This window comes from Sylvia atricapilla, chromosome W, assembly GCF_009819655.1.
Source record: "Sylvia atricapilla isolate bSylAtr1 chromosome W, bSylAtr1.pri, whole genome shotgun sequence".
Taxonomy (NCBI): Eukaryota; Metazoa; Chordata; class Aves; order Passeriformes; family Sylviidae; genus Sylvia; species Sylvia atricapilla.
The window spans coordinates 20,458,118-20,601,260 of NC_089173.1; the positions used below are offsets into that span (position 1 = coordinate 20,458,118).

General features: G+C 45.5%; 4 protein-coding genes across 4 annotated transcripts; 2 read left to right on the forward strand and 2 right to left on the reverse strand.

Moving 5' to 3' along the window:
* Window positions 1-7,465: 7,465 nt before the first annotated feature.
* Window positions 7,466-60,929, forward strand: LOC136373246 (moesin). The gene is made up of 13 exons (XM_066338162.1): window positions 7,466-7,570; window positions 39,624-39,707; window positions 50,338-50,433; window positions 50,949-51,223; window positions 51,691-51,774; window positions 52,119-52,265; window positions 52,739-52,835; window positions 53,887-54,050; window positions 54,519-54,649; window positions 55,296-55,456; window positions 55,962-56,054; window positions 56,470-56,703; window positions 57,740-60,929. Exons 1-13 carry the CDS (start codon window positions 7,559-7,561, stop codon window positions 57,902-57,904), a joined length of 1,743 nt encoding a protein of 580 aa, XP_066194259.1. The 5' UTR covers window positions 7,466-7,558; the 3' UTR covers window positions 57,905-60,929.
* A 6,753-nt stretch (window positions 60,930-67,682) lies between these two features.
* LOC136373437 (streptococcal hemagglutinin-like) lies at window positions 67,683-69,999 on the forward strand. Its single transcript, XM_066338335.1, has 2 exons — window positions 67,683-67,701; window positions 68,151-69,999. The coding sequence occupies exons 1-2, from the start codon at window positions 67,683-67,685 to the stop codon at window positions 69,527-69,529; spliced, it is 1,398 nt and encodes a 465-aa protein (XP_066194432.1). The 3' UTR covers window positions 69,530-69,999.
* A 16,120-nt stretch (window positions 70,000-86,119) lies between these two features.
* On the reverse strand, window positions 86,120-104,841 carry LOC136373244 (adrenodoxin-like). Its single transcript, XM_066338161.1, has 3 exons — window positions 104,613-104,841; window positions 86,681-86,805; window positions 86,120-86,253 (listed from the first exon to the last, which is right to left on the reverse strand). Exons 1-3 carry the CDS (start codon window positions 104,786-104,788, stop codon window positions 86,120-86,122), a joined length of 435 nt encoding a protein of 144 aa, XP_066194258.1. The 5' UTR covers window positions 104,789-104,841.
* On the reverse strand, window positions 101,774-104,430 carry LOC136373438 (streptococcal hemagglutinin-like). Its single transcript, XM_066338336.1, has 2 exons — window positions 104,403-104,430; window positions 101,774-104,164 (listed from the first exon to the last, which is right to left on the reverse strand). The coding sequence occupies exons 1-2, from the start codon at window positions 104,428-104,430 to the stop codon at window positions 102,786-102,788; spliced, it is 1,407 nt and encodes a 468-aa protein (XP_066194433.1). The 3' UTR covers window positions 101,774-102,785.
* Window positions 104,842-143,143: the final 38,302 nt, after the last annotated feature.

Sequence of the window (143,143 nt, forward strand, 5' to 3'; positions counted from 1 at the left end):
AACCAAAGGCCTGAGACTCTGCTATGGGAAACTTGGGGTCAAGCTGGTAGGGAAAACTTGTCTGACTGAGAGTGGGGTATTTAGGGAGTCAAGTGGGGCCTCTACCAGGTCACTGGAGCTGCCAGTTGAGAAGGGGCTTTGGTCCCAGCATTAAAGTCTCTGGCAGTGGGAGTGTAACTGCCAGAGTGGCTGTTAGCTTCCAGTATGTTTTAAACTGACCATGATTACTGTAAATGCTTAATGGCCTCTGAGAAGTACACATGAGTAAGCATGTTTCCTTTTGGATACACATCACACCATCAAACCTATTAGAATAAATACCAGTGGAGTTACTTCTTAGATTAGATACATTTTTCTAAAACTGAAAGCCCTACCTTGATTCTTCCCATCATCCACAGGAACCATTTTTCTTCACTGGTTTGAGGTGGAACAGAGCAATGGGATTTACTCCACCTCCTTGCTCTAAGGAGAAGGTGCCAGTATTGTTAAAAATGGGCCAGGAGACCTGCTCCTTTGAAAGGCCTTTATTAGTCAGCTCTTTCAAGGGGGAACTCGAGGGGTCGCCTTCGCCGTCGCCGCTCCTATCGCCGTTCTCGCTCTTCTCGCCGTTCTTGCTCTTCTCGCCGTTCTCGCTCCTATTGCCGTTCTCGTTCGGGCCACCGCTGAGGATGAGGTGTCAGACGAATCTGCTGTTCTCGCTGCAGAGTCGAGAGTTCCGGCCTCGCGGGAATCCCCAGGAACTCAACTGGGCTCCTGTGGTCTAGGGGTGCCACTTCTTCCCAGTCTCTTTCTGGTCATGGCGAGGCGGCAGAAGCAGAATTCAGTCCTTAGGTAGCTGAGGGTCTTCTCGTTGTTGTAGTGTCTCCTTTTTATCTGGATTTTGTGCTGGGTCGCGGCTTTTGGGTCCGTTTGCCGGCAACTGCACTTCGGTTTGGAGCGGTGCACCATGGAAGTCTTTGGATTTTCCTATTAGGCGGGGCCAGCAGTTCGAGGAGCCGTCGGGAAATGGCGACAGTCTAGCCCGACGGAAGGTGAAGGGAACCCAGGGTTTTAGAGGGGGTATACAACTTGGAATAAGGTTTTGAGGGTACAGATTTTGGTACAAACAGCATAGCTTTCTTAATAGACAGGGTACAACTGGCATAACATTTTAAACAGCATAACTTTCTTAACAAATGACAGACTGTGTCAAAAATCGGAATTTCTTACATTTCATTCATTTCAAGTATCAGTCTCCAAACCTCACATTGTTCCAATTCTGCACAGATTTAAGAGCATTTCTACATCAGTACCTTTCACACAAACTGGCAAAACAAATTCCCATTAATTGTTTTGTCCTTCCTAGTGATGTTATCTGTTATTTGGGTTGTAAATATTTGGAGTAAAGTATCAGAATATCCATTAGCTTTCTCTTTGTTCCCCACATTGCTCCAAGCAGTACAAGATGTTGAAGGCATGAGCATTTGCTCCCATATGGTACAAAGAAAAAATAAAGATGAGACAATTCTAGCAGATGAGTTGTTCTTACATTTTTTTTGTATGATCATTGCATTCATTGCAAACCTTTTGTCTGATTTGAAACCCTCCTCTTTAGTCTCTTCCTGCACAAACAGGATATTCCCAGCACATCCCCAGACATACAGGAAGAGATGAGTGATGTGGGCCATACAGTGAGTCATTGCTCCTAGTAAAGCCTTCTCCATGTTCCTTGCAGGGCTGTCACTGCCAGTGGGGGATTTATATGCTGGAGGGAATGAGGAAGTAGGGTGTTGTGGTGCATTTTGGGCTTTACCAAGTTTCTGCATGCTTTCGTTGATTGTTTTATAATGGTTTGTTCCATGTACCCCATGTTTTACCCCATTATGGTTTACCTCAGTTATTGTTATTAATCAATCATCGTTTATGTGACACCTGGGTCCTGCCTGTCACTTCGAAGTCTCACCCTGATCTCTAGAAAGTTCTGGTGAGGACATTGAGTGGTTGGTGGGATCCAGGTCCCCCTTCCCCCTTTGTTGCTTGATTTGTCCTATAAGTTGTTCTTTATGTTCAGAGTCACGCCCTTCCCATTCTGGATTGGTTCCAAGTTGTATCGTCCCCACTCCCTCACCCCCATATTTAAGGTGAAAACCCGCGAGTTTGGTTGGCTTTGGCAGGCTAACTCCTGGGTGAAAGAAAATCGTGAGAATTTAATAAAACCCATTTGAAATTCCCCACCAGAGTTCCATCCCTTTATTTCTCGCATTGTTTACACTTCTGCTGAGGCAAGAACCTACAGGATTGGAACTGTATTCCAGAATACAGGACCGTACCTTTTTGCAACACCAGTGCTAGAGCTAGCCAGGGAAAGAAGGCAAAAGCCCCGAGGGAAGCACTGTACCGTTGCACTAGGGCTTTACAAAGCATCTGGAAGACACAAATCCCTGGGATTTCCAGGCAGTTTCAGCTTTTTCTGCCCTGGTGAATGGACAAACCATATACTGTAATGAGTTCATTTTCTTGAGGTGGAAAGGGGATCAGATAAATGGATTCACAAATACAGTGGCCTCATCAGCTTCTGCCCTGTCACTGCAGCTGCATGTGAATGGAATTATTTCCAGCCTTTTCAAATCCTGCCTTGCTGAATGTGGTATGCTCTGCCCTTTACCCCTCTCATCCTTCCAGTTTGAGAATCACTGCAAAAGATTGCCCCATTCTCAAGACATAAAGGTGTGATTGGAGTGATAGTATTTGCTTGAGAGGAAAGATGCTTTTTACCCCTAAATACAATAAAACACTAGAAAGATGCAAGGTCATTGTGAACTGTTCTGGGTTGACCTGTCTCCTATCCCATATATCCCATATCCTGGATACATTGTTGTGTCTGGCAGCTGCCCCTCCCTCTGTGGCAGGGCCTGCTGGTTTCTTGCTGCTGGCTTGCTCTCTCTCTCTCTCTCTCTCTCTCTCTCTCTCTTTCTCTCTGCTGCTTGCCTTGGCTGCTTTTGCTTGGCCTGCTGGTTTTTTCCTTCTCTTTCTCTTTCTCTTTCTCTTTCTCTTTCTCTTTCTCTTTCTCTTTCTCTTTCTCTTTCTCTTTCTCTTTCTCTTTCTCCTTCTCCTTCTCCTTCTCCTTCTCTTTCTCTTTCTCTCTCTCTGTTTGCTGCCTGCCCCTGGCTCTCGCTGCTTCTGTTTGGTTTTTTTCCTTCCTTCCCACCCCCAAGGTTTGAACCGGCTCCGGACCTGACCTGACCTGAGAAGTCGGAGAAGTCCTGGGTCTGCAAGAGAAGCTGAGTACCCTCCCCCACAGTAATGCGGTTCCTTTTCCCACTTTTTGGTGTTGGGGAGTGTTCTTTTTCGTTGTCAATAAACTGGTTTTTTCCACTTTTCCTCCAAGGTATTTTCCTTCCCGAACCCAGGGCTGGGGGGGGGGGGGGGGGGGGAGCGGTGGTGGAGGTTTTGGTTTAGGGGACTCCTTTTGGAGGTTCTTCCCTAATTTATTCCAAACCAGGACAGAACCTATAGGCATTAATGTCTGAGCAGAAGGAAAGCAGTAAGAACAGGAGAAAGAAGTTTAGCTGCTATTCAAAGAAGACCTCAGAACCAGACTGGTTAATTTTAAATACAGTCAATCCAGGACTACTGTGTTGAAAGTGCAGTTCTCATACTATGGTAACAATCTCATTTTGTGCTTTCCTTTACTTATGTGAATCAAACTAAATTTCAGCCCTCTGAAATACACCTCTAGTATGAAACACCTTTGGCTTCTATCCTCTGTCAAGGCCATGCAAAGGGGAGCTCAAATTACTCCTCCTTAGTCAAAAAACCTGTATGCTGATGTGTAGGAGAATCCGTGGATGGCTGGGACAAGGAATTCTGCTGACCTGAGATATTCTAGAACACGTGGTTTTATTGCAAGGGTCATGGGTAAAAGGGCCTTGCCTTCAGCCACCAGCCTGGGCTGAAGGGAAGTCCCAAAGAGAGAGGGAGAAAGAACAGCAGGGTGAGAGCTGAGAGAGAAGGGAGCAAGAGAGCAAGGTGGCAGAGGTCAGAGCACAGGGGGAAGAGAGCAGGGGTAAGAGAGCGAGGTCCTTGTTACAATCCATTATATCTCCTTTTGTGATGAATATTCTAATTTACAGTGACCAACCAATACAAGACACAAAATCCTATAGAATCTACATACAGCCTATAAGAACTACTATATTACCCTACTGTGTTATATTTTAAACTCTAAAAACTACTCTTTAGACTTCTGTTTTGCTACATTGACCTTTGGATGCCTTAGCCAGCAGAAAGGGATTGTTCAATCAAAAGGGATTCTCCTACAGCTAGCTAGACTATTGTTTTCAGGTTATATAGTAACTAAGACTCAGTATCCTACAACTCAAAGTCAGCTTTCATTTCTATTTCGATTATAGGTTTCTTATTTTCAGAATCTTTTGCTAAGCAATCATATTTATAAGGTTTCCCTGATTCATCTTCCCCAACACTGATGAAACAGCCCCTTGTTTAGTGCTCATGCTAAATAATTCTGGTATGTCAGACCAAATAATTTACATGTTCTTTCTGCTTAAAAGAAGCTACTGCAAAAGGCTTGATGAAAATAAAACCAAGACAATAAATCCCCAGTGAAATACCAGACCTCTTCCCAGGAGAATGCTTAATGTCATCCTGGTCTAATCTAATTCTTAAATACTTTAATATTATTTGAGATCTGAGCAGTCTGGAAGTAACAGCATTTTTGAGGCCCTGGGTAATATTACTCATTTCTCCAGCCTCCTGCAAGGAGAACTTTTAATCAGCTGATACTTTTACCCCTTGGAATTTCATCCTGAAGTTAGAGGGAGATGTAACCCCTGCCTGCAATTCTCAAGGAATCCACTGATATGGTTGTTCTCACACATGGCCAGGCAGGGAGGGCTCAGCAAAAGGCTGCTAGATGACACCATCGCTCCTCAGCAGCTGGTAAAGAAGAGGTCTATGGGGAAAGTCGGGTCTTGGTGCAGCACCTCCACTGCAGGAATTCATCATGGAACTGTGGCTGGAGTGCTATGAGGTTTGAATTTCAGATGTCTTGTTCTCCACCTCAACAGTGAAGGGGAAGGGGAAAAGAAGAAGCAGGAGAGGAAGTGAAGTGTAGAGACTCATGTGCCTGTCACAAGATAGTCTTGTCTTTCAAAGTGGCATGAATGGTATTTTGTTTGGCTATTGATATGAATAATAGGGAAGAAGGACAAGAGAACTGGCTGGGGTCAGAAACAAGTGTATGTAATGCTGAAGCTTTGTCTCAGCCTTTCAGACTGTTTGGGACTGTTTGACACAGGGTTTATGACTTTCTGTGGACATGGTCAATGCCTGGCATACTGTAAGTGGGAATACAGTTCTTTGGATCTGATTGTTTCACTGGCATGGGGATTCATTTGCCTCATTAGCACTCCTGTCATTAGCACTATGAAGAAAATCTTAGGTCCCTGGATGTTAAACTATGGCCCCTTAAATTTGGCAAGGAAATAGCTAGACTTTCATCATCTAAAGTTTTATTGCCATTGCAAAAAAGATTAATGGAATTCTCCAAACAATTCCCTAGTTATATGGAGGAATGTTGGTATAGAAGTTTGAATAGAAGTAGAATTGGTCTCTCCCCATCATATATGTTGCTAGCATAAAACAAGTCTCCACAGTCTCTTGAATTTAGAGAGAATGTTCACACCTAACATTTCTAATCCAAATCTGGCCAAAAAAAAAAAAATCACAAGCAAGTGACTTTATTATTCTGTATGTCTTTTGTCAGTATCTATTTCTGTAGGAAGTAAGTGTAACTCTCATGGACCAGTCTTGTTTGACCTATTCTAAGAAAGTCTCAATGTAAAAAGGAGACAGAAAAGGAAGAAAACTTTGTAAAACAGCCTCTTAGGCATGTTGTGACTTTCTGTGCAGAAAAGTTACACCAGTTAACGCCAATCCAATTATACTCATGTTTTTTCCTATGTTGGCACAGTACAAAGATTCTAGTTTAAGTGAAACCTGCATATTCAGCTGAAGCAAACAAAGCACCTGGACCCTGTTTCCATCTCCTGCCAGACAAAAATGTTTAACAGATTTGACAAGAAGACACAAAGTCAAGGAAAAAAAATTGTATGTTCCTATTTTCTTTAAAAATAAGACATTACATTTATTTAATTTTCTTTTTCTGGACACTGTTAACTTTAAAAAGAATGACTTCTAATTTCCTGGGAGAAAATAGGACTTAGTTTGCTGTATGAAAGTTATGTTTTAAGTCCCAGATGAGATGAGATGGCTTCTTTAAATCCCCATGAAAATGCTGAACCTTGATTCCCTCCATCAGTGGTTGCAAAACAGAGATGGCAGGAGAAGCTTTGGTGGATGGCCTGCCACTGGTCCTCCACTATTTTCATTCTTGAATTTGATTGCTCATTTATATTTTGTGATTATGGGTGTGGCCTTGGAGAAGCCTTGAAGAGCAGATGCGACTTACCAAGCTTCAGGGAGTTACAGTCCCTTGGGCTTTTGAAGCACCTGGAACTTGAGAGGGAAGATGTGTGCTAATGTCTTTACAAACAATTCGATGGGTAAAGTTATGGGTGTTAAAGTCTTTGAAATGGGTCTTAATGTCTCTACTAACTTGGTGCAGTAGGTTTGTTGTAGATCCCAGAGAGCTTGATTCCTGAAACAGTCAAGTGAGTCTGCACAAGCCTGAGTTTCTGAACTTTGGGGTAAAATATCAGGTTCAAGGGGGGAATACATGGTAGGCGGTTCGGGAAGGCTGTACCTTCTTAGTACCTCAGCCAATGGGGAAAAGAAGAGGGAAACATGCGGCCGGGAGTTTAGTTAAAAGGAGGCTGTGCCCTCCGAAACCTCGAGAGAAAAGATCCTGGGGATGTGTGTGTGGGTGCTCCAGTGGGCTCTCTCTTTATTCGAATAAAGTTACAGGACTCCTCTGCCTCTTTTGTGGACACTGGCTTTTCTTAGCGTGATTTTCTGTACAAGCTAGAAGTGTGCTTCTTAGTCAAACAGATGGCTATGAAAGCCTTGTACAGAACAGCACACTGACCGGCCACACCATGGGCCGAGGAGCCTGGGTTGCGCTGCACCTGTGTGCACACGGCTCTGGGTGCACGAGGGACAGGACTGGTCACAGGTCAGTGCTGCGGTCTTACTTTGAACAGTGCAATCGCCGACAAAATAGCATAATTTTCTTAAATAATGCTTTTATCAAGGACCAGAAGTTCCAATGACACTGATCCGCGCATAAACTTCTGTGACCGGGGCTGTCAAGGCACTAGTTTATGGGCGCTGGAAGCCCTCGGCTCTTGCACCAGTGGGAGTGTGCTGCAGCCCCCGCAGCTCCCGAGGCCGCGCCCCTCCCGGGCGGCTCCGCGGGGACCGCCCGGCTCGGCCTTCCTGGGGCGGGGGCGCCGCGGCTCCAGTCCCGCACGGAGGCGGCCGGGCGGGGCCTGGCCGGGCAGAGAGGCGCGGCGCGGAGTCCCGTTACAAGCAGCGCGGAGCCCGTGCGGATCCGCACCGGCGCAGGAGGAGCGACGGCCGTGCCCAGCCCGCCGGGAAGATGCCGAAAACGGTGGGTGCCGCCGGCGCGGGGTAGAACGGAGGCCCCGCCGCGGGGTCCGGCCGGGTGCTGCCTGTGGGCTCCTCCCGCCTGGGCTCGGCTGTGCCCCGGCCGGCGGCGGCCGCCCCAGGGGGACCGGCGAGCGGCACGAAGGAGTCTCGAGGAGCGGAGCCTCCTGCCCGACCCTCCATCTTGTGCTTCCCCTGCCCGGCCGCCGCGGCTCCCCCGCCCGAGGGGCCGCGCCCGGACCGCGGGGTTTCGGCGCGGCGGGGCCGCCTCTCCACCCTAACATATCCGGCGAAGCGCGGCGGCGGCGCCGCCCGCCCGCGGGTGAGCCCGGACCGGGGGGGCGGCGGGGCGAGGCTCCCCACAGCCTGGTGGGAGCGGGTGGCTGCTATGGCCGCCTGGTGCTCTCCCCGAAGGGGAGAAGTTGAGGTTTTCACAACTTGCAGTTAGTCAGTTTGGGGTGCCAGGGAACCTTGTCCCAACTTGTCTATAGGTATTTCTTGGCTAAAGAGGTTTTAGTACTTTAGAAAATCTAGTCAAGTCTGTACTTGACTCTCCTCGCAGCAGGAGTTTGGTGACTAATGAGGAGCATGGGGTTTTTCCATTTAATTTCTCCTGGTTAGAGTAAAAGAATTGATCTCAGCCCTTCGTTCATAAAACAGGAAGGAGCAGGCTGGAAGTCTACTGGAGTGATCTGAAATGGCCTAAGAAAATCTCATGTTTAAGCTAAGAGTCTGTGGCTTACATAAAGGAGAGAAAAAAAAATTCCAAACAAAAACTCATCCCTATACAAGTAGAAGTTGAAATGAAATCCACCGTGATTTTCTTTTCTTTTAATAGTTTAATTTTTTTTACTTTAGATAATGAATGCCTATTCGATTGACAGCTACTTTTCCTGATGTCTTAAATGCCATCTCTGATAGCATGGATAGCTAGATGATGGGTATTTTTATTTAAGCATCAACATCTTAAAGGATGTTAAACTTCAAGGTTAAGACAGTATTTTCTTAATCTTTAGAAAGGCCTTCCATCAAATATTAGTGATGATTAGTGAAGATTTACCTACTAAAAAAGCTAAAATACAGGCAACAAGTTCAGTAAGATTAACAGAAATAGCACAAGTTAGGGGACTTCTGTGTAAAATGCAATTGAGACCTTTTAGCCAGAGAATTTACAGTCATGATTAGTGACTTTTATTGTGGATCGGCCAAGAAATCCTGAACAAGAGAGGCTTGCAGAGTGGGGTTCCCAGCACCAGGCTGAATTTGTATGCTGACTTCGAGGTGCTCATTGCAGCCTCCGCTGACACACCCTAGGCTGGATTTACCTTCTCAGTCTTGCTTTCTGGTTTTGACAGAGCAGTTCTGCTTTCAGAGCTTTTAAAAACTGGAGCAGATAGAGAAATGCAAGTGTTTTGGTGTAATGCTTTGTACTGCATGCTAAAGATTCTACAGAAAGTGGTTCCAGTTGTCTGTGCCTGTTGCAGTAGAGAGCTGCAGGCTTGCTGCTGTATCAGCCTTTGGTTTCCTGCCCCATCTGCTCTAGTTACAAACCCAACTGAAATAATATTTGAAACATTATTTCTTGATCTTTGGTTTGCAGGAACAGGATATGTTGGCATATGTAGCAATATATCTGTATAACAGACTATTTTGATGCACTAACCAAACTGTTTGTGAGTAATCTTATCAAACTACCTGCAGTTTTGTTGTTGGGGCTCTCAGGAATTCATCCAGGTTACTGAGAAAACAACAGGATCATAAATAAGAACAGAGAGCCTGAGAAACTGTCTGCAAAAAATGTAAACCCTAGATAGGGGAAGCACAAACAACGAGATGATGGACGCTTTACCAATTGGATATCCTGAAGGATGTACCTGCCTCGTGAACAAGCAGCTTAGCCAACCCCAGAGATGCATGCCCACATGGACAGTAGACAGAAAATCTATATCTAGCATGTAACATAAACAATAAATCAGCTTCTGTTGAAAATCATATTGATTCTGTTATTCAGTTGCCCACTTTCCCCCCTGCAGGCATAACTGTGTAATCAGTTATTCATGTGAAATCAACATGACTACTAGTATGCTAGCTTAAGATTTGTTAATAGCTGTTTAATTAACAAAGCAATAAAATGCAAGAGACTTTCATCAATCAAGGAAAAAAAATCAAGGTCAAGTGTGGGTGAAACCTGGGAAGTTAGATGTAGGTTTATGTGGGCTTCATCACAAAAATAAATACATTGTAAAGAAGACAGATGGAGGAAATGTTCTAGGGAACAGTTCTGTCTGGGCAGGAAAAGCATTTGTGTCAAAACTACTTGGTTGGTAGTTTTTATTCATCTCACCAGGCTTACAGAAAAATGCTGCTGCATGGCTTAAGCAGCAAAACCTGTAGAGTTCTGGGTCTCTACACCTCCTCAAGCTAGGCTAAGTGTTAGCCCATGTAGCTGGAGGTTTCCATTTTGTTATGTGAGGTTTGCTATGAGTGATGCTAGGCTGTGTAGCACTATTAATAAGAATCCAAGATTAACTCTGGTAACCTTTGAACTAGTGAATGTGATTTGCTGTTGTGACGTGTAATGGAGGGGTTTGGTTGCTGGAGGCTTTGTAGGCTGTGTAGAAAGTCCATCATGCATCAGCCTGCTGATCCTGCCATATTCTCAACAGGAAACCTTCACTGTTTTATCTAGTGATACAACTCTGGTTTAAATATTTTGTGTTCTGGAAAGTTTGTGAAGTGTGAACAGTTAAAGCATACACCAAAAAGGGCATATAAGTCCTCCCATGCTTTGTATTGCAGTGGGTGAAAGTAGTTGAGTGGTAAAAATGAGCTGTTGTCAAGCTCTGAAAAGTCTCTCCTCCAGTTGTCAGCAGTCTGTTTATTTGCTATGAGTAGGCTTTGATCTCTCCCTGACTGATGGGTGAAAGGCTTCTGTATCAGGATTCATTGACTATTTTGCCTATGCATGTGCTTACTCTGTGGCTTTGTGGATGGATAGGCCACTGAACGTGAAACATGAGCATTCATCATGTGAGGTGTGCACTCAACAGTCCTGTCACTAGGACTTGGGCAGTTCTGTTTTAGGTAACATAGTCTTCACTCATTGTAGAGAAAGGGTTTTTAATCAAATCTAGTCTTGTGAATACAGAAAGTTTTAGGAAATAATAAAGGAAAAGGTACCAGTCCAAACTTTATTATACCTTAGTTTGAAGCTAAGTGTAGCAATAGTTATTAGGATCCTTAGGGACCCTGTCTGTAGTTTGAATTGATGGTCCTAATTCCCAGCAGGACTCAAAAGCTTTTTTCCCTTTGTTCTTTGGAACTTGAAGGTTCTGGTTAGAAGAAAAGTAACTGAGAGATTGAGGTGTCTATCAGGAGAACTCTGGTTAATTAGTTTCTTGTGTGTAGCTACTTGCTACCAAATGCTGCAACAAGATGGCAACTGTGAGCAGAATGCTACACTTGTTTGCATGAGAGTTTTTTTTCTTTTTTCTTTTTTTTCCTCTTGTGGAATTTGCTTGATGTCTTGAAGGGGGAAGGGATAGTCATGAAAACTGTGACTTTAATAGATGGACACTTCTCTCTTGATCCTATTGTGCTATGAAGGAACTCTAGAAGCATTCTAGATGCTTTCTGTCTTATTTCATGACTGACCCATTGATGCTAACTCTTCCTTTCCTCACTCAGTACAACTTGGGAAGCTTGGTGACACTGATCCAAGTTTGACATGTGTGCTAACTTGTTAGGAAAACTCAATCCATTATATGTTTCTTCTAATGCCATCAGATATATGACTTGCTGTAAATAGGTGTGTTTGAATGCTCCCAAAGACCTTTCTTTATACAGAAGTGTTTCCCCTGTTGGTGATTTTCAGATGACTTTGTACTTCAGAAGCAACAATAGCTAAAACATACTGTGTTTACAGTGGAACCAGGTAAACTACTGAAGCTGGTAAGCAGTGAATTATCTGTACCTTTAAACCTACCATGGGATTTTGCAAAACAGGGAAGGCCTTTACACCCTAGCTTGTATTGTATTCAACAGCTTGGTTCCTAAGTTCTGCAAGAATAGCAAGGTTTTACTTCATGTCAAATGAAGCAATTAAGCCTGACAGTGAGCAAAAGCTTCTGTTTGGTACTTTTAGGCCTTCTATATTAAAGTTAAACAGAGATTTTAAAGTACACCATTGATGATAAACAAGCATTCACTTTGTTTTTACATACTGGTGAAATCTTCCTTTCTCTTCTTATGGCAAGCCCTGAGCTTGACTGGGCAAAACCCATCAGTTATATTGGTTGTGAGCTGTACACTGTTGTGAGCAAGAGCTGTTCCAAGTGCCTGATCTGAATTGGTAGTCATGATCCAGTTTACAGAAACTTCAAGGTGACAGTATTACGTCTAAGAGTGCTTATCATACAAGAGGTTTTAGAAGATTAAATATCTTAGTTGAGTCCTTTATTTAATTTTTGCCTTCTTGATCTGTTGCCCGAGGCAGCTGAGCAAGAAGCAGGTTGGTGAGGTGCACCCAATAAAAGGGGCCCAAGGAGAGCTTTGGGTCTGCTGCTTCTGCTGTAATACAGGGGTACCTCCTATCAGGAGTTCATCACCACTCGCTTCTTGCAAAGATCCTGTCACCATAACGTTTACAAGCAGCATCTTTTTTAAACCTTCAGGGCATTACAGCCCTTTCCTTGGGGTGATTCTACCTTGTCTGATTAGTCACCCCTGAAGTTTAATTACAATTCTTGCTTTTCTCATGAGGATGGTTCATAAGATGTCTTAATATGGACTCCTTTATTCTGAAAGGAAATGGCATCTCTGCCTCTAGAGGAAACTTGTTTCAGTTGTTTTATGTATGTCTAGTCTGAAGCGAAATTCTCCTCAAAAAGCTCACTAAGTCCCTAGTAGCTGCTTGGAAGACAGCTGATGAACTGAAACTGAAGTATTCAAATACCTTCTGCTTGTGACACTGGGCGTGCCAGGGGACAGCACCCTCCTGGGGCTGCTGGCCTGGCCATGTCCCTGCTGATCAGTGGCTACTCCACAGAGGTGGCTCTGGCTCTGCTCCAGGGTATGAAGGAAACTGACTAAAAGCTTCCTCTGGCTACGTCATCTCCTGGATTCTTTCCTGGCTCCGTGCAGCTCAAGCAACCTTATTTGACTGACTTAATTTTTTTTTCTCCCCTTCTGTGCAGCAAGAGGGCCTCCCTGAATTTGAACAATAAAGCTGTTATCTGTGCTTAATCACTGTTCTGAGAACTACAATGGGGTTTGTTTGAAAAGAGCTCCAATCCAAGATTTCAACTCTTTGGATCTCTATCATTTCTGTCCTTTTCCCCTTTGTCTATTTGCTAAGTGATTCTATCAGAAACCAACTCCAGCTGAGGAGTCTCTGCTGCTGTAGTCACACTGTGGGAAATTCAGGCACACTATTGGAAAAGAGGAAATTTCTCTCTACCCAGGAATAATCCAGGGCAATTAACTGATGTAAATTAAGAACAATAATAAGCAGCTTGCTTTTTCCTAGGGATATTTGGGAACAGCAGGTATTTGCATAGTGCAGCCAATAATACTGAATTAAGAGTTGGTTTTTATCCCATCTGAAACTTCCAAACTCAACTGAAGTCTCTAGGTTGATGGAAGGCTACTCTTTCAAGCACATCTCTTTGTAATATTCCTGTGGCTGTTTCTAGGTGGAGCATTCGAGTGTTTTGGAAGTTGTGGGCATAAAACCCACCCTTCTGAGTCCAGTAGCTAATGCTGACTCTTAAGGTAATGTTTAAAGCAAACACTTGGTGAGGAGGTAAGAAGAGACAGTCACTGGCAGGCTTGTTGGTTATAAGACCACAGGATCATCTACAACAGTTCGGGGGTTTAGAACCTGAAATTGCAGGGGTTTGGGCCTTATATTGACAAGAGACAATTATGGCTGCAGCAACAGTGGCTATCAATAGGTAGGTGATCTAGTGCTGCTTCCTTCCTGTGCAGCTGTGAAAGGATATATTCACTTCTATCGATGTGTGATCTTCTAGTGCAGTAGTGGGGCAGTCAGAAACTCCTCACCTTTGTATAGCAGCTTGTTGAACTTAAATGGGGAAAAAACACCCTTTGAAGATATTTTAAAGGCATGATTCCTGCATAATGTTTTTTTTAGTTGCTCTAACATCTCTGAGGCTGCAGTAGTTGTTCTGAGGAACCTATTGAAAAATACAAGCTGTGGATGAAAGAACGTTGACCAGTTCTCATCCTATTGCCAGGCTGAGGAATAGGAGTACTTGACCATGCTAGGCCTCTTTCCCTTTGGCTGTTGCTGGTTGATGAATAGCTATGGACAAGGGCACAGGAGTGCCCCTAAAGGAGGAATGAATGAAAAAGCTCTGAATCTGATCAGCTCTGTAGAGAAACATGTAATTAGGCAAGAATGAGTTGATGGACTAGAAGGGGGAAGAGACACTCCTTTCTCTGCCAGCTGAGATTCTGTGTAGAGTAAAATGAAATCTCAGAAGAGTTCAGAAAGAATACCTGAAACAGTGAATCAAGTGCTGTGGTATTCGTGGTCCAGACTGAGCTGTATTCTTGCAAATTTCTAGTTCTCTTTGCCAGCTTGTTTGTTTCCTAGAGGAAGGCTTCTCAGGAGACAAAATTTTACTGTCCTGGAGTGTGAATACTGTAAAAACTTGCTTGTATTTTTCGTTGTCTTTTTTTTTTTTTTTGGTGGGGGCAGTAGGGTTGTTAAGTTGATATTGGAGAATTTTGCATGCAACATATTAGAGAACAGTTATTCTGCCATTGTATGTCTTCCTATGTTCTTGAGGTGGAATCATAGAATCAGTTTGATTGAAAAAGACCTTTAAGTTTGAGTCCAGCTGTAAACTGATGACTTTCTACAGCCATGAACCATTCTTGTCTGTATGTATATCACTGATTTATACTATTTTTCTTTGTAGGCCCTTATCAGAGCATTTTTCCTCTCTTGATTGGGAATCTAGTTCTGGTGGTAAAGTGACTTAGTACAGGAAAAACCTGCCATTGCAATCTGATCAATCACAGTCACAACACTTAAATGTATTTGGTTTTATATAACAAAGGCTAATAAAGCATAGAATTCCAGGCTAACTAATGGAATTCTGGGCTAAATTTTTCCTTGCCATAGCTTTTCAACTGCACTGTACAGTTGAAAAGCTACGGCAAGGAAAAATTTAGCCCAGAATTCCATTGTACTTAGTTACAGTGCAAAAATTGAGCTGCCAGAGAAATTACTAGGATGAAGTGTCAAGATGCTTGATATCTTACATCCCCCAAAGGTGTGGCTTTTCATTCATAATGTCTCTAAGAATATGTCTCTAAGAATATAAATATGGCATAGATTTAATTTTTTTAATTCACTTTTCCAGAACAGTATACTCAGAGAGGAAAAAAAAAAAAAAAAAAAAAAAAAGTTCATCAATATGCTAAATGTCTTTTCAGGCAGTTTTCTGGATGGAAAAGAGGGTTTTGGTTGTGTATCATTTTTTTTCTCTGTTAAAATCCAGAACTTGATATCTTCCTGACAGTTGTAGTCTACAGGACTTGCAGAATGTCAGCAAATGGTTCTGAAGGCACACTGTAAGAAATAAGGCAGTTCCACTGCTGACAAATTAGCAATATCAGGTTGCCCAGTAAAAAAGTGGTAATGCAAAACCCACACGATACTTGGTGGTCCAATACATCATCTTATATGGAAAGAATCCTACTAGTCCTATTTGTTAGAAATGATAGAGAAGGAGGGATTTGTACATACAAATTAAAAGTAATGATTTGCTTACAGATCATTAAGTAGATGCTTTAATGAAGATGACCTCTTTGGACTGGCTGTGTTTGATGCTCCCCAGGGTGTGTTTTGCCTTCTTGTCTACAAGGGCACAGTGCTGGCTCCTCTTGGGTCTGCTGCTGACCAGTACTCTCAGATCCCTTTCTGCAGGGCTGCTCTCCTGCCACTCCTCTCCCAGTTTGGACTTGTGCCTGGTATTACTCTGCTCCATGTGCAGAATCTGGCATTTGTTCTTTTAAAATTTTATGCCACTGATCAATCATGCTCTTATTTATCTAGATGCCTTTGAAAGACCTTGTGTCCCTTGAGTGAGTCAGCAGCATACCCAGTGCTGATATTGTCAGTTCCTTTGCTAATGGTGCATTCAGCTCCTGCAATCCAAATAATTGATAAAAATACTGAGCTGCACTGGCCCTATGATGGAGACCTGGTGAACATCACTGGTGACTGGTTGCCAGCCAGACACAGCCCCATTCCCTGCAGCCCTCTGAGCCCTGCTGCCACTCATTCTTCATCCAGCACACTTCTTTGAACTTCCTTATCTTGCCACTGAACAACTTGTCCAGAAGGATTCTGTGAGAGAGTATCAAAAGCTTTACTAAAATACTGCAAAACTACATCCACGACCTTTGCTTCATCCATCGAGTGGGTGACCTTATTGTAGAAGGATGCCAAATTAGTTATGGCTTTCCCTTCATGTTGGCTGTGCCTGATGATTGCATTGTCTTTTAAATACTTTACTGTCCTTTAAATGCCTTTCAATAGCACCCAGTAACTTGGTTAATCTAATTACTCCCTGACTGCTAAAACAGACCTTCAAGAAAGGAAAATTGCCTGGAAAGCTGGAAGGATTGAAAGAAACTTGCTTATATTGTAGCTTATAGCGCAGCTGACAAAATAGAATACTTGGTGTCTAAGCAATAAAACATGCAATATTGTGACATGTTTGGTTTGACGTATGGTTTGTGTGTGTTTTGTTTTTAAAATCAACAAAGTTATCCTTTAGGATGTCACTAGATTATATTACTCATTGTATTCATATGTTCCTCTAAGTTTTTACAGCAGTCATTAATGGAGACACTGCACAGCAGGCATAAGAAGGATGTTGCTTCTTTAGTGTGTTGTTTGTTACTACTGTACGTTGCATCCAAATGTTAAGAAATGTCTGTGGTCTGTGAGATGAGATTGAAAGCTTAAGCACCAATAACTGTTTTGCCAACATCTTGTTTATTTCATTTGTTCCTACATGTATCTCAATATTAAGGAATCATAAAACCACTTTTGAAAAAGTGACTGATTAACTTCTTTTGGTTTTTGGATAGACAATGAACATTTCAGCCAAGATGTATTGAATCTGGGGTCTGTCCATGTTCTATGGCTACAGTTCTCCTCCTACAGTGAAAAATCAGGATCTGAGCTTGCCTAAAGTTGAGAAACCTGGTTTCTTCTGTTACTGAAAATTTGCTGTTTGAGCAACTGGATTTTTGTTGCAGTATCTGTAATTTTCACTAAGGCACACTCAACATGTGAATTTGTTTGCATTGATGAAATACTGGAAGCAGAGAGCAGTAAAATGATTATGTTCTATCACTTCACTATTCACAATCCCCTAGACAACCAGAAGCTGCTCTATGAACTGTTAGACATGACTGCTCATTTTGTGAGCTGCCTCAAAAACCCTAAGGTTACTGGCAATTTGAAAAATGGGGTCAGAAAAGACTAGTATTACTAAAAATGTCAGGAAGCTCCAACTCCATGGTTGGGACTGTGGAAGGCTTGAAGAGTGTTATAATTCAACATCATGAAATGCTTTATCGCTAAGCCAAGAAAACATTTTGATAAGTGATGTCAGTCCTCCAGCCTGCAGCTCCATTGTGCTGATTTTGTTACAGAAGCCGGACTGTAACTTATTTGTTGCTATAATACTGAGGTGACATACTTTCTTTGTTGCTGTGCTAGTCCTTCACTTCAAAAACTATCGAGGAACCCCTCTTACCTGAAGTTGGTATTGAAAAAACCTAAGTATTGACTTAATACTTTTTAGTTTGCTTGAAACACTGTCCTGAGTTGTAGTTTAGGATGTATTCTATCACCATCTTCAGTTAATGGCCCATCAATGCCTTTTGCATGACTCATAGATCACTCCCTCTGGGAGTTATCTCTCTCTTAAATGGGCCATCAAGGCCCTCTTCCATGACTCATCATCCCATTGTGAGATGCTCCGCCCATGGGGAAGAGCCAAGAATTCTCACCTGGATATAAGCTAGGATTTGGGACAGTAGAAGCAGCCCTCACCCACTGGATTCCCAAAGGACCGGAGCTACCAGACCTTTCTACAAGATTTCTGTTTCAAGAAAACCACCTCGTCTGGACTGTTTCCATCACCCTGATCAGGTTGTATTCTGACTCTGTCAGTGGTTTTTCTTTTTGTATTTATTTTATTTTATTCTATTTTATTTTCCTTTTCTTCTCATTAAATTTTATTTCTGACTTAGAGCCTCTCACTTGGTTTGTTTTCAAAACCACAACAAACACTAAACTGCACCTGAAATTGATAGCGTTCTGACCCAGCCATGGCAAACTAGGAAGCAGCAAGTTCCTGAAAATTAATTTTCTTACTCTGCTTGTAATGGCTTGCTGCTGCATGTGTCTTGGGCTTTGTAAAATCTATAGACACCAATGTCTTCTGCACTGTATACCTGGGGTTCTGTGTTGACAGCCATACATGCAGAAGTGCAAATCTCAAAAAACCCCAACTTAGGTTTAGTTTTTTTTTCCTTTATCTTGCTCTGTGATTTGTTACTAACATCTCAAATTGAAGGGTGATTGCAAGAGGCAATACAATGGATTATGCTCAGTTTGAATACCCTTTTGCACATCCAGCCATTTAGGGTAGAGATCTTTTTTTGAAAGAAGGTCCATGTCAGCATTTTCAACTGTAAGAATATATCAGTATAGTAGTGTTGTCTTGAATCTACCAAAAGACAGAGCAAATAGAACTAAGTAACTTCCAAATCACTAAAAGATCAGACCAATCTGAACAGTTCTTGCTTCAGCATCATGCACAGGAAATACAATGCTATCTTAGTGTTTGTTCTGACAAATGCTAAATAATCAAGTAAAAATTTGACAGAAGACTGTCCTGCTCCTTTGCTGCTTCAAGCTCTGACAGATTTAATACATAGACTTTGTTGCTTGCTCTGTACTTGATTCACCTCTGTGCAAAGTCTCTTCTTCCCCTAAGCACCAAATGTATTTTAGTCAGAGGTGACCAGCCACTTCTCCCATGGCTAAGTTTTGAATGTCTTTAATATTGCAAAATAATGCTTGGTGAGTGTCTCTTTTTTTTCCTCTATAGAACATCTTGGACCATGTGCTGCATTGCTCTGTCCTTTCAAGTTTTTCCTTGTCTTTTTACAAATAGCTTTGTGCAAATGCTCTGGACTCAGAAAAGTTTGGCATAGAGGACTTTCCCATTAAATGCTTTTACCGTATTCTAATGATAGCTTTGATTTGGCAGTGTTTGGAAGGATTTGAAATTAATTGTGATCTGAGAGGATTCAGACAGTCTTATAAACCAAGTGATTTTGCTGGTCTGCCATTCCCTTAGAGAAAGATGGGTGCTTAGATGCATTAATGTGGATCTATCCATTTCCACAACAAGCCTGAGCAGGAGTAGTTAGCTGCTCTTAACTGCTCCCAGTGTTCTGGAGAAGTGCAGTTAGGGATAAGATATCTGCATGCAGGAACACTGAAGGAGCCCCTGACTTTGATCAAAGTTGAATTCATGTCTGCCAAGCCTATGCTGCTGTACCTTAGCATATGGAAAAACCTCAAAACATAAAGCAACCTTACACAGCAGGTCTGGGTAAGAGCTAAACTCTCAAGTTGACTTCTGAATGTTCTTTGCAGAAGGCTGGTTTTCAGGCTCCCTGCCTTTCCTTAGTCCAGTGAGTTTTACTGTTTGCTTTTTTAGGTTATATCTGCATGTATGTTGACCTATTCAGGAGATGTACTCAGCATCTGGCTATTTCTCTTCCTACTACTCAGTTGAGTTTCTTGGTTTTGACCTGCAGCTTTAGGAAGACCACTAACAGTTTGGCTTATCTGCATGTTTGGCTGCATAAAGATGGTCCATAACATCTCTGTAGAGGAGAATCAAGGATGTATATATTGAAACTGCAATTCATGTAAGGAAATTACTCTTGCCCACTTGATACAAGAAGTCTGTTTATGTTATTAACTCTTACTTGACCACTGACATTCCTGGGCATTCAACAATGTTTTCATCAATGCATCTAGGTCTCAGGTGTTTAGCTAAAGTTTATCAGGCTTGCTTTCTAAAATAGCCCCATTTCAAACAGTGTATTTCAAGAAGTGTGTGAATGTGAACCCAAGAGTGTGGATTTAATTGCAGCCTTGAATAAACTAAATCAACTTGGTTGCTTGCTTGCTTGAGAGCTTTGATGGTTTGCTGCCACTGTAAAGTTTTGCATCAATTTTGTTCTGAAGTTCAACAGAAAATGGGGTTAATAGCATGTATATATGTGGCTTGATGGTAAATCTCACCAAGGGGTTGTGTATCAGAGCTGCTGCAAAGGATAAAACAGATATTGTTATAAACGGGCCAAGAGACCTGCTCCTTTGAAAAGCCTTTATTAGTCAGCTCTTTTAAGGGGGAATGCGAGGGGTCGCCTGCGCCGTCGCTGCTGTCGCCGTTCTTGCTTCTGTCGCCACTGAGGATCAGGTGTCAGGTGAATCTGCTGCTCTCACTGCAGCAGAGTCGGGAGTTCTGGCCTCGCGGGAATCCCCAGGAACTCAACTGGGCTCGTGTGGTCTAGGGGCGTCACTTCTTCCCAGTCTCTTTGTGGTTATGGCGAGGCGGCAGAAGCAGAATTCGGTCTCTAGGTAGCTGAGGGTCTTCTCGGTGTTGTAGTGTTTCTCTTTTATCTGGATTTTGTGCTGGGTCGCGGCTTTTGGGTCCATTTGCCGGCAACTGCACTTCGGTTTGGAGCGGTGCACCATGGAAGTCCTTGGATTTTCCTATTAGGCGGGGCTGGCAGTTCGAGGAGCCGTCGGGGAATGGTGACAGTCTAGCCCGACGGAAGGGGAAGGGAACCCGGGGTTTTAGAGGGGGTATACAACTTGGAATAAGGTTTTGAGGGTACAAATTTTGGTACAAACAGCATAACTTTCTTAACAGACAGGTTACAACTGGCATAACATTTTAAACAGCATAACTTTCTTAACAAATGACAAACTGTGTCAAAAAAGGGAATTTCTTACATTTCATTCATTTCAGTCCCCCCTCTATTTCTTTGATCGGGCCTTTGCCCGCATCAATTGGCAGTTTTTGATTCATGGGAATATCTTTTATTTAGTTTTTCAGTTTGAGGTTCTAATTAAAGTAAAACTATTCTCTTATAGGGCACTTTCCAGTTAGGCGCTGCTTAAATGTTGCAGCATTTTATGCAATCTAATACTGCTTTATATCAAAACACGTGGGATTTACATGAGTGTAAACTCTTATAAGGGACTGCAGGTTCTCCCCGTCATAGATGGGATGGTGTGTAGTTCTCCCAAGAGTCCAGTATGAACCATTGTCTCGATCTCACCTCGTCTTGCCTCTTGGGTTGGGGAAGGTATTTAGCTGGCCTTATGGAGTTCCTTTCAGTGTATTCCCACTTCTTTCTCAGTTTTTGATTAGCCCTTCTGTGGTGTGCCCTATGAGAGATCTGTAATGATATTATCACAACTTTTTAAAACAGCTTAACACTTCATGATAACTTAGAACAACTTACAGAGAACATTTTTAAATGACAGCTTTTGATAACAACTTGGAAACATTTTGAACAACGGGGTTTTTTTGTTGGTTTTTTTTTAGTTTCTAATTGGGCTTTGGTTGTCTTTTGAAGGTTATTTTAAGTGTGTCTGGGTCTCTAATGGTGGTCTATTTGGAGGGAGTCTTTGCTGGGGTATCAGAGACACTGGGAAGTGGCAATGGTCTTTTTATTCGGGATAGTTGTGTATGGTGAAGCCCCTATGTCTGACCTTGGTCGAACTCAGATTCTCAAGAGTGCTAGGGGCAGGCATTTTAGCCAATTCATTCCAGTTTTTGTTATTAATTTAGTTAATACATTTTTGAAGGCTTTATTTATTCTCTCAATTCTTCTTGAGCTTTGAGGATGCCAGGGTGTATGTAACTGCCATTTCATTTCTAAGGCTTTAACAATATCATGCAGGACTTGTGCTACAAAGTGGGGGCCTCTGTCTGAAACAATGTTATTTACCAGTCTATACCGGGGGATGATGTGTTCTAGTAGTATCTTTATTACTACTTGTGCTGTTTCCCTTTTTGTAGGGAAGGCTTCCACCCAATGCGTTAAGTGACCAACTATAACCAAAAGATGCTTATGTCCTTGTACTGGAGGCATTTCTGTGAAGTCTGTTTGTATATTTTGAAAGGGTCTTAATGCTATTTGTCTTCCCCCTGGTGTGGGCTTTCTCATTACTTTTTGATTTACTTTTTGACAAATTAGGCATCCTTCAGTAACTGCTCTAGCCAGGTTATAGATTCTAACACACAGGTGTTCTCTTAGAGAATCATCACACAACCCTTGGGTGCCCCAGTGAGTTAAGTTGTGTATTTCTGCCAGCATTTTTCGAGCTATTGCCTTATTTAGGAGATTCTTTCCATCTGGGGTCAGCCATTCCCCTTGCTTCCTTTGGTGTAAACTTAACTTTTTATTTTTTTGTAATTCATTTTTATCATACATTGGTTTATTAATTTTGTCAGCTGGTATACTATTCAAGGTAAGAATTTTTATTGGTTTTCCCAGCTTTTGAGCTGCTAGTTTGGCTGCTTGATCAGCTACTTGGTTGCCTCTTCTTTCAAATGTGTCTCCTTTTTCATATCCCTTGACATGTACAATTGCTATTTCTTGGGGCTTCATAAGAGATTTTAATACTAATTTAATTAATTCTTTATGTATCAGATCTTTTCCTTTTGAATTTAGGTAGCTTCTTTCTTCCCAGATCTTTCCAAATGTGTGTACTATTTTAAATACATATTGCGAGTTTGTGTAGATTGCACCTCGGTCTTGTTTTAATAAATCTAATCTCCTTTTGAGAGCATAGACTTCACAACACTGGGCAGACCAGTTTGGGGGTAGTTTTTTTTTTTTTCTGTAACTTTTAAATTGTCTCTTTTTCTACCTTCAACTATTGCATAGCCTGATATCTTTTTTCTTTCAGTCAGCCTAGATGATCTATCAATAAATAGCACCCTCCCATATGGTAGAGGTATATCTTCAAGATCCTCTCTTGCTTTTGTTTGTAAATCTATGATTTCTATGCAATTGTGCTCTACGTTTGGTGTGGGTTCCCCTGAGAGGGACTGGGCAGGATTTAGACTTTTTGATGTAGTTAGCTCTAAATCACTGGTGCCAGTTAAAATCACTTCATATTTTAAAATTCTAGAGTCAGTCAGCCATTGTTGAGCTTTTTGGCTCAACACTGTCCTCAGATCATGGGGTGTGTGTGCAATGATTTCTCCTTGCAGTGTTAGCTTTTGTGCTTCCTCTACAAGAACAGCTGTGGCTGCTACAGCTTGGAGGCAAGCCGGCCACCCTCTTGCAACTGGATCCAGAAGTTTGGAAAGATATGCGACAAGCTTTTTGTGTCCTCTCCATTCTTGGGTTAATACTCCATAAGCTATTCCCCCTCTGGAGTTAATGAATAGGTTAAACTTTTTCTTAAGGTCTGGGAGACTCAGGACAGGGGCTGAAGACAATTTTGTCTTTAGGTCTTTTAACTGTTCTTCATCTCTATCTGTCCATTTCACAGGTTCAGGTTGGACTAATTTTTCATATAGAAATTTAACACTTTGGGAATATTTTTTTTTCCACAGCTTGCAATAGCCAAATAGTCTTAATAATTTTTTTGTATCTTTCTTTGTGGTTGGAGCTGGGACTGAGAGCATACCTGAGATTCTCTCAGGGCTTAATTTCTTACACCCTTCCCCAATGAGGTGTCCGAAGCAGGTGACCCACGATTCTACAAACTGCAGTCTGTTCTTTGACACTTTGAGGCCTTTTTCCCCTAGAAAATTCTGGAGATTAATACTGGTTTCCTTCACTTCATCCCGCTCTTTTTCTGACATTAGGAGGTCATCTACATACTGCAGGATTTGCACACTGTTTTTAGGGATAAACTGTCTCAGTAACTCTTCTAGGGCTTGCCCGAAGAGGTTTGGGCTTTCAGTGGACCCCTGAGGAAGACGAGTCCATCTCAGTTGCTGCCCTCTCTTACTTTCAGGGCACTCCCACTCAAAAGCAAACCAATCTCGGCCCCCCTCTGCCAAAGGACAGGTCCAAAAAGCATCTTTTAGATCTACTACAGTAAACCAGGACTGCTCTCCAGGAATCCTGCTCAGGAGCGGGTAGGGGTTTTGTACCACCGGGTGCTTGGTAATTGTCTTTTTGTTCACTTCTCTTAGGTTTTGCACTACTTTAAACTTATTTTCTGCCTTTTTTACAGCCAGAATAGGAGTGTTGTGGGGTGACATACAAGGTTCTAATATTCCTTCTGTGAGTAGATGGGTTATAATTTGGGTTAGTCCTTTTTTCCTTTCTAGAGAAATGGGATATTGCCTGACCCTTATAGGAGGTGTCTTTTCTTGCATTTTGATTTCTATAGGTGGGATATCTAAATATCCATATTTTCCCTCCTCAGCCCAGGCCTCTGGCCTGACTTCCCCCAAGTCTCTAACAGTCAGCCTCATGATTTGTACCACCATTCTTCCTTCTCTAGGAAGAATCCTTACTCCTAACTGAACTTGCAGGTCCCTTCCCAGCAGGTTACTGTCTACTTTGGGTAGATATATTGAATTAGTGACACATCTTTTGGAATTTCCTTTAATTTCTACATTTTCTATAACTGAAGCCCTGAAAGGCTCCCCTTCTGCTCTTAGGACTTCACATGTCTTTCTTCTAATCGCAATTCCAACTGGAAGTTGGTTGATACATGATTTATCTGCACCAGTATCCACTAAAAACTCAAACTCTTCATGTTGGGGACCTACTTGAAAATTTATTATGGGCCCTTCTTGATGTTTCATGGGGTCCCCTAACGCATAGAGCCCATGACACCCCCAATCCTCCTTGACCTCCTCTCTCAATAATTTTTTTAATGCCTCCTGCTCCCTCATGACAGTCTCATCAAATGACATTTTTTTGCAATGTTTCTTAAAGTGTCCTATTCCTCCACAATAATAACAGGCTCGGGTCTCTCCTGGTCTCTGAAGAGTACCCCAAGGTGGTGGGTTCCTTCCTCTTCCCTTTCCTGGTAAAGATTTTGTGTTTCCTTCACTCTTAGTATTCTTTCTGAGATCCTTTACACTTTCCCTGGCCACGGCTACCATAATCCTGGTTTTTGCCTTTGTTTTTTCTTCTTCTCTCCTAAGGTATACTCTTAGGGCTTCCCTTAATAATTCATTTATTTCTTGATCTTGCCAGTCCTCCATCTTTTCAAGTTTTCTTCTGATATCTGGCCAGGATTTTGTGACAAACTGTAATTTTAATAATATCTGTCCCTCTGGGCTATCTGGATCCAAATTAGAATATTGCTGGAAATTCCGTCTGAGCCTTCTCAGCCAGGCTGCTGGGGTTTCATCTTTCTCTTGGGCCCTGTCAAAAGCTAATTTGGTGTTGCTACTCCGAGGAACTGATTCTTTAATACCTCTTATCATTAGGTTTCTATAATCTTCCATATTTCTCCTCCCTTCTCCTCTGTTTGGGTCCCACCTTGGGTCAGCTATTGGCAACTTCTGGTCACCGGGAGGGCCCATTCGGTTTTCTCTTTCCCAGATGCGCATCCCTGCTGCCCTAACCAGCCGAACCTCGTCTGGATTGAAGAGCATATTTAAGATGGAGTTTAGTTCTCTCCATGTATAAATATTTGGGCCCAAAAACTGGTCAATCTGGTTGGCAATTCTCACTGGGTTTTCAACTAGATTCCCCAGCTCTTTCTTAAAACTTCTGACTTCTGACGCTGTTAAAGGTGCATTGACAAACCCTATTCCTCCAACTGCCCCACCCATTGGGGCCTCCCTTAGGGGAAAGAGTTTGGTTTTTGACCTGGTGTTACTGTAAGGTCTTTCTGGGTTTTTTATTGCCTGACAGGATGCATTGTTAGGTGCCAGACCTAGCTCCCAGCTGTGAGGGGGTGCAGGGATTGTGGATGGTGAAGGAGAGGAGGCTAGACCAGTGTTAGGGAATGGCAGAGGGTAAGAGGGGTTATAAATTGGAGGGGGGCAAGCTGGGGAAGGAACAGGGATTACAGTTTGGGAAGGTATGATTTTTAGGTGAGGTTGGAGGATTACTTCGGGATAAACTGTAGGAGGAGGCAAGTGTTCTAAGGGGTCCCAATTATGGCTAGCTTCTTTTTGGTTCTTCTGCTTTTCATTCCTTTGTTTCCCTTGCTGTAACTTACATATTTTTGCTGTTTCATTTTTGACTACTTGTTTTTGCCAACAGCTAGCATAGAGTATCTGTTCAATACTTGAATCTCCTCGAGATTTCAAGTATTGAGTTAATTGTGAACACATCCAGGGGTCTCTAGTTCCACACCATGGCCATTTTGCAGGTAAATTTAGGTTAGGCCAAGCTTCTATACAATAATGGATCATTTTGATTCTGTCTAAGCTTTTAGTGGCCTCAACCTCCCATAGTTCTAACATTTGTCCTAGTGGAGTGTCTGGTGGAATATTTCTTATCTTTTTCTCTCTTTTCTCCTCAACTGGCTCCACTCTACTTATGTACACCCCCATTTTCACTGGGTCTCAAATAAAAACTACGGTGCTCTTACCCCGACAGAAACTTTACTTCAGGGCAACACAAAGCAAAATTATCTGACCTTGTTTTAACTAAACTTCTTTAAGGTGCCCCTACACACACACAAGTTTAAAGGCGGGCAACCCAAATTTTAACTCTCACTCACTCTTTGAACACTTGTAAGTAGCCCCAGGGACCCTCTCTTAGGGTTTGGGCACTACCCCCGCCAGTGCTCGGAATGCATCACAGGTAGCCTGGTGACCCGCCTTTAGGGCCTCAGCAACTACCCCTTAGCCAGCACTCCTTTTCTCTCCTGTACGTCAGGCAAATCCCTGTAAGTGGCCGGTCAAGCAGGGCCCAGGGTTCCAGTCACCACCTACTGCCAGGATTTGGACATACAGCGTGCAATGTACTCACTCACCCTACCTAAAAGTCCCTCGCACTCTGGGACTCCCCTAACTCTTACTCCTCTGCACCCGGACAGCATACCTCTTCCCTGAGTACCCCCGACCAATGCAGACTCTTTTATCCCAGCACCCCGACAGCTACCCCAGTCAGTCTCCAAAGCACCCCGAAAGCAGCCTGGGCAACCCGCCCTTAGGGTTCCAGCCGCTACCCCAGCCAGCGCTAGTCTCCTGTGACACTCCGGGCTATAACCTCAGCCAGTGTGGTGCGTGCCTCACACTGCTCGAGCCCTTTCGCACGCTTGAAATTGGCCCAAGCCTTTTCTGCCACCCACTTCTTTGACGTGCCACTCACTCTCTCCTCCGCACGTCCGGAGGGGGCCCTATGCCCCTGGAGACGCCTCAGTCTCTCTCAGTTCACTCGCTTCCTGCTTTTCCCGGCCGGCCCCCTTGCGGGGGTGTGGAAACACAGTACTCAGCAGTCCAAAATCGCTTGGGGGGTCTGAGCTGCCGGCCCCCCTCTCATTCACTTCACACTCGCCACTCCCGCCACCGATTGTTCTTACCGATGCTCCTCAGTGGCGTCCCACGAGGCTGGCAAGCGTCCTCTGGTCTGGGATGTCCAGCTGTCCAGGAGGTCCGAGGTCGGGCTGCGCCTTCCCGTCCAGGTCCTCTTCTGGGCGTGGCTTAGATCCCAGATGAGCTCCCAAATTGTTATAAATGGGCCAGGAGACCTGCTCCTTTGAAAAGCCTTTATTAGTCAGCTCTTTCAAGGGGGAACGCGAGGGGTCGCCTGCGCCGTCGCTGCTCCTGTCGCCGCCCTCGCTTCTGTCGCCGCTGAGGATCAGGTGTCAGACGAACCTGCTGCTCTCGCCGCAGAGTCGGGAGTTCTGGCCTCGCGGGAATCCCCAGGAACTCAATTGGGCTCGGGTGGTCTAGGGGCGTCACTTCTTCCCAGTCTCTTTTTGGTTATGGCGAGGCGGCAGAAGCACAATTCGGTCTCTAGGTAGCTGAGGGTCTTCTCGGTGTTGTAGTGTTTCCCTTTTATCTGGATTTTGTGCTGGGTCCCGGCTTTTGGGTCCGTTTGCCGGCAACTGCACTTTGGTTTTGGAGCGGTGCACCATGGAAGTCCTTGGATTTTCCTATTAGGCGGGGCTGGCAGTTCGAGGAGCCGTCGGGGAACGGTGACAGTCTAGCCCGACGGAAGGGGAAGGGAACCTGAGGTTTTAGAGGGGGTATACAACTTGGAATAAGGTTTTGAGGGTACAAATTTTGGTACAAACAGCATAACTTCCTTAACAGACAGGTTACAACTGGCATAACATTTTAAACAGCATAACTTTCTTAACAAATGACAGACTGTGTCAAAAATGGGAATTTCTTACATTTCATTCATTTCAGATATGCCTGGGAGTGAGGAATAAGAGTGATTCAGTAGCTTGGTCCATTTTGTCCAGTTGTACCCAAAAAGCCATCTTGCCCTTCCTCTTCTATGGCCTGTAGCAGTGCCCCTGTGTAAATGTAGTGAACAGGACCAATGCAATTATTCTGCTGGAGAAAATAACAGAAGAGTTATTCCCACCCTGATTCATCCTTTTGAATTCCTACTTGTTGTGTAGTTGTGGAGTAAAAGAATGAACCCAGAGAAGTGATTGAGAAGGGTGCAGGTTGTTTAGGATGGCTTCCCATGTGGTGGATACAGACACTGCATGTGCTATGTCACTGCTCTCCTCAGCTCCTGTACCCCTTCAGGAACCTTTTGGAACATGAGGTTCTGTGTCATGGTGGTGTAGCTACTCTCCTCTGTATTAGGAAAAATCAAATGCTTGAACTAGTTAGAGCTTAAAATAACAAAGAATACTTCAGCAATTCAGAAGCTGGTCTTTTATAAACTGTGGACAGTCCCAACAGGACTATTTAAAATCTAAAATAGGTCAGTGGTGAGGGAAGCTAATATGGGTGGGGAAACTGAATATTAAAAAGAAGTGTAGAACTGAGCCATTTAGGGGAAATCCTGTGTTTTAGGGAACTATGACCTAAATAGATATGAAAATGCAGCCAGCCTAAATGAGACCCTGTACTGAAAGGAAGTTGCAGAATTTGTCTTGCATGCTGGAAATGATAAAGCTGAAAATCACAGGATGATGAAACAGCTTTAGCCCATATTTGACTGTGCATGTAGTTAAATTTGGAGGGTTGGCTCATAGTCTGAGCAGTCTGATCCCATGGTAAGACTGTGTTCTAGCTTCTAGAAGTCTGACCATTGTTCAGAGGTTCAGTGAGGGCTGTGAGCTGGCTAAGAACTTGATGTGCCACACCCAGGCCATGCTCTGGGTGTCTAGAACAGGCAGCCCTGTGTTCAACTCCCCTCTCTGTAACAGAGGTAAACTGCTAGGAATCTCTTTGTTGAAGGACAGAGGGAAGCACATGAAACAGAAAATCTTGCTCTGACTTTTTATCTAATTGTTAGTCCTTTAGAAGGAAGCGCTTGGCCACAGCAGTTATCTTCATGCCTTTTTTTCCCTCTGGAAATTGTCTTTTGCCCTTGATTCCAAGTCACCTCTGAAACAATTCTTAACTGCAGGTGAATTTAGAGACCTTTACATAGGGACTGAGTATTTAGTCTATTAGTTCATGAACCTCAAGTACTTACTGTACATGTGATGCCTCAATGCAGGTCACACTTGCCTTGTTAGCATCCTGGTTTGATCTTGTTCTGAGCTCCTTCCAGCAAAGTAGGTGCTTGTGATTTTGGCAGACATTCACTGGATACTATGTTTGGAAAGCTCCTTGGCTTTTTGGGAACACATCTTGGCTCCCAGTCTTGACTGATCCACTCCTTGAACTGGGTCTTTGCAACCGTTAAACGGTTCTGGGAAATTCCCTGCCCTTGGCTTGAGGATGGAGGGGAAGAACTGGACTAAGGGGAGGTTGAGGTAGGGGAAAAGTTGCCTCCTAAGAGCATTTTCAGAAAACCTGAAGTGCCTCTGATGGTGGTAGAGAGTGCAGAGACTGTTTTGCTGATGGAGTGACTGCAGTCACAGCCAGGATCATAACACCTTTGTGCAGTGTACAACATAAGGGGGGTGGCACAAAATACTTGTTTGTAACCTGTGAGTAGGATTGCCTGGGAGGAGCACACAGTAGTGTGAGCAATGTCACCCATACCACTGCTGACATTCAAACATGCCCACTGCCTGCTAACTGCGCTTAGGTTGAAGAGCTTTAGCAAGGGATGTGGTTAAGCTCTGACCTGTGAAGTACAACTACCAACCCTACTATTAGTGTGTAGAGCCCATAATAGCTGTGTATATTTCTCCAGAGAAAAGCTCTTCTAACAGGTACAAAAAAAAGGTGTTTACAAAACAAGCAACCTCACCAAAACAAAATCCAAAGCTGCACAGATTGTTAAATTTGAATGATGGCAACTGCATGTTGCTAGATTTTGCTTCAAGTTTTACCTCCTGATCCAGATGTTCCAGAAAAGGGGATGGGGGATTTTCCCCATGGAATTTTAATTTCCTTCTGGGTTTTGACTAGTAAAGGATGTTCTCTCTAAGCAGCTGAAACAACAGGTACAAAAATAGTTATTCCGAGGGCTTCTTCAAACTGACTAAAGAAACAGAAAATGGCAATGTTAATTACTTGGAACAGCTACAGGAAAGCAAAGGGAGGTACATGAAAAATCTATTTATGGAAGAGGAAATGACAAAAATAGAGGAATTGATCTATTGCACGAGGTTGGGAGTAAGTAGTGTAATAAGTGGCATACAAGTATCTGGTCTTGACTGTAAATGTGAGGATCCACCCATGGCTGCTTCTACTGGCTTAGTGCTCTCATCTTGCAACTCCTTTCCTCCTCCTTTCCAAGTGAAACTTGTTTGCCCTCTGGAGAGGATGGCAAGCTGCTAGTAGCCATGGTGTTGAAACACCATTGGTGGGATATGACTGGTTGAAAATAAGGAATTACATTTAAGTAGCTTTAACCTGGAAACATCATTAATGATTTTGGAAGCCATGCTGTGTAGGTGGTAGGGGAATTTTAATAATAGTTTTGAATTAATAACTTTGTAGTAGTCTTTGTAAAATGAAACCTTTGTTCCTGAAAAGTTTACCTGCCCAAATCAGATCACTGATTAAATTGGGTAAATGATACCTCCAGAGTTCTAAAATGTGGAGTTCTCCAGCCCTATGGAAGCAGCATTGGCATAGCCCTGGCTTTGAGTGCTTGTGCAGTGCACTTATGAGCGTGTGCTCACTGGTGCTAATGAAGGAAGGTGCCTCCAGGGCAGTGAAACATTGATTATGAGAAAGCTGCAAAGCTGGGGCAGGGTGAGTGAGTGAAAGCATCTAAAGTAAGGCAACTGCAAACAACAGACCCTTTGCATGAGGAGTAGGCTTTTCTGAAGTTTTCTTGTGAACTCTGTGAACATGGTTTGAAGGAGACCTCATTTTTTAGAGAAACTGTCCTTGAGGGTAATAAATCTGATTCTCTACCATTTGAGAGAAAAAAAGGAATCTGTAGTTTATATAAGGGTGTCTGAAGTAAACTCCCTGACTTGATATGAATAACTGATCTCTGGACTGATAAACATGTCCTGCAAGGATGATCCCCTCTAACTCCACTTAGTGATCCTCTGCTCAGGCCTCTCTAAGTACCAGGTATCAATCACATGCAAAGTAGTATGCCAGTTGGTGGATGGGGTCCGCCGCTTGGGACTCAGAGAGCCACAGCAACCCCAAAGGATGTCTCACTAGAAACAGCTCCTTGGGGGGTCAGGGCGCTCCTCAGCTGGCAGAGGGGCTTCTCAGCATCGGGCAGAGCAGTGATTTTTCAGCTCAGTGATTTCAGCTTTCAGTGATTTCAGCTCAGTGCTCTTAGCTCATGCCCTTGTGAGTTGGCCCCTCTTTTAGCCGGCCGTGGTGAGAGAGAGAGAGAGGTCTCGTATGGAATTTCCGCAGGTGGTACTTTATTGAGAGGGTACCAGCGAAAGGGATCCAGGGACGAGGAACCTCTGCCGACCAGAGGAAACCCAGGGGTTTTTATGGGACACCAGGGTGGGAGGAAAAGGGTACAGAACCAATCAATTGTAACAGATCTACATAAAATCCCGAGGGGGCTTGTGGGTCTCCGGACAGGTCACTGTGGCTAGGATGTTTGTCTTTTTGTCCTAGTGGCTCAGGGTGAAGTTGCAAAATTCTTCCTTGACTCCTCAGCTTGGCTCCCTCCAGGGCAGAGCAGCTGGGGCTCCGCCCACCTCCACAAAGTAGGACTTTATCAGGAAGGTAGCTGTGGCTTCTCACACTTGGTCTTGAGAACTAGATAAGCAACAAAATATTGCTGTCTTGCTGTGCTCTGTAGGCATTGCCTTTTCAACGGCAGCAGCTGCCTTCAAGGAAGCTGATTTTTTTTTTCCATTTTTTAAATGGGAGCATTCCTGATTACCACTTGCTGTATGGAAGAATTTTATTTTCCTTCTCATCACTGTGAGATAAGCAGTACAAATTAACACAGGAATATTTTGAGATTAACAGTCAAACAAATATACCAGGGCTCTGACACTATAGTATGACAGGGTTAATATTAGAATAAATCACTTGTTTTCCTTCTTTGAAACTGACTACTTTAGCATTATATATTGTAGCAGATTTTTAGTTACAGACATACATACACACAGAGAACATTCTGTTTGAAGGGACTCTCAAAGATCATGAAGTCCAACTCTCAAGTGTATGATGTGTATGGGGATTGAAACTACAACCTTGGATGTTATTAGCACCATGCTCTAACCAACTGAGCTAATCTCATTAATCACCTCAGTCAGTTTCTTGTCTTTACCCTTTTCAAGAATAGGGTTAAGGTTTCAACCTCTGGATGCAATGACTGCTATAAACCTTGTCAGAAAACTTATGGAAATGCAGTTGGAACGGGCTCAAAATTGGCTTATTTTGAACCCCTTTGTTAGGTAAAGCAGAAATCCTCTACTCTTCAAAGCTCCACATAGGAAAGCTTATCTTATTTTATGGCTGATGTAACTATGTTTCCCCCCTACCCAGTGTTTGTAAATTGGTGCTATGAAGGTGAGTTTTGCTGGAAGTTATGGGCAAGCACTGGCAGCATCCCTTGGTGTCTCTGCTGCAGTGAGGTATTAAATGCCACAGATGACACAGAGCATGTCTGCCCAGACACTGCTGCTTCTAGAACCCTTTCTTAGGTGCTGGTGCCTCTAGCCTTTCTTCATCCAGTTTTTGCAAGCAGACTTCTCAAAGCTGTGAACTTCCTTGGTCTTGCAAGCTGGTGCTCTGGCCTGCTTCCTCTTTCTGTCCTCAGCAGCGTGGCTCCTGAAGCTGTGTGGGTACTGTGGTTTGTTGCCCACATGAGGCATCTTTGCTGGGGATACAGCTCTGGTGTGACTGTGCTCAGGTGTGGCTCCTCAGCAGCTTCTGAATCCAAGCTGGCTTGTTGCCCTGCTCCTTCACAAGGAAGAAATAAGACCATGTGAGCACAAATTTAGTTAGATTTAGCCTGAATTCTTCCTCAACCAGGCTTGCTGTTCTTGCTCTCTTGTTCACAAGAGAGGTTTGTGAAGCTGGGCAGTAGCAGCTGCCCCTGCACTGCTCTCTGTCTTCAGGCTGCATGCTAAAGTCATTAGGGATGCTTTAAAAGGTGCATTCCTGCTACAGGCTGTACTTAGGTACCGAAAGAAAGTCACATACTCTATAGGATGTAAGTACTACTTCTGGCTCACTGGTATCAGAAGTACCATGGGAAGCTTTCTCCTTGGGTGGTAGCTTTATTCAAATAGTGGAATGGGATGCCTTCTGTGGGCTTACTGCCTGCCCTGTGCTCCAGTCAAATGAGAAGTTCCGTGTCCCCAGCAGAGCAGGATGAGGCTGGTGGAGAGATCTGGGAAGCTCCCAGGAGCTGCTGGGAGGGTTAACCTCTCTGGTGTCTGCAGTGTGGTGCCTAGGGTGTCCCTGCTGCTGTTCTGTTCCCTGATGGGCTTAGAGGTATGAAAAGGCCCTTTAAGACTGCTGGAAGGGGGCTTGGTTAATTAAGTGTAATCCTTTGAGAAATTGCAAGCGCTTTCACATGACCCGATCCCAGCCTCCCCCTGACACAGAGGACCCAGGGCCGTTTCAGCTGGGTGCTGGCACTCGGGAAGGAGCCAGATGTCTGTGAGTATGGCTGATGCTGGAGGTGTGGGGCATCACCTCTGATTCCTCCCCAAGGCAATGCAAAGCTCTGCTGTCCTGGCAGTGGGCCCATGCTGGCTGACCAGTGTGGTGGGAAGTGCAGCACTGCAGAGCACTTGTACTTCAGAATCCACCTGCACGTTCTGAGGAACAGGGGGACACTTCTTGTTAAACTTACTGTATTGCTGCTAATCTTGCTAAAAGCCAGAACAGGACAGGTTTTTAGATTATTAAGGTGCTTTATGAGATTTTAGTTCGTGCAACTCCAGCTAGATTGATGTGCTTCCCAGGTCAGAGCTGTTGGAACTGGTGCATGGCATTAGTCTAGTATTTTTACGTGGAGTAACTGCTGGGTAAACTGGTGCCTTTCAGTGCAGAGGCTATAAAGGTTGGTCTGGAATTTCTTTTTAATTGAGCTTGCTTCTGTTCTGTACCTGTCAAATTTGCAATAAAGTACAAGTTTTCCATATGTTACATTCTCCAGAAATAGTCTACTTGGTGGCTTGAACCTGAGAAGCAGGGAATATCTGAAGCTTGAAGCATCCAGCCCAGCAGGGTATAACAGCTTCCTTGCATATAGGAAATGCAGGGAGGAAAGAAGCTTTAGCTCAGGGTCAGGGTTTTGTAGAAGTCAATACTCTGTTGTGCTGACTCCACTTAGTATTCTGACATGAATTTCCTAGTACTCTATTGCTGTCTCAACTTATGACAAACAGAATTGTCTTTTCTACCTCTTGTGCTGCTCAATGCACTGGGGCATTAGTGCAAGCAATACATCTGTTACTGAGTGTGACCGTGTCAGTCTTTCCTGTTTGTCCTGCCATATGCAGCTACACATTTTCATCTCAGGAAGTTGTTATAGCACACTATTAGGAGGACTTATTCAGACACCTGGAAGATATCTGACAATTAGTGCTGGTAGTAAAATTTATTTGGAATCACATTAGGGCAGAAAGTGAGACTTGAAAGTGTAGGGGCAATATTAAAATACCTGGAAAGATGCTGCAGATAGGTGCCTGGTACCACTGTCTGTGAAGTGTGTCTCTTGCAGACTGCTGAACACCATGGGAGGAGGGGGGTAGTAATGGCATGTGCCTTCAGAAAGTTTTTGCTGATCGAAGGGAGCTTTCTTTGGCTGCAACTGCTCTGGGGCTGGAAGAGTATCTCTTCCATGCAAGAGGTTCTGTCTGTGCAGGAGGTATCACACTTGACAATACTGTCCTTGGCAGCAGGAAGCTCTTTATTGTGCTCTAGCAATGGCAAGATTTAGCAGTGCTTAGGCTGGTGGAACTGTGGTAGTTCTCCAAATAGAGAAGAGGAAGGGTTGCTAGTTTTCTATCTCTTTTCTGTAGCTCTTATAAAAGGAATCAGTTAAATATGGGCACTTTTTTTGGCATGTTTTTTTTAATTTGGTGAGTATAAATTTGCCTGCTGAAATGTGATAGTTGAATGTTCTTGCAGTGTGCAAAATGGCGTCTGGAAGCATTTCATATAGTGTTACTAGCTGTTTGTATGAGAGGATATTAAATGATGATGGAAAGACAAAAGACTATTTACAGGCCACCTACTAGAATAAATTTCTGTTACTTTAAGATCCAAGTAGAATTTAGAGAGTTGCAAATATTTGCATGCTGCAGTGGGTATATTATAAATGCTATGATGAATAAATTCAATTAATTGCTTTAAACAGAGTTTGAGTATAAATTACTGCCTTAGGATAGTATTTTTTATAAATCTGTTGAAATCCAGTAAACCTTCTTAAAACACCTCCTGAGTGTTGAAATTTTGATAGATGTTTAGTTACAGAATATTTGGAATTGGAGGAGGGTAGTATACTTGGGGATGAGTGCTGCCACTAGACCTTGTGATTAAATCACTGGTGTGCAGTCTCTTTCTCTTACACATCTCTCAGCAGTGTGCACCTTACCTGTCTGGACTGACAGAGCTAAATTTGTATACGCTCAGCAGTCCAAGTCGGATACCTTATTGACATTTTTTTCTGTTTGCAACCGAAATTATAAGCATGCCTAAGGCTTATGCCAGCCCTCAAACCTAGGAAAACCTTATTAGATGGTTTAGAAATACAAAATCTAATAGCTTAATGCTGATGAATCTTGAGGCTTTTCTTAAAATAATCACTGGTAGTAAACTATATGGATAAATGGTTTAAAAGTGCTTTGGCAGGGTAACTCAAGGAACGAAGCAAATGAGTCTAAATTACAATGGAACTGCATAGTGTTGGCTTTGTTTTGCTATAGCATTTTTATTCCTATGTGTAACATTTGTGTTGGTCAGTACTCAGCTATGAATACCTTAGTAAAGTGGTTTTACTTAAAGTGAGACTTTAAATGAATGAGGAGAAAGAAGGTAAGCATGCAGTGCCTGGCACGTACTTGTCTGGTAGAGATTATAGCAGTCTGTAGCTCTCTTCTTGTAGCTTGTTTGAGCTGCAGGCAGAACGCATTAAGATCAGTGCCTCCCACCACCTGAAATAGTAGAAACCTCCCTTTGAGCCAGTTGTGAACTGGAAAAACAAAACCACGCTGGCTTGGTAGTGTATGGAGAAAAAATGTCTGTGTGTTGTTTTCACACCAATGAGCCTTAACAAAACTCAATTTTATAGCAAACTAGCTTCTCAGCTAAGAATTAAATTACCACTAATCGTTCAAACTAATGGTTAAAATGTCACTGGCACAGCCCAGGATGTGCTCTCTCCCCAGCTCATTCCGCTGACAGTTCACAGCAGTTGAATGTGTTAAAGCCGTGTTCAGCTTGGGGAAACAGCACTACCGGGGTGTGGTTCTCCAAAGCACAAGCCTGTTTCCTGTGGTATCTCAGCTTCTGCTCTCTCAGATCAGGCTGAAGTTGCAAGTGCAGACCCATTCAAGACTTTGCTGCTCCTAAGCTTTAGGTTGTTACTCATCTTGAGCACAGGGGGCTTCGGGGGGGGGGGGGGGGGAATGTGTAAATCTTGCTATTGAATGAACCAATTGAAGGATAATATTGGGTCAGGTAACTTAAGGGAATTTGAATGACTGACAGTGAAGGAACTTTGCTGTTTCCAGCATGGCAACTTATTTTACTGTGCTAACAAAGATGTGAGTCTTAATAAGTATTCTGCATGAATTTTGGGGTTACTGAAGCAGCTTTATTTTAAATGTTAGGGTGTGATTTGTTCTAAATAGCTCTTAGAGGTGCCACAGATGTTTCAGTTCTGTTTTCTGGTGCACAGATATTTGACTCTTAATCACCTATGCACATGATATCAAATAAGAGTAGCTACTGTGCTTTGTCCATAAACAGTGGAGCAAAGACTATTTTCTTTCATGGTAGCTGACACATGAATGCTTTAGGTGAACAGGAAATACTTCAAAGCTAAAAAATATGTAAGATGTAACTTAATGGCTCATTTAATGTAATCCTTCTTGCACCCGAATGCAACTTATGGACAGCTTTGATCTCACTGGTGGCTGTGCTGGATTAATCAGGCTTACAAACCAGCACTCTTTCTGCTAGAAGAGTCTGCTTCCAAGTGTAAGTAGCAAAGCTGTTTTGGGGAGCATTCAGCCCTTCTAGGAAGTGGTCAGATTCTTGTTTTACCAAAGTACCATGAAATTAGCCCATTGTCAAGGTTTAGGATTCAAAGAGAATAATTTTGGGAAGGTGTACACTAAAAGAACTTAGAGCACCTGCATGCTATTGAAAGCTGCTAATTTAAAAAAAAAAAAAAAAAAAAAAAAAAAAAAAAAAAAAAAGCTTTGTTCTTACGAGTTTAGGCCATTTGTGCTTTCCTTGCTACTTCTGTGGGATGGTTTTGCCTTAGTTTGACATTGTGTCAGAAGGTTTAGAGGGCTTCAAAACCAACTTATTTGTGATATGCTTGTTAATATCTTTGTTCTACTAATGTCTAAATAGCATTCCTTTTGCATGAAACAGCTAGAACTTCAACTTATGTGTACTTCAGCTTAGCTGTGCTAAGCCTGCCTTTAACCTTACAGAATTTTTAGCTTAACTTAAAAGAAGAAAACCTTTAGGTTTATTTCAAGAGGATCTCAAGTACAAAATAGTGGTGTGCCTAGTCTGAAGCAGGCTTTCTGGGAAACCTCAAAAAGTATTTGTTGTAGTTAGTCGTCTCTTTTTGGCACTTACCTAGATTGAACTAGCAGAACATTTTTTGCTTATTGCGAAAAAAACCCTGGTTCTACTTCTCTTGCAGTCTGGTTTCTTAGTAAACAAGATGTGAAATCTGTACATATTTTTGGTAAAAATGCAGGTATCAGAACTGTGATCATATTGGTATTATGTGGTTCCTTGAATATTTTTCTGCTTACTCTTGTTTTTTGGTCTCCCGTGTCATACAGTTAGCTTATAGTCCAAATTATTTTGAGTTGTTCTTAAAGCTGTTCTCAATGTAATTCCCTCCACCCCTCACCACTGGAAGCCTGGTGGTGTATACTAATAGGATTGATTGCACTGAAGAGCAAAAAATTTAGGATTTGTTGATCTGAGGTAAATGTAAATGACTGTTTGCAAGAGAGAGAACTGTTAATGCAAGGCCTGTCTGCTGGGGTTTGGTGCATTGTGAGTATCTTGTTTGTACAATTTCAAGCCTTGAACCTTTGCTTTGATGGAGAAATATTTTAAATAAAGCTGGTTTAATGTGTACCGCTTGTGTTCAAAAATTATGAACTATCTTTACCTTTTTCAGTTGATAGACATGCAAATAGAATTGGATTCTCAGGCAGCTTGGTGTACTTGCAGACCTCACTTTCCCTGGCCTAAAGTTAAGGCATCTGCTTTCAGGCCAGGACTGTTTCTGTCTAGACCCAAGCATCTAAATCATGTTTCCCAGTAATTATTGGGAGTTTTGAATGGGATCAGCAGTGTTTTACACTAGCATTTGAGGTGAAATGCCTCTGCTGTTTAACTTGCTTCATGAGAAGTGAAAGGTGTGTGTATGTCTTCCTGCTTCTGTGGGATGAAGCTGCTAACTCCCTTGCCTGCAGTTCCTTGCCACTTTCATGCCACAAGTGAAAATGTGTTGGTGAGACATTCCTGTCAAAATAGTGCATCATATAACATTTCTTCTGGAAGACCATTCAGGATCTTGCATCTAAGGCTAGTATAGTCATGAAATCTTGATTGCAATTTTAAATAACACCTAAACAATTTCTGCAAATTTTAGAAGTCTTTCATCCTCCTGAAAGAATTGGAAAGCGGTATTGGCAGCTCTACTGCTATGGGAAGTGTTTTCATGTTCAGCATGCAGCCTTTTTGTCTTAGCCTATGAGGGCATCCTGTCTGCTTCATACCCACAGCCCCTGGAGCGTGTCAGGGATTGTGCCTTATAACTTCCAAATACTCACAAGGACTGGAAGCATATTGTTATTATTGACCAGCCTTCTGTGGCAGACTGAGTTGTTAATGCTTCTGGGAACTTCCTCGATGTTCACCCTTCAAACAAAAGGGTCTTCTTGTGTGCAAGTTCTGGAACATCTCTGCTTTTGTGAAAGATACCAGAATGTTCTACTCTGGAAATTAAACTTTGTAAGATGTAAATGGCTCTCATGTATGTCAGTACATGTGAATATTTGTAGGACCAGGGAGGATAAAATCAATGCAAAACAGGAAAATTATATTCTACAGGAAAACTGTGAGTACCATGTTGGCAGAGCAGATGACTTTGTGAGTGCTGGCAGTGAAGTTCCTGGAGGCTTGAGAGCTGCTTCCTGGTCCTGGGCAGGTGTTCGTTTTCATTATTGGGTAGTATCACTTCGAGCATGTGTTGTAATGATGCGTTTTTCTGTCTTCCAGATCAGTGTGCGTGTTACCACCATGGATGCTGAGCTGGAGTTTGCCATCCAGCCCAACACCACAGGGAAGCAACTCTTTGATCAGGTAAGCGATGGAGTTGCAGAAGATGTAAAGTTGATAAAGACATTGTAATTCTATTGAGGCAACAGCAAATAATTTCTAAAGGACTTCAAAGATTGAGTGTCACTATATGTAATAGCTTCAAGAGAACTCAGCACAGTAAGAAATTGTACTTTTTTTTCCAAAATGAATGCATTTTTTAATCTCCAAGATTGTGTTAGGAGCTATTACTTCTAGTGAAGTATTAAATTGGTGCTATGGCTCATAATAATAGTAATTGGAAAGCAGTAGATATCTGCAGTCTTAGTTTATAAGAAAAGTCTTATGGGGGACCTAGTAAGCTGTTTTTGGTTGACTTACCTGCAAGCATTGTGTAATTGATTCCAAAGGGTAGTTGGTCTCTAAACCAGGAGAGGCCTAGCTGGGTTTCAAATGCTGCTGCAACCTTTAAGTGCAGGTAAAGTGATATTCTGTACTCCCATAAAGCCCTGAGGGAAACCTTAAGAGCAGTGAATGAGTGATACTACCTTGGGCTGTCTGCATAGGGTACATCAGCCTTCCCCTGCTTTCACTGGGTAGGCAAATTTCCTGCTGCTTTGGCCCAAACAGAAGCAGGGAGGCATGTGCAGCCCAAAGCTGGAACAGCAGAAGACAGACATTATCAGCTGCAGGGGGTGAAACTTTGACAGGCTCCACTGTGTTTCTCTGCTGTAATTTGCCATACATTTGCTCCTTGGAGAAAAATGGGAACAGTAAATTCATAGTTCAAAGATATATAAATTGAATCTTGAACTAATGACAAGATGGGGGAACTGCCAGACCAGATATGTCAGAGATTTGGGTGTGGTTCAGTAGAGCTAAGCATTCTGGGATCAGCTCTACATAGTACCTATCATAAGGAAGAGAGAAAATTAAGGGCTGATTCGCCCACTGAAGTCAGCTATTTCATTTGGGGCCAGCAAATATAATTTAAATTTTTATATATATATATATATTTTTTAGATCTTTAACCACAAACTACTGTTTTCTCTTGTACTCAGCTGGATGATTCAGCACTTGATGATATATTGCTCTTTGCACCCCAGCCCTGAAATGGAGTGAGATCCAAAGCTTTAGTGAAAGAGCATCCTTTCATAATGGGAAAAGTAAAAAGGCTTTCAAAAAAGTTCTGAATTGCAGTGTAGTTCTCAGCTGTCTGTCTTACTATGTAGTAGCTCCTGCATATTTTAGCCCTGTGTGGTCTCAGATCTGACAGGTTTGGATTGATAAAAAAAAAGTGAAAGCCAAGTTCTGTCCAGAATCCATGTGTGCAACATGGAACTCTGCCACAGCTGGTTCATGAGAGTATTTGCTAATGAAGCTGAGGTGACATGTCCCCGAGTTTATAAAAAAATGAACTGGTTTTGTTTTTTTGGAAGGAGTTGTTCCTTATGTGGATAGTTCCCATGATTATCTTTCAATATCTGGCTTTGCTATTATCCAAGCAAAGCACCAAGTACTGAGAAACAGTACTACTCATGTTAGTAATATTTTTAATCTGCACATGATATTTTCAGTCAGCTCTAAGTCATCTGTGACTTCTGCTGCAAACTGACATTGCTGGCAGACTTGGGCTTCATCAGTTTGTCTCTGAGAAGCATCCAGTCATGTTTCCAATATAGCAGCTCTTCATGTCTAGTAATTGATTTCACTCCTTTGTCATGCTCTTGGACAGCTGCATGTTTTCCTCACTTCAGTGTATTTCACACATCACCTGTCTAAACAGAAGTTTTGTTTTGCTTTTTCCACAGTAAATACTTTGTCAAGGGAGAAAACAAATGCTGTTGCAGAACTGAATTTCTAAGTTGAGGCAGTACTTGCTTCATCTAAATTGGATTGTAGGTGAAGTTGGAAATGGAAGGGGAAAAAAAGTGAAGCTAATTTTAAACATTTGTTATTTCTAAAAGGTCTGGTTGACATAAAACTTGCTCTCTTTAGGAAAGGGATGGACCTTTAAATGTATTGTCAGCTGTTACATATCCAGTATCTTTCACATGACTGAGCTGTTTGTGTGTACTGGTTCCTGTAAAGGGGTAGTCCAGTGCTGTTGTCCCTGATGACATTGTGACTGCTCTCTGGCTGGTCATTGTTCACTCTGCCTCAGTTTCTATCCTTAGGTTGTCTGGGGTCCCATGATGGGGTGCATAAAAACAAAATTACTTCTGTTTATTTTCTAGCTCCCTTAAGCCATGTTGTGCCCCTGGACTTGATAATCTAGTATTTTCTGCACGATGCTGGTTCTGAAAAAATATCTGCTTTCGTCAGTGCTTTGTTGAGGGAAGGGAGAGCTCCTCTACAAAGCAGATGTACAGTTTTGCTGTTGTAGGACATTGACTTCTGGTGTGAAACCTGATTTTTGACTCTTGTACAGAAAAATTTTAAGATATCCAGCATCTTTTTGCCCTGGGGTGCCCTTTCACTTTGAACTGTCAGTTCTGAGTTAAGCAAGAAGCAAGCTGCTAAGCATTACCAAGCTTTTTAGCTGTATGGCTACCTCAGTGCAATCTGCTGGCTTTGCTCAGTAACATTTAGGCAGTATTTATTTTCACCTGTTGTGTATAAAGGTAGATAAATGTATTCATTATGCCACACATGATTCTGGCCCACTCTGAATAGGATTCAGAAAATTTTGGAAAGCTTGTAGCTAGGTTTTAGCTTAATAAGGAGAAAAGCATTTGAATCTAAAGTTCCATCGTAATAATATCTGAATGGGCATGAGGTAGAAATATTCCTGTCTTCCTCTTTCCTGCTTGGTTAAATTTCAAAGTGAATTTTTGTAGTGACAGAACAATGCAAATTCTTCACTGCTTTGTAGGAAGTGGTTTCTGCCCCAAAGTAGCTGGCTGTAGAAATACCATTGAACTGATATACATGTGCAGTAACATCATGATTTATACTAGAGCTCTTCCTATTCCCTAATCTTGTAACTGTACAGCTTTAGCTTAAATACCTTAGGCTTGTGTGCACGGACAAAACCTGGATTAAATGAGACAGCATTGTACTGTCTTCTACAGCTTTGCTGATGTACCTCTTAACATCAGCTGCTGAACTCCAGTGCTTACTAACTTGCTAGCAAGAACTGTAACTTTGCTCCCGTTTCTCAGCTGCCAGTGATGGATTAAAAGAGGAGCTCAAGGATGGGCTATGCATGTCAGGGGTGCTGCTTATCCCATAGGCCTGATTACTTCCCAGGTACCTTGAAATATTGCTTTCCTAAGGATGTAGAGCACAAGCACTGCAACAGTGATAGCTGCTTGTTTTCCTCCTTTGACCCTTTTCTGTATTGGACTGAAGTGCATTGGTCTGGAGAGCAGTCAGTAAACCAAAGCAGTGCTTTGCATTGTATGTCTTCTAAACATAAAAGACTAATCTGTTGTCTGGTGAAACTTCTTAGTTACTTGTTACTGTAGATGGCTTTGAAATTGTGTTTCTCCACTCTTTTGCCTCTCAAACTTCCTTTTTTTGGGTACATTGATTCTAGCTTGAATCATTGAGCATCCAATCTCCTTAAAGGTGATTTCTGTCCAATTAAGAGTCATGAAGACAAGTCACAGGTTAAAGAAAATGTGGCATGAGAAACTTCAGTAGCTATCACTTCAAACTTTAAAAACATATGGTTAACCTTCTGAAGATGCTTTTCCTCGTTATTGTGAGCTTTTGGGGTCAAAACTAAGCTTGTAATAGAAAAGTGCACTTATTTATAGATTAAAATTATAACAATAAGCATTTCTCTGCACACTTTAAGCCTGGTCACTGATGCTGTATTTTATGTTCAGCGTTGAGTCTTATACATTGTGGAATGTATGTTGGGGGGTATTTTTGTTTCATTTTCTTTTTCATTCTTAAGGTTCTTTCAGATTTCATGAAGAGACAGATCTCCTAAGATTCTGAGTTTGTGTGCTCTGGCTTGTCTTGCCTTGCTTTTCTATCTGCATGGCCACTGAGGTAATTGTGCAGCTAGAAATCTTGGTAATGCTTAGCAGATTCCTTCTTGTTTATCTGCTGCAATGAATTTAGTGGTTTTGTAGAGTACCAGTTTGTCAGACTTCTTTCATGTCTGCTTAAGCTTACAGCACAGGCTGTAAGCCCTCTTGAATTTTGAGTAACTCCATCTGAGTTGAGCTGCGTTTGGAATAAAGGTGGTTGGTGTCTAATGGCCTGCAAACTAAGCTTTTTGAGGAGGGAGAGTGTAAGAGAAATCTTTAGCCTTGGTAAGGTCCTACCTAGTATTGTTTAAACACATAGGAAATGGCTCTGGAATGCTTAATCCACTAGATGAAAGCACCAAAACCAAAACTCACAAAGGTAGTTTCATGGTAGAAAGCAGCAAGTCTCAGGATAGTGGCTGGTTGCCCCAGCAAACCCCAGAACTCTTGTTCCTGTAATGAAGGCTTGTTGTTGAGTGGTATGAAAATGTGTCTCAGATTTCACAGGAACATGTGGAAACTTTCTGACTTTTAGAAAAGCAGTAGTTTCAACTAAAAATGGACTGCTTGTTCCTAAAGATGTCAGTGGCAAACTGCAGTAAGTACAAAAACTTGAAGATCCTGTAGTTAAGCACAATGGCATTTTAGCACTTTGGCGGGGAAAATTAGAAGTACATCCACCAGGTAAATGGAGGGGGAAGAGTTGCAATATTTGTGGCTGTAGATGGAGCCTATCTTGGATACTAAATTAGGGTACCTGGAAGACCACATTCTAAGTTGTTTTTGACTGGCATATGAAACTGCAGGTGTGGCACCAGTTCAGAGCTCCTCCAGCAATAAGGTTAGCTGGCAGTTTTTCTCTCAGATGTACTCGACATGGCTGTAGTAGAAAGGGAGAGACCTACCTCACCTTTAACTAGGGCAATATGCAAGGCACTTGTACCATGATATAGCCTGAGATGATTTGGCCTTTGATGCAGGAATATGATCCAAGTGGAACACCTTTTCTTCTGCTTGCATGCTTTGGTCTTGCCTGTGTGTAAATAGTGCTTTCATCAGAATCTGTACTTGTTTGCCAGTGTGGTGGTGTGTTTCCTGGGCTGAGAATGACAGTCATTTTCAATCATCATCTTGATGCTAAAGTGTACATTTAAGAGGCTGCTTATGGTTCCCTCTTCTGCTGTGGAGCAGCACCCAATGGCAGGAACGTAGTTAGAGGGAGCTGGGTGAGTGCTGAGGGGAAGGACAGGAATTGTCATGCAGACCTAGAAAACATGGAGTAAGAAGGAGTGAGAGAAAAGGTTACCTGAAAGATCTTCTGTTTCTTCTTTGAACATAAGTTAAAAAAAAACCTACTGATTTGTGCTTAGACTTTTTGCAGAGGATGAAGTGAGTCACCAGAAATGCACCTTTTTCCTACGTCAGTATGGCTTACTGAGTAGAATTTTAAGCTAAAGGTAGTACTCAATTAAGAGTTTTGTAGTAGCTGGTCAAAGTACAATGGGACAGCTGGATTTTAAGGCTGCATCCAATCTGTTGCCCATTGTAAACCGAGCTTTATCCAGCAGGCTAAACAAGACCCAGGGACTGACTTAATGCTCCCCCTGGCATGGAGAAAAGATGCTGCTCTCCAGATGAGAGTGTAGATTTTAGGTATATAAGTATTGTGGTCTGTGTTAAACAGTACTCTCTATTCTCCCATCCTTTGTGCCAGCCCTTCTCCATCCGTAGCCACTGCCAGTAGCTGTTTGCTTTTTGGAACATCTCACAGTTCATTAGGGCTCCAAATGCTGTACACCTTCAGACATAATTATGCTGCTGCCAGCCAGATTCCTTGCAACTGTAGAAAGCAGTTTCTTCTTCATGCTTTTCCTCTTGCTAAATGGAACTAAATAGCCTACTAAAGCTGAGGAGGGAGTAGGACCATACTCCTTGCCTTAGTTCAGTGGCAGCTTGGGACTGTGATGGTGAGTGCTGTGCGTCTCCCCTCTTCTCTGCCCCCAGCTCATTGTTGTCTCTGCTATTGCTGTGCAGGCTTCTGCCGTGGAATAAAAGTCCTTTTGTGTGGGACCACAGTGTGGAGCCTTTCAGATCCTTGCTGGCAGTCCGGCCTGTTGAATTCCCAGGCATAAGCTGCTGTCAAGTGGAAGAGAGGAAAGCAGACCCATGCAGTTGAGTGAGGAGCTTCCATCCCATTCATATGTTAATGCTTCCAAGAACAGAGCTGTCCTTGGGCTCTAGGACAGCCTTTCTTCCCCTCGAACCATCTGCTTCCAATCGTAGAATCACAGAATATGCTGGGTCGGAAGGGACCCACAAGGATCACTGTGTCCAACTCCTTGCCCTGCACAGGACCATCCTCAAGCATCACACTGTTATAAACGGGCCAGGAGACCTGCTCCTTTGAAAAGCCTTTATTAGTCAGCTCTTTCAAGGGGGAACTCGAGGGGTCGCCTGCGCCGCCGCTGCTCCTGTCGCCGTTCTCGCTCCTGTCGCCGCTGAGGATCAGGTGTCAGGCGAATCTGCTGCTCTCGCCGCAGCAGAGTCGGGGGTTCCGGCCTCGCGGGAATCCCCAGGAATTGTACTGGGCTCGTGTGGTCTAGGGGCGACACTTCTTCCCAGTCTCTTTGTGGTCATGGCGAGGCGGCAGAAGCAGAATTCGGTCTCTAGGTAGCTGAGGATCTTCTCGGTGTTGTAGTGTCTCCCTTTTATCTGGATTTTGTGCTGGGTCGCGGCTTTTGGGTCCATTTGCCGGCAACTGCACTTCGGTTTGGAGCGATGCACCATGGAAGTCCTTGGATTTTCCTATTAGGCGGGGCCAGCAGTTCGAGGAGCTGGTGGGGAATGGGGACAGCCTAGCCCGTTGGAAGGGGAAGGGAACCCAGGGTTTTAGAGGGGGTATACAACTTGGAATAAGGTTTTGAGGGTACAAATTTTGGTACAAACAGCATAACTTTCTTAACAGACAGGTTACAACTGGCATAACATTTTAAACAGCATAACTTTCTTAACAAATGACAGACTGTGTCAAAAAAAAGGGAATTTCTTACATTTCATTCATTTCAACACCACATGCCTGAGAGCGTTGTCCAAATGTTCCTTCAACTCTGCCAAGAGTGGTACTGTGACCACTTCCACGAGGAAGTTGTAGACTGTGATGAGGTCCTCTCTGTCTCCTCCAGGCTGAATAGACCAAGTGCCCTCAGCTGCTTCTCATATGGCTTCCCCTCAAGGCCCTTAATCTTCATTGCCCCCTTTGGACCCTCTCTAATATCTTAATATCAGAGATTAATATCTTTCTTACATTGCAGTGTCCAAAACGGCTTGTACATAGCAAACCCTGATTCTTCTCCAAAAGCCTCCTTAGCTGTGTGCATCCTGCTGCGTGATGCGCAATGGACCTACATTCCCCTGAATCTGCAAGGGCTCTAGCCCAGCTCTCCAGTTCATGTTCAAGCAAGGACAGGCTGAATAATTTCAGGAACCCCAGTGGAACGATGTACATATAACCTGGTGTAGATTTTGTCTCTGTGTATGCCACCAATGGCCTCTGCTGAAAACTGCATTTGGTTTTTCTGCCTGAAAGGAACAAAGGCCCTAATGGTGCTTTTGAAAGCCCAGAAGAAATGTCAGATCCAGGCCCTAAACAATCTAATTAGTGATGTGTTTGTGGGGAACCTATGTCTTTGGTTTTGTATCTTGCCAAAGTAGAGACTATGATATATGATATGAAATAATTCGTGCTTAATGTGATATATATGGTATGAAGTTATCATATGGTATAAAGTCATTATATGGTATGTGATATATTTTGTGGAATTAATTCATGTTTTATGGAAAATGTGATATAAAATAATTTCGCATGTAAGAAATAGATGTTCAAGAAACGTGTGGCCTCTGCCGGGAACAGGGGAAGCAACTCATTTGCAACAGAAAGAAGGGTGTCTCCACCAGGAGATGGGTCTCCTCCGAAGATGGGATTGCCAATGACCCAGTGATCAACATCTGATGAACATCTTATCTACATTGGCCTGGGTGTGCATCCTAATGCCTGGTTCCCATAAATGCAATCAAGTGTCCATCCCTGCCCGGGAAAACTTTTCATCGGACCAGCAGCCGTGAAGAAAAGAAATATGAATATGCAACAGCGACCAGATGGACAAAAGGATGAGGTGACCTTCTTTCTAGTTGAAAAACTGTATAAAAGCTGACCCTGCAAAGACAGACTTCGTGAACGGAGGGATTCAGTGCAATAGAGGCTGAATCTGAGGTTCACCAAGTACCGATATCGGGCTCAGTGCTGACCTTTGTTTGAGGCTTTTTCGGATTTTTATTGGGCAATTTTTTTAATAAAATTATTTATTGATGAAATTTGCTGATCACTTATTACATAGTATAAGTATATGGTATAAAGTCATTCATGCTTAAGAATTAAAAGTTTCTAGGAATTGTACCACCTCTGCCAGTAACAGGGGAAGGGGCCCATTTGCAATAGAAAGAAGGGTGGCACCAAGAGGAGATGAGACTTCTCAGGAGATAAGCCTGGCAATGACCCAGTGATCAGCACCTAATATGTATCTAATCTACATCGTCAATGACGTGCATCCCAATACCAGGTTCTTGTAAATTGAATCAAGCTCTCATCCCTTCCCAGAAAATCCTTCAGCAGACCTTTTCAGCAGACCAGCAGCGAGGAAAAGAGGCTACATGAATATACAAGAAGAAGAAGAGGAACAAAAAGAATGAGGCAACCCCTGTCCAGCCAAAAAACTGTATAAAATTGGACCCTGTGAAGTCAGAAATTGTCAACGGAGGAGGGTTCGGTGCAATAGAGGCCGGATCTAAGGTTCACCTGGTATCGAGCCCGGGCTCGGTGCTGATCTTTGCTTGTGGCTTTCTCGGACTTTCATATTTTGATTTTTCAATAAACTACTGTATTGATAAAATTGGCTAATCATTTATTACAGAGACCACATCAGAAGGGAACAGAGTGTGCCTTTGCGGAGTACAAAATTATATCATCTGTTATAAATTATAAGAAGCCAATTCAAAATAACAGAATTTATTTAGCAAATTAAAAAAAAAAAAAAAAAAAACAAATTAAAAAGCCACAATAAAATTGGACAACAGCGATCGAATGCTGGGTGGGCGGAGTGACAGTAACAACGGTACCGTCCAACCTCAACCACACACCCTATGTCCCGGTGTAAGGGTTTTTATATGGTTTATTTGCTCTGAGGCCAAGTCCATTGAAAGTCCAAATATTCATGTATCTCTATTTCCAAGTGAGGTCTTGAAAGGGCTTCCCCATAAGTATGAAAAGATGATTCAGGAGTCTTCCCGGATCTCGTCTTTGGGGTGCTGATTTGATCGTCCTCAGGATCCCCCATCAAGATTGATATCAGATGTCAAGCAGCTGTGAAGTGGAGACCCATCCTTGATGAATGGGCCATCTCCAGTCCGGCCATGTCATTTCTGTTGCAAATGTTGTGGTTTCACAGCTTGCACCACAGGTCTTGGAATCTCAGAGATACCCTGGAGTAGCTTTTTAATAGACCAAATCTTTGATACACGAATTTATCTATTACATTTACCACAAACTGACTTGGCAGCTGGTTTTCACAGGGCAAGTCTCAGTCTCTGCATCTATGTTAGCCCCTTTGAAAGGGGGAAGCTCTGAGCAAGCCTGAGTTGAATGGTATGTGAAAACAGCTGACATTGTTTTACTTTAGTAGCCATGTCAACCTGAAGACAGATGTCTTCTTCCTTCCCCTTTCTCTTCCAGTTAAGGAGGTGAGCAGTAGGTGCCTTGTTTGCCAGTATGAGACTAATTCCTGGGTCTTCAGGGGGGATGTGGGGGACGTTCACTGTGTAGACTTGCTGCACCCTGTGGCATGTCCCAGGCTTTTTAGGGCACAAAGGGAGATGTCTTGATAGCAATCAGGCTTTGGAGAAACTTCTTTCTCCTTTTAACAAACAGTGGCACTGTACTGCAGTAGTCTTGCTGCCCCACCATGAGGCTCTTGTCTCTTGTCACAACATGTCTTTAAAGCCTTCTTAATTCTTATTTACATAGCATGCCTGGTGTGCTTGGGAAGTAACTACAGAAAGAGCTTACATAATGGTATAGTTAATGTCTATGGTGGCTCTTTGTCTTGGCACAAGGGATAGCATATGGATTTAGCCTCTGCACTTCCTCTTAATGCTGATGCTCAGTAAAGAGCTGTATGAAAGGCCTGTCTATACCTTTCAGTGGAGTAGAAACAAATCTTAAAGTAGCACAGCCTAGCAGGGTGATTCATGACTTGCCCAGGAATAGTACTTTTGCATGATAAGTGTGGGGTGTACCTGAAAATGGAGCTGTGTTCCTCATTCCTGGCAGTTACTAAACCTGTCAGAGCTGTTGCATTGTATTTTGGCTATACATGTTGGCTTATAAGTAGCTGAAAAAAATAGTGTCTCAGCTGTTGTTTATAAATAGCAACAAGCCTTAAAGAGCTGAAGGAGAAGAAAGAATATTACACACATCTACTTAAGACTTCTTAGATGCCAAATCATCTTTCTGTGCACTGCAGCAGGAGAGGCAGGTGATCAGGGCACTGTGTCTTTGAACTTACCTCTAGCGTGCTCTCAGCCACTGGTAAGTTCAGTCCATCTGGGGATCTTGCTAATAAAAGCCTTTCTTTCAGGTTGTCAAGACAATTGGTTTGCGAGAGGTCTGGTTTTTTGGACTTCAGTATCAAGACACCAAGGGTTTCTCAACATGGCTAAAATTGAACAAAAAGGTATGTATCCAAGATTTTGCATGTCCTTGTTCCCTTCTCTGAGAGTGCAGGGGCAAATTCAATCTCCATACTTCTGTCAGGGATCTGTTCTTGCCTATCCATGCACCTCAAGTACTGCAAGATCAGTGAGTTGGTGTTGTGGTGTCCACACACTCCCTCCCCAGGGCGTGAGGAGTTGTGGTATCTGACCTGGTCCTGCATCTAGCTCTGTTTGTTACCAGGCCAGATCTGTTACCCTTCCTGGTAAAACACTGATGTCGTGCTTATGTGAGCATCTTGGTTGGGGAGAAACCTGGAAAGTGATTTAGCTGGTCAACTACTGGCTTGTGTAAGTCCAGTGGGGAGAAGTGATGAGGTATTTAGCAGTAAGTAACTGAAAATCCTTGCTTTTCTGCCCACTCTCTTCTGCATTGGAAAGGAGAATTTTTTTTTCTAGTGCATGCTTGCCTTCCTGTTTGTAAACTGCTCCCCTTCACTTGGTATATAAGCTCTAAAATCTGCTAACTCTGTTCCAGGTAACAGCACAGGATGTACGTAAAGAAAGCCCCCTGCTTTTCAAATTCCGTGCCAAGTTCTACCCAGAAGATGTGGCAGAAGAGCTGATCCAGGACATCACACAGCGCCTTTTCTTTCTCCAAGTGAAGGAGGCAATTCTGAATGATGACATTTACTGTCCTCCAGAAACAGCTGTCCTTCTGGCTTCTTACGCTGTCCAGTCCAAATACGGAGACTTCAACAAAGATGTGCACAAATCTGGCTACCTTGCTAGTGATAAACTGCTTCCACAAAGGCAAGTGAACCTGGATAGTCTTAGACATTCTCTGTCTTAAAGGGTTTGTGATCTTTTTAATTTTTTTTTTTTTTTTTAATGTAGGGGGTGTTTTGATTGCAATGCTCAGGATAAAATATAGTCTTGTGTCACTTTGAGCATTTAGATTAGTATTCAGTTAATTAAGAGCTTAAACTTCCTATTGCTACTCTGGAACTCTAATCAGAAGTAGTGAGAGAAGCTCCAAAACAAAATATACTACAAGGAGAAGCAAAACTGAATAACATTTGTCATTTGTTAGAAGTCTGAATACTGACCATTGTGTCTCTATCTAGCCTTTTAATAAAACTGTATTTCTTGGAATATTTTTGTGGGGGAACTCTGATGCCAATGGAGAATTTAATGAAGCATTATTATAGAGTGATGTGATTGTGTGTGTACATATATGTAGTGCTAGGTTTTAAACATCCCATGTATACTCTTTCTAGGGTTTTGGAGCAGCACAAGCTTAACAAGGACCAGTGGGAGGAAAGGATCCAGGTGTGGCATGAGGAACATCGAGGAATGATTAGGTAACTGATGCAGTGTGAAACTGCTGTATTTAAAGTAGTGTTAGTGTGTAATGTATGAATGCATACAAAAATCTGTGACTTGCTTCAGGATAAGTTAGCATTCTTCAGGTTATTTTGCTCAGAGTAACTAGGCTCATGTGCCTCTGCTCTTGCTGGTCCACATCAGCTGGCTGTTCTTAGTAAAAAAAGACTGGCTTTACAGAGTTTGTAATTATCTACTAGGGTGATGCTTAGAACTTTTGCCAGCTTGTTGCTGCTCTCTCCGCATGGGAAGATAGCACCTTCTTGCTCTAATGGCTTAAAGACTCAAAAAAGACTGTCTGCTTTCTTTTTACATGCTACAGAGAAGATGCTGTCTTGGAGTACCTGAAAATTGCACAGGATCTGGAAATGTATGGTGTGAACTACTTCAGCATTAAAAACAAGAAAGGCTCTGAGCTCTGGCTAGGTGTAGATGCTCTTGGACTCAACATTTATGAGCAGAATGATAGGTAATAAACCCCTCTCTCTTCACCATTGCCTTCAGCTCCTTTCCAATATAAAGTCATTCAAAATCAATCTCCTGGAATTCAAATCTTTAACTAAACTCCACAATTTCTGTATCATTCTTGGCTGTGTTTTTGACATTGCCAGAATAATTAATAAAATGTGCTTCTTTGGACCAACAAATACAAGAAATTGGCAAATCTTTTCAAGATAGTTTCACTTGTATCCCTAGTCTTCCTGCTATAGATGCATTCTCCAGTTCTGTTTTTCATTTAAAAACAAAAAAAAGTGGGATTCAAAAACTGCTTCTTATCTTTATATTTCATCTGTGTGACTAATTTTTTCTGCTGATTTCAACTACCATAAGAACACTGAAATATGAGAGTGGATTTGGTATAATTTTGAGCTTTATATTCTAAGTCAAGAATTTGGAATGACTTTAGGCTCTCTTATTTCTTTTTGCTTCCCATTTCTGCAGGCTAACGCCGAAAATTGGATTCCCTTGGAGTGAGATCAGAAATATCTCATTCAATGACAAGAAATTTGTTATTAAGCCTATTGACAAGAAAGCACCAGTAAGAAGCAAGATTCATATTAAGCTATTAAACTTTCAGCTTCTTAGCTGAATGATTTCTGTGGATTTGGTTTTGGGGGCTTTTTGGGGTTTTTTTGCTCAGAATCTTTTCATCAATAGCATTAACGTTGATGTAAGCAGAGACCTGTTCAGGGCAGTCAAGTGCTAGTTATGATTTTTTTCTGGCTAAGAGGGTAGAAATTTAGGATAAGCTTAAGCTTTTAAGGTCAGTGGCAGGGAGTAGCTCTGCTTAAGGTTTCTGATTCTCCTAAGACTGTTCAGATTCTCTGATAATACAGTTAGGGATCTGAGGTACCTCTGTTAACTGTGGATGCTTCCTTTGCAACCTGTTGGCTTTAGTAGTGTGTGAGATGATCTTTTGCAGGTTTTCACCTTACTTAAAACAGAAGCTTTAGGTCATTTTGTAGGGTAGGCTGTAAGTTTTTTTCCTTGCAAATTTATATTGAATGTAATTGCTTTCATCTTTAAGGCCTAATAATTTTCAGTGCTAGCCAGTACCTTATTTTCTTCTGGTCATTCTTGTTCCATTGCTGCTTGAAAGCATTTCCCTGCTGCTGTTGCTCCTTTTGAACAGAACAAAGTTATTTATCCATTGATTATAACATTTAACAGCCTTTCTGGCATAAGCCAAGACATTACATTCAATGTGGCTGGACAGGCTATTGTATAGATTATTGAAGTGGGAAAGAAGGTGGGAGAAGCCAGCAACTCGGTATGCCTGGTAAACCAGCCCTGCTGGTGTTTGTAATGAAATGGTGATGCTAAGACACTGCGTGCTTGGTGCTAGGGATGTGTTACAGTGAAACCCAGAACACTGGAATGGCACATTGGGTGCTCCTGCCCTGGGTGTGTTTGTCAGGTTGAAATCCATTCCAGAACGTGTCTAACTGCCACCAGCAATGAATTAGACATTATTAAGAAAAGCTGGCTAGCAACTCTAAAAAGCTTGGGGTCTTGGGACCATAGTGAGTACACAAGGGGCTTCTTATGCTGAAAGAATAGGTCTAACATTGCCTTTTTCTTGTCCCAAGGACTTTGTATTCTATGCCCCTCGGTTACGGATTAACAAACGAATCTTGGCACTATGCATGGGGAACCACGAGCTCTACATGCGCAGACGTAAACCAGACACCATTGAGGTGCAGCAGATGAAGGCACAGGCTCGGGAAGAGAAGCATCAGAAACAGATGGAGAGGTTGGTGGGGTTCTGAGTAACCTGGGTGTGACTAATCACTGCATAAATAGCGTCATGTGCTAGATAAATGGCTGGCAGCACCTTAATCTGCTAGAGCCAACAATAGAGCAGGTTGCTTTCTGCTTCAGTAGATCTAATGAGTTGGTAGTAATGGTTCTCATCACAAATGTGACTCCCCTTTACTTTCTTGGATTTTAAGATTTGTCTGTCCATTTGATTGAACTAATACAGACCTTGAAATGTGGAGATTTCCCTTATAACATTGCTATTATGAGCTTGTCATTGAGACGAATGCCAGCAGAGCTTTTTATTTTTGCACTTCTATAAAGGGGTGCATCTGGAGTAAATACTCATTATCTGAGTGCTGTAGGGCACATCTTGTATGTGCTCATTCTGTGTATTTACTAGGAAGTGCTCCAATCTGGGTGATAGTTGGTTTAAAATTACATTGTGATTTCCTTCCATTAGAGCCCTGCTGGAGAATGAGAAGAAAAAGAGAGAGTTGGCAGAAAAGGAGAAGGAGAAGATTGAGCGTGAGAAGGAGGAGCTGATGGAGAGACTGAAGCAAATTGAGGAGCAAACCAAGAAAGCTCAGCAAGGTAATAGGAAATCTTTCAGTGTTTCCTTTGATGATGAATAGTGTGAGTGAGAAGGGTTCAAATAGTAAAGCTATGAGCATCTCTGAGTAATTTGTCTCTCCAGTGTTGTGTGCTAACTGGTGTTAGGGCCCTGGTTTAGCCTCCTGAAGCTGAATGTAAGCCCTCCATATGCAGTTGCTGAAAAAAGATTTGCATTAAAGAAATGGGTAACAGCCAAGGTGTCTCTCTTGGCAGTCGAAGTACTTTGCCATTGTTCCTGTGCTGGCTGGAAGCTTTATCCCAGCATATCTGTAGAGGAAGGAGTCAAAAAGTGTAGCAGGGGTCACACCAGCCATTGCTGTGGTGATTTACTATCTAATTGCTTGGCTAGAGTTAGTGTGGTGTTGCCCGAGCAAAATATTGAATGCTTCTCTGCCCTTTGGTGTACGTAATTTTGGGATGGGTGCTTCCCCACAAATCCATTGGGGGTGGGCCTGACTTTTAGTCTTACAGGTCCAAGTAAAATGTAAAGGAGAGGAAAGGGGACAATTGCTTGCGTTCCTCCTTGAACTGTCCCTCTGAAGGAAAACCCTTATCCAGACAGACTTTCCTCTTCTATTGCCATTCTTTACTTATCTGTCCTGAAATGTTCTCCCCTATTTTTCAGAATTGGAAGAACAGACTCGCAGAGCTCTGGAGCTGGAACAGGAGAGAAAACGAGCTCAGGAGGAAGCAGAGAAACTGGCTAAGGAACGTAGAGAAGCAGAAGAGGCAAAGGAGGCCCTATTGAGAGCATCTCATGATCAACAAAAGACCCAGGAACAGTTGGTAAGTTGGTGAACTGAAAATCAATTAGGGAAAATAGTGAAAGGGGAAGCATCTAAGCTTTTGAAGCAAACCAGGCTATGAATATAGTGAGGAAGGACTATATTCATAGGTTCTTTAATTTTTATCCTCAAGTAGATGAAAATATACGTAAATACAAGTGTATTTGTACAGTAGATTTGTATTGTTTTTTGCCTTTTTTTGTATGTGATAATGATAAAGTATTGCTTTCCCTGGCTTAGATTCAAAGAACTGAGTTTTGTAGCTCTGTTTTGGGGAGAAGGAAAAAGAACCAACCCAACAACCAAACAAAACCCCAACCCACAACAAAACTCAAAACCTTTTTGGCTTCCTTTCCTCTTTCATCATGGAGGTATTGGTAGAACTGAAGTTAACAGGAAGGCTTTCTTCTTACTAAAAAGATGTATTTTCACTCAGGACTTGAAGTAAGGGCTTCATTTAGCAAGTACCTTGGGTTTTGTTTTCACTAAAAGCCTTTCTTCTGCAGGCTGCTGAGATGGCAGAACTCACAGCTAGGATCACACAGCTGGAGCTGGCCAGGCAGAAGAAGGAGAGTGAGGCACAGGAGTGGCAGCATAAGGTAAAGCAGAATCTGAGTAAATGGCATACTTTTTGTGGAATTGCTCTTTGTTCCAGGCTGTAACATAAACTACTGCACTGGATTCCATGCTAGACTCAATGCTTGCAAGCTTGAGGCTGTTGTAAATACGCAGCTTTGGTTTTCTCCATGGAATGGGTGATTTATTCTAACTCCATGTAGCAATTTTTGACTAATTAGACCTGTAGCTCATTTTCCATTAACAGTAACCATTCTTCAAATCTCTGAAGTGTTATACAGCAGAAAATTTTGCAGATGGTGGTGGCAGAGTAGCTTTGGAATATATCCCTTCAGAGGTGCAAGGTTTCCTGTAACAAGCACCAAGTGGTGCTTCTGTGAGAAGTCTCAGGCACTCAGGATTATACTGACTGACTCACTGTGGCATATCCTACTGCAGGCACAGAGGGTGCAGGAGGACCTAGAGAAGACCAAAGAGGAGTTGAAGACTGCCATGAGCACCCCTCATGTCACTGAACCCATGCACTCTGAGAACGAGCATGATGACGAGCAGGATGAGAATGCAGCAGAAGCCAGTGCTGAGTTACGGTCAGAGGCCACCATCAAGGACCGCAGTGAGGAAGAACGCACCACTGAAGCAGAGAAGAATGAGCGGGTCCAGAAACACTTGAAGGTAAGAAGCTGGCAGCAGAGTGTGTGTGGGTGGGTGCTGCTTCCACTTTTCTCAACATTTCTTGCAGCTGGAAGGTATTACTGTTATTTAAAAAATGAGAGGAGAAGCAGGGAAGAGGGATGATCATGATCTTGCCAGGTAGCTGCTTAACCATTGAGTAGAGAGGCAGATCTTGTCTCCTGGCACTTGACTTCGATTTTACTGGAAGCAGTGAAGTATTTTGAAGCAGTGCCAACAAGTAGCGTGTATCAGATGTAGTGTGCTTTCTGTGAGTATTGCCAACCACCTGACAGCTGTTCATAGCCCTGGCTGCAATGAATTGAAGAACTTGGTCTGATTATTATCCAGAAGCTGTCTCTAACTGTCAAGTCTGGGTTGCATTGCAAAACTCTGCATTGCAAAACCCTGGAGTAGCCCACTAGGGCTCAGCACAGAGACAGCACTACTGCACCATCTTCTTGTGAGGAACTCCAGTGTTCTGGTGTTCAATTCCAAGCATTTAGTTGTGCTGCCTGACTTGCACCAGGGTTTGCTCATTCTGCAGTGTACTGTGGTGGTTACACACAGAGGGATAGAGGTGCATTTTATCTTCTGCAGCAAGTTTCTTTTCTGGTGAAAAGCTAGTAATTCCTCACATTCTGCAAGATGCTCCTGCTGTCTTCAGGGATCCCTCCACATGGTTGTTCTTCTAAAGTACAGACATTGGAGACAATCTTTCTTAACTGTGCTAGATGAAGATAAATAGGTGACAGATTGCCTGATGTTTTCTACCTCCAAATGTTAGGGAGAAATATTAACAACTTCCACAAAATCATAGATCTGTTTAGGTTGGAGGGGCCTCCATGAGATCATCTAATCCCACTTCCTTGCTCAAGCAAGGTCAGCTAGAGCAAGTTGCCCAGAAGAATACACTGGGGCTTGTCTGTTTCCTGTCTCTATAGATACTGAATCTTTAGGAGGATCAATAGGAAATCTCTTTGTCCAGCTTTGAGTCTCTGGCATGTACTAACCTGTTGCTGTTTCTCCTCCTCCAAAGGCTCTTTCCTCAGAGCTGGCAAACGCTCGGGATGAAACCAAGAAGACAGCAAATGATATGATCCATGCTGAGAACATGCGCCTAGGCCGAGACAAGTACAAGACCCTCCGTCAGATTCGGCAGGGTAACACCAAGCAGCGCATTGATGAGTTTGAGTCCATGTAAACTCTCCCCTGCACCTGCTGCCCTGCACTCTCTTCTCCCTACTTTCCCATCCTTTCCCATCATTCACTCATAATCATGCTATGCTGGAACCACTACAGAAGAGTGACCATGGTCTTATTTATCAAGTTTTGGGCAAATGCTGGAGTTAAGTGACAGAAGAAAGAATAACGTCTGCCTGGTGTGGCTTGGGAAAGCAAACATGTATTGGGGCAAATCTGAAGTTGTTTGCCTTGGGGTAAAGTCTTAGTGTGTTGGATTTGCCCAGTGAGGTGGCTGTGTTGCTGTCTTCTCCCATTGTGCGGGGAGACCAGCAGATACTCGTACTGCCTTATATACAGTCAAGAGCTGACAATCTGACATTCTGCCTTCCTACTAACCTGTGCAAGCTTCAGGATTAAGCTTAGTAGCCAGGGTCTGAATTCTGGCTTAACCCAGAGTCTGAATCATGTAGTTAAAAATGGGAGACTGAAGCTTAGGAAGAAGGATTGAAGGTAAAATATGGACTTTCTCTCTAAAAGACCAAAGTTTTTGTCCTACAAAAATAAGCAGACCAAACAGATTATGTGATGTTCCTACTGGTGTTACCTTTTGTTGTTTAATGATGGAGCTTTGAATTTCCTAATCATGAGGAGGCCTTTGGAGTATTTCCACTGATACTGTGTGGATTGAAGCCTTGAATTCTCTGCTTTCAGAGGTTTTGTCTCTGGGCAATGGCTTTGTTCACTATCATTTGTCTGACTTCAGTGTAACCAGTGAGACAGAGATAGCTAAAGTACACTGCCTTCCTTTTTGGTTTTGCCAATGAAAACCTGAAATGGGAGGTAGAAATGTAAAAGACTAAAAATTACTGTAGCTGTATTTTCCCTTGCTGAACAGATACTTTTCTAGTTACATAAACAAGATTTCAGGTTTTTCCATAAGAGGCCTTTTTAGCATATAGCTGTTGGTGCCTTATGACTGTATATAGATCTACTGTAGCTCAGATACCTTTAGTTTAAACTAGATGCAATCATAAAAAGCAATCAGCAGCTGAGGACCAAAAACTGCTCTCATATCTGGGTCATGTACAAGACTGCATCTGTTTTCTTGGCTTCAAGCAGCATTTGAGGGGAGAAGATCCTTGTCCAATTACTTTCTTAATCCTCACTAGCAGTCTGCCACATCCCTGGCTCAAGTGCTTTTCCTTCCCCAGAAGGATGGTTTGGCCTTCTGTAGCTTTGAGAACAGAAGGCTTTCTCTTAGAAATGGGACACAAGTGGTTGTGAGACTGGTCCTGAGAGCTGCTTGTGCCAGTTATTGTAATAACTATCACCTCCTGTTATCCAAGCTGCCCATGCTGTAGCTACCCAGAATCCTCCCTGCCATTTCTGTGGAGGAAATAGCCATGTATGCTTAAGGTTGAATTGGATGTTGCCTTGATCCCTTGCAAAAGGAACTGTTAACCTTCAGGAGAGTCATCTTAAAAATGTGTTCCACCTAAAGTGAAGTCCTCTTTTGTTTTGCCCTCCTTGGATTAGCCTGTCCCTACAGGAAGTCATTAGGCTAGCCTGGGATTTATTTTCTTTCCTAGCATAATCCCAAATTTTGTGACTTGCTCAGTTTTGTTGATTCTCCCTTTGTATGATGTTACTGGTAATGGTGATAGAAGGAAAACACCTGAAAATTGGAGCATTTTCAGCTCCCTGGTGGATGAAAAAGGGCAAAGGGGGACTGTGCCAAAAAAGAAGTGTTCATGATAGTGTTAACAAACTGCAGTATTTCCCCAAGAATTCCTTGGGTGGCTGGAAACAACATCGCCAGTTCTGTGTTACTTTATTTTCTGAAAGCAATGCAAGTCTGTGTGGAGATTCATACAAATACCAGCCAACCTGTGTTAGAAACAACATGCCAACCTATGCTCTTAAACATCCATGTGTGTCATGTGGGAGCCCCCTTCTCTCCCATGGACACAGAGTGCTTTTAGGGGGCACATGACAAGGTAAGCTTTTTGTCGGCCAAGAAAAATATGCCTCAGTACCATGAAAGTCACAAATGAAAGATTGTGGTTAAATTTGTCAGAATGTATTTGCGTATTTCTGTACTGAAGGTGATTGGCATTGGCTCTGTGTGAGTCTCGTTACTGGGGAACAGACAACCTTTAAACTTCTGTTTTGGTGCTTTGAAGCTGGTTCTCAGCACTTCTGCTCTGTCCATGGCAACTATTGATGCATTTGAGGGGAGAAAAGCCTATCTAATATTTTAATAATTTCCTAACAAGCTGATGTATGGTGCCTGGAATACGTGTTCAAATAATAAACCAGTAAACCTTTTCTGCTTTGATGGGTCACACAACACTGCTGAGCTCTCATGTATTATGATGTTGGCATGACTTCTGTTTAAATGGTTTTTTAAACGTTCTAATTCCACATGGCCCAATAAAGGAATAGAACGGCTTGTGCCAGTGAGTCCACCTAACTCTTTGTAGTTGTTTCAGCCCTGCCTTCTTTTTAACCAGTATTATATTCCAGTGGTATCTAATGATATTTGATTTCAATATTTCTAGCTATGCACAATTAGAAAATATTAGGCAAGGGATGGAGGGTGTGTTTATGTTCCTTCCCTTGGAAATGTATACTGTATTATAAAGATGATATTTTGCAAGAAAACTAATGTAAGAAGCTTTCAGTATTATGGTGAGATTTGTAGACACAGTTTTTACTTGTTAGAATACAGTGAATTGTTCTTCCTCTTCATGTTCCAGTTTAATTGGATAACTACTCCTCTTGGGGGTGGGGGGAGGGAAGTCCTTTATTACACGTTGCCTGGCTTATTTTTTCTTGTTTAATTTTTTTGTTGCTGTAAATTATGTTGAAGGTTTTTGACCAGTTGTTTTACTGGATTATAATAAGACATCAATTCCTTAAGATTGTGGAGTAATTCATATCTGCCGAGAGAACCTTGATTAAGACATTTTTCCTGTTCAGAGGAGTTGTTAAAATCCATACCTTGTTCTTCCTGAAGTGCCAATAAAGTTCTGAGAAATTCAGCAGATTGTGTCTGGCCGGTTACTTAGGGTTTGCTTTAAGTCCAGTGCTGTGTCTCATAGCTGAGCAGATCTGCCTTGTGGTGCCCAGAGGTCAGCCTGGGAGCTCCCTCGCAAATAAGGAGATCTTGCACTCTGAAAAGGAACTGCTTCAGTAACAGCCCTTTCCCCCTCCCCAGCACCCCCAGCTGTCCAGCTGGAGCCAGTACTGGAATTGACACTTCTTTGTGGAGGCACTGAGTATAAATGTTCAACTTGCAAATGGACTGGCCAGATGGAGGGGATGGAGCTGCTGTGGGTGAGCTCCTGCTGTGCCGAGCCCAGGCCCATGTGCATCCATGTTAGCCTGGAGAGGGTGGCTGGGCCTTGGTGCTGCTGCTTGCATGGACATCCTGCCAAGTCTGTGCTGCCATCAGCCTGTACTGGAGATTCTGGCACAATTTGCTTCACAGATGCCTTGCAGTGGCTGTCTCTACCTGTTTCCCAGTGTCTCGGGATGGGTTCCAGAATGGAAGAGTGGCTGCTGCCACCTTTCTGCTAATGAACTGGGTGTTCTTTATTTGCAGCTGCTTTCTTTGTGGTTGTGAAGAGGGGCCTCACAGAACCTCTGCCTAATCATTGCTGCACTACAGAATAAGGTAGAGATTTCCCTGGAACATGTTAGTGATCAGAGATCTGGTGCTGGGGAAGAGACCTGAACTTTTCTATAAACAAAACATGAAGTGTGGAGCAATAGAGGCTTCTGCAATCCCCACCAGGCATGGCTTGGATTCAGTTTCTACAGGTGAGTTTTTTGTTTTTGGTTTTTTTTTCCTTCCTGCCAGGATTCAAAAAACCTGAGCACTGGAGGAATTGCATGTCTCTAATGCTACAGCAGCCTTCAATTGAAGGTCGCACTGGTCTGGAAAGGTTGATCCTGTTCTTGCTGTTTCTAGTGCCCTTGCTTCTCAATGGACATTACCTTAGAGGCTTGAGGCTTAGTAATTCTCCATTTAGGTTTATCTATATTCAGTTTGTCTTTGAAGAAATGGAAGTGTAAAGCATTAAAGGCTGAAGGCTGCTTCTGTACAGGACCATGTTAAAAAAAATCCACCACCACCCTATTCTTCTAGTTGGTTGTAAGGCATTTTGTAGTTTAGGATCAGAAATCTGCATTTAACCTCTAATTTTTCTAGACAGCTTCTGTTGGATTTGCTAGTCTGTCTGGGATGTTTCAGATGCAGTTTAGGCTATATCTACATATGTTTCGGGCCCAGCTGCTTTTTGTCTGTGGGACAGGGGCAGACTAGACCATAAAAAGCTGGGGGACTAGAAACACTGTCATTTTGCAGGTTCTGCAATGTTGCTTTATTAAGCAGTGCAATTTATTAAGAACTCTAAAGAAAAGCCAAAGTAACTCTGTAGAGTAAAATATTCATTGAGTTCAATCTGTTTGGTAGACTAATGCCTTTGGCCTGAGATGCACAGACTCCAAGTAGGACAAAATAACTGCAGAAATAAGACTGATTGCTTCCTCCTTCTCTTGTTTTCTCTTTTTAAAGCAGGGAATTGCAGGGGCATGGTCTGTACCTGGGCATATCATCTCACAGCATGTGACAATTGGCAGAGAACAGAATTCCTCTGTGACTGATGTCAACCCATAACTGTTGCATACCCATATGCAAATTGATGCAATGTTAATGTCTCCCTTGCAGAAAAATAACTTCTGTAAGAAAAATGCCCCATCCCTGGAAATGTTCAAGGCCAGGTTGGATGAGGCCCTGAGCAACCTGGTCTGGTGGGTGGCATCCTTGCCCATGGTTAGAGGATTGGAACTAGATGATCTTTATTCCTTCCAGCCCAAAGCATTCTGTAAAAAAAGGTCTGGGCCTCAATGTATTAAATGCTAGACTGAGGCTGGCTTTTGTCTTGCATGTTTGCAGTTCCAAGTGCAGTTTGTAGACAAGGGAGCAGGTTCCTGTGTCTGAACAGTGCCTAAATGAGACTCTAGCTCCAGGTGATGGGTCTCTAAACATTACTAGCAATTCCAAGATGGAGCTTTTCAGGACAGGTGTCAGGATGAGGGGTATAGTGAAAAGTGGAAGAAAGAATGAGGAGATAGAGAAAAAGTAGTGCTGAAACTGCAAAAAGTGATACTGGATGCTTGTGGAAGGGACTGTACTTTCTGCTTCTGGTCAGAATGCACTTGCTCAGAGCAGGTATTAATACACATCTTTCTGGTGAGCAGAGCTAATTTAAAAATTACAAGCCCCTGTGATTGCTAGATTCTTTAACAAAATGCAGGCTGGGATTGATCTTGAGTCAACAAGTTTGACTGAAGGGGATGTGAAATAAACTGCTCTTGAGCTGGGAGGTTATGGTGAAGGCTGTCTATACCCCACATGCAGCAATATTGCACTCTCATCCATCTTTGAATCATCCTTGACTGGATGCTTGAAGGAGAAGCATGTGCAAGTGAAGGTCTTGGTTGGGGCACTGTAACTTCTTAGTGGCCTTCACCCAGCCAGGCAGCAGCTGCATTGTCAGAAGTGGCTGCTGTCCAGAAGCCCTGCTGTGAATTCATTCTGCTTTCTTGTTGCAGTGTCAGCCCATCTCTGATTGCATGTCTGCCCTCCTGCTCCCAGTGGTGAGAATATGGTTCTTGCTCCTTTCGTTTGTGTCATTCTCAGAAGGTTGCTGAACATCTAGGGAATGCTAGAATGGGGCAAACAGTCTTGTTTGGGAGATGTAGAAACTGAGGCACATTTACAGTCTTCTCCCCAAGCCCCAGCCTCTGAGGCAGTATCTGTGACGAGCTCACTTGGTGTGCGCGCTTTGTCCTGGATCTGTGCTCAGTGCATCTCTTTTGAGGCAGCAGAAGCACTCTCTGTCTGGGCTTGTAGGCTTGCAAAAAGTCAAACCAGTACAAGTTGTTCTGTTTGCTTTTATTAGCAACTTGCTCTGGAACAGGGAAGGTAGTTAATGAGTTTTTAAAGTGACAATGGGAAAGGTGAATTTTAGTTTTGTTCAGTGCTTTAGTTCTGTGTCAGTAAGCAGCCCATATCTGCTTCCCTACAGGAGTGTTTGTGAGGCAGTGGACTTGGTAGGAGGAGAGGGGTAAGCTGTTCTTGCTTTTCCAAGTAATGAAGGCTGCCTTCTGGAAACCTTCATTATTCCCAGGTCTGTGTGCCTGCTGCTCTGACTACAGTCCCTGAGACTTCCCCCATGGGAACAGTACAAGCTTGCCTCTATCCACACCTGAATAGGATGGGCAGTGACTGAGCCAGGGCAGCTCTGCTTGCTGGCAAGAAACTAACAGTGGTCAGAGGAGCTGGGTTTGGTATCTCAAAAATCCAAGTATGCTTCTCAGCTGTGGAGGGCTGCAAAGGTGTTGTGTAACTTCTCGTTGGATTAGGCCAGTGCTGATTTCAGTGTTTACTTCCTTGTGCAGAAATCAGGGCTGAGGTGGAGTTAATGGCAGCTCAAAGGTGTTTTGGATATTTGCATGAGAGTCCCTAGACTGGGGGGAGGACCACATTGTTTGGTGTGTGGTACAGAAGATATTGGACAATGTATTTCAGGCTAGAAAATCACTTCCTTACCAGCATGTGCCAACACATGACTGGATGTGTGGGCATAGCCACTGCACTGGCAGTGTGGACTGCTGGCAAGAAACTGGGGAGCTGGGGGGCAGTGTGCCTGTGTGCACTGCTGGGAAGTTGCTTTCTGCCAAACCATATTTGAAACAGAGCTAAGGGTTCTCTTCAGCTCTGTCTGGGCTGCTCATATATGCTATATGCTGACCTGTGAAGCAAAGTTTTGAGGATTTTTTTTTTTCCAAAACAATGGTATTTTTTCTTAGTTGGTTTAGTTGCTTGTTTGGTTTGGGGTTTTTGTTGGCTGCTTTGTTTTTTTGTGGGACGGGTGGTTATTTGCAAAGCTTTCTATTTTTGTGGCCTTGGCTAATGATTTACTCTGGAAAGGAGATCTTGCTTCTGCCCTTTCTCAGTATTTCTAAGACCTTAAAACAGACTATCCAAAATCTGTAAGGGCCTGATTCTCTCCTGCCCCAGCAGAATTGTTTTGCTTTTACCAGGGAGCAGTTGTCCCCTTTGCTGCACCTCGTCTCCCTGACTTCCCTCTCTGCATTGGCCTCTCTTCCCATCAGGTGACATTGACCTGTCACTTGCTGTGCTCTGAGTTCCTGGCAGAGAGGAGAGTCAGTGCCAGACAAACACACAAATGTTCTTGCTGTGGAAACTGCTGTGCATATATCTAATGTATCTCTTTCAGCTCAAGGTCTGCTGGAGAGATAAGATGCTTTGTGGTTTGTACGTGCTGTGGCCCCTCTCCTTGTGTCTCTCATGGCAAGCCTTGCTTTCTTTCCATGGAAATGGCTGAGAGACAGAACTGGGCTATCTGCTGCCTCTCTGTAGTGCCTGAAAAGCAAAGGTAGAACTGGCCAGTCTCTCTCAGCTGCAGAGGCTGCACAGTGGTTTTAAGTTTGGGGGTGAGATGGAGCTCAAGAAATTTGCTTTGAAGTCTGAAGCATTTGGGGCAGCTTGTAGGAGAGAGCAAACCACCTGGAAAAGTTGACCTGAGAAACTTTTTTGTTTGTTTTTAATCCTTTATGCATTGCCCATGAATTTGTCTCCACTGGAGCTGTCTGAGGGGTGTTGTTTGAATGCTTGAACACTTGCCTTTGAACTGAAGAATATATTTCTTTCCTGGCTTATGGAAAATACTTGCATTCGTTAATGTCTGATGCTTTTTTTTAGAAAGTTAAGCACCCCTTTCCAACCTGAAAGCTTTGGGTGTAAAATTTTCATTTTGGGGCAAAAAGCCAAAACTTTGTGGTTATCTTCAGAACTATGAATCCACTGTGTGTGTGTTGAGGCAGGCATTTTCTATCTTATGCTGTAGTCTTTCCCCTGTACAGCTTCATTAGAGAGTCCTGTATCAACTTTTTTTTTTGCTTATACTGGCTACCAATATGTTACTGCATTAAAAAAAACAACTTGATTAAAGCAGACATCCTACCAAATGGTGAGCTGTTAATTTGGTGGAAGGAACCATTCAGGCTCTGGAGGTGAGAGCTGTTCCCTAACTCCACAGAAACTAGGAACTGAAACTATCTTTGCTGTTGTATTTTTGGCCCTCAGATTCATACTGATTCACCCTGTAGAGGGTAGACTAAACCAGTGATTGTGTTTCTAGGTCTTGTATTTCAAGTCCAAGATCCCCCTAATTAGGGATTTTTCCCTTTTCAGAGTCCTGTGCCAGGGTTTGAAAGAAGAACGGAACTTGCAGCTCGGTCTTAAAAGATGTTTATTAAATTTTTTATCTGAAGGTCAGCGCACCGCCTAACACCCGGCTTAGCACACTGAAAGACACCACTGCCAAGTGCACAAGACCTGGTGTCCAAGGTCTCTTAAAGATTTCTAATCCAATTAACTCTTAAAACGTACTATATTTACAATTTTGTATCAATAATTACTACCAATTCTAGACACACAATTTTCTACATCACATACATTCTACCAATGTCTTTGTGCCACCGTCACAGAAGATGGAGTAGAAGAAGAACTTAAGACACCGCCCAAACTTCCTCATCTTGCCTCTATCTACTTCCATTCTAAAAACCCAAAACTACAAATTTTCACCCTGTGACAAACTAAACTACTATCTAATTTAAATTTTTGTTGTTCTCATTTCATCCGTAAATGTTGGCAGTTTTCCCCATGGACTAAGGTCAAAGGCAATGCTTTCCTGGAGTCCCAGCAGGGGTTTCGGACCCCCCAGGGCAATTTGAGGGTTTTTTCCTGTGCCCTGGACTCCAACACTAGGAATAAATTAAGAGTCTTCTCCTGCAAGGCTTCAAAGCTTAGTACCATGGATTATCAGTTAGCATGAAATGAATGACAGTTATCTGTACCTTTATGGTACTTTTCAGCAGAGAGTTTAGCAAATGAGCTAAGTGTGGCTGTTTCTCACCATCATCATGTGAAGTAAGTGAATATTCACATTTTAGAGATGGGAGCCTGCTGTATTGGGTAAGGCAATGATGTGGCTGGATGCCATCTTGTCAAAAGCAGAATTCATGTGTCTTGCTTTCACTCCATTGCTGTAGGAACTGTGGGCCCCTCTCCTCAAGGCAGCAGTCATCGGCACTCCTGCCTCTGTTCATCCAGCCCTCAACTTGCAACTCCTTGTATGATCAGACATCACAATGAATATTTCTCCTGAAACTGGATTTAGTTCTGGCTCCTAAAAGGGAAGTCTGTAAGGAGACCAAAGTGAGCATTGCTCGGAAACTGGCACGTGGAGGTGATGTTTCTCATGTTCCTGTGCTTCAACCAATTCCCATGCCCTGATGGGCTGGACTGCAGCAAGATTCAAGCACAATCCCTTTGCCCATCTTTCCTTCCTTCCTGCTTCCCCTCCCTCCTCCCTCCACCCCCAAGGAGGCTGTCCTACTCCTCTTTTTTTTTTTTTTTTTTTTTTTTTTTTCCTTTCCTTCCTCCCCCATCCTCCCCAGCTGTACGTATAAGTCCCTAATCAAGCTGTCCTTGCATCAAAGGACAGCTCAGGGGGCACGGAGTGGGGCCCACAGCAGCAGGATGGCTCACAGCATCTTGGGGCTCCTGCGGCCCTTGCGGAGTGGACTGAACGTGAACAAAATTCGCCTCATTTTTCTCTGTGGTGTGACTGAGCAGCACCACAGCCCAGCAAAGTGGTGGTCAGAAAGAGGCTTCAGCTCCACGCACGGGTTCCAGGATGGCCCTGGGGAATCAAGGTGAGTCAAATGCTACCTTGCTTGCATCCAAAGGGACGGGCATGCACCTCTGCCTTGCCCCATGACAGGAAGAGGAGAGAGGCCAAACTCCAATGTGTCCCCAGGGATGGTTGTCTTTCTCTGTGGCTGCTGTTAAACCTACTCTAGCCATTGAAAGAATTTAGTGTAGCCTTAGCACTGCCATGTCCCAGCAGTATTTTTATTTTCCAGGTTAGTTCTGTAAAGCTAAACCACATGATTTGTATGGAAAGAGATGGAGTTGTCTCTGTTAACTATCCTATGAATACAGGCCAGTGGTGAAAACTGGTAATCAAGCCAGTCTTTTTTATTATTTCCTGTGAGAATAATGGATCATCTTTGTTTTTTCCATTGGCTTGATATAATTTTCCTGTTTTGGTTGTGAGGTACTGTACATATGGCAACAAATTAATTTGTGTCCTCTGCCCCAGGCATAGGCTTGGCTCAGCATGATGATTCTTCTGATGAGCTGGAGTTTTCCACTTGTGATCCAGAAGGGCCAAAGCACCACCTGGAATCTGAAAAAGATGCCATTTTTGAAACACCCAGCAGCTTACTTGATGAGGATCAGGAAGACTGGGACTTGTTCAATGAGATCACAGCCTGCTACCAAAGCAAAGCCCAGACCAACACCAGTGCAGAGAGCTATGAGCTGCTGGAGGAGGATGGCTCCTTCTGTTCAATTGGCTCCATACGCTCGCTCAGCCCGGCCAGGGACTGGTCCTCCTCAGAACCCAGTGTCTGCCTCAGCTCCCAGCTGCCCGCACAGAGCCACGAGCCAGTGGCCCACCAGTCCAGCTGCGATGCCACCACCACGAGCAGCCACACAGACTACATCCACAGCCTCAGGCAGCTGCAGATGGATAGCCAGAAGCTGATTGATGAAGGCCTAAGCCCTGGGGTTAATAAGGCCAGCCAGAACTTGTGGCAATCACTCCAGACCACCTCCAGGGTGAAGCAGTTCAGCCTTCAGAAGTCCAGCCTGTCCAACAGGTCCAGCTTCTCCAGCCTGTCCTCTACCACCACCTCCCCATCTGCCTCCTCACTCAGCTCCTTAGACAGTGCTTTCTCCTACTGCTCAGAGTCATCAGCCATTAGCCCCACAGATGTCTCATCCCTCCCATTCATGTTTGGCACTTCTGCCAGGCTTCATGCTGTGTCTCCCATGGCTGCCAAGAGGTCCCAAAAAGAGTGGCACAAATCCTTCACATCTGTGCCTTTACATCTGTGCAATCTGGACAGTTTTCATGAGGATGAACCCAAGGCTGGAGAGAGCAGTCGTTGCTCTGGAGAGCAGAAAAGTTTTCCATGTGTCAGCAGAGCTGCCATGGGAAGCCCATTCACTGACATAGAAGAAGAGGAGAGACAGTTGAGTTGTTCAGGGTGCCCTGGCCCAGGGCTCAGGAGCCGGGATTATACCAAAGAGTTTGAGCAAAGTCCTGAGTACCCAGCTGCCAGCCCATCCAGTGAGACATCCCCACAGGTCAGCCACCAGCAGCACAGGGAGAAGACAGTGAAGAACATAGAAATCAAAGGCATTGATAACTGCCCTCTGAGCCAGGAAAGCCTGAAGCGCACCAAGATAACTTTTTATGTGGCCTCAAATAAAGAAAGCTCTTGGGGGTCTCAAGTGGGAGAAGAGGAGAGACCTGTGACAAACACCAGCAGCAGAGACTCACCCAGCAGCAGCAGTGAGCAGAGCCTGTCCAAGAGCTTGCCAACTGTGAGAGTCCACGTCCCCCAGACAGTTTTCTATGGACAGAATACCCTCCTTGTCCTGCAGTCCATCTCCAGGCACTACCACCATTAACCAACAGTCCCACCCCTGCAGGCCAAGCACAGAGAGAGCTCCCAAAGAGCCTCTGCTCCTGAGGAGCTGGAGAGACAACCAGTGGAAATGGTGCAGGCATCAACACAGAGCAAGGGCTTTGACATGTTCAGCCACACCATCCGCATCATCCTCCCTGACTCCATCTGAAACACCATCAGGGACTATTTCAAGCACGATGAAACCAAGCCCTGTCCCACAGCAGAGGTGGAAGTGGTGGAGAAGGAACTCCAGAGCAGGGTGGAGTGGCTCAGGAGGCAGCCTCTGGCAGAGGTGGCCGCAGAGGAGTGTGACACAGCAGTGTTTGCAGAAGAGACATTTGTCTAAGGCGATGGATGTGGAGGAACTAAATATTTTTTGTGTATGTGCAACAGAAAATATTCTGTAATATATGATCAGGGTGTGAAGAATTTACCAGGCTGCATGGGGCAACAAGTGTAAAGTGACACTAATGTGTATGTAATGATGGGGTTCAATACTCATTTTGGTGGGAGGTAGGGGGGGCTGTTCTTGTGTTTTCTTTATGCCCTTTTCTGATGGAAGAGACTTCACTGGCTGGGTGTGGAGTGGAGTGAATACCACCAGACTCTCCCTGTCCTTGAATTAGCTGACCTGTACAGGGCCTGACTCCATTTTTCTTTTATAGCAGGAAAAGAGAAACATTGCTTTATTTTCTCCAGTCAGCTGCTGATGTGTGTGGATGACTGGACAACAGGGACAGCTAATGCTCCATATAAATTAGTTTAAAATCTTTACACTTGCACAAACCCCACCATTATTCACTGTTCATCACAACCATTCATCCAAAGGAAAATCCTTCACCTTCATTCCAGAAATTACTGCTGCTTCACTCTGCTCATCTGTTGTCTGCTCAGGTCTAGCTCACAGCCCACATCCATTATTGGTTGAGGCTGGGTTCCAAAATCAGCAGCTGGAGCCCAGAGTCCAAAGTCCAGCATTCACTGACAGACAGCATGTGTAACATGTTAAGCCCAAGACTGCTTTTTTCTGGAATTAATTACACAGTGATTCTTTCTTCTCATACCTTCCCCAAAGTTAGCATTTGACAGAGACACAGTTGCTATAAAGAATTTTAGTAATGTCACTTTGACAGGGCTGTGAATGTTCTTCTGTGTCCTCTGGGAGCAGCTCAGTAGCTAGGAGTTTCAGTCCTAGTGAAAGTTGACAATTTTCTGTCAATGCTGATGCCCCTTTCTAGAGGCAGTGTGGATGAGGCAACTGGCCAAATTCCTAGTCATGCTGAGAGGGGCTTGAGCAGGGCTTGGTTTTAGCACGAGGTCAAGGAGCTGTGGAAGTTGTCAGGAATGTTGTTGCATAGATGCTGAAGCAAAGTCACATCTGGCCAGAAAGTTGTCAGTCCATACACTGAAACTGTGCAGGCTTCATTACTGATGCTGGCTCAGAGAAACACTGAGTTCCCACTCAGCAGAGTATGTGGCCCTGTGCGCTCCAGCACAATTAAGTTTGGGGAATTCCAGGCAGGGATGTGCTAAGCAGGCTGCTTGTAAGGACCACCAAAGAAATGCAGCCAGTGGACTCCTGAAGCCGTGCTAAGAAGTGCCACAGACGTAATGGGACTTGTTAGAGGATTGTGACACTGCCAGCTGAGCTCTAAAAAGATGCTGAGAGCACCACATTAGTTTGACAGGTTGTTTTAAGAAAATGGTGGGAAAAGTCTCAAAGGTTAAAAGGTTTGGAATGGTTCATTTGAAAGTTACATGGGAGTTTTCTATGGTGGTATCTGTCAGAGAGACAATCCTTTTACTCAGTGAACAGTGAATGGGTGAAGGAAAAGAAATACATGAATCCTAATGACTGAAAGGTTGTGCTTGTAGAATAAGTATCCCTGCAAGCTGCTGAGTGTCTGCAAATAGCCAGAGCTGGAGCTGCATGACAGCTGCCATGATTCAGTCCTTGCACAGAGGGGAAAGCCACCTCTGTTAGATTATCTAGTGTCAGATCCCTCCACTCATCTGCCAGGTGCCTATGAGGGTCAGTGTCAGGAACCTGGCCCAGCACTTCAAATTCACATCATCAAATACTAGGGCAAGGGAACCAGGGGGATGCCCAGAGCCCACTTTCCAAAGTGTATACAGTTTGTTTTGTTAGATGAAGGGTGTTTAACTCTCAGATGTGGCACTCTCTGTCCCAGATCACATTTGTGAGCCTTGTATAATGAAAGGTGCATATAATCATAACACACCACCACCACCACCATAATTTTCCTTACACATGAACAGCAACAAGGCATCCACAGTCTCTTTTTTTTTTTTTTTTTTTTTTTTTACAGAGCTACAGTTGTAACTGTTTTAATAAAAGACACACAAGTTGTCATTGTGGTGTTGTCACCTTTTGTTCCCTTGCTCTTGCTCCCCTCTCCCCCATGTCAGAGTGGTGGCATTTGCACTGAACTGCTGTGAAACACACTCACCTCCCAGCCCAGGTCTGCCATGCTGGCCACACTGGCAAGAAGCCTTCTGCCAGCACAGCAGTCTAGGCATTACTCCTGTCTTTTCAAGAAGGTGAGACAGCACTAAATATTATAAGAAAAGTCTGCCTATTTTTGGAAGAGAGATGATTCTGTATTCTGAGCATACAAATAGATTGTAAACTCAGTGGCTGGGCTCAGGTCAAACAAAGGGGACCTAAACCAAATGCAGAGTAAGAGCTCACCATTTGCATCACCTAAAAGGATCACAAGAAACTTAGAAAGAGATTAGTTTAGAGAAATGCTGGGAGAGGCAGGGAAAAACACACAGTTTTCCTTGCCTCATCTTAGGCTGCCTAATGTGGGCACAGTTCCCTGGATAGCTGCTCTAACCCAGCTCTGTATTATAGCATTTTTATTATTTTAAACAAAATCCTGCAAAACGTAGCACAAACCAGAGTTTTGGGCTTGGAAATTTGAAGCCCTCCTTTTCCATGAGCCAGAAAATAATGCAACTCAGAGACCAATCTTGAAAATGTTCCACAGCCCCAGCTTGCTCAAACAAGAAATAACAAATACACAGACACTTGGTTGGCTTTCTGCCCCAGAAAGGCCACATTTTCCCTTAATGTATAGCCCTGAGACACAAACAGGTTTCCCTTCTTTCTCTGCCCTTTTTCAGATCATTTAGACCACACTGGCCTGTCACATACTGAAAGCCCTACTCAATGCCCCACCGGATGCAGGCTCTTGGGAAGTCGTGTTACATGGTCACCCATCCAGGAAGCGAGGAGCCTCCAGGGCCTGCTCCCAATTTAGACCAAGGCCAAAGAAGTCCAGCTCATCTGCCTTGAAGAGAAATGATTCATGCAGTTCAACCTCATCTTATTTCTGCTCAGGATATATTATTTCTTTCCTTATCCTGCAGGCTGACAGAAACGTGATGGAAGTGCCTGAGGCAGCTGTAGTTTACTTTAAACTTTCCAATTCTATTTCTGATGTTTCAACTGTCAGGAAAGCCAGTCTTCCAAGACATACTGTCCCTCATCCTTTGCAGGTAGCTCCTTTGTGCAGAGGCCTCTCCATTATCCCATGACACCTTCGAGGGACAGACAGCCCCACCAGAGTAGCACAGGCTAATTTGACTCCCTGCATTTCAATTCTAACAGCTTGTCCTAGAAACTCTTTCTTCAGAAGTCATCCACACTCTGAAGAGGAACTCTTCCAAGCCAGAAGCTGCTCCCTCCCTTGCCATCCTGCCAGGATGTGTGCAGAGAGCTGACATCTTCCAGCAGCAGCCTGGGGTCCAGCTTCAAGCTCACAAGGTGGGGACTGAGGAGTGGGACTGCAAAGCTCCAGATCACCTTGGCTTTGCAAGTGGTGGCATCAGGAGGGAGAGAGACTTGAAGTGCTACTGAAGGTGATGGCTTAACTGCTTTCATTTAATCCATATTTATTCTCTTTGCTTTTTTTACAGTAAACCTGGGACAAAGTTGGAGGACACATGGTCAGAGGTTTGAAAAGATCTTACCAGGAAGTGATAAATTCATCACTGAAAATTCAGTGTATGCCAACTGATTATTCCCTTTTAAAAAATATTATCTCAAACCTTTTGTGACACAAGAGGCAAAGGAGATTTCAAGAAAGTAGTTCTTCCCCTGTCAATGTTTTCCCTAAAAGATACTTTCCAAGGCCATACAAACCAGCAAGAAGCCTACAAGTACTTCCAGAGATAATTGCATAAGCAACAAACCAATTAGAAAGAAATCCCATTGATAATGAGTCTTCATAAATCCTACCAAGCAGGGTTATCACTATGACTTTTCTCTAAGGTCAGATAGCAAAATAGTTTATTGTAGTTTCTGCGATGTTGGTTGGATCTCTCTCTCAATGCCTAGCAGATTACAGTCTGACCCAGATCATACTAGTCTAGGAGATACACAAATTACATTTATTTTACCATCTCTTCCTGAACTATCCCTAAAGCAGAGAGAGGAAAGGCTGGCAGGGAGCCTGCAGTAGTTCCTGCTGTGGAAATGGGCCCAAGCACTCTTGTGCCTCTTTGTCACCTTCACGAGCTGGTTCCCAGCCACTAGCTGTGGTTCCCCAGTGTTGCCTCAAGTTTGCCTGTTTTTCACTGTTTGCATTTTGTTCTCACGCAGCTTCAAGTAAACTATGTGTATTTTTAGAATTGTTTAAATTCTTCTCCTCTGGGAGGAGAAAGATGATTGATGGTGATGTTCACCAACGAGGTTGAAGAGGTGGCTACCTGTGTAGCCAATCTTGACCTGTCTATAAATTTGTATATATATGAAGTCAGGAAAATAAAGTAAAAGCTTTCCTGCTTAACCTCCTGCTGGCCTGTGTCGTCCTTTCGTGCTCCTAACAGCAGCCACAAGTGTGACCCTCCGTCACAAGTGGTGACCCCGACGGTGAAAAAGGAGTTCAGCCTTCTGTGTGTCTGAGGTCACAAGTGGTAAGAGATGATGACCTCTACCTCTTCCTCGGATGATGCCCTCATGATGGACCTCTGGTTTGGGGTCCTAGATGTTAAAAATGGGCCAGGAGACCTGCTCCTTTGAAAGGCCTTTATTAGTCAGTTCTTTCAAGGGGAAACTCGAGGGGTCGCCTGCGCCGTCGCCGCTCCTGTTGTCGTTCTCGCTCCTGTTGTCGTTCTCGCTCTTGTCGCCATTCTCGCTCTTGTCGCCGTTCTCGTTCGGGCCGCCGCTGAGGAGGAGGTGTCAGTCGAATCTGCTGTTCTTGTTGCAGAATCGGGAGTTCCAGCCTTGCGGGAATCCCCAGGAACTCAGCTGGGCTCGTGTGGTCTAGGGGTGTCACTGTTTCCCAGTCTCTTTTTGGTCATGGTGAGGCGGCAGAAGCAGAATTCAGTCCTTAGGTAGCTGAGGGTCTTCTCGTTGTTGTAGTGTCTCCCTTTTATTTGGATTTTGTGCTGGGTCACGGCTTTTGGGTCCGTTTGCCGGCAACTGCACTTCGGTTTGGAGCGGTGCATCATGGAAGTCCTTGGATTTTCCTATTAGGCGGGGCCGGCAGTTTGAGGAGCCGGCGGGGAACGGCGACAGCCTAGCCCGACGGAAGGGGAAGGGAACCCGGGGTTTTAGAGGGGGTATACAACTTGGAATAAGGTTTTGAGGGTACAAATTTTGGTACAAACAGCATAACTTTCTTAACAGACAGGTTACAACTGGCATAACATTTTAAACAGCATAACTTTCTTAACAAATGACAGACTGTGTCAAAAATGGGAATCTCTTACATTTTATTCATTTCACTAGAGAGGGAGGGAGCCTCTGTATCTGGAGAGGACTTCCAAGACTTGTTCTATTATGCTAGAAGCCATGGTTTTCTCTCCACCGTTCAGGCTGCTTTCTCTACATTGGAGTGGCGGACCTAAGGGTCCCGCCTACTGCACATGTTCAAGGCGCTTGCTGGGGTGGATTTTTGTGGTTGCTAATGACCTGGAAAAGGCTGGAAAGGGTGCTGCTCGGTATGCAGCCTCCCAGTTCTGGGGCTTCAGAGGATGGCTCCCGCCTGATGCTGTCTCCCAGGCTAGGTCCCAGGGGAGATGGTGGTGCCTTTTCTCCTGTCCCCGCACTGCAGACGCGCCGCTGGAGCGGAGGGGATTTAGCCCCTACCCCCGCTCGCGCGGTGCCGGCGGGAACAACGATTCCTGCCCCACTCAGGCGCGGGAGTGAGGAAAGCCTGTCCTCCCTCAGCGCGGCAGCTGAGGAGGGCGCGGGGCCCGCGGAGCGGATCTCGCCCGTACCCGCACCCCGCAAGCATTGGAGTGCGGGGGATCTTAGGACTTGCGGAAGCCCAGCGGGACCGGCGCTACCAGCGCCGCCGACTCCGGTGCCGCGGAGGCGGCAGCAGAAGGTCCCTTCCCCTCCCCGTGCATTCCCGGAGAGTGAAGCGCCAAGAGCGCGTTTGGACCGGGGAGGGGGGGGCGGTCACAGTGGACTGCCCTCATTGTGGGATTTCACGAGATATTTCGTGGAGGAGGACGGCGTGGGTTCGCGCCGTCCCGAGGGGCCGAGCGAAGCGGCCCCGGACCCGCGCGGCGGGGGCCCGCAGTCCCCACACGGCTCTGGGCGCGGCTCCGGGAGGCCAGCCAAGTCTGCCCGGGGGAGCACGGCCCCGGAGAGTGAGAGGCCGGCCCCGCAGCGGGCGGGAGGGCCGCCCACCATTGTAGTTCGGGCGGCCGGGGGGACCGTGCTGGGAGCGGTACCCGCAGCCCCTCCCGCAGCCGTGGCTCCGCCGAGAGATGCGTGGGGGAGGTGGCGCTCGGGTGGCCTTCGGGCTGTACAGCCTGGCTCTCCAGCGAGTCTTTCACCCCCCGGGAGCCCCTCTCCTTCCCCCGTGGCTTCTCCCCCCCAGTCGCCCGTGTCCCTGGAAGCGGTGCCGCACGGCAAGTCCCTCAAGGCGCTGCGTTCCCCCCCGCGCTGAGCCGGAGCGGCTCCGCAGTTTTTACTTTTAGGGGGGACGGTGCGGCTGGCGACAGGCCGGTGTTCACCCATGGCAAAGGGGTCCCGGGACGCCAGGTCGCCTTCGGGTGGCCGTTGGACGCTGCCACCATGTCAGGTGACGGTCCGGCCGCGGGATCGCGCGCGTTTTTGGGAGGATGTCCGGTCCAAGGCTGATGCGGTGGGTGGCCGTGGTTCAACACGGCACCCCCTGAAGGGCAGGGATGAATTCCCCAGCTCTGCAGGTGCTGCAATACAGGCACCTGCTTCTGTCCCCGTGGAATCTGCACGACAGGATTCAGAGGATGATGCCTTGATGGGTGGTCTGCGAGCTTTCCCTGTGCTTTGGGAAGCTGGTCGCAGGAAGCATGCCCATTTGTCTTGGTAGGCTTTGGTTGATCTTCGAGAGAGGGTTGGTAAATACGGTCTGGGGTCTCCGGAGATGATGCAGGTACTCCGGCTGATAGACACAGACGTATTACCTCCTTATGACATTCGGTGTTTGGGCAAGGTTCTCTTTCAGCCGGTCGAATATGACCTATTTGAGTCCAAGTGGTCTCAATTGGCTGAAAAGACTGCAGCACAGAATTTGCTGGCTCATCAAGATGACCCTAGGTATGGGGTCGGGCCAGACGTGCTGCTGGGTATAGGTGAGTTTGCTGATGTTAATAGGCAGATCACCTGTGAGCCCTTGGTACTGGAGCAGTGCCAGAAAGTTGGCACGGCAGCTTTGGTACAGACAATGGAGTTGTCTGCACCAAAACAGTCTTTTGCCACGATTCTTCAGGGGACTGATGAACCCTTTCTGCAATTCGCAGGGAGGCTGACAGCTTTGGTTGAGTGACAGGTGGATGATTTTAATACCAGAATGATGTTGCTCAAGCATCTGGCGATGAGCAACTGTAATGCAGAGTGCAGGAGGATCACTGAGGCCCTTCCAGGTGATCCCTCACTCTTGCAAATGGCCGAGGCCTGTGCAAAGCTGGGCACCACAGGTGCTAAGGTGGCTGCCGTGGCTACCACCCTGCGGCCACCCTGGAAGGGGCAGCAGGGTGGGAAGCAGAAACAGGCAAAGGCTCAGGCCGGCAGCACAAAAGGGAAAAAAGGGAAACGATTTCGAAAGGGGACCACTCCTTTGTTTCTCTGTGGACGGTGTGGAAGGCCAAATCACACAGCCAATGACTGTAAGGCCACAGTTCATGTGAATGGCCAGCCTCTATCGAGCTCGGGAAATGGGCAGTGGAGCGTGAAAAGGAAGCGTGCTCAGACACGAGTGTCTTCCCAATAGAGGTCTGCTGGGCGAGCAGAGTTTCCACACCCACCCGCCCCAGTCACTGTCCCAGAAGGGACCTGAATTGCTCAAATTGTGTTTTTTGAGTCTTCTGTTCACAGGACAGAGTGCCGGTGGCGAGAAGGAGGCTGCTCTGAAGCTACTGGGCTGCCTGACATTCACTGGACTGTTCTGGCCAGAGACTGTCCTGAGACGACTTTTACTCTGTCTGTCTTTGGAATGGCCATTGCAAGTTTCTCCCTTGCTGCTTAGCGTCTGGGATGGACCCTTCTTCAAGACGACTTCGTCGCCCTTCGTGACTTGGTTTGGGAGCAGTTGGTCCAGGATCATCTGGAACTTTCTACCAGTCCCTGGAATGTCTCTGTTTCCTGCCTCAGAAAGAAGTCTGGGACATGGAGGTTGTTACAAGACCTCTGAAAAGTTAATGCTGTGGTGGGAGGCATGAAGATGGTGCGGGCTGATGTGCCGTCGCCCACCATGCTTCCCACAGGACGGCAATTGCATTGTTTGAGCTCATTGCTTGATTGATAATTAATGCAGGCGACAGTGCTTGCAGATTGATGGGTGCGGATTTTGCAAGATTCATACTCTCAGTCTTACGGGAGTGTTGTGGTTTTGAAAACAAACCAAGTGAGAGGCTCTAAGTCAGAGATAAAATTTAATGAGAAGAAAAGGAAAATAAAATAGAATAAAATAAAATAAATACAAAAAGAAAAACCACTGACAGAGTCAGAATACAACCTGATCAGGGTGGTGGAAGCAGTCCAGACGAGGTGGTCTTCCTGAAACAGAAATCTTGTAGAAAGGTCTGGGAGCCCCGGTCCTCTGGGAATCCAGTGGGTGAGGGCTGCTTCTACTGTCCCAAATCCCAGCTTATATCCCGGTGAGAATGCTTGGCTCTTCCCCATGGGCGGAGCATCTCACAATGGGATGATGAGTCATGGAAGAGGGCCTTGATGGCCCATTAAAGAGAGAGATAACTCCCAGAGGGAGTTATCTCTGAGTCATGCAAAAGGCATTGATGGGCCATTAACTGAAGATGGTGATAGAATACATCCTAAACTACAACCCAGGACAATCCACCCCTTATTCTATTACCATCTACAACATGCCTAAATCAATACATTCTTACAGATGAATGCATATATACATACAGAATGAAACCTTACACACTGCTCTCACTTAAAATTAAGTCTCCCTGTGGTACACAACGGGTTTCTCCATCTTTCTGCATTACCCACCAAGTGTAGCCAGGTCCTTGAGCAAAGACAATCCCATGGACGGGTCTGCCTTTGCCTGAAGTGGGATTAATCCTAACACTCTTTCCTAAAATGCCCTTCATGTGTACCACAGGTACTTTGTCTCCATCCACTGTGTGTAAGGGTTCAGACTGGGCAGGACCACCTCGATTGATAGACCCTCGGGTGTTAACTATCCATGTGGCTTTGGCTAAGTTTAGTTCCCAATTCTTGAAGGTTTCCCCACCAAGTGCCTTCAGGGCAGTCTTTAATAGTCCGTTGCACCGTTCAACTTTCCCGGCAGCTGGTGCATGATAAGGAATGTGGTATATCCATTCAATACCATGTTCTCTAGCCCAGGTGTTTATAAGGTTGTTCTTGAAATGGGTCCCATTGTCCGACTCAATTCTCTCAGGGGTGCCGTGTTTCCACGGGATTTGTTTTTCAAGGCCCAGGATGGTGTTCCGGGCAGTGGCATGGGGCACAGGGTGGGTTTTCAGTCATCCAGTGGTGACTTCCACCATGGTCAGCACGTACCGCTTTCCTTGGCGTGTTTGGGGAAGGGTGATATAGTCAATTTGCCAGGCTTCCCCGTACCTGTACTTCAGCCATCGTCCACCATACCACAGAGGCTTCATTCGCTTGGCTTGTTTGATTGCAGCGCAGGTCTCACAGTTGTGGATGACCTGTGAGATGCTGTCCATAGTGAGGTCCACCCCTCGGTCACGGGCCCATCGATATGTTGCATCTCTTCCCTGATGACCAGAGGCATCATGGGCCCAACGAGCTAGGAATAATTCTCCCTTGTGCTGCCAATCTAGATCTACTTGTGATACTTTCACCTTGGCAGCTTTGTCTACCTGCTCGTTGTTGCGATGCTCCTCATTAGCCCGGCTTTTGGGCATATGCGCATCCACATGTCGAACCTTCACGGTCAGCCTCTCGGGCGGTGATGTCTTGCCAAATGTCAGCGGCCCAGATGGGTTTTCCTCCGCGCTGCCAATTGGCCTTTTTCCAGCGATTCAGCCATCCCCACAGAGCATTAGCTACCATCCATGAGTCAGTGTAGAGATAAAGCCTCGGCCACTTTTCTCGTTCAGCAATTTCTAAAGCCAGCTGGACAGCTTTAAGCTCTGCAACTTGACTCGATCCACCTTGTCCCTCGGTAGCTTGTGCAACTTGTCGTGTGGGGCTCCATGCTGCAGCTTTCCATTTCCGGTTAGCTCCTACAATTCGGCAGGAGCCATCAGTGAACAGAGCATATTGTCTTTCAGTCTCCGGTAGCTCATTATATGGTGGGGCTTCCTCAGCGCGTGTTACTTGCTTTTCTTCTTCTTCTTCTTCTTCAGACGATAATCCAAAAGTTTCACCTTCCGGCCAGTTCGTTATAACTTCCAGAATCCCAGGGCGATTTGGGTTTCCAATGCGGGCGCGCTGTGTAATGAGGGCAATCCATTTGCTCCATGTGGTATCGGTGGCATGATGTGTGGAAGGAACCTTTCCCTTAAACATCCACCCCAGCACTGGCAGTCGGGGTGCCAAAAGCAGCTGTGTTTCAGTGCCAATCACTTCTGAGGCGGCTTGAACTCCTTCATAGGCGGCCAAGATCTCCTTCTCTGTGGGAGTGTAGTTGGCCTCGGAGCCTCTGTAACTTCTGCTCCAGAATCCCAATGGTCGGCCTCGAGTCTCCCCAGGCACTTTCTGCCAAAGGCTCCAAGACAAACCATTGTTTCCAGCTGCGGAGTAAAGCACATTCCTCACATCTGGTCCCGTCCTGACTGGGCCCAGGGCTACTGCATGAGCAATCTCTTGCTTGATCTGAACAAAAGCTTGTTGCTGTTCAGGCCCCCAGTGGAAATCGTTCTTCTTGCGGGTCACCAAGTAGAGAGGGCTCACGATCTGACTGTACTCAGGAATATGCATCCTCCAAAAGCCTATGGCACCTAGGAAAGCTTGTGTTTCCTTTTGTTGGTAGGTGCGGACATGGCAGTGATCTTGTTGATTATCTCTGTGGGGATTTGGCGACGACCATCTTGCCATTTGACCCCCAAAAACTGGATTTCTTGAGCTGGTCCCTTAACCTTGCTTCTTTTTACCTCTTCTACTTCTTTAAGAACATGCTCCAACACACCATGCAGTGTTTTGATTCTAAGCATGGTGCGGGCCGTACAGAGAAAACCAAGCAAGACTAACAAGAACATCATGCTGTCCTTGGCATCCAGAGGGTACTCAATATTTTCAAAAACTGCTGTGTCCTTCCTGAAAAGCTGGAAAAAATCATTCTTTACTCCTCCCCACAGGGGCTGGGTGAGATTGTTGAGGCTCCAGACGTAGCATCCTAGACTAGAACAAAAATACAAAACTGGGTATATATTCTGAATAATGTTCATTGCCTCAGATTTTATCAAGCAATGGACATAATAGAGCAGTAAAGCAATTTTAGTACCATATCCTGGTCTACGCAGGAGTATTAAGGCCGGCAGATAGTGCCCCACGTTCGGAAAAATATAGAGAGATAGGTATAAGACACATGTAAGCATGTTGGGCATCATAACAGACAGGTGTCTTCTTCAATAAAATTGTAATTTCTGACTTTTCTTATTGCCTCTGCCCCACGTTGGGCGCCAAAAATATGTTGTGGTTTAAAAAACAAACCAAGTAAGAGGCTCTAAGTCAGAAATAAAATTTAATGAGAAGAAAAGGAAAATAAAATAGAATAAAATAAAATAAATACAAAAAGAAAAACCACTGACAGAGTCAGAATACAACCTGATCAGGGTGGTGGAAGCAGTCCAGACGAGGTGGTCTTCCTGAAACAGAAATCTTGTAGAAAGGTCTGGGAGCCCCGGTCCTCTGGGAATCCAGTGGGTGAGGGCTGCTTCTACTGTCCCAAATCCCAGCTTATATCCAGGTGAGAATGCTTGGCTCTTCCCCATGGGCGGAGCATCTCACAATGGGATGATGAGTCATGGAAGAGGGCCTTGATGGCCCATTAAAGAGAGAGATAACTCCCAGAGGCAGTTATCTATGAGTCATTCACAAGGGACTGATGGGCCATTAACTGAAGATGGTGATAGAATACATCCTGAACTACAACCCAGGACAGGGAGAAATTTGGCTGGAGCTTTGCAAGCAGTGTTTCTCTGCCAAATGCTCTGGAAAATTTTTTAGGGCAGGTCACTTGTCATCTGCCCAGCCATGAGCTATTGCAAGTGGCAAAAATTGTTTGAAATTTTTTTGCGGCCCAGAAATAGTCAGAAGCCAGTGCAAGGACCTGCTGTCTTCACAGACGGTTCAGGAAGGACACGACGGGCCATTGTTGCTTGGAAGGATGGATCTGAGGGTCAGGTTTTGGAAGGTCATGAGGATGGAGCAGCCCAGTTGGTTGTATTGAGGGCTACCGTCATGGCATTTCCAAAGTTTTCCCAGGAACCTTTCAATTTAGTCATGGATTCCGTTTCTGTGGACGACATGGCACAGCGGTTGGGTCATTCAGTTTTGAAGGGAATCAGCAATGTTGCTTTGTTTCATTTGGTGAAGACCGTGTTGTGCCCCTGAGGCCTGGGTTCTTCAAAACAAAAACGGGGAATGCAGGGTGAAACCCCGCACAGTCAATTGGCAAAGGCTTTGTATGCCATCAGGCACCATAAGGTGCTGCAGGGTTCTAATAACCCTGCCGTGTTGAAAGCAGGAGACCATGACCAAAATGAAGGTCAACAAGTGGAGGAACCACTGAGTGACGACGCAGATGTCGATAATCACTTTGATGGCACTTCCATGTCAAGAAATTGAACGTTGTTCATTTTCTTTTTTCCCTTTTTCTTTTCTTAATGGTAAAAGGGTGAGATGTTGCCTCAAGTTTGTCTGCTTTTCACTGTTTGCATTTTGTTCTCACACAGCTTCAAGTAAACTATGTGTATTTTTAGAATTGTTTAAATTCTTCTCCTCTGGGAGGAGAAAGATGATTGATGGTGATGTTCACCAATGAGGTCAAAGAAGTGGCTACCTGTGTAGCCAATCTTGGCCTGTCTGTAAAATTGTATATATTATGGAGTCAGAAAAATAAAGAAGAAGCTTTCCTGCTTGACCTCCTGCTGCCTGCCTCGTCTTTTCGTGCTCCTAACAGCAGCCACAAGTGTGACCCTCTGTCACACCCCAGAGCTCTGGAGGCAGGACTAGCACCTCTGACAGGTCCCCACAGCTCCAGGGACAGGAAGTAGTATCTCTCAGGCTGGGTCCTGGCACCATCTTCCTCCCATCAGTATCTGCTCACCTAAGGTGATGGTCTCGTTCCTCACATCCCACAGGCCATGGCTTTGCTGGCTATTATAAAATAGTTCAGACTAAATGAAGCAAAATTTAGTCTAACCAATTTTTGTGTGGGTTTTTGTTTGTTTGTTTGTTTTTTAATCCTGGTTCAATATTACCTAACAAACGTGAAAGGAATTTATTCATTGTTTCAAAAGCACCAATAAACAAAGTTAAAAAAAAAATAAATAATAAAAAGCTGCAGACTTTGTTCCCAGCTTTGGGTACCCAAAAGCAGGAGTCTTTCAGAGGAGACTTGAGCCTGAGACTGATTTGAGTGATATAAAGACAATGAGACCAGTATGCAAGTCAGTCTGTTACTGAACTGAACAGTGAAAACAGGGAGTCGTCAGACTGGGTTTATGCCACCAACAGAGGCACCAATCCTGAGAACACAGCCAAATACCTTAAATGTTCCCTTCAGCCAGAGGGAAGCTGCTTGAAGGTGCTCTCTGCATCATGGTCAGGAGTGCTTGGCATCATCCCTGCTCTTGAGAAGAGTGAACTCTGCAGCCAGGCTTATCCAGAGTCATGCAGGATGTCTCACAATAGCATCTGTCCTTCCTTGTACCTAACTGGATACCCTGTGTGCTGTCCCTGGCTGCAGCTTGGCTACCTTGGGGCCCACGTAACTAGCAGCAACAGCCAAAGCAAGGTTGGAACTCAGAGGAACTGCAGGGAACTAGATTTGTGGGAGGTTGGTGCAGAGATTCTCTAGCAACTAATGTTGGCTAAAGCTCTAGGTGCCTCAAGGATAACAGGAATTAAGTTTTCTGACAATAAATGTGTGGACAGTTTGGGGGATTTTTGGATCCAGCAGTGTCTGCAAGCAGTCATCTCTCATTATCCAGCTGAAAAATCCATTTGGTTGCAGCACTAAGTGAAATTCTATCACTTTACCATTTCTATTGTGTAACAAATTATTTCACTCATAAAGATAAACCAAACATTGCCTAGAAACATGCCTATTTGCCATACAAATGGAATAAATTTGTCCATCAAAAATGAGGAGGATTGTTTTATTTTGTTTTGACATTTGAGGGCTAGTCTTTAAATTGTGTATTTACAAAGAAATATCTGTAGGTGTCTTTATGAAGAAAACTGTGGTGTATGCTGTCAGCCTGATGAAAGAGAAGCTTCTGCCACTGGACTTTGAGATGATGGGCACTTGGGCAGTGCCACACTGAGAGTTACTGGGCAAAAGGCCCAGCCACCTCCAGGGTGCTGCCTTCTTTCAGCACAGGAGGTGGGACATTTGGGTAACTGGGACCTCCTATATCTAAGTGAGCATTTGGTATGTACACTAAGAAAAAAACAGTGTTTGCTCATGTGCTTCCTCTGGCAAATATAATAGTCTCAGAATATACCATGTTGGTGAGAAATCCTGAACACTGCTGTCAGGGTAGCAGCCTTCTCCAGATTGGTGTGAGAGCCTGGTCAGGAGGAGATGAACTGTATGCTGTTTCCCTCTCATTTGTAGATGCTCTTTCTGCAAGTTATCACTAAGAGAAGCTGATGGCCATATTCCTAACTCTTGGCCAGATTAAATCTTGCAGGCTGTCAAAATAACTAGCAATTTTTCCTGAGCGTGGATCACATCATCTCAGAGGAAGTTACTCAACCTGGTAGCTCTGTAAGCTGGGGCTGGGCTTGTCACCACAAGAAGGCTCCTTGTGATGGAGTTAAGGATAGGACTGGGCACTTCATGGAAGCCTGGAAGGCTTTTCTGATGTTTGACAAAGCAAAAGGCTACCCTGTCACGTGCCAGTCACAAGCCTGAAGCCTTAGTACATCACCACATCTGTGGTCCACAAAGAGGACTGGGATCCCGCAAAAATCCACCCTGCTGCCACCACCTAGCTGGGGCTGGGCTTGTCACCACAAGAAGGCTCCTTGTGATGGAGTTAAGGATAGGAGTGGGCACTTTCAGGAAGCCTGGAAGGCTTTTCTGATGTTTGACAAAGCAAAAGGCTACCCTGTCACGTGCCAGTCACAAGCCTGAAGCCTTAGTACATCACCACATCTGTGGTCCACAAAGAGGACTGGGACCCCGCAAAAATGCGGGGTAGCTCTGGCACCGGCATTGCAGTAGAGGTACGATTCAGTGTCCTGGAACACGTCTTCAATCCTATGGGTCCTTGCCTCGGCAGAAGTGTGAACAGTGGCAAGAAATAAAGGATGGACTTCGGTGGGGGACTTCGACTGGATTTTATTAAATCCACGTGACTTCTTTCCACCCAGGAGTCAGCCTGCCGAAGCCAGCCTTTCTCTCTGGGTGGCACCTTAAGTATGGGGGTGGGGAAGTGGGATGGGAGCAACTTGGAACCAATCTCAAAGGAGGGGGAGTGACCCAGAACATAAAGGACAGACAGTAGAACAAATCAATCAATTAGGGGGGTGGGAGAAATAGGACCTTGCCAATCACTCGACGTCCTCAGTAGAACCTTCTGGACATTAGGACGAGGCTGTGGAGTGATGGACAAGACACCTAATAGTGATTGATATCTGACAGTCACTCGGGTGAAACCAAGGAGGATTTAACATGGGGTACATGGGAAAAACCATTGTAACTTACATAGAACATTGCAAACCAAGAAACAAATACAGAAAACTGGTAAAACCTGAAAAGCACACCACAACAGGTTTTCACTAAAGCTCCTGTTAAAGATCTGCTGTGCCTCAAGAGAAAGCAGCTCTCAAGGCACAACTATATTACAGAACAAGCCCCATCCCCTTGGAAAGAAGTGTCACATGGTGAGAATCTGCCTTAGAAGCTTGAGGATCTGCTGCGATCAGCAGGGAGGCTTATGTGTCAGTGAGTCCGTATGCCAAGTCCAGCATGTCTAGCTCTTCATCTGAGATGGCATCAAGCTTTTGGAAGGTGTCCTTGTCAAAGATGAGGTGGCAGGTAGAGCAGGCTAATGTCCCTTCACAGGCACCTGGTGGAGAAACAAGGGAATGAGAGCAAATGAGGAAAAATAAAGGGATGAGAGAGACCATCTTTAGGAACAGTGTGAGAAAAGGCCCTTTAACATATCTGGAGCATGTCAAAAGAAATGCTAGGAAACACAACAGATAGACGCCGTTTCCAGCCTGCCTCTTCTCTGGGAGAATCACCATCAGTTTTCAAATTTTTACAGCAGCTCTATGCAGCCAAAAGCCCTGACAGAGACTGCTGGAGTGCCAGTGGTGACCGTATGAGGTTACATTGCCATCTCAGCATGGTGAGCCACCCAGCAAGCAGCTGGTGGGGAAGGGAAGCTTGTTATGGTCTTGGCAGAACACAGTGGCATATGTACTGTTGCACTATTCCTAAGTACTCACTGGCCCTAACAGCACATATACATATCCTGCTGCAACACCTACCAAATCCATCAATGGCCAAGTTGTGATTGACTACCACTTCCAGCAAACTGTCCCCTTCTTTGGCTGTGGTTGTAAGTCGCTCTCCCTCCCGATTTATAAAATGCACTGTCACCTGATCCTCAGAGCTGTAAGACAAATTTGCAAAAATCAGATGAGTCCACCCTTTTCTGCATATCCACATTTGAGGTCTTTTGGCTGAGTGCTAGAGACATGGCACTTAGAGGGAAATATGCACACAAACACTTTCTCAAAGGATTATGCCATACACATGAGAAAAAAATTCAAATGATCAGTTCTCAGTGGCAGGCAAATCTGAGTTGCCCTAAAATATTTCCCACTTTATCAAACAGCCCACAGAATAAATGTCTATCTGTGCACAAACAAGTGCAGGTGCTCTGCCCATGCTTCCCCTGCTTGGGCTGGCAGGCAGAGTATTTGCAAGTCCCAGGCCTGGGATGTTAATCCTGGGTAGAGTGATGCAATAACAAGCAAAGTGCTCAGGATCAGATACTAATCCAGCAAGAAGGGCTGTTGCTGTTCATGTTTTGCTTCCCCTTCCCAAGAGTATTACTTGACGATTGTTCCTTTTCTGCTGCTTTTTCTTCCATGAAGTGCCCAGTCCTATCCTTAACTCCATCACAAGGAGCCTTCTTGTGGTGACAAGCCCAGCCCCAGCTTACAGAGCTACCAGGTTGAGTAACTTCCTCTGAGATGATGTGATCCACGCTCAGGAAAAATTGCTAGTTATTTTGACAGCCTGCAAGATTTAATCTGGCCAAGAGTTAGGAATATGGCCATCAGCTTCTCTTAGTGATAACTTGCAGAAAGAGCATCTACAAATGAGAGGGAAACAGCATACAGTTCATCTCCTCCTGACCAGGCTCTCACACCAATCTGGAGAAGGCTGCTACCCTGACAGCAGTGTTCAGGATTTCTCACCAACATGGTATATTCTGAGACTATTATATTTGCCAGAGGAAGCACATGAGCAAACACTGTTTTTTTCTTAGTGTACATACCAAATGCTCACTTAGATATAGGAGGTCCCAGTTACCCAAATGTCCCACCTCCTGTGCTGAAAGAAGGCAGCACCCTGGAGGTGGCTGGGCCTTTTGCCCAGTAACTCTCAGTGTGGCACTGCCCAAGTGCCCATCATCTCAAAGTCCAGTGGCAGAAGCTTCTCTTTCATCAGGCTGACAGCATACACCACAGTTTTCTTCATAAAGACACCTACAGATATTTCTTTGTAAATACACAATTTAAAGACTAGCCCTCAAATGTCAAAACAAAATAAAACAATCCTCCTCATTTTTGATGGACAAATTTATTCCATTTGTATGGCAAATAGGCATGTTTCTAGGCAATGTTTGGTTTATCTTTATGAGTGAAATAATTTGTTACACAATAGAAATGGTAAAGTGATAGAATTTCACTTAGTGCTGCAACCAAATGGATTTTTCAGCTGGATAATGAGAGATGACTGCTTGCAGACACTGCTGGATCCAAAAATCCCCCAAACTGTCCACACATTTATTGTCAGAAAACTTAATTCCTGTTATCCTTGAGGCACCTAGAGCTTTAGCCAACATTAGTTGCTAGAGAATCTCTGCACCAACCTCCCACAAATCTAGTTCCCTGCAGTTCCTCTGAGTTCCAACCTTGCTTTGGCTGTTGCTGCTAGTTACGTGGGCCCCAAGGTAGCCAAGCTGCAGCCAGGGACAGCACACAGGGTATCCAGTTAGGTACAAGGAAGGACAGATGCTATTGTGAGACATCCTGCATGACTCTGGATAAGCCTGGCTGCAGAGTTCACTCTTCTCAAGAGCAGGGATGATGCCAAGCACTCCTGACCATGATGCAGAGAGCACCTTCAAGCAGCTTCCCTCTGGCTGAAGGGAACATTTAAGGTATTTGGCTGTGTTCTCAGGATTGGTGCCTCTGTTGGTGGCATAAACCCAGTCTGACGACTCCCTGTTTTCACTGTTCAGTTCAGTAACAGACTGACTTGCATACTGGTCTCATTGTCTTTATATCACTCAAATCAGTCTCAGGCTCAAGTCTCCTCTGAAAGACTCCTGCTTTTGGGTACCCAAAGCTGGGAACAAAGTCTGCAGCTTTTTATTTATTTATTTTTTTTTTAACTTTGTTTATTGGTGCTTTTGAAACAATGAATAAATTCCTTTCACGTTTTGTTAGGTAATATTGAACCAGGATTAAAAAACAAACAAACAAACAAAAACCCACACAAAAATTGGTTAGACTAAATTTTGCTTCATTTAGTCTGAACTATTTTATAATAGCCAGCAAAGCCATGGCCTGTGGGATGTGAGGAACGAGACCATCACCTTAGGTGAGCAGATACTGATGGGAGGAAGATGGTGCCAGGACCCAGCCTGAGAGATACTACTTCCTGTCCCTGGAGCTGTGGGGACCTGTCAGAGGTGCTAGTCCTGCCTCCAGAGCTCTGGGGTGTGACAGAGGGTCACACTTGTGGCTGCTGTTAGGAGCACGAAAAGACGAGGCAGGCAGCAGGAGGTCAAGCAGGAAAGCTTCTTCTTTATTTTTCTGACTCCATAATATATACAATTTTACAGACAGGCCAAGATTGGCTACACAGGTAGCCACTTCTTTGACCTCATTGGTGAACATCACCATCAATCATCTTTCTCCTCCCAGAGGAGAAGAATTTAAACAATTCTAAAAATACACATAGTTTACTTGAAGCTGTGTGAGAACAAAATGCAAACAGTGAAAAGCAGACAAACTTGAGGCAACATCTCACCCTTTTACCATTAAGAAAAGAAAAAGGGAAAAAAGAAAATGAACAACGTTCAATTTCTTGACATGGAAGTGCCATCAAAGTGATTATCGACATCTGCGTCGTCACTCAGTGGTTCCTCCACTTGTTGACCTTCATTTTGGTCATGGTCTCCTGCTTTCAACACGGCAGGGTTATTAGAACCCTGCAGCACCTTATGGTGCCTGATGGCATACAAAGCCTTTGCCAATTGACTGTGCGGGGTTTCACCCTGCATTCCCCGTTTTTGTTTTGAAGAACCCAGGCCTCAGGGGCACAACACGGTCTTCACCAAATGAAACAAAGCAACATTGCTGATTCCCTTCAAAACTGAATGACCCAACCGCTGTGCCATGTCGTCCACAGAAACGGAATCCATGACTAAATTGAAAGGTTCCTGGGAAAACTTTGGAAATGCCATGACGGTAGCCCTCAATACAACCAACTGGGCTGCTCCATCCTCATGACCTTCCAAAACCTGACCCTCAGATCCATCCTTCCAAGCAACAATGGCCCGTCGTGTCCTTCCTGAACCGTCTGTGAAGACAGCAGGTCCTTGCACTGGCTTCTGACTATTTCTGGGCCGCAAAAAAATTTCAAACAATTTTTGCCACTTGCAATAGCTCATGGCTGGGCAGATGACAAGTGACCTGCCCTAAAAAATTTTCCAGAGCATTTGGCAGAGAAACACTGCTTGCAAAGCTCCAGCCAAATTTCTCCCTGTCCTGGGTTGTAGTTTAGGATGTATTCTATCACCATCTTCAGTTAATGGCCCATCAGTCCCTTGTGAATGACTCAGAGATAACTGCCTCTGGGAGTTATCTCTCTCTTTAATGGGCCATCTAGGCCCTCTTCCATGACTCGTCATCCCATTGTGAGATGCTCCGCCCATGGGGAAGAGCCAAGCATTCTCACCTGGATATAAGCTGGGATTTGGGACAGTAGAAGCAGCCTTCACCCGCTGGATTCCCAGAGGACCGGAGCTCCCAGACCTTTCTACAAGATTTCTGTTTCAGGAAGACCACCTCGTCTGGACTGCTTCCACCACCCTGATCAGGTTGTATTCTGACTCTGTCAGTGGTTTTTCTTTTGTATTTATTTTATTTTATTCTATTTTATTTTCCTTTTCTTCTCATTAAATTTTATTTCTGACTTAGAGCCTCTTACTTGGTTTGTTTTTTAAACCACAACATATTTTTGGCGCCCAACGTGGGGCAGAGGCAATAAGAAAAGTCAGAAATTACAATTTTATTGAAGAAGACACCTGTCTGTTATGATGCCCAACATGCTTACATGTGTCTTATACCTATCTCTCTATATTTTTCCGAACGTGGGGCACTATCTGCCGGCCTTAATACTCCTGCGTAGACCAGGATATGGTACTAAAATTGCTTTACTGCTCTATTATGTCCATTGCTTGATAAAATCTGAGGCAATGAACATTATTCAGAATATATACCCAGTTTTGTATTTTTGTTCTAGTCTAGGATGCTACGTCTGGAGCCTCAACAATCTCACCCAGCCCCTGTGGGGAGGAGTAAAGAATGATTTTTTCCAGCTTTTCAGGAAGGACACAGCAGTTTTTGAAAATATTGAGTACCCTCTGGATGCCAAGGACAGCATGATGTTCTTGTTAGTCTTGCTTGGTTTTCTCTGTACGGCCCGCACCATGCTTAGAATCAAAACACTGCATGGTGTGTTGGAGCATGTTCTTAAAGAAGTAGAAGAGGTAAAAAGAAGCAAGGTTAAGGGACCAGCTCAAGAAATCCAGTTTTTGGGGGTCAAATGGCAAGATGGTCGTCGCCAAATCCCCACAGAGATAATCAACAAGATCACTGCCATGTCCGCACCTACCAACAAAAAGGAAACACAAGCTTTCCTAGGTGCCATAGGCTTTTGGAGGATGCATATTCCTGAGTACAGTCAGATCGTGAGCCCTCTCTACTTGGTGACCCGCAAGAAGAACGATTTCCACTGGGGGCCTGAACAGCAACAAGCTTTTGTTCAGATCAAGCAAGAGATTGCTCATGCAGTAGCCCTGGGCCCAGTCAGGACGGGACCAGATGTGAGGAATGTGCTTTACTCCGCAGCTGGAAACAATGGTTTGTCTTGGAGCCTTTGGCAGAAAGTGCCTGGGGAGACTCGAGGCCGACCATTGGGATTCTGGAGCAGAAGTTACAGAGGCTCCGAGGCCAACTACACTCCCACAGAGAAGGAGATCTTGGCCGCCTATGAAGGAGTTCAAGCCGCCTCAGAAGTGATTGGCACTGAAACACAGCTGCTTTTGGCACCCCGACTGCCAGTGCTGGGGTGGATGTTTAAGGGAAAGGTTCCTTCCACACATCATGCCACCGATACCACATGGAGCAAATGGATTGCCCTCATTACACAGCGCGCCCGCATTGGAAACCCAAATCGCCCTGGGATTCTGGAAGTTATAACGAACTGGCCGGAAGGTGAAACTTTTGGATTATCGTCTGAAGAAGAAGAAGAAGAAGAAAAGCAAGTAACACGCGCTGAGGAAGCCCCACCATATAATGAGCTACCGGAGACTGAAAGACAATATGCTCTGTTCACTGATGGCTCCTGCCGAATTGTAGGAGCTAACCGGAAATGGAAAGCTGCAGCATGGAGCCCCACACGACAAGTTGCACAAGCTACCGAGGGACAAGGTGGATCGAGTCAAGTTGCAGAGCTTAAAGCTGTCCAGCTGGCTTTAGAAATTGCTGAACGAGAAAAGTGGCCGAGGCTTATCTCTACACTGACTCATGGATGGTAGCTAATGCTCTGTGGGGATGGCTGAATCGCTGGAAAAAGGCCAATTGGCAGCGCGGAGGAAAACCCATCTGGGCCGCTGACATTTGGCAAGACATCACCGCCCGAGAGGCTGACCGTGAAGGTTCGACATGTGGATGCGCATATGCCCAAAAGCCGGGCTAATGAGGAGCATCGCAACAACGAGCAGGTAGACAAAGCTGCCAAGGTGAAAGTATCACAAGTAGATCTAGATTGGCAGCACAAGGGAGAATTATTCCTAGCTCGTTGGGCCCATGATGCCTCTGGTCATCAGGGAAGAGATGCAACATATCGATGGGCCCGTGACCGAGGGGTGGACCTCACTATGGACAGCATCTCACAGGTCATCCACAACTGTGAGACCTGCGCTGCAATCAAACAAGCCAAGCGAATGAAGCCTCTGTGGTATGGTGGACGATGGCTGAAGTACAGGTACGGGGAAGCCTGGCAAATTGACTATATCACCCTTCCCCAAACACGCCAAGGAAAGCGGTACGTGCTGACCATGGTGGAAGTCACCACTGGATGACTGAAAACCCACCCTGTGCCCCATGCCACTGCCCGGAACACCATCCTGGGCCTTGAAAAACAAATCCCGTGGAAACACGGCACCCCTGAGAGAATTGAGTCGGACAATGGGACCCATTTCAAGAACAACCTTATAAACACCTGGGCTAGAGAACATGGTATTGAATGGATATACCACATTCCTTATCATGCACCAGCTGCCGGGAAAGTTGAACGGTGCAACGGACTATTAAAGACTGCCCTGAAGGCACTTGGTGGGGAAACCTTCAAGAATTGGGAACTAAACTTAGCCAAAGCCACATGGATAGTTAACACCCGAGGGTCTATCAATCGAGGTGGTCCTGCCCAGTCTGAACCCTTACACACAGTGGATGGAGACAAAGTACCTGTGGTACACATGAAGGGCATTTTAGGAAAGAGTGTTAGGATTAATCCCACTTCAGGCAAAGGCAGACCCGTCCATGGGATTGTCTTTGCTCAAGGACCTGGCTACACTTGGTGGGTAATGCAGAAAGATGGAGAAACCCGTTGTGTACCACAGGGAGACTTAATTTTAAGTGAGAGCAGTGTGTAAGGTTTCATTCTGTATGTATATATGCATTCATCTGTAAGAATGTATTGATTTAGGCATGTTGTAGATGGTAATAGAATAAGGGGTGGATTGTCCTGGGTTGTAGTTTAGGATGTATTCTATCACCATCTTCAGTTAATGGCCCATCAATGCCTTTTGCATGACTCAGAGATAACTCCCTCTGGGAGTTATCTCTCTCTTTAATGGGCCATCAAGGCCCTCTTCCATGACTCATCATCCCATTGTGAGATGCTCCGCCCATGGGGAAGAGCCAAGCATTCTCACCGGGATATAAGCTGGGATTTGGGACAGTAGAAGCAGCCCTCACCCACTGGATTCCCAGAGGACCGGGGCTCCCAGACCTTTCTACAAGATTTCTGTTTCAGGAAGACCACCTCGTCTGGACTGCTTCCACCACCCTGATCAGGTTGTATTCTGACTCTGTCAGTGGTTTTTCTTTTTGTATTTATTTTATTTTATTCTATTTTATTTTCCTTTTCTTCTCATTAAATTTTATCTCTGACTTAGAGCCTCTCACTTGGTTTGTTTTCAAAACCACAACACTCCCGTAAGACTGAGAGTATGAATCTTGCAAAATCCGCACCCATCAATCTGCAAGCACTGTCGCCTGCATTTAATTATCAATCAAGCAATGAGCTCAAACAATGCAATTGCCGTCCTGTGGGAAGCATGGTGGGCGACGGCACATCAGCCCGCACCATCTTCATGCCTCCCACCACAGCATTAACTTTTCAGAGGTCTTGTAACAACCTCCATGTCCCAGACTTCTTTCTGAGGCAGGAAACAGAGACATTCCAGGGACTGGTAGAAAGTTCCAGATGATCCTGGACCAACTGCTCCCAAACCAAGTCACGAAGGGCGACGAAGTCGTCTTGAAGAAGGGTCCATCCCAGACGCTAAGCAGCAAGGGAGAAACTTGCAATGGCCATTCCAAAGACAGACAGAGTAAAAGTCGTCTCAGGACAGTCTCTGGCCAGAACAGTCCAGTGAATGTCAGGCAGCCCAGTAGCTTCAGAGCAGCCTCCTTCTCGCCACCGGCACTCTGTCCTGTGAACAGAAGACTCAAAAAACACAATTTGAGCAATTCAGGTCCCTTCAGGGACAGTGACAGGGGCGGGTGGGTGTGGAAACTCTGCTCGCCCAGCAGACCTCTATTGGGAAGACACTCGTGTCTGAGCACGCTTCCTTTTCACGCTCCACTGCCCATTTCCCGAGCTCGATAGAGGCTGGCCATTCACATGAACTGTGGCCTTACAGTCATTGGCTGTGTGATTTGGCCTTCCACACCGTCCACAGAGAAACAAAGGAGTGGTCCCCTTTCGAAATCGTTTCCCTTTTTTCCCTTTTGTGCTGCCGGCCTGAGCATTTGCTTGTTTCTGCTTCCCACCCTGCTGCCCCTTTCAGGTTGGCCACAGGGTGATAGCCACGGCAACCACCTTAGCACCTGTGGTGCTCAGTTTGGCACAGGCCTCGGCCATTTGCAAGAGTGAGGGATCACCTGGAAGGGCCTCAGTGATCCTCCTGCACTCTGCATTACAGTTGCTCATCGCCAGATGCTTGAGCAACATCATTCTGGTATTAAAATCATCCACCTGTCACTCAACCAAAGCTGTCAGCCTCCCTGCGAATTGCAGAAAGGGTTCATCAGTCCCCTGAAGAATCGTGGCAAAAGACTGTTTTGGTGCAGACAACTCCATTGTCTGTACCAAAGCTGCCGTGCCAACTTTCTGGCACTGCTCCAGTACCAAGGGCTCACAGGTGATCTGCCTATTAACATCAGCAAACTCACCTATACCCAGCAGCACGTCTGGCCCGACCCCATACCTAGGGTCATCTTGATGAGCCAGCAAATTCTGTGCTGCAGTCTTTTCAGCCAATTGAGACCACTTGGACTCAAATAGGTCATATTCGACCGGCTGAAAGAGAACCTTGCCCAAACACCGAATGTCATAAGGAGGTAATACGTCTGTGTCTATCAGCCGGAGTACCTGCATCATCTCCGGAGACCCCAGACCGTATTTACCAACCCTCTCTCGAAGATCAACCAAAGCCTGCCAAGACAAATGGGCATGTTTCTTGCGACCAGCTTCCCGAAGCACAGGGAAAGCTCGCAGACCGCCCGTCGAGGCATCATCGTCCTCTGAATCCTGTCGCGCAGAATCCACGGCGACAGAGGCAGGTGCCTGTCTTGCAGCACCTGCAGAGCTGGGGAATTCATCCCTGCCCTTCAGGGGGCGCCGTGCCGAACCACAGCTACCCACGGCATCAGCCTTGGCTCGGACATCCTCCCAAAAACGCGCGCGATCCCGCGGCCGGACCGTCACCTGACATGGTGGCAGCGTCCAACGGCCACCCGAAGGCGACCTGGCGTCCCGGGACCCCTTTGCCATGGGTGAACACCGGCCTGTCGCCAGCCGCACCGTCCCCCCTAAAAGTAAAAACTGCGGAGCCGCTCCGGCTCAGCGCGGGGGGGGAACGCAGCGCCTTGAGGGACTTGCCGTGCGGCACCGCTTCCAGGGACACGGGCGACTGGGGGGGAGAAGCCACGGGGGAAGGAGAGGGGCTCCCGGGGGGTGAAAGACTCGCTGGAGAGCCAGGCTGTACAGCCCGAAGGCCACCCGAGCGCCACCTCCCCCACGCATCTCTCGGCGGAGCCACGGCTGCGGGAGGGGCTGCGGGTACCGCTCCCAGCACGGTCCCCCCGGCCGCCCGAACTACAATGGTGGGCGGCCCTCCCGCCCGCTGCGGGGCCGGCCTCTCACTCTCCGGGGCCGTGCTCCCCCGGGCAGACTTGGCTGGCCTCCCGGAGCCGCGCCCAGAGCCGTGTGGGGACTGCGGGCCCCCGCCGCGCGGGTCCGGGGCCGCTTCGCTCGGCCCCTCGGGACGGCGCGAACCCACGCCGTCCTCCTCCACGAAATATCTCGTGAAATCCCACAATGAGGGCAGTCCACTGTGACCGCCCCCCCTCCCCGGTCCAAACGCGCTCTTGGCGCTTCACTCTCCGGGAATGCACGGGGAGGGGAAGGGACCTTCTGCTGCCGCCTCCGCGGCACCGGAGTCGGCGGCGCTGGTAGCGCCGGTCCCGCTGGGCTTCCGCAAGTCCTAAGATCCCCCGCACTCCAATGCTTGCGGGGTGCGGGTACGGGCGAGATCCGCTCCGCGGGCCCCGCGCCCTCCTCAGCTGCCGCGCTGAGGGAGGACAGGCTTTCCTCACTCCCGCGCCTGAGTGGGGCAGGAATCGTTGTTCCCGCCGGCACCGCGCGAGCGGGGGTAGGGGCTAAATCCCCTCCGCTCCAGCGGCGCGTCTGCAGTGCGGGGACAGGAGAAAAGGCACCACCATCTCCCCTGGGACCTAGCCTGGGAGACAGCATCAGGCGGGAGCCATCCTCTGAAGCCCCAGAACTGGGAGGCTGCATACCGAGCAGCACCCTTTCCAGCCTTTTCCAGGTCATTAGCAACCACAAAAATCCACCCCAGCAAGCGCCTTGAACATGTGCAGTAGGCGGGACCCTTAGGTCCGCCACTCCAATGTAGAGAAAGCAGCCTGAACGGTGGAGAGAAAACCATGGCTTCTAGCATAATAGAACAAGTCTTGGAAGTCCTCTCCAGATACAGAGGCTCCCTCCCTCTCTAGTGAAATGAATAAAATGTAAGAGATTCCCATTTTTGACACAGTCTGTCATTTGTTAAGAAAGTTATGCTGTTTAAAATGTTATGCCAGTTGTAACCTGTCTGTTAAGAAAGTTATGCTGTTTGTACCAAAATTTGTACCCTCAAAACCTTATTCCAAGTTGTATACCCCCTCTAAAACCCCGGGTTCCCTTCCCCTTCCGTCGGGCTAGGCTGTCGCCGTTCCCCGCCGGCTCCTCAAACTGCCGGCCCCGCCTAATAGGAAAATCCAAGGACTTCCATGATGCACCGCTCCAAACCGAAGTGCAGTTGCCGGCAAACGGACCCAAAAGCCGTGACCCAGCACAAAATCCAAATAAAAGGGAGACACTACAACAACGAGAAGACCCTCAGCTACCTAAGGACTGAATTCTGCTTCTGCCGCCTCACCATGACCAAAAAGAGACTGGGAAACAGTGACACCCCTAGACCACACGAGCCCAGCTGAGTTCCTGGGGATTCCCGCAAGGCTGGAACTCCCGATTCTGCAACAAGAACAGCAGATTCGACTGACACCTCCTCCTCAGCGGCGGCCCGAACGAGAACGGCGACAAGAGCGAGAATGGCGACAAGAGCGAGAACGACAACAGGAGCGAGAACGACAACAGGAGCGGCGACGGCGCAGGCGACCCCTCGAGTTTCCCCTTGAAAGAACTGACTAATAAAGGCCTTTCAAAGGAGCAGGTCTCCTGGCCCATTTTTAACATCTAGGACCCCAAACCAGAGGTCCATCATGAGGGCATCATCCGAGGAAGAGGTAGAGGTCATCATCTCTTACCACTTGTGACCTCAGACACACAGAAGGCTGAACTCCTTTTTCACCGTCGGGGTCACCACTTGTGACGGAGGGTCACACTTGTGGCTGCTGTTAGGAGCACGAAAGGACGAGGCAGGCCAGCAGGAGGTCAAGCAGGAAAGCTTCTACTTTATTTTCCTGACTCCATAATATATACAATTTTACAGACAGGCCAAGATTGGCTACACAGGTAGCCACCTCTTCAACCTCGTTGGTGAACATCACCATCAATCATCTTTCTCCTCCCAGAGGAGAAGAATTTAAACAATTCTAAAAATACACATAGTTTACTTGAAGCTGCGTGAGAACAAAATGCAAACAGTGAAAAACAGGCAAACTTGAGGCAACACTGGGGAACCACAGCTAGTGGCTGGGAACCAGCTCGTGAAGGTGACAAAGAGGCACAAGAGTGCTTGGGCCCATTTCCACAGCAGGAACTACTGCAGGCTCCCTGCCAGCCTTTCCTCTCTCTGCTTTAGGGATAGTTCAGGAAGAGATGGTAAAATAAATGTAATTTGTGTATCTCCTAGACTAGTATGATCTGGGTCAGACTGTAATCTGCTAGGCATTGAGAGAGAGATCCAACCAACATCGCAGAAACTACAATAAACTATTTTGCTATCTGACCTTAGAGAAAAGTCATAGTGATAACCCTGCTTGGTAGGATTTATGAAGACTCATTATCAATGGGATTTCTTTCTAATTGGTTTGTTGCTTATGCAATTATCTCTGGAAGTACTTGTAGGCTTCTTGCTGGTTTGTATGGCCTTGGAAAGTATCTTTTAGGGAAAACATTGACAGGGGAAGAACTACTTTCTTGAAATCTCCTTTGCCTCTTGTGTCACAAAAGGTTTGAGATAATATTTTTTAAAAGGGAATAATCAGTTGGCATACACTGAATTTTCAGTGATGAATTTATCACTTCCTGGTAAGATCTTTTCAAACCTCTGACCATGTGTCCTCCAACTTTGTCCCAGGTTTACTGTAAAAAAAGCAAAGAGAATAAATATGGATTAAATGAAAGCAGTTAAGCCATCACCTTCAGTAGCACTTCAAGTCTCTCTCCCTCCTGATGCCACCACTTGCAAAGCCAAGGTGATCTGGAGCTTTGCAGTCCCACTCCTCAGTCCCCACCTTGTGAGCTTGAAGCTGGACCCCAGGCTGCTGCTGGAAGATGTCAGCTCTCTGCACACATCCTGGCAGGATGGCAAGGGAGGGAGCAGCTTCTGGCTTGGAAGAGTTCCTCTTCAGAGTGTGGATGACTTCTGAAGAAAGAGTTTCTAGGACAAGCTGTTAGAATTGAAATGCAGGGAGTCAAATTAGCCTGTGCTACTCTGGTGGGGCTGTCTGTCCCTCGAAGGTGTCATGGGATAATGGAGAGGCCTCTGCACAAAGGAGCTACCTGCAAAGGATGAGGGACAGTATGTCTTGGAAGACTGGCTTTCCTGACAGTTGAAACATCAGAAATAGAATTGGAAAGTTTAAAGTAAACTACAGCTGCCTCAGGCACTTCCATCACGTTTCTGTCAGCCTGCAGGATAAGGAAAGAAATAATATATCCTGAGCAGAAATAAGATGAGGTTGAACTGCATGAATCATTTCTCTTCAAGGCAGATGAGCTGGACTTCTTTGGCCTTGGTCTAAATTGGGAGCAGGCCCTGGAGGCTCCTCGCTTCCTGGATGGGTGACCATGTAACACGACTTCCCAAGAGCCTGCATCCGGTGGGGCATTGAGTAGGGCTTTCAGTATGTGACAGGCCAGTGTGGTCTAAATGATCTGAAAAAGGGCAGAGAAAGAAGGGAAACCTGTTTGTGTCTCAGGGCTATACATTAAGGGAAAATGTGGCCTTTCTGGGGCAGAAAGCCAACCAAGTGTCTGTGTATTTGTTATTTCTTGTTTTGAGCAAGCTGGGGGCTGTGGAACATTTTCAAGATTGGTCTCTGAGTTGCATTATTTTCTGGCTCATGGAAAAGGAGGGCTTCAAATTTCCAAGCCCAAAACTCTGGTTTGTGCTACGTTTTGCAGGATTTTGTTTAAAATAAATAAAAATGCTATAATACAGAGCTGGGTTAGAGCAGCTATCCAGGGAACTGTGCCCACATTAGGCAGCCTAAGATGAGGCAAGGAAAACTGTGTGTTTTTCCCTGCCTCTCCCAGCATTTCTCTAAACTAATCTCTTTCTAAGTTTCTTGTGATCCTTTTAGGTGATGCAAATGGTGAGCTCTTACTCTGCATTTGGTTTAGGTCCCCTTTGTTTGACCTGAGCCCAGCCACTGAGTTTACAATCTATTTGTATGCTCAGAATACAGAATCATCTCTCTTCCAAAAATAGGCAGACTTTTCTTATAATATTTAGTGCTGTCTCACCTTCTTGAAAAGACAGGAGTAATGCCTAGACTGCTGTGCTGGCAGAAGGCTTCTTGCCAGTGTGGCCAGCATGGCAGACCTGGGCTGGGAGGTGAGTGTGTTTCACAGCAGTTCAGTGCAAATGCCACCACTCTGACATGGGGGAGAGGGGAGCAAGAGCAAGGGAACAAAAGGTGACAACACCACAATGACAACTTGTGTGTCTTTTATTAAAACAGTTACAACTGTAGCTCTGTAAAAAAAAAAAAAAAAAAAAAAAAGAGACTGTGGATGCCTTGTTGCTGTTCATGTGTAAGGAAAATTATGGTGGTGGTGGTGGTGTGTTATGATTATATGCACCTTTCATTATACAAGGCTCACAAATGTGATCTGGGACAGAGAGTGCCACATCTGAGAGTTAAACACCCTTCATCTAACAAAACAAACTGTATACACTTTGGAAAGTGGGCTCTGGGCATCCCCCTGGTTCCCTTGCCCTAGTATTTGATGATGTGAATTTGAAGTGCTGGGCCAGGTTCCTGACACTGACCCTCATAGGCACCTGGCAGATGAGTGGAGGGATCTGACACTAGATAATCTAACAGAGGTGGCTTTCCCCTCTGTGCAAGGACTGAATCATGGCAGCTGTCATGCAGCTCCAGCTCTGGCTATTTGCAGACACTCAGCAGCTTGCAGGGATACTTATTCTACAAGCACAACCTTTCAGTCATTAGGATTCATGTATTTCTTTTCCTTCACCCATTCACTGTTCACTGAGTAAAAGGATTGTCTCTCTGACAGATACCACCATAGAAAACTCCCATGTAACTTTCAAATGAACCATTCCAAACCTTTTAACCTTTGAGACTTTTCCCACCATTTTCTTAAAACAACCTGTCAAACTAATGTGGTGCTCTCAGCATCTTTTTAGAGCTCAGCTGGCAGTGTCACAATCCTCTAACAAGTCCCATTACGTCTGTGGCACTTCTTAGCACGGCTTCAGGAGTCCACTGGCTGCATTTCTTTGGTGGTCCTTACAAGCAGCCTGCTTAGCACATCCCTGCCTGGAATTCCCCAAACTTAATTGTGCTGGAGCGCACAGGGCCACATACTCTGCTGAGTGGGAACTCAGTGTTTCTCTGAGCCAGCATCAGTAATGAAGCCTGCACAGTTTCAGTGTATGGACTGACAACTTTCTGGCCAGATGTGACTTTGCTTCAGCATCTATGCAACAACATTCCTGACAACTTCCACAGCTCCTTGACCTCGTGCTAAAACCAAGCCCTGCTCAAGCCCCTCTCAGCATGACTAGGAATTTGGCCAGTTGCCTCATCCACACTGCCTCTAGAAAGGGGCATCAGCATTGACAGAAAATTGTCAACTTTCACTAGGACTGAAACTCCTAGCTACTGAGCTGCTCCCAGAGGACACAGAAGAACATTCACAGCCCTGTCAAAGTGACATTACTAAAATTCTTTATAGCAACTGTGTCTCTGTCAAATGCTAACTTTGGGGAAGGTATGAGAAGAAAGAATCACTGTGTAATTAATTCCAGAAAAAAGCAGTCTTGGGCTTAACATGTTACACATGCTGTCTGTCAGTGAATGCTGGACTTTGGACTCTGGGCTCCAGCTGCTGATTTTGGAACCCAGCCTCAACCAATAATGGATGTGGGCTGTGAGCTAGACCTGAGCAGACAACAGATGAGCAGAGTGAAGCAGCAGTAATTTCTGGAATGAAGGTGAAGGATTTTCCTTTGGATGAATGGTTGTGATGAACAGTGAATAATGGTGGGGTTTGTGCAAGTGTAAAGATTTTAAACTAATTTATATGGAGCATTAGCTGTCCCTGTTGTCCAGTCATCCACACACATCAGCAGCTGACTGGAGAAAATAAAGCAATGTTTCTCTTTTCCTGCTATAAAAGAAAAATGGAGTCAGGCCCTGTACAGGTCAGCTAATTCAAGGACAGGGAGAGTCTGGTGGTATTCACTCCACTCCACACCCAGCCAGTGAAGTCTCTTCCATCAGAAAAGGGCATAAAGAAAACACAAGAACAGCCCCCCCTACCTCCCACCAAAATGAGTATTGAACCCCATCATTACATACACATTAGTGTCACTTTACACTTGTTGCCCCATGCAGCCTGGTAAATTCTTCACACCCTGATCATATATTACAGAATATTTTCTGTTGCACATACACAAAAATATTTAGTTCCTCCACATCCATCGCCTTAGACAAATGTCTCTTCTGCAAACACTGCTGTGTCACACTCCTCTGCGGCCACCTCTGCCAGAGGCTGCCTCCTGAGCCACTCCACCCTGCTCTGGAGTTCCTTCTCCACCACTTCCACCTCTGCTGTGGGACAGGGCTTGGTTTCATCGTGCTTGAAATAGTCCCTGATGGTGTTTCAGATGGAGTCAGGGAGGATGATGCGGATGGTGTGGCTGAACATGTCAAAGCCCTTGCTCTGTGTTGATGCCTGCACCATTTCCACTGGTTGTCTCTCCAGCTCCTCAGGAGCAGAGGCTCTTTGGGAGCTCTCTCTGTGCTTGGCCTGCAGGGGTGGGACTGTTGGTTAATGGTGGTAGTGCCTGGAGATGGACTGCAGGACAAGGAGGGTATTCTGTCCATAGAAAACTGTCTGGGGGACGTGGACTCTCACAGTTGGCAAGCTCTTGGACAGGCTCTGCTCACTGCTGCTGCTGGGTGAGTCTCTGCTGCTGGTGTTTGTCACAGGTCTCTCCTCTTCTCCCACTTGAGACCCCCAAGAGCTTTCTTTATTTGAGGCCACATAAAAAGTTATCTTGGTGCGCTTCAGGCTTTCCTGGCTCAGAGGGCAGTTATCAATGCCTTTGATTTCTATGTTCTTCACTGTCTTCTCCCTGTGCTGCTGGTGGCTGACCTGTGGGGATGTCTCACTGGATGGGCTGGCAGCTGGGTACTCAGGACTTTGCTCAAACTCTTTGGTATAATCCCGGCTCCTGAGCCCTGGGCCAGGGCACCCTGAACAACTCAGCTGTCTCTCCTCTTCTTCTATGTCAGTGAATGGGCTTCCCATGGCAGCTCTGCTGACACATGGAAAACTTTTCTGCTCTCCAGAGCAACGACTGCTCTCTCCAGCCTTGGGTTCATCCTCATGAAAACTGTCCAGATTGCACAGATGTAAAGGCACAGATGTGAAGGATTTGTGCCACTCTTTTTGGGACCTCTTGGCAGCCATGGGAGACACAGCATGAAGCCTGGCAGAAGTGCCAAACATGAATGGGAGGGATGAGACATCTGTGGGGCTAATGGCTGATGACTCTGAGCAGTAGGAGAAAGCACTGTCTAAGGAGCTGAGTGAGGAGGCAGATGGGGAGGTGGTGGTAGAGGACAGGCTGGAGAAGCTGGACCTGTTGGACAGGCTGGACTTCTGAAGGCTGAACTGCTTCACCCTGGAGGTGGTCTGGAGTGATTGCCACAAGTTCTGGCTGGCCTTATTAACCCCAGGGCTTAGGCCTTCATCAATCAGCTTCTGGCTATCCATCTGCAGCTGCCTGAGGCTGTGGATGTAGTCTGTGTGGCTGCTCGTGGTGGTGGCATCGCAGCTGGACTGGTGGGCCACTGGCTCGTGGCTCTGTGCGGGCAGCTGGGAGCTGAGGCAGACACTGGGTTCTGAGGAGGACCAGTCCCTGGCCGGGCTGAGCGAGCGTATGGAGCCAATTGAACAGAAGGAGCCATCCTCCTCCAGCAGCTCATAGCTCTCTGCACTGGTGTTGGTCTGGGCTTTGCTTTGGTAGCAGGCTGTGATCTCATTGAACAAGTCCCAGTCTTCCTGATCCTCATCAAGTAAGCTGCTGGGTGTTTCAAAAATGGCATCTTTTTCAGATTCCAGGTGGTGCTTTGGCCCTTCTGGATCACAAGTGGAAAACTCCAGCTCATCAGAAGAATCATCATGCTGAGCCAAGCCTATGCCTGGGGCAGAGGACACAAATTAATTTGTTGCCATATGTACAGTACCTCACAACCAAAACAGGAAAATTATATCAAGCCAATGGAAAAACAAAGATGATCCATTATTCTCACAGGAAATAATAAAAAAGACTGGCTTGATTACCAGTTTTCACCACTGGCCTGTATTCATAGGATAGTTAACAGAGACAACTCCATCTCTTTCCATACAAATCATGTGGTTTAGCTTTACAGAACTAACCTGGAAAATAAAAATACTGCTGGGACATGGCAGTGCTAAGGCTACACTAAATTCTTTCAATGGCTAGAGTAGGTTTAACAGCAGCCACAGAGAAAGACAACCATCCCTGGGGACACATTGGAGTTTGGCCTCTCTCCTCTTCCTGTCATGGGGCAAGGCAGAGGTGCATGCCCGTCCCTTTGGATGCAAGCAAGGTAGCATTTGACTCACCTTGATTCCCCAGGGCCATCCTGGAACCCGTGCGTGGAGCTGAAGCCTCTTTCTGACCACCACTTTGCTGGGCTGTGGTGCTGCTCAGTCACACCACAGAGAAAAATGAGGCGAATTTTGTTCACGTTCAGTCCACTCCGCAAGGGCCGCAGGAGCCCCAAGATGCTGTGAGCCATCCTGCTGCTGTGGGCCCCACTCCGTGCCCCCTGAGCTGTCCTTTGATGCAAGGACAGCTTGATTAGGGACTTATACGTACAGCTGGGGAGGATGGGGGAGGAAGGAAAGGAAAAAAAAAAAAAAAAAAAAAAAAAAGAGGAGTAGGACAGCCTCCTTGGGGGTGGAGGGAGGAGGGAGGGGAAGCAGGAAGGAAGGAAAGATGGGCAAAGGGATTGTGCTTGAATCTTGCTGCAGTCCAGCCCATCAGGGCATGGGAATTGGTTGAAGCACAGGAACATGAGAAACATCACCTCCACGTGCCAGTTTCCGAGCAATGCTCACTTTGGTCTCCTTACAGACTTCCCTTTTAGGAGCCAGAACTAAATCCAGTTTCAGGAGAAATATTCATTGTGATGTCTGATCATACAAGGAGTTGCAAGTTGAGGGCTGGATGAACAGAGGCAGGAGTGCCGATGACTGCTGCCTTGAGGAGAGGGGCCCACAGTTCCTACAGCAATGGAGTGAAAGCAAGACACATGAATTCTGCTTTTGACAAGATGGCATCCAGCCACATCATTGCCTTACCCAATACAGCAGGCTCCCATCTCTAAAATGTGAATATTCACTTACTTCACATGATGATGGTGAGAAACAGCCACACTTAGCTCATTTGCTAAACTCTCTGCTGAAAAGTACCATAAAGGTACAGATAACTGTCATTCATTTCATGCTAACTGATAATCCATGGTACTAAGCTTTGAAGCCTTGCAGGAGAAGACTCTTAATTTATTCCTAGTGTTGGAGTCCAGGGCACAGGAAAAAAACCCTCAAATTGCCCTGGGGGGTCCGAAACCCCTGCTGGGACTCCAGGAAAGCATTGCCTTTGACCTTAGTCCATGGGGAAAACTGCCAACATTTACGGATGAAATGAGAACAACAAAAATTTAAATTAGATAGTAGTTTAGTTTGTCACAGGGTGAAAATTTGTAGTTTTGGGTTTTTAGAATGGAAGTAGATAGAGGCAAGATGAGGAAGTTTGGGCGGTGTCTTAAGTTCTTCTTCTACTCCATCTTCTGTGACGGTGGCACAAAGACATTGGTAGAATGTATGTGATGTAGAAAATTGTGTGTCTAGAATTGGTAGTAATTATTGATACAAAATTGTAAATATAGTACGTTTTAAGAGTTAATTGGATTAGAAATCTTTAAGAGACCTTGGACACCAGGTCTTGTGCACTTGGCAGTGGTGTCTTTCAGTGTGCTAAGCCGGGTGTTAGGCGGTGCGCTGACCTTCAGATAAAAAATTTAATAAACATCTTTTAAGACCGAGCTGCAAGTTCCGTTCTTCTTTCAAACCCTGGCACAGGACTCTGAAAAGGGAAAAATCCCTAATTAGGGGGATCTTGGACTTGAAATACAAGACCTAGAAACACAATCACTGGTTTAGTCTACCCTCTACAGGGTGAATCAGTATGAATCTGAGGGCCAAAAATACAACAGCAAAGATAGTTTCAGTTCCTAGTTTCTGTGGAGTTAGGGAACAGCTCTCACCTCCAGAGCCTGAATGGTTCCTTCCACCAAATTAACAGCTCACCATTTGGTAGGATGTCTGCTTTAATCAAGTTGTTTTTTTTAATGCAGTAACATATTGGTAGCCAGTATAAGCAAAAAAAAAAGTTGATACAGGACTCTCTAATGAAGCTGTACAGGGGAAAGACTACAGCATAAGATAGAAAATGCCTGCCTCAACACACACACAGTGGATTCATAGTTCTGAAGATAACCACAAAGTTTTGGCTTTTTGCCCCAAAATGAAAATTTTACACCCAAAGCTTTCAGGTTGGAAAGGGGTGCTTAACTTTCTAAAAAAAAGCATCAGACATTAACGAATGCAAGTATTTTCCATAAGCCAGGAAAGAAATATATTCTTCAGTTCAAAGGCAAGTGTTCAAGCATTCAAACAACACCCCTCAGACAGCTCCAGTGGAGACAAATTCATGGGCAATGCATAAAGGATTAAAAACAAACAAAAAAGTTTCTCAGGTCAACTTTTCCAGGTGGTTTGCTCTCTCCTACAAGCTGCCCCAAATGCTTCAGACTTCAAAGCAAATTTCTTGAGCTCCATCTCACCCCCAAACTTAAAACCACTGTGCAGCCTCTGCAGCTGAGAGAGACTGGCCAGTTCTACCTTTGCTTTTCAGGCACTACAGAGAGGCAGCAGATAGCCCAGTTCTGTCTCTCAGCCATTTCCATGGAAAGAAAGCAAGGCTTGCCATGAGAGACACAAGGAGAGGGGCCACAGCACGTACAAACCACAAAGCATCTTATCTCTCCAGCAGACCTTGAGCTGAAAGAGATACATTAGATATATGCACAGCAGTTTCCACAGCAAGAACATTTGTGTGTTTGTCTGGCACTGACTCTCCTCTCTGCCAGGAACTCAGAGCACAGCAAGTGACAGGTCAATGTCACCTGATGGGAAGAGAGGCCAATGCAGAGAGGGAAGTCAGGGAGACGAGGTGCAGCAAAGGGGACAACTGCTCCCTGGTAAAAGCAAAACAATTCTGCTGGGGCAGGAGAGAATCAGGCCCTTACAGATTTTGGATAGTCTGTTTTAAGGTCTTAGAAATACTGAGAAAGGGCAGAAGCAAGATCTCCTTTCCAGAGTAAATCATTAGCCAAGGCCACAAAAATAGAAAGCTTTGCAAATAACCACCCGTCCCACAAAAAAACAAAGCAGCCAACAAAAACCCCAAACCAACAAGCAACTAAACCAACTAAGAAAAAATACCATTGTTTTGGAAAAAAAAAAATCCTCAAAACTTTGCTTCACAGGTCAGCATATAGCATATATGAGCAGCCCAGACAGAGCTGAAGAGAACCCTTAGCTCTGTTTCAAATATGGTTTGGCAGAAAGCAACTTCCCAGCAGTGCACACAGGCACACTGCCCCCCAGCTCCCCAGTTTCTTGCCAGCAGTCCACACTGCCAGTGCAGTGGCTATGCCCACACATCCAGTCATGTGTTGGCACATGCTGGTAAGGAAGTGATTTTCTAGCCTGAAATACATTGTCCAATATCTTCTGTACCACACACCAAACAATGTGGTCCTCCCCCCAGTCTAGGGACTCTCATGCAAATATCCAAAACACCTTTGAGCTGCCATTAACTCCACCTCAGCCCTGATTTCTGCACAAGGAAGTAAACACTGAAATCAGCACTGGCCTAATCCAACGAGAAGTTACACAACACCTTTGCAGCCCTCCACAGCTGAGAAGCATACTTGGATTTTTGAGATACCAAACCCAGCTCCTCTGACCACTGTTAGTTTCTTGCCAGCAAGCAGAGCTGCCCTGGCTCAGTCACTGCCCATCCTATTCAGGTGTGGATAGAGGCAAGCTTGTACTGTTCCCATGGGGGAAGTCTCAGGGACTGTAGTCAGAGCAGCAGGCACACAGACCTGGGAATAATGAAGGTTTCCAGAAGGCAGCCTTCATTACTTGGAAAAGCAAGAACAGCTTACCCCTCTCCTCCTACCAAGTCCACTGCCTCACAAACACTCCTGTAGGGAAGCAGATATGGGCTGCTTACTGACACAGAACTAAAGCACTGAACAAAACTAAAATTCACCTTTCCCATTGTCACTTTAAAAACTCATTAACTACCTTCCCTGTTCCAGAGCAAGTTGCTAATAAAAGCAAACAGAACAACTTGTACTGGTTTGACTTTTTGCAAGCCTACAAGCCCAGACAGAGAGTGCTTCTGCTGCCTCAAAAGAGATGCACTGAGCACAGATCCAGGACAAAGCGCGCACACCAAGTGAGCTCGTCACAGATACTGCCTCAGAGGCTGGGGCTTGGGGAGAAGACTGTAAATGTGCCTCAGTTTCTACATCTCCCAAACAAGACTGTTTGCCCCATTCTAGCATTCCCTAGATGTTCAGCAACCTTCTGAGAATGACACAAACGAAAGGAGCAAGAACCATATTCTCACCACTGGGAGCAGGAGGGCAGACATGCAATCAGAGATGGGCTGACACTGCAACAAGAAAGCAGAATGAATTCACAGCAGGGCTTCTGGACAGCAGCCACTTCTGACAATGCAGCTGCTGCCTGGCTGGGTGAAGGCCACTAAGAAGTTACAGTGCCCCAACCAAGACCTTCACTTGCACATGCTTCTCCTTCAAGCATCCAGTCAAGGATGATTCAAAGATGGATGAGAGTGCAATATTGCTGCATGTGGGGTATAGACAGCCTTCACCATAACCTCCCAGCTCAAGAGCAGTTTATTTCACATCCCCTTCAGTCAAACTTGTTGACTCAAGATCAATCCCAGCCTGCATTTTGTTAAAGAATCTAGCAATCACAGGGGCTTGTAATTTTTAAATTAGCTCTGCTCACCAGAAAGATGTGTATTAATACCTGCTCTGAGCAAGTGCATTCTGACCAGAAGCAGAAAGTACAGTCCCTTCCACAAGCATCCAGTATCACTTTTTGCAGTTTCAGCACTACTTTTTCTCTATCTCCTCATTCTTTCTTCCACTTTTCACTATACCCCTCATCCTGACACCTGTCCTGAAAAGCTCCATCTTGGAATTGCTAGTAATGTTTAGAGACCCATCACCTGGAGCTAGAGTCTCATTTAGGCACTGTTCAGACACAGGAACCTGCTCCCTTGTCTACAAACTGCACTTGGAACTGCAAACATGCAAGACAAAAGCCAGCCTCAGTCTAGCATTTAATACATTGAGGCCCAGACCTTTTTTTACAGAATGCTTTGGGCTGGAAGGAATAAAGATCATCTAGTTCCAATCCTCTAACCATGGGCAAGGATGCCACCCACCAGACCAGGTTGCTCAGGGCCTCATCCAACCTGGCCTTGAACATTTCCAGGGATGGGGCATTTTTCTTACAGAAGTTATTTTTCTGCAAGGGAGACATTAACATTGCATCAATTTGCATATGGGTATGCAACAGTTATGGGTTGACATCAGTCACAGAGGAATTCTGTTCTCTGCCAATTGTCACATGCTGTGAGATGATATGCCCAGGTACAGACCATGCCCCTGCAATTCCCTGCTTTAAAAAGAGAAAACAAGAGAAGGAGGAAGCAATCAGTCTTATTTCTGCAGTTATTTTGTCCTACTTGGAGTCTGTGCATCTCAGGCCAAAGGCATTAGTCTACCAAACAGATTGAACTCAATGAATATTTTACTCTACAGAGTTACTTTGGCTTTTCTTTAGAGTTCTTAATAAATTGCACTGCTTAATAAAGCAACATTGCAGAACCTGCAAAATGACAGTGTTTCTAGTCCCCCAGCTTTTTATGGTCTAGTCTGCCCCTGTCCCACAGACAAAAAGCAGCTGGGCCCGAAACATATGTAGATATAGCCTAAACTGCATCTGAAACATCCCAGACAGACTAGCAAATCCAACAGAAGCTGTCTAGAAAAATTAGAGGTTAAATGCAGATTTCTGATCCTAAACTACAAAATGCCTTACAACCAACTAGAAGAATAGGGTGGTGGTGGATTTTTTTTAACATGGTCCTGTACAGAAGCAGCCTTCAGCCTTTAATGCTTTACACTTCCATTTCTTCAAAGACAAACTGAATATAGATAAACCTAAATGGAGAATTACTAAGCCTCAAGCCTCTAAGGTAATGTCCATTGAGAAGCAAGGGCACTAGAAACAGCAAGAACAGGATCAACCTTTCCAGACCAGTGCGACCTTCAATTGAAGGCTGCTGTAGCATTAGAGACATGCAATTCCTCCAGTGCTCAGGTTTTTTGAATCCTGGCAGGAAGGAAAAAAAAACCAAAAACAAAAAACTCACCTGTAGAAACTGAATCCAAGCCATGCCTGGTGGGGATTGCAGAAGCCTCTATTGCTCCACACTTCATGTTTTGTTTATAGAAAAGTTCAGGTCTCTTCCCCAGCACCAGATCTCTGATCACTAACATGTTCCAGGGAAATCTCTACCTTATTCTGTAGTGCAGCAATGATTAGGCAGAGGTTCTGTGAGGCCCCTCTTCACAACCACAAAGAAAGCAGCTGCAAATAAAGAACACCCAGTTCATTAGCAGAAAGGTGGCAGCAGCCACTCTTCCATTCTGGAACCCATCCCGAGACACTGGGAAACAGGTAGAGACAGCCACTGCAAGGCATCTGTGAAGCAAATTGTGCCAGAATCTCCAGTACAGGCTGATGGCAGCACAGACTTGGCAGGATGTCCATGCAAGCAGCAGCACCAAGGCCCAGCCACCCTCTCCAGGCTAACATGGATGCACATGGGCCTGGGCTCGGCACAGCAGGAGCTCACCCACAGCAGCTCCATCCCCTCCATCTGGCCAGTCCATTTGCAAGTTGAACATTTATACTCAGTGCCTCCACAAAGAAGTGTCAATTCCAGTACTGGCTCCAGCTGGACAGCTGGGGGTGCTGGGGAGGGGGAAAGGGCTGTTACTGAAGCAGTTCCTTTTCAGAGTGCAAGATCTCCTTATTTGCGAGGGAGCTCCCAGGCTGACCTCTGGGCACCACAAGGCAGATCTGCTCAGCTATGAGACACAGCACTGGACTTAAAGCAAACCCTAAGTAACCGGCCAGACACAATCTGCTGAATTTCTCAGAACTTTATTGGCACTTCAGGAAGAACAAGGTATGGATTTTAACAACTCCTCTGAACAGGAAAAATGTCTTAATCAAGGTTCTCTCGGCAGATATGAATTACTCCACAATCTTAAGGAATTGATGTCTTATTATAATCCAGTAAAACAACTGGTCAAAAACCTTCAACATAATTTACAGCAACAAAAAAATTAAACAAGAAAAAATAAGCCAGGCAACGTGTAATAAAGGACTTCCCTCCCCCCACCCCCAAGAGGAGTAGTTATCCAATTAAACTGGAACATGAAGAGGAAGAACAATTCACTGTATTCTAACAAGTAAAAACTGTGTCTACAAATCTCACCATAATACTGAAAGCTTCTTACATTAGTTTTCTTGCAAAATATCATCTTTATAATACAGTATACATTTCCAAGGGAAGGAACATAAACACACCCTCCATCCCTTGCCTAATATTTTCTAATTGTGCATAGCTAGAAATATTGAAATCAAATATCATTAGATACCACTGGAATATAATACTGGTTAAAAAGAAGGCAGGGCTGAAACAACTACAAAGAGTTAGGTGGACTCACTGGCACAAGCCGTTCTATTCCTTTATTGGGCCATGTGGAATTAGAACGTTTAAAAAACCATTTAAACAGAAGTCATGCCAACATCATAATACATGAGAGCTCAGCAGTGTTGTGTGACCCATCAAAGCAGAAAAGGTTTACTGGTTTATTATTTGAACACGTATTCCAGGCACCATACATCAGCTTGTTAGGAAATTATTAAAATATTAGATAGGCTTTTCTCCCCTCAAATGCATCAATAGTTGCCATGGACAGAGCAGAAGTGCTGAGAACCAGCTTCAAAGCACCAAAACAGAAGTTTAAAGGTTGTCTGTTCCCCAGTAACGAGACTCACACAGAGCCAATGCCAATCACCTTCAGTACAGAAATACGCAAATACATTCTGACAAATTTAACCACAATCTTTCATTTGTGACTTTCATGGTACTGAGGCATATTTTTCTTGGCCGACAAAAAGCTTACCTTGTCATGTGCCCCCTAAAAGCACTCTGTGTCCATGGGAGAGAAGGGGGCTCCCACATGACACACATGGATGTTTAAGAGCATAGGTTGGCATGTTGTTTCTAACACAGGTTGGCTGGTATTTGTATGAATCTCCACACAGACTTGCATTGCTTTCAGAAAATAAAGTAACACAGAACTGGCGATGTTGTTTCCAGCCACCCAAGGAATTCTTGGGGAAATACTGCAGTTTGTTAACACTATCATGAACACTTCTTTTTTGGCACAGTCCCCCTTTGCCCTTTTTCATCCACCAGGGAGCTGAAAATGCTCCAATTTTCAGGTGTTTTCCTTCTATCACCATTACCAGTAACATCATACAAAGGGAGAATCAACAAAACTGAGCAAGTCACAAAATTTGGGATTATGCTAGGAAAGAAAATAAATCCCAGGCTAGCCTAATGACTTCCTGTAGGGACAGGCTAATCCAAGGAGGGCAAAACAAAAGAGGACTTCACTTTAGGTGGAACACATTTTTAAGATGACTGTCCTGTTGTGGTTTTGGAAACAAACCAAGTGAGAGGCTCTAAGTCAGAAATAAAATTTAATGAGAAGAAAAGGAAAATAAAATAGAATAAAATAAAATAAATACAAAAAGAAAAACCACTGACAGAGTCAGAATACAACCTGATCAGGGTGATGGAAACAGATGCAGACGAGGTGGTCTTCCTGAAACAGAAATCTTGTAGAAAGGTCTGGGAGCTCCAGTCCTCTGGGAATCCAGTGGGTGAGGGCTGCTTCTACTGTCCCAAATCCCAGCTTATATCCAGGTGAGAATGCTTGGCTCTTCCCCATGGGCGGAGCATCTCACAATGGGATGATGAGTCATGGAAGAGGGCCTTGATGGCCCATTAACTGAAGATGGTGATAGAATACATCCTAAACTACAACCCAGGACAATTTTAAACTCTAAAAACTACTCTTTAAACTTGTGTTTTGCTACATTGACCTTTGGATCCCTTAGCCAGCAGAAAGGTATTGTTCAATCAAAAGGGATTCTCCTTCAGCTAGCTAGACCATTGTTTTCAAGTTATATAGTAACTAAGACTTGGTATCCTACAACTCAAAGTAAGCTTTCATTTCTATCCCGATTATAGGTTTCATATTTTCAGAATCTTTTGCTAAGCAATCATATTTATAAGGTTTCCCTGATTCATCTTCCCCAACAGGAGTTATTACTTCATAGTGAAGAGAAACTATTTGAAAGAGTCTACCAACACACAGGATCAACAAATAAATCCACCATGCTCCTGGGTTTGTTTTCCATACTACAGTGCGGCAAACACATAGCATGACTCAGGATTTGCCATGCTGCTGACACTGCTACCTGTGCATGTAATGCTCTGATGTCCAGTGGCCCTAATTAGATGAACAAATGTAGGAACTAGCAAAGACACTTCATCAAGTCTTGCCCTGTACTGTCAGTGAGCTGAAACCAGGGAGGACCCTTCTTTTCTAACCCTAGCCCTAAAGCTTCAAGCACTAAGTCATGGGCTGCATCTGAGAGCAGGAGATTGGGTTAGCTTGGGCATGGGTCAGATCTGTAAAAAAAATCTGTTCCTTTGCCATGACTTGGATGGTAACCTTTGATGTGTGAAGGCCAGCCTTGACATCTTCCCTACACAATGTCATTTAACACATTTGCCCAGGCTTAATCTTGTTCTCAAGCCAAAGGTTGAGCTGGCCCCTGCTATAGAAGTAATACATCCTATAGTCATTGTGACCTCCTCTCCCCGATTTACATGGTGATTCCTTTAGCAAGGCTTGCTGGCATCCTGTTTACCTGGTTCCTTTGTGTGTTGTAGCTTCATTCTGGGATGAAAATACCATCAGGGTTTCTACACAATGATTTGGCATGTCTGAAGAGCATGAAGGCTACTAAAAGGAATATGCTTCTAAATGGCAGATACTCCTTTTTCTTTCCTTCTTCAGGGCAAAAAGTCAGTTTTATAACAGGATTTCTTGCCACAATCCTCTGAACCCCCACATCAGGTATGCATTTCCCATGCCACTGTTGCCAGTCATTGTCCTTGCTTACCCTCAGCCTGAGGACCGTTACCTCTAATGGCTGACTTGGTGCTTTGTGAGATTTTTTTCCCAATTAGCAGTATGTTCCCTCACTACCTGCCTAGTATTGGTTAGAGTGGGGTGACACATAGTTTTGCTGCTAGGTCAGGAAAAAAATATATTTACAACACACACAGGTTCTCCCTCAGGTACACCCTTCCTCTTCCCCCCCCCTCCTCCCCCCCCACCCCCCCAGCTCAGGGCTGTGCTCCTGTTTGCAATACAAACACAGAGCATGTCTTGCTGAGGGATTAGAAAACACCTCACTCCTGTTTTGGCCAAAGTTATTTGGCCAAGGTGTTGCTGCATTTGTGATCTCATCTTTTGCATTTCCATGCACACAAGACCAGCCAGTTCCAGAGGGGTTAAACCATCATTTAGTTGTGAATACCTATCGGCGATTGATGGAGAGACGGGAAGACTGATTGATGATCAGAATTCGATTTTACTCAGGTTTTCCAAGTCTTATATACCATTCCAGTGAGGTTAATAATTTCTACTACAATAATTAGGTTAGAAGATCATACAAGCAACTCATGCATTATACAACATCTTTATCGTAGGGAGTTGATTGAATCTTTTCCCTTAAGCAGGTTAAATAAAACATAGTGAGCGGCAGAAAGATACAATCAAAATCTTTCCCAGCCAAGGAGGTCAGCCTTTGACGAGCCTTGATAATCAACATGGCCATAAGTTCATCCTGCATGGAAATAGTCTTGGGCATATTATTAGGCAAAAAGACCCATTCGATGATTAGTAAAGGGTCTGCTTTTTCTGAGTCCCACTGTTATAAATGAGAAGAAGTCAATTAAAAATAACAGAATTTATTTAAAAAATTAAAAAAACAATTTTAAAAACAATTAAAAAACAATTTAAAAGCCACAATAAAATTGGACAGCATCGATCGAATGTTGGGTGGGCAGAGTGACAGTAACAACGGTACCGTCCAACCTCAAACACACACCACTGGGTGTCAGCATACGGTTTTTGTACAGTTCATTCGCCCTGAGGCTAAGTCCATTGAAAGTGCAAATATTCATGTATCTCTTTATTTCCAAGCAAGGTCTGAAAGGGGTTCCCGTAAGTATGAAAAGACGTTGATAGTCTTCCCGGATCTTGTCTTTGGGGTGCTGATTTGGTCATCTTCCGGGATCCTCTATCAAGACTGATATCAGATGACAAGCAGCTGTGGAGGCCCATCCTTGATGAATGGGCCACCTCCAGTCTGGCTATGTCATTTCTGTTGCAAATTTTGTGGTTTCGCAGCTTGCACCACAGGTCTTGGAATCTCAGAGATGCCCTGGAGTAGCCTTTCATAAACCAAATCTTTGATACACGAATTTATACATTACATTTACCACACCACTGAAATATTAAAGCATGGAGTTGCTTGCTGGGGTTCAGAACGATTAACCACAATGGTAATTCAGGGGCCCAACGGGCTGATTGTCTCTGAGAGATAGCATCAGCCACTTTCTGAAGCGCAGTCTGTGCTTCTTTGTTTAAATGCCTAGGTGATAAAAGGTCGGGCTCTCCCCCCAAGAGGGCAAACAATGGCTCCAAATCTGTATTTGAAATCCCAAGCAGGGGACGAACCCAATTTATCGTTCCCAGCAGTTTTTGTGCATCATGTAAAGTTTTGATTTCAGTTGAAATTTGCAAGGGTTGTGCCGAAATAGAATGCATGCTTATTCACCAGCCCAAATATTTCCTGGGAGATGTCTTCTGAACCTTTTCAGAAGCAATGGTCAGGCCCGCTGATGTAACAGCTTGGCAGACTGCTCGCATTGCTTCCTCCACACGAACCACAGTTTCTGCAGAGATGAGGATATCATCCATATAATGATACAACAGAACATCAGGCATTTTTTCCCGTACTGTGATTTGTTAAAAAAATATGGATATTGATCTAATACCAATATCCAACTATGACGGACAAAGACTCTCTAACAGTTTGAAGTTAGAAAGTGTATGTTTATTACGACGCCGGGCAGCGTGAGGGATAGCTCCCAAATACACACGCGCAATTTACAGATGATCACAGGGTCTTTTTATGTACAAAAGTGTTGAATACCCAAAACACAAATGCATATTCATGACTCTGGTCCATCCCATTCCCCGCTTCGTATGGTAATTAGCCAAAAAAGCAATTAAGCATGCGTAGTTTGTTCTTTGAAATGGGTCGGTGGTCCTTTTTAGGGGGTGGGGTCTCGGAATGATGAAGTAAGATGCGTCTTCCTTGCTTTGCCTTTTTAACCTTTTAGTGTTGGTGACACCTGGATACTGTTTTCTCAAGACTATCTGATTTATGATCACATTGTGTTCTTGGGGTCTATTGATTAAGTTGACAGGTCTCCTGATTTATCGGTTCCTTAAATCCGGCTTATGTTAAAAAAAGGAAGTTTCAATGTAAAAGGGGAGTCTACATCAGCAATGTCTAGTTTAACTAAAGTCCTTTATTCTTCAAAATGTAAAGGGAAGTCTACGTCAGCAAGTCCACGTCTACTTTAACTAAAGTCCTTAATTCTTTAAAATTAATATCTCAACTGGACTCAGAATTTTTGCCACATAACATTGACATATGGTCGGGCTGTCTCGCAATCCTTGAGGCAGTACTAACCAATGATATTTTTATAAATGATTAGAAGCCAATTCAAAATAAAAAGAATTTATTTAGCAAATTTTTTAAAAAAACAACTAAAAGCCACAATAAATTTGGATAACATCGATCTAATGTTGGGAGGGCAGAGTGACAGTAACAAGGGCACCATCCAACCTCAGCTACACACTCTAGGTCCTGGTGTAAGGTTTTTTATACGATTTATTTGTCTTCAGGCTAAGTCCATTGAAAGTCTAAATATTCATTTATCTCTTTATTTCGAAGCAAGGTCTTGAAAGGGGTTCCTGTAAGTATGAAAAGACGTTGATAGTCTTCCCGGATCTCGTCTTTGAGGTGCTGATTTGATCATCTTCCAGATCCCCTATCAAGACTGATATTAGATGTCGAGCAGCTGTGAAGTGGAGGCCCATCCTTGATGAATGGGCCATCTCCAGTCTGGCTATGTACTTTCTGTTGCAAATTTTGTGGTTCCACAGCTTGCACCACAGGTCTTGGAATCTTGGAGATGCCCTGGAGTAGGTTTTTAACAGACCAAATCTTTGATACACGAATTTATCCATTACATATACTACAATATCGATCAAGTGGTGCCTGCATATTAATGCTTGGCACAGAAAAGCTAAATTTGGGTGCATCTTCTGGATTCAGTGGTATATCAAAAAAGCAATCCTTTAAATCAATCACTATTAGATGCCAATTTCTAGGGATCATGGAGGGAGAAGGGAGCCCCAGTTGTAGAGGCCCCATTCCCTCAATTGCCTCAATTATTTTCCTCAAGTCATGCAACAGCCTCCACCCCCCAGATCGCTTTTTAATTATGAACACGGGCGAATTCCAGGCACTATTTGATGGGATTATATGTCCCTTTTTTAGCTGTTCCTGTACAAGTTCCCGTAATATGCACAGTTTTTCTAATGACATGGGCCACTGATCGACCCAAACTGGATCAGAGGTTTTCCAAGTCACTTTGGGGGTGTCGCGCGCACCAGTGACCCTTATACAAAATTTGACTGCATAAAAATTCCCCACTGTGATAAAACATCTCTCCCCCACAAGACCAGTGGAGCTGAGACCACAAAAGGTCTGACAGTAGCTACTCTCCTCTCAGGTCCTGTAATTTGCACCAGGTGTTGGCTCTGATAGCTTTGACTGTTCCCACCCACCCCTGAAAGGACTTGGGGGACCGGCATTAATGGCCAATCATTAGGCCATTGACTTTGAGAGATAAGACTAATGTCTGTGTCGTATTAATAAGTCCGGTTAAAATTAACTCCTTGCCTTTCAGAGACACTTTGCATTGGCATGTGGGACGCTGAGAAGTGATACGTTGTGTCCAGAAAATCTGTGGCACCCCTGTGGAACCAAACCCGCCCCCCCCCCCCCCCCCCCCCCCCCCCCGTGTAGCTATCGGGGGTGTGGACAAAGGGGCTACCGGAAAAAGTACAAGCTGAGCAATTTTGCTGCCTGCGGGGATCATACAGGGGGTCTGTGGAGTCCAAGCCATAATTTTTATTTTCCCAACTGTATGAGAGTCAATGACTCCTGGCAAAACAAATAGTCCTGTTACTGAGGTAGAAGATCTACCTAAAAGCAAAGGATGGTAGCCCTGCGTCAAAGGACCACCAATTCCCATGGGAAGACAAAATACAGAGCTGTTGGTTAACCTTACTGTGTTACTGGTTGATATGTCCAACCTGGCGGTTCCTGGAGTGGCTGCCCATAGGTCTGCGCTACGAGATGAGTTTCCCTGCAAAGGCTGGCCATTTTTGTGAAATTTAGAGCGACAGGAATTAGCAAAGTGAGGACCCTTTTGGCAGCGAGGGCATACATTCGGTGTCTCTGCTTTTGGAGCCTTTTGGCAGTCTTTTTTAATGTGCCCGGGCTCCCTGCAGCCGAAACAAACCGACTGCTTTCCAGGCAATATTTTTAAAGCGGCAAAGGCATCAGCTATACCTTGCCCCACGGCTTGGTAAGTAACTGCTGTTGTGTGCTGCAACGTCCCCAGGCGATTGCAAGCCTCAGTCATTTGTCGCAATGTGGGCTCTGGTTCTGGAGGCAGAGTTTTTAGAAGATATTTGCAATCTTCATTAGCATTTTCAACAGAAAGTTTTAGTAGTACAACTTCCCTGGCTTGATCATTATCAATTTGTCTTTCCAGAGTTTGTTTCAGTCTGTCCACAAACATATAGGGTTCTTGTGGAGCTTGCTTAATATTTATGAAGGATTGTTGCGGGGTTTTGGCATCAGGCACTTTGAGAAATGCATACCTGGCTGCCTTGGTGATTCCCTCCAGGGCTTCCCTCGGTAAAGCAGCCTGGCCATTAGGATCGGTGTGCACCCCCTCGCCAGCCAATTGGTCAATAGTTAAGGCAGCCAGGGCTTGGGTTGCATGCCCTGCATATGTTAAAATTAAGTTTTCCAGTCTTTTTTTCCATTGTGCCATGAATATTGCATATTGCGTTGGGGTGAGCAAAAGGTTTGCCAAGAATTTAACGTCATGAGGAGTCATCAGGTGGGTAGTAAAGGTTGCTCTTAGTAAATTACTGAAGTAAGGGGATCCCAAACCGTATTCTGTCGCTGTACGGCGCAGTTCCTTGATTTCTGAGTGGCCTAAGGGCTCCCATCGCAGATTTCCCCCCCTCAGGCCGAGTTGCACGGGGGGCTACAAAGATTTCTGCCGCAGTTTCAAAGTCTCTGTCCTTAAGGGCTTTCTTTTTTATCCGTAACCAATTGTTATGCATATTTGGAGGGAATAGGTCCGGATCTTTTTCGGGGCTGGGGTCGAAAGACTCTCTGTTGCTACTAGAGTCACTGTCTGCATAATCCATTAAAGTTTGGCTGCTCTGGGGTCGCTGGGGGGATAGCGGCAAGGCTACAGGTAGTATCTGTGCTCTGTCCCTGGCTTTTGTTGGGGAGGGGGTGCGGATGGGAGAGGGAGCGTGGGACCTGGGCCGATCAGGGTTTAACACAGCTGCAGGGACCGTCTCTGCAGTCGCCTCACAGGTTACCTCGCCTCCCCCCTCTTTTTTAATCGCGTCCATGACCACCCTCCAAGCAGGGAGCAGGCGAAGCTCTGGCTCATGGCCAGGCAGTGTAGCCAGGTCGTAGAGTTTTACACCGACCTTGTCCCAGTAGCAAAGAGTAAAAATAGAGGAAGCGCTGGTATCAGGAAATATGCGTGACACCCATCGTAGAAGTGACTTAAGGTCTCTCTTAGGGATGGGGGATCCATGCTTGCTTAGGAGGCGTAGCATGGTTTCATAGACGTCTCTCTCAGTGGACATTCCCTATCCCATATTTTTAGTTCCCCTGGCTCACCTGTCATGTCGCAGTGTACAGGGATTGTGGGCCCAAACACGGTTCTTTTACCATCACAATCAGTTCCAGGGGCGTCGCTGATTGCCATCTGATAGCTGGTTCTTCTCCAGCCACACGGAGCACCAATTATCAGCGATTGATGGAGAGACGGGAAGACTGATTGATGATCAGAATTCGATTTTACTCAGGTTTTCCAAGTCTTATATACCATTTCAGTGAGGTTAATAATTTCTACTACAATAATTAGGTTAGAAGATCATACAAGCAACTCATACATTATACAACATCTTTATCGTAGGGGGTTGATTGAATCTTTTCCCTTGAGCAGGTTTTAATCCCATCTTCTCATAAACTTGTTAAGATAGGGTAAATAATTTCTGTGGCCACAAATCTGGGAATAGAACCTCAGCTTCACTGCAACCAGGATGTTGCTTCCATTGTTCCAACCAAATCAAGTATAACTTTGCCTGGGTAATCGGAGGGGGAGGGGGGGAAGGAAAGATTGGGACAATTTGTACTTAGAAACAAAGCTATCCTTTATTAGGTTAGGTGAAACTGTACCTAATCATCATAAGATAGATGATATAATTGTAACGATTGTTGGTAGCTGAATGTGATTATTATCTCAAACTAGAATCATGAGAATCACAAGGGAAGATATTTACCAAAATCCATGCTTGGGTGTATACACTAGAACAATGGAGGTTAATGATTAACATAGAGTTGTATAATGGAGGGGTATAATATTGGGGCCTTCTTGGGCCCTCGTTGGAGTTGGATTTGGGTTTGTACCCCGGCTCCCAGAGCTCTCAATAAAGCACCTCATAATCTTCCGTGATTATGTGTTTTCCTCACTAACATTTCAGCGACCCAGGCGGGACTCTGTGAGTGCTGCTGAGGACCTCCCGTCCCGATCACGCTCCAGCCGGCACCGAGGGATTCTTGGGGAGCCCATCGAGGCGGGACCCCCTGCCGCTCACAACCTCCCCTGGAAAAGAGGTAAGGTGCTTTATTCTGGTCTGGTCTGGTGCCTGCCTGTTAGACAAGGCGAAAGCTGCGCGTGGTTGGGCTAAGGAATTCCTGGTAATGCCTAGGCGCCGTCCGTTAGACAGGGTGAAAGCCCTGCAGGTTCGGCATCAGTGGTCTTATGTACTGTAACATAGGGAGAAGCTGAAAGGGTTAAAAGTGGGGGTTATGGGCGGCAATGGCCCCATACCCGCTTCTCCTTTGGGGTGCTTGGCAGCACACTGGAAAGATGAAAATTTCGGTCAGGAATTATGGAAGGATAAATTGATTGATTATTGCATTACATGGTGGCCTGGTTATGTTTTGCCTGATAATCAGAGGTGGCTGGAGAATGGATCTTTGGAACCGAATCTAATATCACAACCGATGGAGTATTGCAAACAAGGAGGGAGATTGGATGAAGTTAAGTATGGTGATTTAGTTTTTTTACAGGAAAAGCCAGAGTGGCTGCCTGAGTGTGGGTTAAAAACAATGATCTTTGAAAACAATCAGTGCCTGGCTTGTGTCCAAGATAAGCGCTGTGTGGAACACTTGGTTTTGAGTGCAGGTTTGGGGAAAAGGGGGGGAGAATGATTTAGAAGCTGATTTGTTAGTGGGACCCACGGTCCCACCAGTGCCCCCCTCGCCACTGAGTTCCATTTTGCTTGGTCTTACCCCACCTGATTCTCTTACCTCTCCCCCACTTATGCCTACCCAATATGCTTCTCCTCAGAGCTATCTCCTTCCCCTGCTGACACCTGCTCCTGTCCCCCTGAACCCTCTTCTGTCGTCTTCACCTGCTCCTTCCTTCCCCGGGAAATAACCAAGATGTAGCTGTGATACAGAGACATGGAGAGTGTGCAGAAGGAGCAAATAGTAGTGAGAGTGATGAAGATAAACCAGTAATCCCGGTATCTCATTGGACCCGGTCAAAATTTGACCCTGCCTGGCCTAAGGCAGGAGGGGCAAGAGTTAAGAAATTTGGACAAACTACTTGAGGTGGCTTAAAGTTAATAACAATAGAGAAAAAGTGGCTGCTAAGAAACAGGGACAGAGTCTTCTGGAAGTTTTACAAGGACAAGGGCGAGGACGTAGTAGAACTGGTCGGGGCGGTAATAGAAGTGGTTTTGGCAGAAGCCATGAAAAACTAATAATAAATCAATGCACTTATTGGAAAGTCATTAGAAAAAGAGTGTGCAAACCGGTTTAGCCAGAATGGTCAGCCCCAAGTGGACAGCGTAGCCGGAGTCATGGTCTTATGTGAAGGAAAGCCAGGATCAAAGGAGCCCATGGTGACTTTGTGCTTAGAAGGAAAGAAGGTTACCTTCTTACATACACATTCTGTATTGAACTGTATGGAAGGGCAAATTGAGAATAAGTTGACTGTAATCATTGGAGCCACAGGGAGGGAAGAAACACGGCCATTCCTGCAACCCCTAGGTTTGAGCTTTGGAAATAATGTTTTAACACATGAATTCTTGTATTTGCCTGAGTGCCCAACTCTGCTCTTAGGGCATGATTTATGGGTGGCACTTGAGGCAGTAATTACTTTTGAGAATGGTGAACTTGTAATTATACCTGAGTCCAAAATAGGAAAGATTTAAATGATAAAAGAAAAGCCAATCCCTATTATTCCTAAGGAGGTAGAAGATGCAGTGATTCCCTCTGTCTGGGAAACAAATGTACCTGGAAAATCTAAGTTAGCACAGCCGGTACATATGGAATTGAAAGAAGGGACAAATGCTGTACGAATCAAACAGTACCCTATAAAACAAAAGCAAGACAGGGAATAGCAAAGACGATTGATAAATTCTTAAAATATCAAATTCTAGAAGAATGTGAATCAGAATACAATACTCCCATTTTCCCAGTGAAGAAGACCAATGGTGAGTATAGACTCATACAGGATTTGAGGGGCATAGAGATAACCAAAGATATCCATCCAGTGGTGGCCAATCCTTATACATTGTTAGCACCTGTAAAGGAGATATACAAATGGTTTACTGTAACTGATTTGAAAGATGCCTTTTTCTGCATACCCCTTGACCAAGATAGTAGGAAACTATTTGCCTTTGAGTGGGAACATCCTGGAAGTGGAAGAAAGACCCAGCTCATCTGGACTCGACTACTGATGGGAGTCAGCTGACAAAGGAGCTGGAAATCTGGACTAAAGAAGGACAGGCACCAAGAAACCAGTACCTATTGCTCCAATATGTAGATAACATCCTGATTGCTACTGAAGAAGAGGCAACATGCATAAAGGTAACAACTGAGATTTTAAATTCCTTGGGAATGGGAGGATATAAGGTGTCCAGAGAAAAAGCCCAAATTGCTCGACAGACTGTTATCTACCTGAGATGTGAAATCTCACAAGGGCAAAGAAGGCTGGGTATTAATCATGTTCAAGCTATTTGTGATATTCCAGAGCCCCAGAATCTACACGAGCTGCAAATTTTCCTCAGAATGACCGGGTGGTGTCACCTGTGGATCGTGGACTATGGACTGATTGCGAAACCCTCATATGAGGCCCAGGAGACGCAGCCGTTTGTCTGGGGCAAACCACAAAGAAGGCCTTCTGGAAATTAAAGGAAGCATTGACGACTACTCCTGCAATAGGGTTACCTGATTTGTCTGAAGACTTCCAGCTGTATGTGCATGAGAGGCAGCACCTGGCACTAGGAGTCCTGACCCAACGATTGGGAAGTTGGAAAAGGCCGGTGGGTTACTTTTCCAAACAACTTGACAACGTAAGTGCTGGGTGGGCCTCATGTCTGCGGGCAGTGGCAGCTACTGTGCTACTGATACAAGAAGCCAGGAAGCTCACAATGGGAAGACACATTGATGTCTACGTGCCACACATGGTAACCACAGTCCTGGAGCAGAAAGGGGACCACTGGCTCTCTCCACGTCGGATGATAAAATTCCAGGTAACCCTGACCGAGCAGGATGATGTGACACTAAAAACAACTAATTTTTTGAATCCAGCCTCGTTTCTAGGTACTACTCCTGAGGAGGGTCCACTGGGACATGACTGCATAGAGGTGATAGAGTATACCTATTCAGCAAGAGCAGACCTGAAAGATACTCCTCTGGAGCAACCAGAATGGGAACTCTTCACGGATGGAAGCAGCTTCGTGGAAAAAGGAATGAGATACGCTGGATATGCGGTAACCCCAATTAACACAGTAGTGGAAGCAAAAGCATTACCACCTAATGCATCTGCCCAGAGGGCAGAGCTGATTGCATTAACCAGAGCATTAGAACTGAGTGAGGGGAAAGCAGTCAACATATGGACTGACTCAAAATATGCCTTTGGAGTAGTGCATGTACACGGAGCATTATGGAGGGAAAGAGGACTGCTGTCCTCCCAAGGGACACATATTAAACATCAAGATGCAGTCCTACAACTGATAAATGCAGTACAAAAACCTGAACAAGTAGCAATCATGCACTGCAAGGCACATCAATCGGGCAGTTCTAAAATTTGTGAAGGGAATTGAAAAGCAGATTGGACAGGTGGCACGGAAAGTGCAGAAAACAATGGCCTTGATTCCGTCAAAACTTAATGTCTCTCAATTCAATTTACCTCCCAAGCCAAAATACACAATAGAGGATGACAGACTGGCACATCTGCTGAAGGCACAGAAGAACGCAGGAGGGTGGTATGTAACCACACAAGGGCAAATAGTGGTACCCCTGTGGTTGGATAGGGACAGGCGAAGCGGAAGATTTCGGGCTGTAACGGAAAGAGCATACCCCAACCCCCCTAAGATAAGCTATCTCTAAAGGAATGTAGACCCTTACTAACATGTGCCAGTACTTTTCCACTCCGTCTTCTAACCCAGGAAATGTGGCAATATCCCCTCTGACATAGTAAAGACCCCAGAGTATATAAACTGCATTTTTTACTTAATAAACGCCTTTGTAACCGTCTGCCACGTTGGTATTAGCGTTTGTTACTAGGCCTGGTGGTACCAGCAGAATGTACATGCCGTGCTGTCGGTCCTGAAGACCAAGCCTCCACAGTTGCTGAAAAAGAAACAGCAACAAGTCGTGCCGAAAGCCCGGGAAAAGAAAGGAAAGAAAAGAGACCTTGGCGGACGGGATCTGCGCTTGGAAAGGACACAGCGGGCAGGGGTCGGCTGGCCCGATCTACTGCGAAGGAGAAGAAAAAAAGGGGGACGCCCCAGGGACCCGTGAATGGCATGGAAGCTGTAGCGAAGGTCGTAAGTTCAATTGCGGTCCACTGGAAACAGCGCGACCAAAGAGATTTATTTCTTGCTATTGCAAGGTTATCGGATTTAGGCGCAATTTCACGCCCAATAGATATATTAAATTCAGAGGGGTGGGAGAGATATACCGCTGCCCTGGCTGAAGATACAAAAGCCACCGGCAGCGGAAAAGTTTTAAAAGCATGGGGAAAAGTTGAGAAAGCGTTGCGGAAAGCAATAGAAGAACAGGAAACTTGGAACGATGCAAAAACGTGTTTATTCGCCATTAAGCAGCCAGGGAAAGGGGATCGCGGCACCGTGGGATCCCCCGGAGGAATGCAGGGAGCGAGGGAGGGGGGCTACAGTGCCGCGGAACCCCCCGGGGAAATGCGGGAAGCGGACGCGTTACCCCCCTCCCCGAATGCATGCCTGAACCCCCCGGAGCCCACAGGAGAACCCCAGACCCTCCCGCGGGAATCCCCGGATCCGAACCCCCCCGAAAAAACCGTGGTTTTCCCGATCGTTCCTCCCCGCCGCGTCCAGGGTATCCCGTTCGCGTCCGGTGGCAATTCGCTGGCGGAGCCCGGGGCCGCAGTCTTTCCGACCGCCGAGCCGCGGCGCGGGCGGGTGGAGAAGAGCGCGCGGCTTTTCTGGGAAGGACTCGCGCGGGAGGCGCGAGACGCCGAGAAAATAGCCAGTGCCGCCACGAACGCGGCGGCCCCGCTGCTTCCACTCCTGCCATATGGCCAAGATGGCGCCGACCGTCTAGCGCGGGGGCGGGGCGGCCAATCGCCGCTGCCGCCGCCGCTATGTGGCCAAGATGGCGCCAACGGTCCAGAGCGGGGGCGGGGCGGCGGGCCACATGGCGATGAAAACCCAGAAGTGCGAAACCCCGCGACTGCGCATGCGCGGAAGGTCGGCGGAAATCCGGAGCTGCCGGTCTACACAGCGCACGCGCGGGAGAGCGAGGGGGGGGCGGACACGCAATCGGAAGCCGCTTCCAATGTCACCTTGTAAGGGAGGGGGTGAGCCCGGGGGGGGGAATATGGGACTGCCCCCACGAAACGCGCCAGCGCCACCCCCAGGAGGAGGGGAGGGGCCGGGCGCGGGAGGCGGAACGGGGCCGAGCCCGAGATGACGTCCGAACCCACCTGCAGAAGGCGGAATGAGGGCGGAGCCCGACGAAAAGGCATGGCAAACCAGAAGCCTACCACCAGTCTGCTTCCGACACGGAAGGGAGCCACAGCTCCGCGGCTAGTTATACAGAGAGCTCCGAGTCCGATTCGGAAACAGAGATAACAGAATTTATGAGGTTTACAGCGAAACCGAGCAAAGCTTTTAACAATGTAAGGGAACAAACTCAGTGCAAACTAACCGATTGGGGAAAAATATAACTAGCTTGCACCGAATGGGAACCCGCGGCTGCGATACATGCATTCACGGTAAGGGTTACCGGTTCCAGGCAGAACCAAAGGCGCACCTACACCCCGCTGAGTACAAAAGAAGTTCAGATTGTGGTGAAAGCGGTGCAGGAAAAGGGAAATAATTCAGCCCTTGTGTCCACACTGATTGATGGTCTTTTTAGCAATGATGATATGCTGTCGTTTGATATCTCACAGGTAACCCGTATGTTTTTTGACGGGGCAGGGTTGATTGTATTTCAGCAGGAGTGGTCAAACCTGTGCACAGCTGCCCTAGCTCAAGCCTCAGGGCAGGGACAGCCTCTCCATGGCTCTACCCTGTCCAGGCTGCTTGGCAAACATGACGATGTGGTTACCCCACAAAACCAAGCCGCACACCTCACAGCCGAGGAGGTGAAAGCAACAACCAGAGCAGCTAGGGAGGCCATAAGAGCGGCTTCTCGCGTAGTGGACAAATCAACACCATGGTCCACTATTAAGCAGGGGGAAAGTGAAAGCTTCACACATTTTGTAGATCGTTTGCAAGCTGCAATCGACTCGTCTACCCTGCCTGTAGCTGCAAGGGGACCTGTGGTGACTGATTGTCTGAAACAACAGTGTAACACTGTCACCAAGGATATCCTGCGCTCTCTGCCAGCAGGGGCCAGTTTGGCTGACATGATCAAACATGTGGTAAAAGAAGAACACCTAATACCTATGCAGGTAGCGGTTCATACCATAACCAATGCCATGGCATGCTTGGGGTGTGGCCAAGCAGGTCAGACCCAGACCCAATCTTTCGTATGTTAGAAGCTACCTTCCTATCCCTGAACGAATCTAACCCTAACCTAACCAATTCCTGTTGGCTTTGTTATGATGTCCAACCCCCTTTCTATGAAGGAGTTGCCTTAAACACCCCATTCAGTTACTCCACAGCTGATGCACCTCACCAGTGCAGATGGGACACACCCCGCAGAGGCATTACCCTAAGTCAAGTCACAGGCCGAGGCGAATGCTTTGGTAATGCAACCCTAGCTGAGCGAAAAGGGAATGTCTGCACCAGAGTTGTAAAGCCTAACAGAAAGAATAATAAGTGGGTAATTCCAGCTGCGTCTGCAATGTGGGTTTGTCAGAGATCTGGAGTAAGTCCGTGTGTATTTCTTCCCAAGTCTGATGATTCTAACGACTTCTGTGTCCAAGTTCTGATTGTTCCTAGGATCCTGTACCACTCAGACGAAGAAATGTACAGCCCTTTCGAAGAATCTAACAAACTCCACAAAAGAGAGATACTGACAGGTGTAACTATCGCAATGCTGCTCGGCCTGGGAGCAGCCGGTACGGCAACAGGTGTTTCGGCCCTGGCAACCCAACACCAGGGTCTGTCTCAGCTACAAATGACCATAGACGAGGACCTGCAGAGGATCGAGAAGTCCATTTCCTACTTGGAGAAGTCAGTCTCCTCGCTTTCAGAAGTGGTCCTGCAGAACAGGCGAGGACTGGACCTCCTGTTCATGCAGCAAGGAGGTCTGTGTGCTGCCTTGAAAGAGGAATGCTGCTTCTATGCAGACCACACCGGAGTCCTCAGAGACTCCATGGCCGAACTCCGAAACAGACTGGCTCAGAGACAGAAAGATAGGGAAGCTCAGCAAGGCTGGTTCGAATCCTGGTTTAACCAATCCTCATGGTTAACCACTTTAATATCCACTTTGGTAGGCCCATTGGCAATGCTACTTCTAGCTGTTACCTTCGGACCATGCCTGCTGAACAAGATAGTCTCATTTGTCAAAGCTCGCCTAGATCAGACTAACATTCTGTTCATAGGCCAACATGAAATGCTGTGAATTTATCAAGGAAAATTGCCAGTCACAAGATTTCCAAACTTGCCTGGCAAAAAACTTACTCAGGTTTCCAAACTCCTTTTTCCCTTGTTAAACCCTAACCTTCTACCTCATTTAGTGCCTATATCTATATATATATATGTATAACTACCTCGTTCTTTTGTGAAAGGCGGGGGGGGAGATGTGGTTGGATAGGGACAGGCGAAGCGGAAGATTTCGGGCTGTAACGGAAAGAGCATACCCCAACCCCCCTAAGATAAGCTATCTCTAAAGGAATGTAGACCCTTACTAACATGTGCCAGTACTTTTCCACTCCGTCTTCTAACCCAGGAAATGTGGCAATATCCCCTCTGACGTAGTAAAGACCCCAGAGTATATAAACTGCATTTTTTACTTAAACGCCTTTGTAACCGTCTGCCACGTTGGTATTAGCGTTTGTTACTAGGCCCGGCGGTACGAGCAGAATGTACACGCCGTGCTGTCGGTCCTGAAGACCAAGCCTCCACAGTTGCTGAAAAAGAAACAGCAACATACCCCCCTTGGTAATGAGAGAAATCTTACAAATAAGACACAATGAGTGTCATTTGGGTGCAGAGGCATTGGTAAAATCACTGAAACAATATGTAATCTCAGTACAGATGCAAACAATGGCAAAATCAGTAATGTCAAAATGTGAGATTTGCTTAAAGAACAATCCAGTGGCCAGACGACAAACACAGCTAGGAAGAATTTGGGTGAGGATAGAACCAGAAGATTATTGGCAGGTAGATTTTGCAGAATTGCCCAGAATCCGAGGATATAAGTATTTGATAGTAGGGGTTGACACATTTTCTGGATGGCCAGAAGCCCTTCCCTGTCGCACCAATTAAAAAAAAAAAAACAACAACAACAACAACAAAAAAACCAAAATAAAACAGTTAAGTGGTTACTACAGGAGATTATTCCCAGGTTTGGGGTGCCCATAGGGATATCATCAGATAGACGCCCACATTTTATAGCCAAGGTGGTGCAGGAGATGAGTAGATTATTGGGAATATCTTGGGACCTCCATACCCCACGGAGACCCCAGTCAAGTGGACAAGTAAAAAAGATAAACCAGATACTGAAAGGGCAGCTTAGCAAAATATGTCAAAAAGGCAAATGTAACCACGGATGTAGAACATGATATTAGCCAGTTAAGACAAATAGACTATGAGGTACAAGAGGAACAAAAGGATTTAGCGACTAGCTGGTTAGAAAAATTCTTAGAGGATTAGGATTGAATGTTAATTCATGGGTGAAATCTATCCTTGAAAATTTGATAATTTTACTGATCATATTTCTAGTGATTTGGTTAGTTTATAGGATCCTAAAAGGAGAAATACAAAGAAGGACATCCTGGAACAGAACAATAATGAAGGCGCTGACACGAGACAAGACTGCACCTCCAGCACCTTCGATCTGTAATAATTTTCACAACGGAGCCCACATCAATCACAGATTTGAAGCTGAGCATCCAGTATAGACTCTGAAGATGAATGGACTGTACTGAATGAAAGCATTTACACTTAGTAGATTTAAAGTGAAAATACTTTCAAAGGGGGGAATGTTGAGATAGGGTAAATAATTTCTGTGGCCACAAAGCTGGGAATAGAACCTCAGCTTCACTGCAACCAGGATGTTGCTTCCATTGTTCCAACCAAATCAAGTATAACTTTGCCTGAGTAATCGGGGGGGGGGGGGGGGGGGAAGGAAAGATTGGGACAATTTGTACTTAGAAACAAAGCTATCCTTTATTAGGTTAGGTGAAACTGTACCTAATCATCATAAGATAGATGATATAATTGTAACAATTGTTGGTAGCTGAATGTGATTATTATCTCATACCAGAATCATGGTGTCCTGGTTTGGAGTAAATTAGGGAAGAACCTCCAAAAGGAGTCCCCTAAACCAAACCTCCGCCACCCCTTCCGCCCCCCAGCCCTGGGTTCGGGAAAGGGCCAGAGAAAGTGGAAAAACCTTAATAATAATATTGGTGGTTCTAGTTGTTTTGTGGGTGTATTGGGATGTTTTTTTCTGGATTCATAATGTCATTCGTGGTGAAAGCCTGCCAATATTTCTGGTCCCCAGGGATTTTTGAGGTTTTAATACCTCTGTGGTACCTAGGGTTATTCCCTTATATAGAAAAAGCTCTGGTATTGCTACTAATACGTAGCTTTTGGGGCCGTGGGGTACTAACCAGAATATTCATTGGACTAGGCTTGCTTGTGATGCTTTATAGAAGGGCTGTTAAGATGTTTAAATCTGTTCCGGAAGTGTATCGTTCATTGTTATGGTGGTGCATTCAGTTTGTTAGGGGAGAAGCAGGGGAAGAGTTTTTTCAGCCTCTGTCTTCCCTCTTCTCCTTTGAATTGTTTACATCTCTATTAGAAAATGTTCAGTTTCCCCTGAGTGTTAAAGAGACCATCTTTCTGGCATTTAATCTAGTAAGTCTTTTCTATACTGTCTGCAGTTTATATAAAATGAAAGCTGAGATTTCTAAAAGAGCTAATGAGACTCCTGATTTAGGGGTAAAGCCAACAAAGAGAAATCTTGAGTGGAGTGGGAAATGGGAAGATATGGGCCAAATTTTAAAGAAATTTTCTGATCCTATAGTCTGGGACTTCCCATCTGAACAAATTCAGAACCCAGCTGAGGTGGCGAAGTATTTGAAAGAGAAGTGCTGTGGTAATACTAAGGAGAAAAGGATTGTTGCAGTGAGCTGGGCCCTGGCATATGTTTACCGTACTCTGCTAGATACTGAAGGACAGCAGATAAAAGAAAGGGAACAGGGAGATAAGCTAGTTACCACCCCAGTCACTCAGGCTGCAGCTAATATCCTGGGCTCCGAGCCAACAGCTAAACCAGACAGGGAGTCTAAGACACTGGCAGTCGCAGGGGCAAAGAGAGCACGAAAGACTGATCGACCAGTAGAGGATGATGATGATGAAGGTGAAGGGCCCTCAAGGCCTCCCGAGGACACCCAATCAGAAGCTGGACAAACTGACGTAAAATCAGAAGCCGAACTAACTGACACCCGATTGGGAGCCGGATCAACTGGCCTAAGATCAAATGTCCAACCAGCTGGCACAAGATCAGGACCCACTATTGATGCTTTTTCCCTGAAGGACCTCCGAGGTTTGAGAAAGGATTATACCCGACGACCAGATGAGTCTATAATTAGTTGGTTAGTCCGTCTCTGGGATGCTGCAGGCGAAGCAACAATTCTGGATGGCACTGAAGCAAGGCATTTGGGCTCCCTGTCACATGATCCAGTTATTGACCAAGGAATGATGAGGGTAGCTACCCCTTGCAGTCTCTGGGAACGAGTCCTGGGAAGTGTGGCACAAAGATACCTGTGCGCAGACGATCTCTACATGCAGCAGACCCAGTGGAAGACCATAGAACAAGGGATTCAACGCTTGAGAGAAATGGCAGTGGCAGAGATTATCTTCTCAGATGACCTAAACACTAAGAACCCAGATTTGGTACCATGTACACCCGTGATGTGGCGAAAACTTGTACGACTTGGACCATCTGAATACGCTTCTGCTCTAGCAATAATGAAGCGGGAGGAGACACACGAAATCGTGCTCGATATGGCAAGGAAGCTTCGAGCATATGCTGATGCATACATGGCGCAACTCACGCCAGGACTGCAGCTGTGGAAACACGACTGCAGAAATTGGAAGATAAATTAGAGGAAAATCACAAAAAACTCAGGGAAGAGATTAGGGAGGACTTCCTCCAAATTTCGGCCATTCAAATTAGAGACCCTGGTGTTCAACGCAGGCAGACCTCTGTTGGGGAGAGAAGGCGCACTCCGAGAACCGAGTTGTGGGTCTTCTTGCGTGAAGCTGGGGAGGACATGAGGAGGTGGGACGGAAAACCCACTGCTGCTCTGGCACAACGGGTGCGTAAATTGAAAGAAGGTAGGATTCAAAGAGGGAGTCCTACTAAACAGAGAGCAGCACCAGTTGTCTGCAGCCGGGACAATGATGATATGTCTGATCCCCTGGAGGGAACCTCTAGGACATATGTCCAAAGAAGGAAAGATAATCAGGCCTAGAGGGGCCCTGCCTCTAGCCAGGTAGAGGTTGGGGAGAATCGTGTGTTTTGGACTGTGTGGATTCGATGGCCTGGCACATCGGCGCCACAGAGACATGAGGCTTTGGTGGACACTGGATCGCAATGTACTTTGGTGCCATTGGAACATGTGGGGGCAGAACCAATTTCCATTGCCGGGGTGACAGGGGGAGTACAAGAGTTGACTTTGTTGGAGGCTGAGGTGAGCCTGACTGGAAAGGACTGGCAGAGACACCTGATTGTGACCGGCCCAGAGGCCCCGTGTATTCTGGGCATAGATTTTCTTCGGAATGGGTATTTCAAAGACCCAAAGGGATTCAGATGGGCATTTGGAATAGCATCTGTAGAAACAGAGGGTGTTAAGCAACTGAACACCCTGTCTGGACTATCAGATGACCCATCTGCTGTGGGATTGTTGAAGGTGGAAGATCAGCAGGTGCCAGTCGCCACTTCTATAGTGCATCGGCTTTCGGCTCTTGCTTCAGCTGGCTCAGCTGCTTTTGCCTTCTTCGCTTCGCTTTGCTTCGCTCTGCTCTTCGGCTGCCCCTGCCGCCGTTTTTTTCTTTCCCCCCGCTGCTTCTGTTTGGTTTTTCCCTCCTTCCTTTATCTCCCCCCCCCCTCCCCCCCCAAGGTTTGAACCGGCTCCGGACCTGACCTGACCTGAGAAGCTGGAGAAGTCCCGGGCCAGACAGAGACGCGTCAGCACCCTCCTCATCACAGTAACCTGTCTTTTCCCACTATTCGGTGTTGGGGAGTGTATTTTTGTCAATAAACCGGTTTTTCCACTTTCCTCCGAGGTATTTTCCTTCCCGAACCCAGGGCTGGGGGGCGGAAGGGGTGGCGGAGGTTTGGTTTAGGGGACTCCTTTTGGAGGTTCTTCCCTAATTTACTCCAAACCAGGACACATGGGAATCACAAGGGAAGATATTTACCAAAATTCATGCTTGGGTGTATACACTAGAACAATGGAGGTTAATGATTAACATAGAGTTGTGTAACGGAGGGGTATAATATTGAGGCCCTCTTGGGCCCTCGTTGGAGTTGGATTTGGGTTTGTACCCTGGCTCCCAGAGCTCTCAATAAAGCACCTCATAATCTTCCGTGATTATGTTTTCCTCGCTAACAAGCTCAAAGTTCTGTTTGTCCTTGCCACTGCATCCTAGTCACCAGACTAGTTATGCTAATTAAGTCTGTCTTACTCTCAGACTTGTGTATTCCCACAAATACTCATGCAAAAATCGACAATCCACTGAAATTGGTGGGATAACTCCTTGGTTACCTCCTGTTCTCCTATTTCAATGAAATTTTAATCACATGAGTAAACCCAGTTAGACCGGTCCATGATTTAATCAGTGTGATAATTAGGTTTTGCCTTGCTTCTGTTTCAGTCCTGCAGACTCAGAGGAGAGAGCCTCTGGATTAGCAAAGCTGTATTTTCTCAACAGTTTTGCAGAGATGTGGGAGGGACCAGAAAGGGAAAGAGCTGGAGAACAGGTCTTTAGATCTTTAATAGTAATGGCATGAGAAAGGCTATCTTCCCGTGCCTGTTCTTGTCGTTGCCTGCCTGGAAATAGCTTGACACAAAGCTAATTTGAAAGGGCAGGAATGTCTGTTTGCATTGGGACTGCTTGATCATCATTGAATAGAAGAATAGAACTCAGGGCTGAAATTCCCAGCTGAAAAGAGCACCTCCCCGGCTCTCTGCTCTCATATACTGGGTCTTGTTGAGGCAGCAGAAAGGCAGGAGTTTCCTGGATGCTGGGAGACCTGTGACTTCCTTTTTTTCCTGAACAAAGGCCAGGTCACCTGAGAATTCTGCTTTGTGAAGCTGATGTTGAAGTCTTCTTCATGCAAACTACCCCAGCAGAAACACTGAAGCAGCAATGACTTGTCCCATACAGTGACGGAGGATAAGCCTTGGTAAGATCCATTACAAAACTCTTACAGAGGCTCCAAAGCACACTCAGGGGAAACTTTCAAGCACTGGTAATAATTTCCCTCCAGGTTCCACCCTCCTGTCTCACTGCAATGTAGCATCATTGCATCCAGAGATTTAGGGGTGTTGGATTAAGTCCAGGTTTCAGACCTGGTCCTGAATTCTGCTTTTCATCTCTCCTTGATAAAGGCCTGTCGAAAAAAGCACAGCCTCTATATTGGTACAGAGAGGAGGATTGCACAGTGGGGGAGGGTTGGGTTTGTTTCTTTTCACTTTCCTTGAACTTGAAAATACCTATTGGGATTCTATACCAACAAAATAACCTTTCTTAAGAGGGACCAAGCGTGGAAAATATGAGGTCAAATAAGCAATGGAAGCAAACTCAGGATGACAGCAAATGTTACAGTGTGACCTGACCTTGTTGGTGTCCAGTATCTGCTGTAACAGTACACTGAAACAGGGTAATTTCAAGAGAAAATACTCTAAATTTTGGGAGGCTCAGAGAGCCTTTTTTATGTCCCTATGTGACAAAGCTTTTGAAATATACTCTAAACAGGTGATTAAAGCGGCGTATTTTCTAAAATAGTTTAAAGGAGTTGCCGTGGTTTTTAGAGGACATTCTGTCTCCTCAAAGGCAGTTTGTTAAGCTCAGGAGATCCTGTCAGATCCTGTCAGTGCCCAAGAGAGGCTGGATTCAGAGGTGTGTGCTGCTTGGTCTGGATGTTCAGCAGCTGCTGAAAACCTGAGTGTGCTAAAAAGGGGCTTTTTCTGCTCTGTGTCCTCCAAGGGCTGGTGGGCAGGTGAACGTCCCAAGCCCCAACTGCTAGCTGAGGGCTCCAAGTACCATCAGTGCACATTGCACTGGCTGTGAAGTCACCCACAATTTTATCCTGCAGTTCAATCATGTTACAGAGCTGGTCCTCATCATTAATGGACATTAGAGCTCCTCCCTATGCCCACATCAGCTCATGGTTGCTGGTTCTTTTTGACTGGCCATTTATGGGAAAATATGTGCTTTTGAGAGTATGAGTTTTTGCCATGGAAGCATGTGGGGGTGGGCGGAGCCCCAGCTGCTTTGCCCTGGAGGGAGCCAAGCTGAGGAGTTAAGAAAGAATTTTGCAACTTCACCCAGAGCCCCTAAGACAAAGACAAACCTCCTAGTCACTGCGACCTGTCCGACCTGTCCGTAGACCCACAAGACCCCTCGCAAACTTATGCAGATCTGTTACAATTGATTGGTTCTGTACCCTTTTCCTCCCACCCTGGTGTCCCATAAAACCCCTGGGTTTCCTCTGGTCGGCAGAGGTTCCTCATCCCTGGACCCTTTCGCTGGTACCTTTGCAATAAAGTTACCACCTGTGGAAATTCCACACGAGACCTCTCTCTCTCTCGCCATGGCCGGCTAAAAGAGGGGCAAACTCACAAGGGCATGAGCTGAAATCACTGAGCTGAAATCACTGAGCTGAAAAATCACTGCTCTGCCCTCCTGCTGAGAAGCCCCTCTGACAGCTGAGGAGTGCCCGACCCCCCAAGAAGCTGTTTTTAGCAAGACATCTTTTGGGGGTGGTTGTGGCTCTCTGGGTCCCAAGCGGCGGACCCCATCCACCAGCTGGAATATCTGGCGCCCGAACCGCCTCTGGACTCTGGACCCCCTGCATTCCAGTGAAAAAGCTGCACCCTTTTTAGGGCTGAAAACAGCTGATTCGAGTGCTACCTCCTGGACCAGCTCTCGCTGCGTTTTAGCAACGACCCTGCCCAGGAAAATTCGTGACCCTCGCTTTTCCAGCCACTCTGAGGAACGAATTTCGGCCGGCCACCACCCAGCAGACCACCGGACGCTACCTTCAGGTTGTAAGTATAAGCGCTTCTCATCTTTCGCGTCCCTTTTCTATTTTTTTTCTTTTTTTTTTTTTTTTTTTTTTTTTTTTTTTTTCTCTTTTTCTGCTGCGTGGGGCATAGAAACCTTTTAGCATGGGGAACAAGCTTGTTAGAACACCCCCTCCTGAGAGAGATATATATCCCGTCCTTAAAAATACCCTTCTTGAAAATCTATCTAAGAAAAAACTTCCAAGAAAAAACCTTAAACGTTTCACTACCTGGCTAAAACAAAACTTTCCTGATATAACGATTGATTCTCTATCCTCTAACTTCTTCTGGGATGAAGTCGGGAAAAAGCTTTACAACACGCAGGCTGCGGGGGACTTCTCTGTTGCATGCTTTTATCCTATCTTTCACACCATTGCAAAATCAGTAGAAAAACAAAAAACCCGCGCCGCCGAAATCCCCTTTCGCCCCGCCCCCACTTCCAGTTCTGGCCAAACTGGTTTGCCCTGCCCCCCGGCGCGGCCACTCTATTCACTCCAGCCCCCAGCCTATTCGCATGCTAATGACCCGACTATTACCGCTCCTGAGGAATCCGCGCCTCCTCCCCCCCCCGCCCCCCGCCTCGGCAACACAGCCGACGGAGGCGCTCCGCCCCGCCCCTGGCCCGGCCCCTGCGCCCGAACCGGCAGTCCCGACCCCGCCCCCCTCCCCTGACACCGCGTGTACCCCGCCCCTCCCGCCTCCGCTGCCCGCCGCCGCCACGCCCCCCCTCGCGCCGGCGCCGATCCACCCCGCCCCCAGCGCCCCCCCGCTCTCCCCCCACCCCACGGCTCCGGCGATGCCAGCCACAGGCACCTCCCCCGCGAAGACCGGCCCGCCGGCTCCGCCGCCGTCCGCACAGACCCCGAGCGCGGCACCCCTGCCGTCCCCCGCCGCTCACACCTCCCGCGCGGCAGAGCAGCCGCAGCCGCGTGTGCACGCTCCCTCCGCGGTCCCGTGCTGCGCCCCCCACCCCGCCCCGGACATCCCGGGTCCTGCAGACGGCTCCTGCCACCCCTCTCTCCCCCTCCCCCCCACCGCAGCAGTGACCACGGGAGCCGCAGATCGCTGCTGCCATCCCTTCCCCCCCACCCCACTCAACGTTCTGCATGCTGCTGTCACACGGACCCCCCCCACCACCGCGACCCCCTCCCTTCCCATCCCCCCAGACACCCCTCTCCCCCCACCCCGCCTCCCCTGCCCAATGAAAAGCCGGCATCCCGAATTCGCCGTGCAAAAGTTCCTGCTACAGCTTATTCATCCTCCGATAGCACCCCATCTGATTCAGACTCCGATTCAGATGACCACTGGGTACAGACACGCAGGCAAGCAACACAAGCAGGGGACTGGGAGATAGCCCAAAACATCACAGCTTTCCCAGTCATATTAGGAAAAGGCAAAAGGGGAGGCTCTTCACACAGAAAGACATGGGACCCTATCCCTTACAAGGAACTCAAAGAACTCTGTACAGCAGCAAAAGAACATGGTAGAAGTTCTCACTTTTTTAAAAATCTACTGGAAGCTACCTTCTCTGCTTACACATTTGTACCACATGATATTAAAAATATTATCAACTGCCTTCTTACCCCTACTGAATACATGTTATGGGAAAGACGGTGGAAAAAACACTTAAAAACATTATCAGACACCTATCATAATGATCCAAATCAGAGGAACCTAACAATTCAGCAACTTGCTGGAGAAGGTGACCTCCAAAAACCCCTAGAACAAGCAAACACGCTGCCTGAGGCAGCTCTACAAGACATAGCTACTGCTGCAAAGACATCACTGCTCCTCACACCTGATGACTCTGTTCCTACACAACATTTTTCTAATATCAAGCAGGCAGTAAATGAAAGCTTTGTCCAATTTATAGACACTTAAATTAAGCCTGGAAAAACAGATTGAAAGCCCAGAGGGGCGAAAAGAACTTTTAACAAAACTTGCTATGACTAATGTAAATGAACAATGTAAAACTATTTTAAGAGCTTTGCCCTTAGATACTGAACCAACTATTGAACAGATGGTAGAAAGCTGCGCACGCTACGCATCCACGGAGAACAACATGACCCAGGCAGTTGTCAAAGGTATTGTAGATGGAGTTTCTGGTGCTTTTGCAGTAGCACTGTCGAAGGAGAATTCCCGTTGTTTCCTGTGTGGAGAACTCGGACATTTTATCAAGACGTGTCCTGAGAAATCACCCATCCAGGACCGTCGCATCCAGAGGTACCAGAGACCCCAGCAGTACCAGCAGCATCCGGGAAATTCCCAGCAGGGCGCGGTCAGGCCCCGCATCCGAACAACAAATCAAAGGCCACACCATCCCACCCAAGAGCCGAGAGAGTGGAGACATCGTGGCACACCATCCCAAGGGATCCCGGAACACATGAGAAGGACCCAACATACGGAGCCTCACAGACGGGAACACATCGCCAATTGGTAACATCACTGTCTATTAACCTTGTCGACAAACGTTTTTACTGTATCCCCACAGGAAAATATGGACCCCCAGGAGGTCCGTCGGACATCCTTATCCTGAGTGACACCTTCCAAGGCCCAGAGAAAATTTCTGTACTGCCGGAATTACAAACCGTGCTTCCTGGACAAGAAATTCTTGTTCAGCTTTGCTGCACGGACCCTCCCTTTTTTCTTTCACAGGGAACACCGATAGCACAAGCATTCCTGCTTCCACAGAACCACCCGGAACAGCTCCCACTCAACCCGACAGTGATGTGGGCACAGATTGTGGGCCCAAATAGGCCAGTCATCGAGTGCACCTTGTTCTGCAAAGGAGAGAGAGTCCACCGACCAGGTCTGCTCGACACAGGCGCGGACATTAGCATCCTGGCCCGCTCTGAGTGGCCAGACAACTGGGGACTGGAGCCAGTGGCAGTTGTAATCTCGGGGATTGGTGGAGCTGCTGTTTCCATGACAAGCAAACACAATGTTGTCATCAAAGGGCCCGAGGGCAAGATGGCAACCACCCGGCCTTACGTGGTAAGGGTCCCCATCACCCTATGGGGCCAAGACCTCCTATCCCAATGGGGGGCGTCCATCCGAATCTCCAACCAGGATTTCTGATTGGGGCCACTGAGAGAAGGGCGCCACCAGCCACTCCCCAGCTTACCTGGAAAAGTGATACACCAACCTGGACTGAGCAGTGGCCCTTGTCAAAAGAAAAACTGCGCGCACTAGAGAACCTGGTGGAGGAGCAACTTGCCAAAGGACATATCACTGAGACGACCAGTGCTTGGAACTCTCCCATTTTTGTCCTAAAAAAGCCCGGCACAGACAAATGGAGATTACTCCAAGATCTACGCAAAATTAATGAACTCATTGAAGACATGAGACCCCTCCAACCCGGCCTACCCTCACCATCGATGCTGCCCCGAGATTGGATGCTTACCATCATTGATATAAAGGACTGTTTCTTCCATATCCTGCTTCACCCACAGGACGCTCCACGGTTTGCCTTCTCTGTTCCATCTCTCAACCGACAAACCCCGCTCACGAGATACCACTGGCTGGTCCTTCCACAAGGAATGAAAGCATCGCCATCGATATGCCAATGGTAAGTTGCACACATCCTGTCTCCCATCAGGACCCTATTCCCAGAAGCAATAATCCACCACTATATGGACAATATCCTAATCTGTGCGGCAGAAAAAACCTACCTGGACAAAACTGTTAAAAAGGCTATTGAAACCATAGAAGCATCAGGGTTTGAGATTTGTGAGGACAAAGTGCAGAACACCAGCCCATGGACTTACCTCGGCCTCCTGATCCGTGAGAGGACCATCGTACCCCAGCAGCTCACCATCCGAGACAACCCAAAGACTCTAAGGGACTTGCACAGCCTGTGTGGATCTATAAATTGGATACGCCCCCTGCTGGGGTCACAACAAAAGACCTCGCTCCCCTCTTCAATCTTCTCCGAGGCAATGAGAGCATGAACTCTCCCTGCACCCTCACGCCAGAAGCCCGAGACTCCATCGCCAGAGTCCAGGAAGTCCTGTCTTCACATCAAGCCCATCGCGTCGAGCCCAGCCTGCCTCTCCTGTTTGCCATTTTGGGCAAAGCCCCTCGATTTCATGGTGTCCTGGTTTGGAGTAAATTAGGGAAGAACCTCCAAAAGGAGTCCCCTAAACCAAACCTCCACCACCCCTTCCGCCCCCCAGCCCTGGGTTCGGGAAGGAAAATACCTCGGAGGAAAGTGGAAAAACCGGTTTATTGACAAAAATACACTCCCCAACACCGAATAGTGGGAAAAAGACGGGTTACTGTGATGAGGAGGGTGCTGACGCGTCTGTTGCAAGCCCCGGGACTTCTCCAACTTTTCAGGTCAGGTCAGGTCCGGAGCCGGTTCAAACCTTGTGGGGTTGAGGGGGAGAAAGGAAGGAGGGAAAAAAAAACCCAACCAAACAGAAGCAGCGGGGGGGGCAGAAAAACGGCGGCAGGGGCAGCCGGAGAGCAGAGCGAAGCAAAGTGAAGCGAAGAATGCAAAAGCAGCCGAGCTAGCTGAAGCAAGAGCTGAAACAGCCAAGCAAGAAAAAAGAGAGAAGGAACTGCAGGCTCCCGCCCAAGAGGGCGGGGTTCATCTGCGAGACATAACAACATATCCAAGATATGGGATGGATATATGGGATAGGAGGCAGCTCAACCCAGAACACATGGACTGATCTTCCAATGGGACTCCCAACTCAGAGACCCTCTGCTGATACTCGAATGGATCTTTACAAACAACCAACCCACAAAGACAATCACCACCTTCCAAGAAATAATAGCATATTTAATAAAAAAGGCCAGGACTCGCATCCGTTCACTTGCAGGGTGTGAGTTTGCATGCATATACTTGCCATTAACTGCTGGAAATCTAGAGGATTTGCTTCAGACCAATGAGAGCCTCCAGTTCGCCCTAGATAGCTACACAGGAAGAATTTCCATTCACATGCCAAAACACAGACTTTTCAATCGCGATGTAGCCTTCCATCTGACCCCAAAATTAGTATAGAGCCAGACACCCTTGGAAGCCATAACTGTCTTCACAGATGGCTCAGGATCATCCCACAAATCGGTAATGACTTGGCAGAACCCAAAGACTCGAGAATGGGAGTCAGACATCCAAATAGTGGATGGATCTCCACAAATCGCAGAACTAGCAGCTGTCGTCAGAACCTTTGAGAAATTCAAAAATGAACCTTTAAATTTAGTCACAGATTCAGCCTATGTTGCCGGCATAGCTATGAGAGCTGAACATGCTCTCCTCAAAGAAGTCCCTAATCCAAAATTATACCAATTAATTTCTACACTCATTCATTTAATCTCCCACAGAAAACAGCCTTACCATATCATGCACATAAGATCGCACACTGACCTTCCTAGTCTCATTGCAGAAGGGAACAGGAGAGCAGATGTGCTGGCCATGCCAGCAGAGATCACAAATGTCCCTGACATCTTTGCCCAGGCAAAACTGTCACACATGTTCTATCACCAAAATGTACCTGCCCTCATCAGGATGTTCAAGCTCTCGAAAGATCAAGCAAAAGCCATCGTCGCAACGTGCCCAAACTGCCAAAACTACCAAATACCATCTATGGGTGCTGGAGTTAATCCCCGTGGACTGAACAGCTGCCAACTGTGGCAAACTGATGTGACCCACTTCCCATCCTTTGAGAGATCCAAATATGTGCATGTGTCAGTTGACACATTTTCTGGAGCAGTGTTTGCATCGGCTCATGCGGGAGAAAATGCCACCCACACCATCAAACACTTTCTCTTGGCATTCTCCACCCTAAGAGGCCCCAAAGAAATCAAGACAGATAATGGCCCAGCCTATGCCTCCCGAAAGCTGCAAAATTTCTTCAATCAATGGGGGGTAAGACACAAGAGAGGTATACCCAGCAACCCCACAGGGCAAGCCATCATTGAAAGGACTCACCAAACCCTCAAAAGAACCCTCCACCAGCAGCGGAGAGACACAGAAATTCTGTCACCCGTAAAAAGACTCTGTAAGGCTCTCTATGTCATCAACTTCCTAAACTGTACATCATCAGAGCCTGACCCTCCAATACTCCGTCACTTCTCAAATTCATCCCAAGCTAAGCTTACAGAAAAACCACCAGTGCTAATAAAGGATCCTAAAACACACCAGATCTCGAGCCCTTTCAAATTAATTACCTAGAAGAAAGGCTATGCCTGTGTCCAACTGCCATCTGGCCCAAAATAGTTTCCAGGAAAGAACATTAAACCATACCTGAGCCCTGCTAATAATGCTCCCACAAACACAGACAAAAATCCTCCCGAGTCAATCACA

What these genes read in the sequence shown, in the direction of transcription:
- LOC136373244 (XM_066338161.1), bottom strand. Translation starts at nt 104,788, where the DNA reads ATGGCTCACAGCATCTTGGGGCTCCTGCGGCCCTTGCGGAGTGGACTG. An exon ending in GATGGCCCTGGGGAATCAAG is followed by an intron (nt 86,806 to 104,612) that starts GTGAGTCAAATG and finishes TTTGTCTTACAG; the next exon opens with CTCTGAGGATCAGGTGACAG. An exon ending in CTTGGCCATTGATGGATTTG is followed by an intron (nt 86,254 to 86,680) that starts GTAGGTGTTGCA and finishes TTTCTCCACCAG; the next exon opens with GTGCCTGTGAAGGGACATTA.
- LOC136373438 (XM_066338336.1), bottom strand. Translation starts at nt 104,430, where the DNA reads ATGTCCCAGCAGTATTTTTATTTTCCAG. An exon ending in GCAGTATTTTTATTTTCCAG is followed by an intron (nt 104,165 to 104,402) that starts GTTAGTTCTGTA and finishes CCTCTGCCCCAG; the next exon opens with GCATAGGCTTGGCTCAGCAT.
- LOC136373246 (XM_066338162.1), top strand. An exon ending in CTATTGACAAGAAAGCACCA is followed by an intron (nt 52,836 to 53,886) that starts GTAAGAAGCAAG and finishes TCTTGTCCCAAG; the next exon opens with GACTTTGTATTCTATGCCCC. An exon ending in CATCAGAAACAGATGGAGAG is followed by an intron (nt 54,051 to 54,518) that starts GTTGGTGGGGTT and finishes TCCTTCCATTAG; the next exon opens with AGCCCTGCTGGAGAATGAGA.